The sequence below is a fragment of the Oncorhynchus nerka genome, linkage group LG13 (assembly GCF_034236695.1).
Source record: "Oncorhynchus nerka isolate Pitt River linkage group LG13, Oner_Uvic_2.0, whole genome shotgun sequence".
NCBI classification, from domain to species: Eukaryota; Metazoa; Chordata; class Actinopteri; order Salmoniformes; family Salmonidae; genus Oncorhynchus; species Oncorhynchus nerka.
In genome coordinates this window covers 70,538,677-70,682,855 of record NC_088408.1, presented here as the reverse complement: position 1 = coordinate 70,682,855, position 144,179 = coordinate 70,538,677, and the positions used below count along the sequence as shown (strand labels likewise).

The following is a 144,179-nucleotide window of genomic DNA, read 5'->3' as shown; positions in this document are numbered from 1 at the left end:
CATTTTCTTGCAGTCTCCTCTCTGCCAATGGAGGCACATTCACCAGCTGCAACACTAGGGGTCGCCGTGTGACTATGCCTGATCCCCGAGGCAGAAAATCCCTTCCAACCAGACTCTCCAACACAGAACTCTTGCCGCTGCTCTGTCATGGGAAAAGAGGAGATCAATTTTAGAAAGACTTTAACACTTAGCTACATGAAGGATTCATTGCTATTATCTATACTTCCTCCATCTCCCTGGAAAGACTGCTGGACATTGATATGTTAATTTCAACAATGACACAATTCCCCAATGACACAATACCCCAAATGTAACAATTCCCCAATGGAACAACCATTGATTCTTGCATTTTGATTCTGTACTGACCTGCGAGCCAACCACCACTATCTGAGGCAGCTGGATGATCTCTGCCCCCACTGTCAGGAAGACTTCCTGGAGCCGATTGATGATGGGAATTAGAGTCTCCATTTCTTAGGACCGGACACCACAGTTGGCAAAAGAAAGTGAAAGAAGCAATGGTGAGATTATAAACATATAGTACACAGGACTCTCCTTAATCTCCTACAAAAGGCAAAAACAAGAGACCTCTTGCAGATGGATAAGAATGTGTAACGTTAGCAAGCAACAAACAAACTACACAATAGCTTAACAGTAGTATTTGTTGTTGTGATTCATTAGCTCTCGTGATGATAACCAACATTACATAAGAAAGGCCCGCGGGTGGTCATGTGAAAAGGAATGGATTCAGGCCCTACTGTTCAGGCCCTACTGGGAGACAAAACTGGAATCGTTTGATTTGGGGTTGATCGCTGATTAGTGGCCAAAGTCAAAGATATGCTATATTCAAAGCTACCCAGACCTATCTAGCTAACCAGTTAACCTAGCTTGCTTATGACCCCTATCATGCAATAAATATAGGACTAATTTCGCAAACAACCAGACATTTAGCATTGTCAAGTCTTTCGGTATACATTTGGCTATTCTTTTTTACATTTTACATTGTTTTGAAGGGGAACGGAGATGCTGAACTTCCTAGTTAAGCCGATTCAGGCCAAGGTGCTCTGATGAGGAAGCAGGGAAAGGGTAAGTGGCTAACGCTTTAGTGGTTTCCTTACCAGAGAAGATGTTCCTCTCAATCCAACAATACCGTGCTCACTTCATCCTGCAAAGACAGCTAGCTACAGTAACGAAAGTTCTGTACTATCCACAATTTAGCGTTATCTGTATTTTTAGCGACTTCAAACCGGGTTGTATTCAAGGCTGTCATTGAATTATTTTTTATTTTTTTGAAAGAGGTGATTGGTCATTCAACGTTTTTCCGTATATTATACGGTTAGCTGATTGGTTTAAATACAGTCTGTCATAATTTTGACAACGCCCTCTACACGCAACTCCCTCCTCTTTTTCCAAGTGACATCACACATGTTTCTTTATGCTCTAACATTTAAAAGCACCATATTCAATGAGTGTGGGCCACTCTGCTTCGATGTAACCAATGGAATAATACATAAATAAATTATATATATGCATGTACACTTAACGTCAGCCCCTTGTGACTGGAACCCAAATGCGTGTTCACGAGAGTCAGCAGGGCAAAAGAGTTGCGCAAATTTGCTTCGTGGAAAGTCCAATCCAGGTCTGCTACAGATCAGATAATCACAGCACCCTGCCCCGACCGACTCGTGAACAAGCTGCATACCGTCTGATAAAAAACAGCAGAAGGTTGTATGTCTAGACATTACCAGTTTTAATCAAAGTAGTTAGTTAATGAGAATTATTCAGGAGAACAGTTCTCTCTGCATCTGTCTGACGCCAGAGTAAAAGGTAAAGGATTTGATTTTCCCTAAAAGCTAGCCAACTAGCCAACGGTTAGCTAACTAATATGTCAGGTCATGTGGACATTGAATAGTTAGCTAACATTTGGCTTACCACGATTAGTATATTCTGTAAATCATGCTTCGTGGTCAAAGCCCGTCACACATCGGATCCCAAGCATCCTGCATTGACTTCTTGATGCCGCACTGATAACATCAAAGATTTTTCTAACTAACCCAAGATGGTCCACAGCCTGTCATTTCCAATGGAAGCAAATGCATCATAGTGGGTGGACTAGCAAGGTGGCAGCGCCAAGCACGAGCTAGCGAGATCCTATTGGCGGTTTCAAACATATATTTCAGTTAGGGAACGCCTACTTTACGAATCGCGGGTGTGCAATAACTAAATTCGCCCTTGCACTCTGAAATAAAACCATTTTTAGAAACTTTGGTAAAGTCTACAAAACGTAGTCCGCTATGTTAATAACAAATTCTAGTTTGGGAACAGAAAACTCCATTGAGATCAAATGTTTAATTAATGAGAAAATTAGCAGTTTGTCTGACAAAATGCATCTCCTTCCATCTTCTGCCATTGCTGGCCACTGGACTTCCCCTCATCACCATATTTGGTAGTGAGTGGAAACTCCAACCAGATACTTCAAATGTATACATCTGGTGAAACATCTGGCACATTGTTCATCTGTGGTAACAGTGTCCTAGTCCTAAATGATGCACTGAAATGTCTTACCTAGTCTCTCATCAGCAAATATGGCGTCTCGGAAGAAGATTCTACTCAAGGTGATAATTCTTGGAGACTCAGGGTGAGTAGAATACTTGCAGTGTGAAACCTGTTCATTCCAAATTGTTCTTACCATAGATCACATTCTTCATGTACATTGGGTTCCACTCATTTTGGGGTAAAGGTGCCTAAAGATTATTTTATCTAATTTTGTCCCTGCCTATGTTTGTTCATCACTCTCCTCTATCTCCACACTGACAGAGTTGGGAAGACCTCTCTCATGAACCAATATGTGAATAAGAAGTTCAGCAATCAGTATAAGGCCACAATCGGTGCTGACTTTCTTACCAAAGAGGTGATGGTGGATGACAGGCTTGTGACAATGCAGGTAATAGACTTCTCTATCCTTGACCATGCACATCTTCCATAACCTCTCCTCGGTATTATGTCCCAATACCATAAGTCTAAACATTTTAGTCAAGCCTTTCTCTATGTAACATGGTCCCTTTGGATATGTATTGAAGTGCATGTAGTGGTGAGTTCAGTTATGAATGTCATCCATTCTACTAGATCTGGGACACTGCAGGGCAGGAGAGATTCCAGTCATTGGGCGTTGCTTTCTATCGAGGTGCAGACTGTTGTGTCCTTGTGTACGATGTTACTGCGCCAAACACCTTCAAGACTCTTGACAGCTGGCGAGACGAGTTCCTGATTCAAGCCAGCCCCCGTGACCCAGAGAACTTCCCATTTGTTGTGCTCGGCAACAAGATTGACTTGGAGAACAGGCAGGTCTGTACATATGCCCAAATATGTGAAGTTGTGCCATCAAATCAAATGTTATGTCACATGTTCCAAATACAACCAGTGTAGATTTGACCATGAAATGCTTAAGGGCCCTTTACCCAAAATGTAGAGTTAAAAAGTAAGAAATGTGCAAAAAAGAAATATTAACATTAAAATATGAATAACCAGACTATATACATGTGTAGCCCCAATGTTTGTGTGAAATGTAATCTGTTCATATGAATATTATATTACTGACCAGGTGACGACCAAGCGAGCCCAGGCGTGGTGTACGAGTAAGGGCAGTATCCCATATTTCGAGACAAGTGCGAAGGAGGCCATAAATGTTGATCAAGCCTTTCAAACTATTTGCCGAAATGCTCTCAAACAGGTAGGTTGATTGCTGATTGAATTTGGATAATGTTAAACTCATGACGTAGTTTTCACACTTTAAGAACAATTTATTGATGCAGATACAAGAATGTATTCACTTTGGAACTTTTTTGAAGGCATTAACCTGCCATGTTTTCCTGTCCTCATTGTTAGGAGTCAGAAGTGGAGACTTATGACTTCCCAGATCAGATCAAACTGAGGGATGACAGACCAGCCTCCTCTAGTGATGGCTGCAGCTGCTGAGGAAGGGAGGAAACATGACAGATATACACATTGATGTTTGATTACAATAATGTACATTCATACCATTTTATGTCTTCACATATGCAAGATCTCAGATGAAAAATGCTAAACCCTGTTCTCTTTGAAGTTCATGTGGCAGGAACTGAAACATCAGTTACATCAATATCTGTATTTTCACCAAGACAACTGACTTTGTATTTGTCAAACATTTTGTTTTTGATACTCAGTCTTGCAATAATGTATGTTATGTCTGGGAGACATCCGATGCATTCTCCCTTATCAACGTGCCTTTCATTTCCTTGTGGTCTCTGTGCTAGCTCACTAGGTTTGTCATAGCAGTCACATCTAGAATGGTTCCTCTTTAAAGAACTTGGTGTCACATTTATCTGCACTACTATTGCATTTCCTCTTCAAGGTGAAGACCTAAGTACAGCATATTTGCATGAACAATGAAGAAATGGTAGACAGTTTTAAGCTGTTGATCAGAAATGATGTAAATTGTACAAATGGGACTCAAGTTCGACTGTGTGTTTGTGGGGAGAGAGGAAACAAAGCTATCACTAGAAAATCCAATATGATCAGCAGTGTGTGCTTTCTAATATGGATAATGCAGTCGGAGGCAAATTCCTGTTATCAAGTCTTGTTCCACTGGACATCTTGTTAGATGGGAGTTGAAATAGCTTTTCCCAGTTTAAGGTGTTAGGATGTGCTTTGGCCTGCAAATGTATCATAGAGAAGGCAGCATCTCTCTCACACAATCTGACCTCTTATTTTTTGCTTTGTATAATATAAATACTATATGAACGTCATCAATTTTACATAATTTTATAAATTGTTACGGTTGCTGTAAGTAGAAGTTGAACATATCTTAATATAAATGGTTAAATAATTTCCTGACAGTTGAATAAAAAGGTACAATTATGACTAAATACTATTTGAGGTAGATTGTGCTTTATTCAGTTAAAAAATAATTATGCTAGGCCTAGACCAAGTGAGTACTTGAAATTGAGGGAAAACAGTCAATTTTTTTATGCTTGTATAAACAATATATACAAATCATACAATGACTGCACTGAACAACATTAACTAGAAGTAACCTTACAGAGTGTGTTTTCTGTAAACTATCATTCATTTACAACACATTGCTTATAAATAAGAACTTCCATAATTACTCAGTGATAATTTTAAACAGTCAAAAGGTATTGGCTCTCGTTTCAGTCTGATTTGATCATGTGAAAATATCCTATTAATTGTACAGGAATGTCTGGAGAAAACAAAGAAAAGTATCATTAAGACAGGCTGTGATCTAAAAGCTTTGCAGCTACACTATAGTCAACCTTTCATGTTGTCCCTGTACAACCCACTGCACCTCTGTGAATCGCCAGAATACCGTCAAGTCAGGCAGGTTTTCAATCCATGTACGATGTGTCCATGCCCTCGCTGTCTGGGTGAAGCAGTCGCCCGGCCAGGCGCTCAATGTCATCCAGACTGAGTTGCCGAAGTGAACGTTCATAATCCTTTTGGAAGAGAAAGCAATGTAAATCGCTAGCCTGAGACTGATAAAATCCTTCATACAGTACAAAAGTAGTACCTGCAGTCTAAAGGTGAGAACATTCGGTGAATGCTGTACTTCAGCAAAAGTATGTGGAGGGATATTCTTAAACACTTAATTAGTAATTATTGATGTAGTGTAGAAACTGAAGGGATTCATTGGGTGTGCATGCAAAGCAGCTTATACTGCCAAATCAGAATAATGTACATGACCTGAATGTGTTTTGTTGGCGAGTATGATAAGATCTATGGATATGTACCAACAGCTGCCTACTCTTGTTAATGGAAATAATGTACCTTGATTAACTGTTCATGGACTTTAGCTGCATCTGCAGGGCTGAAGTGTTTCGCTAGTACAGTGGACAGAGTCTGCCACACCCCGCTGACCGCACTACTACTGCTAGCCATCCCACTCCTCTCCCCTGCTGGACGAACCACCAAGTTTAACTTGGCCTCTGGCCCAATGGAATAATCGCTCAATCTGTGTTCATCTGTAACGAAAATGGACAAAGATGTGTATGGCTTTGTGATAGATGTACAGGTATGAATGTTATAAAGAATATTCAAGAATGCAGCAGGGCAATGTGTAACTTGGTAGATTCGGTGATGTGACATCCTCATACACAGCTGGGGTACTTCGACAATGCCAGGCTGTGTATGATTAGCTACAGTAGTTGGCCTTAGTGTAGGTACCTGCAAGGGCTTTCCCCTTGTAAAGCAATCGCTGCTGATTTGCAGGTATATTCAGACGTTCAGACACTAGTTCTTTCACCATGGAGACTTTTTCATCTTCTGTGACCTGAAATTGTGACAGATTAAACAACTGACATTTAATATTCTTGACAGTATTGATGTAATAGCGACAGCACAATCACATTGATATCGCTGAACTATTCCTCTTGACAAGCCGACCATATCTACAGCAGGCACATTATCTTCCCTGGCCTAGGTCTGGTCTACTGAGAGGACTAACGCCCTGAACCGCAGAGCTTTATCTTCAAGCTACGAACATGAGCCAACTCTGCTTTTGTTGCCAACTTCATTTCCTGTAGCTAAATCATGAAGTTACAGACCTGCTGTGAACACCCTCTGCATCAAGATACTCAACAGCTAGATATAACAAATATACCTTTCCTTTAAAATGCTAGCCCGTGATGCTGGAAAACAGCAGTAGCAGCTAGCTGACATAGCTAACTAGGTTAGCTAGCTACCGGCTCCAGTCTGCCTTTTGCTCATAAATGCTTACCTGTACATTGCACTCCTTTCCTTTAAGTGGTTTTATAGTTAAAATCATTGTATTGACTGTGTAATTGAAAACAATTCAACGTTATGATAACAGGTTTTTTGTTTCTCGTTTCTCCAAACAGCCCAAACCTTATCAGCAATCATGTTCTAGTTACTTCCCCACTGCTTTTAATACTCAATATGCGCGTGCTGCCCCCTGCTGTGTGGAATATGGATTGACCAGTCAGGTCAGTCGATGCGGTAATCCGCATCCCCGCTATATATGGCCTGGATAAAGGTAGCTGAACGATCTCAAATTCGTGGATGCAGTTATAGTTGCAAGAATTGTGCATGATGAATAGTTTTAAACGTTTTTATCATGCTGTTTTGATATGGAGTGCATATTACACAAATTAGCATATGATTTGTTTATAACATTAGGTAACAACATTAGAAATGTTTGAACTTGCTCATCAAATTCTTCAGAAAAATTCCATAGAGAGGAAGTCCCACAATTGCTTATTGTAATATGATGACATGACTTCCACGATTTTACCTACAAGTGCTCATTTCTGTGGTCACCTGTCTGTTTTAGAAACTTTTGGAGAACAACCCTTAATATAGGTGGCGAATCGCATCTCTGCATGTCTGGCAGACATATCAGTGTGGATGACGGATCACCACCTCAAGCTGAACCTCGGCAAGACGGAGCTGCTCTTCCTCCCGGGGAAGGACTGCCCATTCCATGATCTCGCCATCACGGTTGACAACTCCATTGTGTCCTCCTCCCAGAGCGCTAAGAACCTTGGCGTGATCCTGGACAACACCCTGTCGTTCTCAACTAACATCAAGGCGGTGGCCCGTTCTTGTAGGTTCATGCTCTACAACATCCGCAGAGTACGACCCTGCCTCACACAGGAAGCAGCGCAGGTCCTAATCCAGGCACTTGTCATCTCCCGTCTGGATTACTGCAACTCGCTGTTGGCTGGGCTCCCTGCCTGTGCCATTAAACCCCTACAACTCATCCAGAACGCCGCAGCCCGTCTGGTGTTCAACCTTCCCAAGTTCTCTCACGTCACCCCGCTCCTCCGCTCTCTCCACTGGCTTCCAGTTGAAGCTCGCATCCGCTACAAGACCATGGTGCTTGCCTACGGAGCTGTGAGGGGAACGGCACCTCAGTACCTCCAGGCTCTGATCAGGCCCTACACCCAAACAAGGGCACTGCGTTCATCCACCTCTGGCCTGCTCGCCTCCCTACCACTGAGGAAGTACAGTTCCTGCGCAGCCCAGTCAAAACTGTTCGCTGCTCTGGCCCCCCAATGGTGGAACAAACTCCCTCACGACGCCAGGACAGCGGAGTCAATCATCACCTTCCGGAGACACCTGAAACCCCACCTCTTTCAGGAATACCTAGGATAGGATAAAGTAATCCTTCTCACCCCCTTAAAATATTTAGATGCACTATTGTAAAGTGGCTGTTCCACTGGATGTCTTAAGGTGAACGCACCAATTTGTAAGTCGCTCTGGATAAGAGCGTCTGCTAAATGACTTAAATGTAAATGTAAATGTAATATTAAGCTGTCATGAGAGAGTATACCTAATTACACTGGCCGTTTTAGAGCACATAGTAATCCGCCCAAACAAGTCAATGGGAAAAGATCTCTAATGACAGAGTTCTGCTACTTTAAGAGAATAATAGCTACTCCCAGCTTGTATTTGTTGATTTTTTTTTTTGGGGGGGCGTTTACATGTGTTTCGGGGAGAGGGGCCCACGCCCAGAGAGAGGGAACGACTCACGGCCAGGGACACCAGGGGATGCCACTAAATCCAGCCAGCTGGAGGTGGGTGAGAGCCGAAAGGGCATAGCCGTAGGAGTGCTGAGGGTGCTGCAGAACCCCCCCCCCTGATTTTTTTTTTTTGTTTTTTATGAAAAGAAGCTCCCCCCCTGAAAAAATGTATTTGAAAAAAAATGAAAAAGAAGTTGAAGATAATAATCGCAGTACTCTCACCCCCAAACTACTTCCTGCGGCTATGTGTAAGGGGCTGGTGCCAACCCAGAGAGGGGTCCAACCCTCGCCCGCAGCCTAAGGGGGCGCAAATACATCCAGCCAGCTCCCTGCCCCAGGGAGATGAGGGGAGAGGGCTGGAACGACCCAGTGTGGGGGACCTATGCCGCTCGGTCAGCGCTCACCTATGTATTTATATGTACATATTCTTATTCAATCCCTTTAGATTTGTGTGTATTAGGTAGTTGTTATGGAATTGTTAGATTACTTGTTAGATATTACTGCACTGTCGGAACTAGAAGCACAAGCATTTCGCTACACTCACAAAAACATCTGCTAATCATGTGTATGTGACCAATAACATTTTATTTTATTTATCACGGCCAGTTGTAATACAGTCTGGATTAGATATCAGATAAAGGGAACCAGAGTGAACAAATAAAACAAAAATGTGATACCTATTTAATTTACTTAATAAATAAAGTTATGTAACATCCAATGTCCCTGTGTGAAAAGTAATTGCCCCCTTACACTTGATAACTGCTTGTGCCACCTTTAGCTGCAATGACTGCAATCAAATGCTTTCTGTAGTTGTTGATCAGTCTCTCACATCGCTGTGGAGGAATTTTGTCCTACTCTTCCATGCAGAACAGCTTTAACTCAGCAACATTTGTGGGTTTTAGAGCATAAACGGGTCATTCTGAGGTAGACTGGCTTGTGTGTTCTGGATCATGGCCTTGCTGCATGACCCAGATGTGCTTCAGCTTAAGCTCATGGACGGATGGCCTGACATTCTCCTTTAGAATTCTCTGATACAGAGCAGAATTCATGGTTCCTTCGATGACGGCAAGTCGTCTAGGTCCTGAGGCAGCAATGCATCCATAAACCATGACACTACCACTTGACCGTTGGTATGAGGTTCTTACTGTGGAATGCAGTGGTTTTTTTTTTGCAGACATTACGGGACCCATGTGTTTTTGGGAATACGCTCACATTCATTTATAAGACTTCTTTAACACTGTATTACAGCTGGTGGCACATGGGCCCAACGACCAGGAGATAGCACCATGTGAGGAGTTGGTTCCCACCCCTCCCCCCAAAAGTACATTTGTCGAAAGGGGCCGTAAGATTGTCAACAGGGCTTCCCCCAAGCGGTGAGGGTTGGCAACAACATCTGATCATCAATACGGAGGCCCCTAAGGGCTGTGTGCTTAGTCCCCTCCTGTACTTCCTGTTCACTCACGACTGTATAGCCGCACACGACTCCAAATCAAATCAAATCAAATGTTATTTGTCACATACACATGGTTAGCAGATGTTAATGCGAGTGTAGCGAAATGCTTGTGCTTCTAGTTCCGACAATGCAGTGATAACCAACAAGTAATCTAACTAACAATTCCAAAACTACTGTCTTATACACAGTGTAAGGGGATAAGGAATATGTACATAAGGATATATGAATGAGTGATGGTACAGAGCAGCATACAGTAGATGGTATCGAGTACAGTATATACATATGAGATGAGTATGTAGACAAAGTAAACAAAGTGGCATAGTTAAAGTGGCTAGTGACATAAGAATGCAGTCGATGATCTAGAGTACAGTATATACATATGCATATGAGATGAATAATGTAGGGTAAGTAACATTATATAAGGTAGCATTGTTTAAAGTGGCTAGTGATATATTTACATCATTTCCCATCAATTCCCATTATTAAAGTGGCTGGAGTTGGGTCAGTGTCAATGACAGTGTGTTGGCAGCAGCCACTCAATGTTAGTGGTGGCTGTTTAACAGTCTGATGGCCTTGAGATAGAAGCTGTTTTCAGTCTCTCGGTCCCAGCTTTGATGCACCTGTACTGACCTCGCCTTCTGGATGATAGCGGGGTGAACAGGCAGTGGTTCGGGTGGTTGATGTCCTTGATGATCTTTATGGCCTTCCTGTAACATCGGGTGGTGTAGGTGTCCTGGAGGGCAGGTAGTTTGCCCCGGTGATGCGTTGTGCAGACCTCACTACCCTCTGGAGAGCCTTACGGTTGAGGGCGGAGCAGTTGCCGTACCAGGCGGTGATACAGCCCGCCAGGATGCTCTCGATTGTGCATCTGTAGAAGTTTGTGAGTGCTTTTGGTGACAAGCCGAATTTCTTCAGCCTCCTGAGGTTGAAGAGGCGCTGCTGCGCCTTCTTCACGACGCTGTCAGTGTGAGTGGACCAATTCAGTTTGTCTGTGATGTGTATGCCGAGGAACTTAAAACTTGCTACCCTCTCCACTACTGATCCATCGATGTGGATAGGGGGGTGTTCCCTCTGCTGTTTCCTGAAGTCCACAATCATCTCCTTAGTTTTGTTGACGTTGAGTGTGAGGTTATTTTCCTGACACCACACTCCGAGGGCCCTCACCTCCTCCCTGTAGGCCGTCTCGTCGTTGTTGGTAATCAAGCCTACCACTGTTGTGTCGTCCGCAAACTTGATGATTGAGTTGGAGGCGTGCATGGCCACGCAGTCGTGGGTGAACAGGGAGTACAGGAGAGGGCTCAGAACGCACCCTTGTGGGGCCCCGGTGTTGAGGATCAGCGGGGAGGAGATGTTGTTGCCTACCCTCACCACCTGGGGGCGGCCCGTCAGGAAGTCCAGAACCCAGTTGCACAGGGCGGGGTCGAGACCCAGGGTCTCGAGCTTGATGACGAGCTTGGAGGGTACTATGGTGTTGAATGCCGAGCTGTAGTCGATGAACAGCATTCTCACATAGGTATTCCTCTTGTCCAGGTGGGTTAGGGCAGTGTGCAGTGTGGTTGAGATTGCATCGTCTGTGGACCTATTTGGGCGGTAAGCAAATTGGAGTGGGTCTAGGGTGTCAGGTAGGGTGGAGGTGATATGGTCCTTGACTAGTCTCTCAAAGCACTTCATGATGACGGAAGTGAGTGCTACGGGGCGGTAGTCGTTTAGCTCAGTTACCTTAGCTTTCTTGGGAACAGGAACAATGGTGGCCCTCTTGAAGCATGTGGGAACAGCAGACTGGTATAGGGATTGATTGAATATGTCCGTAAACACACCGGCCAGCTGGTCTGCGCATGCTCTGAGGGCGCGGCTGGGGATGCCGTCTGGGCCTGCAGCCTTGCGAGGGTTAACACGTTTAAATGTCTTACTCACCTCGGCTGCAGTGAAGGAGAGACCGCATGTTTTCGTTGCAGGCCGTGTCAGTGGCAATGTATTGTCCTCAAAGCGGGCAAAAAAGTTATTTAGTCTGCCTGGGAGCAAGACATCCTGGTCCGTGACTGGGCTGGGTTTCTTCTTGTAGTCCGTGATTGACTGTAGACCCTGCCACATGCCTCTTGTGTCTGAGCCATTGAATTGAGATTCCACTTTGTCTCTGTACTGACGCTTAGCTTGTTTAATAGCCTTGCGGAGGGAATAGCTGCATTGTTTATATTCGGACATATTACCAGACACCTTGCCCTGATTAAAAGCAGTGGTTCGTGCTTTCAGTTTCACGCGAATGCTGCCATCAATCCACGGTTTCTGGTTTGGGAATGTTTTTATCGTTGCTATGGGAACGACATCTTCGACGCACGTTCTAATGAACTCGCACACCGAATCAGCGTATTCGTCAATATTTCCATCTGACGCAATACGAAACATGTCCCAGTCCACGTGATGGAAGCAGTCTTGGAGTGTGGAGTCAGCTTGGTCTGACCAGCGTTTGACAGACCTCAGCGTGGGAGCCTCTTGTTTTAGTTTCTGCCTGTAGGCAGGGATCAGCAAAATGGAGTCGTGGTCAGCTTTTCTGAAAGGGGGGCGGGGCAGGGCCTTATATGCGTCGCGGAAGTTAGAGTAACAATGATCCAAGGTTTTACCACCCCTGGTTGCGCAATCGATATGCTGGTAAAATTTAGGGAGTCTTGTTTTCAGATTAGCTTTGTTAAAATCCCCAGCTACAATGAATGCAGCCTCCGGATAAATGGTTTCCAGTTTGCAAAGAGTTAAATAAAGTTCGTTCAGAGCCATCGATGTGTCTGCTTGGGGGGGGATATATACGGCTGTGATTATAATCGAGGAGAATTCTCTTGGAAGATAATGCGGCCTACATTTGATTGTGAGGAATTCTAAATCAGGTGAACAGAAGGATTTGAGTTCCTGTATGTTTCCTTCATCACACCATGTCTCGTTAGTCATGAGGCATACGCCCCCGCCACTCTTCTTACCAGAAAGATGTTTGTTTCTGTCGGCGCGATGCGTGGAGAACTCCAACACCATTATCACGTTTGCGGACATGACAGTGGTAGGACTGATCACCGATGACAGGAAACGGAGGTTGCGAGCATGCTTCCATCCACATCGATGGGGCTGTATTGGAGCGGGTCGAGTCCTTCAATTTCCTCAGTGTCGACATCACAAAGGAATTACATGGTCCACACACCCACACAGTTGTGAAGAGGACACAACAGTGCCTCTACCCCCTCAGGAGGCTGGGCCCTCAGAGCCTAAAAAAGTTATACAGCTGCACCATTGAGATCCTTTTGATTGGCTGCATCACCGCTTGGTACAGCAACTGCAAGGCACCTGATAGGAAGGCACTACAGAGGGTGGTGAGTATGGCCCAGTACATCACTGGGGCCGAACACCCTGCCATCCAGGACCTCAATATCAGGCAGTGTCAGAGGAAGTCCCCAAAATTGTCAAAGACTCCAGCCACCCAAGCCATAAACTATTCTCTCTGCTACCGCATGGCAAACGGTACCAGTGCAAGTCTGGAACCAACAGGATCCTGAACAGATTCTAACCCCAAGCCATAAGACTGCTAAACAAGACTGTTAAATAAATAGCTAATCAAATGGCTACCCGGACTACCTGCATTGACACTTTTTTGCACTTACTCTATGCACACACACTGGACTCTACCCACACAATCACACATACTTACACTGACACACCAAAACAAAGCCTAACATAAGGACAACTCAGAGAATGGTATTATTTTCTTCTGAAATTTTATTCATATCATGTTTTTTGGACCTGTCGAAAATAAATAATTGATTTATTGTGAAGGTGTAGGCTACATTACATGGATTTATTCGACTTTTTAAAATGGCTTGTAGGCTATGTGTGGAAGCCAGGAGATGCTAAATGTGTTTATGTTAATTAACAGTGAATTACCGTGAGACCGACAGTTATTTGCTTGACAATAACCAGCTGATGAAATTTCGTGACCGCCACAGCCCTAGGTACTGTATATATATATTTTTCTATCTTTAACTCTGCATTGTTGGAAAAGTAAGTAAGCATTTCACTGTTACTCTAAACCTGTTGTTTACAAAGCACCCGACAAATAACATTTTATTTTATTTGTAAATTGCACCCTATAGGTCGTTAAACATCACAATAAGGAGCAGAGCATTCGATTTGCTTTCTGGTGGGCAAGGAGACCCCCAGCTCTGTTAAAGCCATTGACAACTGCTTGGCGTTTTCAAGGGATTGTTAAATACGTTTGAACTATCTGGTTGTGATATACTGTAGTCCACCTCTTAAAGAGCATAGTCAGAACTAAACATTTCCGATTATTCCATGTGAAACAATTGCGTATCTTTAGCTCTATCATCAGAGTTATACCGCAAGTAATTAACTGCATGCTAATGATTAGAAAACATCATTTAAACATATAATTTCAGATACGTGAGGGTAGCCTCATGATAGCTCTCAATATTGGCCTCCATTAATTGGATATTTAAGTGATATAAAATAAAAGTGAACTATAACTGACAAGAATGAGTGGTTTAGGTTAATGTATCATCCTTTGTGGGCCCTACCTATCCAGCCTGGTCTGATAGACTAGACTTAACATAGTAAAAGTAAATCCGGGATCCCCAAATTAGTTTATGTTACGATTGGTATGGTTACATAAGACAGATAGTTACTGAGGCAAAAATGAAAGTAGAGTGTTTGGTCGGGCGGGCACGGACAACTTTAGTATTTTAGCCAATTAGCAACTTTTCAACTACTTACTACTTTTTAGCTACTTTGCAACTACTTAGCATGTTAGCTTCCCCTTCCCCTGACCCTAACCCTAACCTTTACCCTTTTAGCTAACCCGTCCTCTAACCCTAACCTTTACCCTTTAACTTAACTCCTATACTTAACCCTAACCCCTAGCATAGCAAGAATTCATAACATATCATATGTTTTGCAAATTCATAATATATAGTCTGTTTAGCAAATTCGTAACATATAGTACATTTTGCAAATTCGTAACATATTTTACGAAATGGGTGATGGACATCCACAAATTAATATATACCATACAATACATTACATGTCATACTAAATGGAGTGTCTCAGATTTATCTACAGAATAATACAAAATGTTCTCAGACCAGGCAGCAGCGTAAAGCAGCAGAACCATGCATTTGCTGATGTAGGCTACTGTTAGCTAATGTTTACATTGCAAGCTACCAGTAGAAACTTTGTTCAGTTGGATAAACATAGTGTTAAGTAAACATAATGTACTTTTTCTCCAATGTAGGCCTACCTAGTGAAGTTAGCAAACATTATCCCCTTTTCAACATTTTTAACAGTGTTTAATCACGGTTGCTTTGTGATTTATAATTTTGTGCAATGTGCAATTAAAGTTGCATAGCTGAATGCATGCATAATCTATCAATTTTACATATTTTGTTGCATGCTATGCCAATTATTTATTCAACTGCATCCTCAGTGGGAATGGAGTTTCTTAGCTGTCTTTTCAATCAAAGATAATTTCATTTGAATGTTCTAAGACGTTTTCAACGCGTGTATAGTGAGATATCAGGTGACCACACCGTTTGTACACCAATACATTTGCTTAGGACGGCATTATAGTAAAACTAGTCGTCAAGGTGAGACGATTTGAACCTTTTGGCTTTCCATAAATCTGAGAGCAAAGCTTATTGGTGACAAGCTTCATGAATCATCCACCTGAGTCTTTCAGTAGCGACAAACCATTCATTCTTCACTGACAGTATTGCGAGTACCTGTGCTGCACCTGTCCATGCTTTTACACCGAGCGAAAACAGAGAAGTCCTCTCACACAAATTAAAATATCAGTCAGAGACAGATGTGACACAACTGTTTAAAAGTAAAAGCATTTCAGTTTTAAACAGTCAGGCATTTCAATTCTCTGAACTTTCTTGCTGATGTTCTTCTGCTTAGACAGGTAGGCTACTGTAAGTGATTTTACTTTGTGATTTATAATTTTGTGCAATGTGCAATTAAAGTTGCATAACTGAATGCATGCATAATCTAACAAATTGCTATATTTTGTTGCATGCTATGCCTATTATTTAATCAACTGCAGCCTCGGTGGGAATGGAGTTTCTAAGCTGTCTTTTCAATCAAAGATAATTTAATTAGAATGTTCAGAATGCAATACGTAACAATGTAATTAACACACACACACACACACACACACACACACACACACACACACACACACACACACACACACACACACACACAGTGTTTTCCTTGATGGCCAAAAAGCTCAAGGGGGAAAGTATTATGTCTGTAATGTCTTTTTCGTTACGTGTCGGACCCCAGTAAGACAATCTGTCGCCATTGGAGTCGGCTAATGTTGATTCTAATAAAATCAAATCAAACCTTAGCCCTAGCCTAGCTAATGTTAGCCACCGAGTGGCATTACGGTCTAAGGCACTGCATCTCAGTGCAAGAGGCATTACTACAGTCCCTGGTTTGAATCCAGGATGAATCGCATCCAGCTGTGATTGGGAGTTCCATAGGGCGGCTCACAATTGGCCCAGCATTGTCTGGGGTAGGCTGAAATGGTAAATAAAAATGTGTTCTTAACTGGCTTGTCTAGTTAAATATAGGTTAAATAATATTTTGTTTTTAAACCTAGCTAACATTAGTGTTAGCCACCTAGCTGATGATAGCACATCAAATTGGAGTTCGTAACATATCATACATATTGCAGATTCGTGACCTATCGAACGAATTGCAATTCATAACATATTGTACGAATTGCAATTTGTAACATACCATGTGAATTGTAAAATCGTTACATATCATACGATTTACCGTTACTATGTTATGTCTACCCCTGAGTCCGGGTTGGAAATGTTCTCTTAAAGGCCTTTAAGGATGATAAAGTGCTTCCTGCACAGACAATAAGTCAATAATGATTGTTTTATACACACTGTATAACAATTGGCTCAAGGCTTTAGTGCCTTTGTTATCAAACCCTAGCCACAATGACATTACTTATTGATTGCCTCCCACACGGTTTACTACTTCAGGTCACATGAGCTGATTAAGACCTCCTTTTTAGAGAATTACTTTCTACAGAACCTGGAAAGTGTGCATATCCTGGCTATAATGGACTGTATGTACCCCACCACGGTCAACCAAGGCTGCTGCGTCATTCAAGAGGGAGACAGTGGAAGTCTTGCCTATATTCTAAAAGGTAAGAAGTTAAATCAACAGTTGTTTATAGGTGGTGAGTAAAGTGGGGATTGGGAATACAGCCACTTCAAGGTCCTTCAAGGTCCCAACCACTGTTTTCTTGAATTTTCATGCATAGCCCTACTCTCAAAAACCATAGTCCCCAATGTATAGTAATTGCTTGAGACATTTTGGTGAATTATTCATCAAGCACTTGGTCTCCACAATCGAAGCGCAGTCAGCTCATGGTCTTTAATGTATGCTGCCTATTAGTCTTTTATGTTTGCTCAGAGATGGCCCAGTGAATGTTACTCAACAGCTGCCCCTCCTCATTTCCTCCTCCCTCTGGCTCATGTACCAATTGCAATTTGTACGAATTGCAATTCGGGGCATCAGGTGGCCTAGTGGTTGAGCATTGGACTAGTAACCAAAATGGTTGCAAGATCAAATCCCCAAGCTGACAAGGTAAAAATCTGCCCCTGAACAAGGCACTTCTCCTACTGTTCCTAGGCCATCATTGAAAATAAGAATTTGTTTTTAACTAACCTGCCTAGTTAAATAAAGGTAAAAAAAAAAATGTTGAGTTGGTATTCTCTGTTAGTGCCGGCACTGCTTTATAGCACAATGAGGGGAAATGTTAGAATGATCTGTTTCTGGAAGGAGAGAGTGAGAGAAGGTGGTGGTATGCATGACAATAAGCGCCAAACATAATGTTTTGTGATGAAATGTCAGGCAGGGACATGGCAACTCAGCCCTGGCATGCAATGCTCATTGATAATGGCGCTCAGGCATTTCTCAGACTACCCTCATATCTGATGTGACAGGCAATGGGCCACGGCTGTCCAATTTGCTTTTCTTGTTACCTGAGGCCTAGACTTTGTCTGTTTCTGCTGTGGTGTTGTAGATTAGAGTGACTCTACCTGTCACATGGCATATCTCAGACAGCTGTGTTTATCTGATGGTGTGTCAGACACACTCCCTGTCAATCACCTGCAGCTGGGAGCTGAGTAAGGAGGACTGAGCTAATGTGTGGTCACACCTCTTCAGCTGCCACCCTGCTGTCGTGGGGGATGCTACAGACTGCCATCATCATCCTTTATCATCCTCCTCTGAAGGAGCTCAAACAGAAGCTGCACTGTCATACACACACACACACACACACACACACACACACACACACACACACACACACACACACACACACACACACATGCCAACATCATACAGTTTTTTTTCAATCACTTTCGCAAATGTTTCAGATGTATGTGGTATAAACTCTAGGCTGATAACAATGCCCCCTATCTTGTGTTCAGAACCTTTGATTGTGCATTAATTGGGGTTTCACATTTTTCACCCCTGAGTCATTCATGCTAAATCAAGTTTTCCGTGAAATACCATGATAACATTTTGTTTAGTCACCAATACATCAGATACCATTTAATCCAATAGCAAAAAACACAAGATACACATTTCAAAACAGTTATTTTTGAAATGCTAAATAAAAATAATAGTAGATGGTACATTTTCCATACAGTATTTGACTATAACTTGACATGCACCATTTAAAAAAAAAAATTAGCATCCAATGGCAGGTTGTGAGCATGTTGAGAAATATGTCAGTCTTACAGTTTCATTATCGTTATACAGTACATGCTTAGGATAAATCATCAGAAATTGGGGTATTGTGAAGCAGTTGGACAATGTAAAAATGTAGCACAGTACGCCAATTCTGCACAAATGCAAACCCTGTAAAGATCACCTTCTTTTTTATGTGACTTGTCAACTGATACAGTATCGCCTATCTCTCTGCTTCAAATCCATTAGCTTACACTGTATCAATGAAATTCAGATAATGAGTGGAATATATTGTTAAATACAACTCAGGTATTTCAGCAGTGCATTGTACACTACTCTAGTAATTCCAAATGGTAGCACATAGAGTGACTCTTTCCACTTTTTCCTATTTAAGCACACTGGCTGATGGAGAATGATGATGTACAGTGCCTTTAGAAACTGTTCATTTTCCCACATTTTGTTGTGTTACAAATTGGGATTAAAATTGATTTAATTGTCATTTTGTGTCAACGATGTAATGTACTCTGTAATGTAATGTCTGTAATGTCAAAGTGGAAGAAAAATTAAAGCATTTTTTGAAGATTAAACACTAATATATCTTTAATAGATAAGTATTCAACTCCCTAAGTCGATTACCTCTGTGAGTCTTTCTGGAAGGAATGTGAGGAAGGCTCCACATCCCTCTCTCATTTGAATATCTTACCTAGTTATTTTCAGATGAAGAACGGCGAGTTCAGCTAAGCCCATACTGCCCTTCAGTCCCTTGACATAAATCACCCCAGAGAACAATGCTACTCCAGCTGCTCTCTCTTCATTTGATAAAGCATCTGGTCATCGCGGTGGTGGCACAGGGATACTCATTTCTCTTAAGTATAGATTTTCTATTCTCTCTCTCTCTCTCTCTCTCTCTCTCTCTCTCTCTCTCTATCTCTCTCTCTCTCTCTCTCTCTCTCTCTAATAATGTCTGTGATTATAACATAACTGATATGGCAGGCAAAACCCAGAGGACAAACCATCCAGGGGGAAAAAAATTGAGGTCATAGGATTTTTCAATGGTTTTCTATGGGATACCCTTATTAATAGGAACCTGGTTGCAGTTCCTATGGCTTCCACTAGATGTCAACAGTCTTTAGAAATGGTTCGATGTTTTTCTTTTGAGAAATGAAGAAGTAGTTCTATGCATTGTAAGTGTCACTCCAGGTGGACTCAACTGTTTTGGTGCGCGTGAACTGGAGCGCGCTTCCCGTTGTTTTTATCCGGTATTAGAAACAGTTTATTCCGTCTTAAATTGAATTGATTATTTACGTTATAGGGTACCTGAGGTTGGATTAGGAACATTGTTTGAAATGTTTGGACCAAGTTTACAGGTAACTTATTAGAAACTTTGTAGGCATGTTGGGCGAGTTGAAACCGGTGTATTTTTTATTCAAATGCGCCAAATAAATTTACATTTTTGGGACATAAAGAAGGACATTATCGAACAAAAGGACCATTTGTGATATTTCTGGGACATTTTGGAGTGCCAACAGAAGAATATCTTCAAAGGTAAGGCATTAATTATATCTCTATTTCTCACTTTTGTGGCGCACCTGCCTGGTTGAAATATGATTTTCATGTGTTTGTACGCGGGGCGCTGTCCTCAGATAATCGCATGGTTTGCTTTTGCCTTAAAGCCTTTTTGAAATCTGACACAGCGTCTGGATTAACAAGAAGTTAAGCTTTATTTTGATGTATAACACATATATTTTCAAGAATGTTAAATATTTGAATTTGGTATTTCACCGGATGTTGGCTAGGTGGGACGCTACCATCCCACCTGCCCATAAGAAGTTTTAACTAGGCAAGTCAGTTAAGAACTAATTTTTATTTACAATGACGGACTACCCTGGCCAAACCCGGACGACCTTGGGCCAATTGTGCGTCGCCCTATGGGACACCCAATCACGGCCGGATGTGATGTAGCCTGGTGTCCCCCTCCCACAGTGCAAATAACCTTACCGTGACCCTGGATAATACCCTGTCATTCTCTGAAAACATCAAAGCAGTAACTCGCTCCTGCAGGTTCATGCTCTACTACATCCATAGAGTACGATCCTACCTCACACAGGAAGCGGCACAGGTCTTAATCCAGGCACTTGTCATCTCCTGTCTGGACAACTGCAAGTTTCTGTTGTCTGGGCTCCCCACTTGTGCTATCAAACCCAAGCAGTGAGACAGCTTGGTGTTCAACCTTCCCAAGGTCTCCCATGTCACCCCACTCCTCTGCACACTCCACTGGCTTCACCATCGCGCCGTACTCAAACCCTCTGTTCTCTGTTCTGCACTCTGTTCTTCCACCTCCGGTCTATTTGCCCTCCCTCTTCTCTGTTCTGGCACAAATAATCCCCCGCCCCACACACACACACACACACAACTTTCTGTAGAATAATAGTGAAGACATCGCAACTATGAAATAACACATGGAATCATGTAGCAACCAAAAACGTGTTAAACAAATCAAATTATATTTTATATTTGATATTCTTCAAAGTAGCCACTCTTTGCCTTGATGGCAGGTTTGCACACTCTTGGCTGCTTCAGATGACCTGACCTTCACAATCACCTGACCTCAACCCAATTGAGATGGTTTGGGATGAGTTGGACCGCAGAGTGGAGGAAAAGTAGCCAACAAGTGCTCAGCATATGTGGGAACTTCTTCAAGACTGTTGGAAAAGCATACCTCATGAAGCTGGTTGAAAGAATGCCAAGAGTGTTCAAAGCTGTTATCACGGTAAAGGGTGGCTACTTTGAAGAGTCTAACATATGAAACATATTTTGATTTGTTTAACACTTTTTTGGATTCTACATGATTCCATGTGTGCTATTTCATAGTTTTGATGTCTTCACTATTATTATACAATGTAGAAAATAGTACAAATTAAGAAAAACCCTTGAATGAGTAGGTGTGTCCAAACTTTTGACTGGTACTGTACTTGTGAAAATTGCACCAGAGTGATTGAAAAAAAAACTGTAAACACGCACATACAAAATGTAAACATGCACAAAGGTAAAGACACACATGCGTACACACACGCTACATAATGCTGCAACATCCCTGCCTTCTGCCACACTATGATTAGTATTCAGTTGATAATGATATATTTAGTATTTGCTGCATTGTGTCTTTATGTTTAAATGTGTGTTTAATAGAAGGGAATATGGAGCTGACGAAGGATGTTTGGGGAATTGGAACTCCTGTTCAACTGCACACACACCTACACTATAACAGGTATTGGAGCGTTGTGCATGGAGTGCTGTGTTGCGTGGTTGTTCTATTCTATTGTAATAACAGCTGAAGTGAATACAAAATGTCATCCAGAAATCCTTTCACAATTTTCCTGTGTTTGGATGGATTTTTCATAATAATTATTGTTCAAGAGAGCAGAACCATCACAGACCAGCCTATTCACAGCTGAGTAGATCTGGTGCAGAGGGAAGTACTCTAGAATTTCTAATCAAAATATATTTTTCAAACAACATCACAGCTTCACACGCTCCTCTCTGAGATGTGGGGAATACAAAACACATCTTGCTCTGTCTCATAAATGGCTTAACTCATCTCTTGTCTCAGAGCTCCCACTATTTATACCCGGTCCTTGGAAATGGAAATTACTGTATGCTAATATGTAAAATGGTATATCAGCACATTTTATTTGGTTATACATTGTTTGATCAATTTCACCACAAATGTTTTAAATGGAAAATTAAATGTGTGCTATAGTCTTGCTACACTGTCTGTGCTCAGCCTCTGCTGCTCACATCTGACTTTCTTTCACAAAGAAATAGGTTGACGAAATGGAAAGAATCAGTGCGAATTGAGAAATGTTTTTTTTTCCCTCACAGTGTTTCCTATACACTTTTCCTCTGTGCATTTTCTCTTTCAGTGCAATGATGCTTTCCTGATTAATTGTATAGCACCTTTATCTTTCAGTCAATCCCTCTCCAATTCCCTCTCTCTGTATAACCGTTCTCACAGCAACAGTTCAGCAGTTCTTTCTTCCATATCCACTCCACCCATTCCTTTCCCTGGCTTGGCACTGGCCTTGTTCTCCTGGCTGACTTGAAATGACTGTTTCCCTTTGTTGCCACCAGAGAACATCAATAAAGCTTCCTCTCCTGTGGTCTGACTCACTGTGACTGCAAGAGGTTCTAGTGAAAAAAGGAGTTCATGGTTGCACAGGATGTTCTTCCCAGAAATGGCAGAGAGTATGACATAAAAGGGTTAGACAAATATCTTAGAATGCTCTATTAGGTGTCAGTTGACATTCAGGTTTTAAACTCAAATATACTGTAGCGATCCTTACTATATATAAGTCCCCTGGATACTTTCACAGCATTATAAGGCTGTGTTTAAAAAATATATATGTATTTTACCTTTATTTATCTAGGCAAGTCAGTTAAAAACACATTTTTAGTTTCAATGATGACCTAGGAACAGTGGGTTAACTACCTTGATCTTGCAACCTTTCAGTTACTAGTCCAACGCTCTAACCACTAGGCTACCTGCCACAGTTGAGACAATGACTTATCATTGACCCAAGCCCAGCTCAGTTAATCCTTACCATTGTGTCGCTGAGTTGATGATTTTCTGATGCTTCAGAAAATGTACATTATCCCAGGGGTGTTGGAAGACACAATGTAAGTAGCCTAATAAATGTTCCTCTAACTGCCCTGAATGCCTCCGCTGATCCTACAGCTATTGTATGCTGTAATCATGTCCCTATGAACTAGAGTTATACTGTTAGCATTGAGGCTGTGTGCCTTAGTAGGAAGTCTACTTTGTGCAGCTCACCCTGCTCTAACATAAATAACATGCACATTCAAGTCCTCCATCCCCCACTTTGTCTGATTGCTGCTCTCTCTGGCTCCACAACAAACCCCCCGCCCGGGCCATCTAGAGGTGTGAATACCCAACCAGCCTACAAGTTAAAGATGGTAAGTGCTTTACAGCAGAAAGAGACTTGGGACTTGGGACTTGGGACCAGCAGCACAATGATGTGTAGAGGGTGTTCTAAAAGTTTGTAAATGGAAATAGTTTTTTATTTGATTTTTTACTTTGTGTGGTTTGTGATGTGTTTTCTTATGACATTAGATCAGTGTTGGCTGCTAACTTGGCCCTTTTCTTAAATATTTCCCTTCTGTGTTTGGAGACATTGGATCAGCATTCTTGTTGCATCTCTTGTTAGTACATTTTATGGAGGGAAGCTAATGATCCATAATGTATGACATTCCTGGGAGTGTGTAAACTTGTTTTTTTATTAGCATAGCATTTTTTATGTTTTCTATAGTTATATTCTTGAAAATGGATCAATTTACCAATTCGCCCACTTGGGTACATTTGGCCAAATCGTGAAGGACACCTAGGTGACTTCATACTAAATGTCATGTAGCTTGCTCATTCTTGAATTTATCAGTTTGAAACTTTGCACATACACCTGTTGCCCTCTTGTGGACTCCATCTACATTACCTGTGTGACCTTTCTCTTGCATTTCAAAGATGATGGTACAAAAATAATAAAGTTGTTTTTTTCTTTTAAATTTATTTTACCAGATCTAATGTGTTATATTCTCCTACATTCATTTCACATTTCCACAAACTTCAAAGTGTTCCCTTTCAAATGCTATCAAGAATATGCATATCCTTACATCAATGCCTGAGCTACAGGCAGTTAGATTTGGGTATGTCCCTCGGCAAAAATTGGGAAAAAAGGGGATGATCCTTAAGAGGTTTTAAGGAGCCTTTTGGTCGTAGACTTGGCGCTCTGGTACCGCTTGCCGTGCGGTAGCAGAGAGAACAGTCTGACTTGCATGACTGGAGTCTTTGACAATTTCCTTTGACACCGCGCAGTATATACAGTAGGTCCTGGATGGCAGGAAGCTTGGGCCCAGTGATGTACTGGGCCGTACGCACTACCCTCTGTAGCGCCTTAGATGCCGAGCAGTTGCCATACCAGTCGGTGATATAACCGGTCAGGATGCTCTCGATGGTGCATCTGTATAACGTTTTGAGAATCTGAGGGCCCAAGCCAAATATTTTCAGCCTCTTGAAGGGAAAAGGGAGTTGTCGTGCCCTCTTCACGACTGTCTTGGTGTATTTGTACCATGATAGTTCATTGGCAATGTGGACACCAAGGAACTTGAAACTCTCGACCCACTCCACAACAGGCTCGTCATGTTAATGGGGGGCTGTTCGGCCCGCCTTTTCCTGTAGTCCACAATCAGCACCTTTGTCTTGCTCACATTGAAGGAGAGATTGTTGTCCTGGCACCACACTACCAGATCTCTTTCCTCCTTCATACAGGCTGTCTCATCGTTGTCAGGGATCAGGCCTACCACTGTTGTGTCGTCAGCAAACTTAATGATGGTGTTGGAGTTGTGTTTGGCCACGCACTCATGGGTGAACAGGGAATAAAGGAGGGGACTGAGCATGCACCCCTGAGGGGCCCCAGTGTTGAGGATCAGCATGGCAGACGTGTTATTGCCTACCCTTACCACCTGGGGGCGGCCTGTCAGGAAGTCCAGGATCCAGTTGCAGAGGAAGGTGTCTAGTCCCAGGGTCCTTAGCTTAGTGATGAGCTTTGTGGGCACTATGGTGTTGAACGCTGAGCTGTAGTCAATGAACAGCAGTCTCACATAGATGTTCCTTTTGTCCAGGTGGCAACAGGCAGTATGGAGTGCGATTGAGATTACGTCATCTGTGGATCTGTTGGGGCGGTATGCGAATTGGAGTGGGTCTAGTGTTTCTGGCATGATAGTGTTGATATGAGCCATGACCAGCCTTTCAAAGCACTTCATGGCTACTGACGTGAGTGCTATGGGGAGTTTACTCAGACCCTTTACTCAGTACTTTGTTGAAGCACCTTTGGCAGCGATTACAGCCTTAAGTCTTCTTGGGTATGACACTCCCATTCTTCTCTGCAGATCCTCTCAAGCTTTGTCAGGTTGGATGGGGAGGGTCGCTGCACAGCTTTTTTTAGGCCTCTCCAGAGATGTTAGATTGGGTTCAAGTCCGGGCTCCGGCCGGGCCACTCAAGGACATTCAGAGACTTGTCCTGAAGCCACTCCTGCATTGTCTTGGCTGTGTGCTTAGGGTCATTGTAGTGTTGGAAGGTGAACCTTAGCCCCAGTCTGAGCATGTTTTAATCAAGGATCTCTCTGTATCTTTCTTTCGATCCTGACTAGTCTCCCAGTCCCTGACGCTGAAAAACATCCCCAAAGCATGATGCCGCCACCACCATGCTTCACTGTAGGGGTGGTGCCAGGTTTCCTTCAGGTGTGACGCTTGGCTTATAGGTAGGCCAAAGAGTTCAATCTTGGTTTCATCAGACCAGAGAATCTTGTTTATCATGATCTGAGAATCTTTAGGTGTCCTTTGGCAAACTCCAAGCGGAATGTGATGTGCCTTTTACTAAGGAGCGGCTTCCGTCTGTCTCCCACCTCCACAGAGGAACTATGAAGCTCTGTCAGAGTCACCATCGGGTTCTTGGTCACCTCCCTGACCAATGCCTTTCTCCCCCGATTGCTCAGTTTGGCCAGGCGGCCAGCTCTAGGAAGAGTCTTGGTGGTTCCAAACTTCTTCCATTTAAAATTGATGGAGACCGCTGTGTTCTTGAGGACCTTCATTGCTGCAGAAATGTTTTGGTACCCTTCCCCAGATCTGTCCCTAGACACAATCCTGTCTCGGTGCTCTGCGGACAATTCCTTTGATCTCATGGCTTGGTTTTTGCTCTGATATGCCCTGTCAACTGTGGGACCTTATATAGACAGGTGTGTGTCTTTTCCAAATCATGTCCAATCAATTTACCACAGGTGGACTCTAAGTTGTAGAAACATCTCAAGGATGGTCAATAAAACAGGATGCACCTGAGCTCAATTTCGAGTCAAGTTTCATAGCAAAGGGTCTGTATACTTATGTAAATAAGTATGTAAATAAGGTATTTAATTTTATTTTTTAGGTGCAAAAATGGCAAAAAAAAACTGTTTTCGCTTTGTCATTATGGGGTATTGTGTGTAGATTGATGGGGAAAACAATTGGTTTAATCATTTTTAGAATAAGGCTATAACATAACATAATGTGGAAAAGAGGAAAGGGTCTGAATACTAGCCGAATGCACTGTATATTGTGTTAGTGCTTGTTATAAGCATGTATGAACCTTTATGTCTTATCATGAGGCTTATAATATGTTTTGTTTCTCTATCTCTCTGTTTGTATTGTAATGAGCCATGATCCAAATGAACCATTCCGATGACTTTAACCTTTATTTAGAACCAGTAAAGCAACATGGGTAACTCTTCTTTTCCATGTCAGCTGTTCAGAGGAAGATGCAGCTCTCCTCTTCAATGTGTCTCTTCGGGATTTCCAGGTCATATGCATCTAGTAGAGGGGGAAATCAGTCATTCTGAGCTGGTGAGTTGGGAGGAAGTAGTGGGTCAGGCTTAAAAATGTGTCAGTAAATCCCATTGCATTGTTTTTGTCTAGTTTCCAACATTTATTTTAATGGATTGGCCCACATGTTGACGTTGTAGTTGATGGTTTTATACTTTTCTCAGGTGCAGCTTAGGACCAACATTAACTGCCTTTTCACCATGAGGGTGTTGAGGAAGCATCAGATCCTTAGCACTGGTCAACAGGAGCGCATCCTCAGGGAAAGACACATCCTCATGGTAGCACATAGTCCATTCATTGTCAGGTATGCACCCACCAGCCTCAGGTATGCACCCATCAGCCTAACATACCTCAATATGATCGCGGTTTATTTGTGTATTTATTTATTCACCTTTATTTAACCAGATAAGCCAGTTGAGAACAAGTTCTCATTTGCAACTGCGACCTGGCCAAGATAAAGCATAGCAGTTCGACACATACAACAACACAGAGTTACACATGGAATGAACAAAACATACAGTCAATAATACAGTAGAAAAAAAGAAAACAAAGTCTATATACAGTGAGTGCAAATTAGGTCAAATAAGGGAGTTAAGGCAATAAATAGGCCATGGTGGCGAAGTAATTACAATATGGCAATTACACACGGGAATGGTAGATGTGCAAATGATGGATGTGCAAGTAGAGATACTGTGGTGCAAAAGGAGCAAAATAAATAAATACAGTATGGGGATGAGGTAGATAGATGGGCTATGAACAGGTGCAGTGATCTGTGAGCTGCTCTGACAGCTGGTTCTTAAAGCTAGTGAGGGAGATGGGAATCTCCAGCTTCAGTGATTTGTTTTTGTAGTTCGTTCCAGTCAGTAGCAGCAGAGAACTGAAAGGAAATACGACCAAAGGAGGAATTGGCTTTGGGGGTGACCAGTGAGATATACCTGCTGGAGCGCGTGCTACAAGTGGGTGCTGCTATGGTGACCAGAGAGCTGAGATAGGGCGGGGCTTTAGCAGAGACTTGTAGATAACCTGTAGCCAGTGGGTTTGGCGACGAGTATGAAGCGAGGGCCAGGCAACGAGAGCGTATAGGTCGCAGTGGTGAGTAGTGTGTGGGGCTTTGGTGGCAAAACAGATGGCACTGTGATAGACTACATCCAGTTTGCTGAGAAGAGTATTGGAGGCTATTTTATAGATGACATCGCCGAAGTCAAGGATCGGTAGGATGGTCAGTTTTACGAGGGTATGTTTGGCAGCATGAGTGAAGGAAGCTTTGTTGCGAAATAGGAAGCCGATTCTAGATTAAATTTTTGATTGGAGATGCTTAATGTGAGTCTAGAAGGAGAGTTTACAGTCCAGCCAGACACCTAGGTATTTGTAGTTATCCATGTATTCTAAGTCAGAGCCGTCCAGAGTAGTGATGCTGGATGGTCGGGCAGGTGCAGGCAATGATCGGTTGAAGAGCATGCATTTAGTTTTATTTGCATTTAAGAGCAGTTGGAGGCCACGGAAGGAGAGTTGTATGGCATTGAAGCTCGTCTGGAGGTTAGTTAAAACACAGTGTCCAAAGAAGGGCCAGAAGTATACAGAATGGTGTTGTCTGCGTAGAGGTGGATCAGAGAATCACCAGCAGCAAGAGCGACATCATTGATGTATACAGAGAAGAGAGTCGGTCTGAGAATTGAACCCTGTGGCACCCCCATAGAGACTGCCAGAGGTCCGGACAACAGGCCCTCCGATTTGACACACTGAGCTCTATCAGAGAAGTAGTTGGTGAACCAGGCAAGGCAATCATTTGAGAAACCAAGGCTGTTGAGTCTGCCAATAAGAATGTGGTGATTGACAGAGTCGAAAGCCTTGGCCAGGTCGATGAATACAGCTGCACAGTAATGTCTCTTATGGTGGTTATGATATCGTTAAGGACCTTGAGCGTGGGTGAGGTGCACCCATGACCAGCTCGGAAACTAGATGGCGGCGAAGGTACGATGTGATTCAAAATGGTCAGTAATCTGTTCGTTAACTTGGTTTTCGAAGACCTTATAAAGACAGGGTAGGATAGATTTAGATCTGTAGCAGTTTGGGTCTAGAGTGTATCGCCCTTTGAAGAGGTGGATGACCGCGGCAGCTTTCCAACCATTGGGAATCTCAGACGATACGAAAGAGAGGTTGAACAGGCTAGTAATAGGGGTTGCAACAATTTCGGCAGATAATTTTAGAAAGAGAGGGTCCAGATTGTCTAGCCCGGCTGATTTGTAGGGGTCCAGATTTTGCAGCTCTTTCAGAACATCAGCTATCTGGATATGGGTGGAGAAATGGTGGGGGCTTGGGCGGGTTGCTGTGGAGGGTCCCGGGCAGTTGACCGGGGTAGGGCTAGCCAGGTAGAAAGCATGGCCAGCCGTAGAGAAATGCTTATTGAAATTCTCAATTATAGTGGATTTGTCGGTTGTAACAGTGTTTCCTAGCCTCAGAGCAGGGCGTAGCTGGGAGGAGGTGCTCTTATTCTCCATGGACTTTACAGTGTCCCAGAACCTTTTTAGAGTTTGTTCTGCCGGATGCAAATTTATGTTTAAAAAAGCTAGCCTTGGCTTTCCTAACTGCCTGTGTATATTGGTTCCTAACTTCCCAGAAAAGTTGCATATCACGGGGGCTATTCAATGCTAATGCAGAACGCCACAGGATGTTTTTGTGCTGGTCAAGGGCAGACAGGTCTGGAGTGAACCAAGGGCTATATCTATTCCTGGTTCTACATTTTTTGAATGGGGCATGCCTATTTAAGATGGTGAGGAAGGCACTTTTAAAGAATAATCAGGCATCCTCTACTGTCGGGATGAGGTCCATGTCATTCCAGGATACCCCGGCCAGGTTGATTAGAAAGGCCTGCTCGCAGAAGTGTTTTAGGGAGCGTTTGACAGTGATGAGGGGTGGTCGTTTGCTCGCAGACCCATTACGGATGCAGGCAATGAGGCAGTGATCGCTGAGATCTTGGTTGAAAACAGCAGAGGTGTATTTGGAGGGTGTGTTAGTTAGGATGATATCTATGAGGGTGCCCGTGTTTACGGATTTGGGGTTATATCTGGTAGGTTCTTTGATAAATTGTGTGAGATTGAGGGCATCAAACTTAGATTGTAGGATGGCCGGAGTGTTAAGCATGTCCCAGTTTGGGTCACCTAGCAGCACGAGCTCAGAAGATGGATGGGGGGCAATCAAATCACATATGGTGTCGAGGGCACAACTGGGGGCAGAGGGTGGTCTATAGCAAGCGGCAAAGACAGACTTGTTTCTGGAAAGGTTAATTTTTAGAAGTAGAAGCTCAAATTGTTTGGGTACAGACCTGGATAGTAAGACAGAACTCTGCAGGTTATCTTTGCAGTAAATTGCAACACCGCCCCCTTTGGCAGTTTTATCTTGTCGGAAAATGTTATAGTTAGGAATGGAAATGTCAAGGTTTTTGGTCTTCCTAAACCAGGATTCAGACACGGCTAGGACATCTGGATTGGTGGAGTCTGCTAGGGCAGTGAATAAAACAAACTTAGGGAGGAGGCTTCTAATGTTAACATGTATGAAACCAAGGCTTTTACGGTTGCAGAAGTCAACAAATGAGAGAGCCTGGGGGATGGGAGTGGAGGTAGACACTGCAGGGCCTGGATTAACCTCTACATCACCAGAGGAACAGAGGAGGAGTAGGATAAGGGTACGGCTAAAGGCTAATAGAACTGGACGCCTAGTACGTTCAGAACAGAGAGTAAAAGGAGCAGATTTCTGGGCTCGGTAGAATATATTCAAGGCATAATGTACAGACAAAGGTATAGTAGGATGTGAATACAGTAGGGGTAAACCTGTGCATATAGTGATAATGAAAGAGATATTGTCTCTAGAAATAGCATTTTAACCAGGTGATGTCACTACGTGTATGGGAGGTGGAACTAAATTGTTAGCCGAGGCGTGTTGAGCAGTGCTAGAGGCTCTACAGTGAAATAAAACAATAGTTACAAACCAGAACAGCAATCGACACAGCATGGTGACGTTAGGGAAAGGCATGCGTAGCCAGGTGATCATACAAGTCCAGTGCGTGGCTTCAGGCAGCTAGCAGCACGGGGCTATCAGGCTAACAGAAAGGCCTTAGAGGGATGACGCGACGGAGGAAAGTCTGTTGTGGCCCCCTCGTGTAGTTACATCAGCGGACGGATCAGCAGGGTTCCGTGTGGTAAACCAGGCCAATTGGCAAAATATGTAAAGTGGCCGAAGAAATATGTCCGAAGGGCCTCTTAAGCCAGCAGTCCAATGTGCTTTAGATAGCTAGCAGGCCGCAGATTAGCGGCTGTGCGTTCAGGGGTTGTTAGCTGCTATCATTCCAGGTGGATTTAAAAAAATCATAATAAAAATGTACATAAAAAATAAAAAAAGTTCAGAACTTGCGGTAGGAATCCTGAGATATGGAGAAGAATAAGTCCGACTAGCTCTGGTTTGAGTCGCGCTGTACAGACTGGCGAGAGTTGTCCGGGATAAAGGTAGCTGATGACCGCTAGGAAAAGATAGCTGACTGCTAGCTAGTGGCTTCGGAATGTATTCGATGGGTCTCGTAAGCCAACAGTCCGTTGTGCTCTAGACAGCTAGCATTCAGGGGACGTTAGCTGCGAAGGTCGGAAGGTGAGAAGGTTCAGAGCTTGCGATAGGAATCCAGGGATATGGAGAGAAAAACAGGTCTGGTATGCTCTGGTTGAATCGCATTGTACAAACTGGAGAGAGCTTTCCGAACTAGAGGTTAGCTGATGACCGTTAGCTGGCTAGTTAGCTGGCTAGTTTATGGAAAGATTCCAGTAATAGAGGCAAAGAAAAATACTTTAGAGAAAAAGCAGGTCCACCCCACATTGAGTGAGGCGGGTTGCAGGAGAGTATTTTGAAGTAAAAAGATATGCAAAGAAAAATTTATCAAAATATACATACATGGGATGGAACAGGACAAGACGAAGGACAAATACAAATAAAATCTGACTGCTACGCCATCTTGGAACTTTTATAGGCATTGTAGCTTAGGCAATGTTCCCGCGTTTGCAGAGATCCCATTTACGGGAAATGCTGCGTATATCGGCTCATTCGGAAATTGACTTTAAAAACGACAATGTCTATAACCTACGACTGGATTGAATCCCTGCCCTTATTTAAGACTGGTGAACTCACTATATGCTTATCAACTGGACAATACCTGTGTCTTCTTTGCCACTGCTAGGCTACACCGTACCTTCGAAGATGCGAAGTGCTTGTACATGCTGGCCGAAGCTTGTCTAGGTGGTGAGCTCTGGAGTCTACTGAATAACAGGTACTGCTAACGGCAGTACTGTTTTCATATTATGTTTGTATATTTTACAGTATGGATTTTATAACTGAATTGATAGGATTTGAATACTTCTCCTAGGGAACAACATCGGAATATCCCATTAAACTTTCTGATCACTATTGTGCTCTTGCTTCTACATTTCAGAGGCTCGTTTGATGACAGAAGCACATGTTTTTACACTGCCTGTGTTGTTGAGGCCCTCATCTTCTTGCACCACAACAATATCATGTACAGGGACCTGAAGCCTGAAAATGTAGTTCTGGACCAGTGCGGATAAGCCAAAGTGGTAACGTAAAGACTACAGCTCCATCTGATGCATTTTTAATCCACACAAGATGAAGAAAGGGGGCATCCTTATAATAATATAGTAATTGTCAATTTCGTACATGGTTACACAAAGAAATACAGTACGTCCAAAGGTTACAGTTATATTATCATACATAGAACTGTTTCACTTTGGAAAATCTATGTTATAGATCCATTGAGATACCGAAAATCCATATTTATCACGTTTCAGGTAAGTCCCAGATGCAGACAACTTTGAATGAATAACAGTTTATTAATCCAACAGGGGCGTGCAAAAGACAGGTCAAGGGCAGGCAGGGGTCAGTAATCCAGAAAGGTGGGGCAAAGGTACAGGACGGCAGGCAGGCTCAGGGTAGGCAGAGGTCAGTAATCCAGATAGGTGGGGCAAAGGTACAGGATGGCAGGCAGGCTCATGGTCAGGGCAGGCAGAAAAGGTCAAAACCGGAAAAACTAGAAAACAGGAATAATCGAGAGACAGGCACAGAGGGAAAAACGCTGGTAGGCTTGACGAAACAAAACGAACTGGCAACAGACAAACAGAGAACACAGGTATAAATACACAGGGGATAATGGGGAAGATAATGGGTGACACCTGGAGGGGGGGTGGAGTCAATCACAAAGACAGGTGAAACAGATCAGGGTGTGACAATATTCAGAACTTGATTGTCCTTTGCCTTTCCTAGGTGGTTTCACGTCCTGACCTTAGTTTTTTATGTCTCTATTTTGTTTTGGTCAGGGCTTGAGTTGGGGTGGGAATTCTATGTTTTGTTCTATGTTTTGTACTTCTATGTGTTTGGCCTGGTATGTGTTTGGCCTGGTAGGTAGCCTGTTCCCACCTGTGTTTGTGGGTAGTTGTTTTCTGTCTTTGTATTCTGTACCAGACAGAACTGTTTCAGTCTCGTTCATTCTCTTTTGTTGTTTTTGTCATTCAGTGTTCAGTTAATTTCATTAAATTTACGATGAACACTTACCACGCTGCGTGTTGGTCCGATGATTCCTATTCCTCATCATCAGACGAAGAGGAGAGTCGTTACAGAACTACCCACCACCAAAGGACCAAGCAGCGTGGAAGAATCGACTCCTGGACATGGGAGGAAATCTTGGACGGCAAGGGACCATGTGCACAGCTGGGAGAGTATTGTCGTCCTAAAGAGGAGCTGGAGGCAGCCAAAGTGGAGCGGCGACGCTACGAGGAGTTGGCTCGAGGAAAAGTGCACGAGAGGCAGCCCCAGAATTGTTTGGGGGGTGGCACATGGGGAGATTGGCGGAGTCAGGTAGGAGACCTGAGCCAACTCCCTGTGCTTACCGGGTGGGGCGTCGTACTGGTCAGGCACCGTGTTATGCGGTGGCGTGCACGGTGTCTCCAGTGCATGTTCACAGCCCTGTACGTTACATCGCAGCTCCTCGAATCGGCCGGGCTAGAGTGGGCATCGAGCCAGGAGGGATGAAGCTGGCTCAGTGCATCTGGTCTCCAGTGCGTCTCCTCGGCCCGGGTTATATGGCACCAGCCCTACGTGCGGTGTCCCCATTTCGCCAGCACAGCCCAGTGCGGCCTGTTCCAACTCTCCACACTTACCTGGCTACAGGGGCTATCCAGCCAGGATGGGTTGTTCAGGCTCGTTGCTGGGCCCAGTGCATCCGGTGCCTCGGCCAAGGAAGAGGCCGCCTGTATGTCTCCCCAGCCTGGTAAGTCCTGTGCCTGCTCCTAGAACCAAGTCTCCCTCCTGTCCGGAGCTGCCAGAGCCGCCCTCCTGTCCGGAGCTGCCAGAACCGCCCTCCTGTCCGAAGCTGCCAGAGCCGCCCTCCTGTCCGGAGCTGCCAGAGCCGCCCGTCTGTCCGGTGCCGCCAGAGCCGCCCATCTGTCCAGAGCCGCCAGAGCCGCCCGTCTGTCCGAAACCGCCAGAGCAGCCCGTCACTCCGGAGCCGCCAGAGCCGCCCGCCTGTCCGGCGCCGCCAGAGTCTCCCGCCAGTCCGAGGGTCGCCACCTAAGTGGGCCAAGACTAAGGTGGAGTGGGGTTTACGTCCCGCACCAGAGCCGCCACAGCGGTGAAATGCCCACCCAGACCCTCCCCTATTGATTCAGGTTTTGCGGCCAGAGTCCGCACCTTTGGGGGGGTGGGGTCCTGGCCTGAGTTCCTTTTTTATGTCTCTATTTTGGTTTGGGCAGGGCGTGAGTTGGGGTGGGCATTCTATGTTTTGTACTTCTATGTGTTTGGCCTGGTATGGTTCCCAATCAGAGGCATCTGTCTATCGTTGTCTCTGATTGAGAACCATACTTAGGTAGCCTGTTCCCGCCTGTGTTTGTGGGTAGTTGTTTTCTGTCTTTATATTCTGTACCAGACAGAACTGTTTTGGTCCCGTTCATTCTCTTTTGTTGTTTTTGTCATTCAGTGTTCAGTTCATTTCATTAAATTTACGATGAACCACGCTGGGTGTTGGTCCGATGATTCCAATTCATCATCATCAGACGAAGAGGAGAGTCGTTACAGGTGGGGTATGGTTCTGCTAAGAAAGTGGGCTTGGGTAAGAAAACGTGGACGTTCTGTGGCACACCTGGCTATGTTGCCCCTGAGATAATCCTAAACAAGGGCCACAGTGTATCTGTAGATCTCTGGTCTCTGGTCGACTTCGTATTTGAGCTGCTGAGTGGAAGGTAATATTATTAAATAGTCTATAGTCTATTTCCCATGTTTTGTTCTCTGTCATCTCTAAGTCATTCTACTTCATGTCCCCTCTCAATCTTTACCTTTCCAGTCTACCATTCTGTTGCCCTGATCCTATGAATACGTTCACAGCTACCATCTGTGGGATTGATCTGGTTGAATTCCCTAAAACCATCAGTAAGAGTGCCTCAAATCTGATCAAGAAGCTCTGCAGGTGTAACACAGCTGAGCCATATAACAATGACTGCATACTGTTGTGTGTCATGATGTCTCTCTGTCCAGGCCTCTCAGGAACAACCCCGTAGAGACTTGGGAATCATAGAAATGGGTCCAAGGACAACAAGAAGCACAAGTAAGATGGCTGAAATGGGTTCCTGAGTGGTGCAGCGGTCTAAGGCACTACATTTCAGTGCAAGAGACGTCACTGCAGTCACTGGTTCAAATCCTAGCTGCATCACATCTGGCTGTGATTGGGAGTCCCATAGGGAGGAGCACAATTGGCCCAGCGTCGTCTCAGCGTCGTCTGGGTTTGGCTGTGGTAGGTCTTCATTGTAAATATGAGTTTGTTCTCAACTGATTTGCATAGTTAAAAAAAAAAGATGGAAACATCAGACTGTGGCACTGTCATCTATGTAGCAGCAGGTTTGTTATATTGTTCTTTCTTTCAGGTGATTTGAATGTTTCAACTGGGAAGGACTTCACAAAGGCACAATATCTGATTATTTGTAAATAGACAAATACATAATCTGAGCTTCATCATGTGAATGCATTCAACATCTGGTTGTTAAATCATAGGATGTTTTAGAGCACTTTAATTAATATAAAAATGTAATTACCTCCAGCATTTATTTAGTTACAGTGTAACGCGCTTTACTCGTTCAATAGCTTTTTCTCTCACGATAATTTTTTTCAAGCTGACGTCAGTCAAAGAAGAGGGGTGGTTAGGGTGTAGCATGGGGTAACACTTTGGCATGTGGTGGCGGGTGAGTATTTCGCTTCTTATGCTGAAGTAGGGGAACACAATTTGAAGAACATTGGTGATCTACATTTTACTCAGGTAAGAGGCGGTAACTCGAAACTTGTAAAACGATTTCTTTAAAGGCATGGGGAAAGTTCTGTCCTCGCTAGAAATAAGCTACAGTATGTAATTGTAACGCACTAGTAGTGACACTATTATTGGATACAAAGTAGCCTACCCATCGTGGTCTAAGTGCAATACACTGTTTTAACCTGTTCATCATTTCCATTCGATACATGCATTGAAATGTTTTGACAATTTTGAATTGTCCTGCTGCATTTTATGTCAATGGAGATAGAGAGACAGAGGTGTCGGTTCTGAAGATGATGCATGTTGATTTATATATTTGGCATGGATAGGACAGAAATACGATTTTCGACCTCACCAAAATGGTTTTAGTTGTAACATTGTGCCCTTTTGTTTTGCTAGCTACAGCATTGGGCAAAACTCCAATATCCACACAGTAACTAAAAAACACAATATTCTAAACTTTACAATGCATGGTCAAAAACAGTCAGTTTCAAGGAAGGATATACATGTACTTCAGCACGTCTCTGTACTTTTAATTGTAGTTTATGGTGTGAAAAAAACTGCACAATTATGTGGTCGTTCTTTTCCCCAAAACAAAGGCTGAACCAAACCCATGTATAGCTTGAGTTATTTGGAATTCCTAATTTTGCAGTTCATGCTGTACAGTCACTATAAATCATGTCTGGCTAAATGCCCCTATGTGTTTGCTTTGCCGTAATCTTGAAGTCTATGTCTGTCTATGGAAACCACGGGCAACGTGTTGAAAGTTGTCCCGTGTTGTTGGAATGCACAGCCTGGGCAGGGCTGAGTTGGCACACTGGTAGTGATGGTTCGTTCGCGAACGAACTGCTGTTTTCGAACGGATCTTTTTGGTGAACGTCGGGAACGAAATTGTATCTGTGACAGAGCCGTTCATTTAACTCCCTGATTTGCAAACTGCTACTGATGCTTTTTTGTGCTCCAGACAGCTATTTTTTTTTTTAGATAAGTTACAAAAAACATTATCTGAAGATGGCAATTCCTCACTGGTGGTGAGGAGAGTAGTGCTGAGCGATTAATGCTTTTTGAGGTCGCTTCGGGTTCAGTTATTAAAAAATAATAAAGATTTTCGGTTTCGATTTTTTTTTAAACATTAAATGCACTATGCATTATGTGGGATGAATGCAATAGCAACACAGAATAAAACAATTAATACAATTCCTATGATGGTAATGACTGTCCATGACTGCTTCCCTTATTAATCATCAGTTATTCACATTACTATGCAACAGGGTTGGTTATGGATCCATTTGCCAATGCATAAATGTGCATTCGATGTTTATGTATTCATATTGCTTGGTTGAATTTACATATAGATGAGATGTTATGCCATTGGTCATGTTTGCAGTCTGATATTGACATACACGACTCTATTCTATTTTCATATTTACAATGTGTACGAGTTCACTATACATGGCCTGATATATGCAGTGCAATCTGAATGTATTTGAAGCCCTTCCCATTTTCCACATTTTTTTTTACATTACAGCCTTATTCTAAAATGCATAAAAATAAAAAATCCTCATCAATCTACACACAAGACCCCATAATGACAAAGCGAAACAGGTTTTTAGAAATGTTTGCAAAAAATAAATACAAATACAAATAACTTATTTACATAATTATTGAGACCCTTTGCTATGAGACTCGAAATAGAGCTCAGGTACATCCTGTTTCCATTGATCATCCTTGAAATGTTTCTACAACTTGATTGGAGTCCACCTGTGGTAAATTCAATTGATTGGACAAGATTTGGAAAAGCACCCACTTGTCCCACAGTTGACAGTGCATGTCAGAGCAAAAACCAAGCCATGAGGTTGAAGGAATTGTCCCTAGAGCTCTGAGACAGGATTGTGTCGAGGCACAGATCTGGGGAAGGGCACCAAAAAACTTTTGCAGCACTGAAAGTCCCCAAGAACACAGTGGCCACCATCATTCTTAAATGGAAGAAGTTTGGAACCACCAAGACTCTTCCTAGAGCTAGCTTCCCAGCCAAACAGATAAATCGGAGGAGAAGGGCCTTGGTCAGGGAGGTGACCAAGAACCCGATGGTCACTCTGACAGAGTTCCATAGTTCCTTGGTGGAGATGGGAGAACCTTCCAGAAGGACAACCATCTCTGCAGCACTCCACCAATCGGGCCTTTATGGTAGAGTGGCCAGACAGAAGCCACTCCTCAGTAAAAGGCACATGACAGCCCGCTTGGAGTTTGCCAAAAGGCCCTTAAAGGACTCTGAGATAATGAGAAACAAGATTCTCTGGTCTGATGAAATCAAGATTGAACTCTTTGGCCTGAATGCCAAGCGTCACGTCTGGAAGAAACCTGCCACCATCCCTACGGTGAAGCATGGTGGTGGTAACATCATGCTGTGGGGATGTTTTTCCGCGGCAGGGACTGGGAGACTAGTTAGTGTCGAGGGAAAGATGAACAGAGCAATGTACAGAGAGTTCCTTGATGAAAACATGTTCCAGAGCGCTCAGGACCTCAGACTGGGGCCAAGGTTCACCTTCCAACAGGAAAATGACCCTAAGCACACAGCCAAGACAACGCAGGAGTGGCTTCACAATAAGTCTCTGAATGTCCTTGAGTGACCCAGCCAGAGCCCGAACTTGAACCCAGTCGAACATCTCTGGAGAGTCCTGGAAATAGCTGTGCTGCGATGCTCCCCATCCAAGCTGACAGAGCTTGAGAGGATCTGCAGAGAAGAATGGGAGAAACTCCCCAAATACAGGGGTGCCAAGCTTGTAGCGTCATACCCAAGCAGACTTGAGGCTGTAGTCTCTGCCAAAGGTGCTTCAACAAAGTACTGAGTAAAGGATCTGAATGCTTATCTAAATGTGATATTTCAGTTTTCCATTTTAGAATAAGGCTGTAAAGTAACAAAATGTGAACAAAATGGTCTGAATACTTTCTGAATGCACTTTATATATAATATATACAATAACAGTGAAGAGTTTGGACACACCTACTCATTCCAGGGTTTTTCATTATTTTGACTATTTTCTACATTGTAGAATAATAGTGAAAACATCAAAACTATGAAATAACACATATGGAATCATTCAGTAACCAAAAAAGTGTTAAACAAATCAAATTATATTATATATTTGAGATTCTTCAAACGAGCCACCCTTTGCCTTGATGAAAGCTTTGCACACTCTTGGCATTCTCTCAACCAGCTTCATGAGGCAGTCACCTGGAATGCATTTCAATTAACATATATGCCTTGTTAAAAGTTAATTTGTGGAATTTGTGGAATTTCTTTCCTTCTTAATATATTTGAGCCAATCAGTGTTGTGACAAGGTAACCCTAATCCCTAGAATATAGCCCTATTTGGTAAAAGACCAAGTCCATAGTATGGCAAGAACATCTCCAAATAAGCAAAGAGAAACGACAGTCTATTGTTACTTTAAGACATGAAGGTCAGTCAATGCGGAAAATTGTAAGAACTTTGAAAGTTTCTTTAAGTGCAGTTGCTAAAACCATCCAGGGCTATGATGAAACTGGCTCTCATGAGGACCACCACAGGAAAGGAAGATCCATAGTTACCTCTGCTGCAGAGGATACGTTTAATTAGAGTTAACTACACCTCAGATTGCAGCCCAAATAAATGCTTCACAGAGTTCAAGTAACAGACACATCTCAACATCAACTGTTCAGAGACTGCGTGAACCAGGCCTTCATGGTCGAATTGCTGCAAAGAAACCATTACTAAAGGACATCAATAAGAAGAGGAGACTTGTTTGGGCCAGGAAACACGAGCAATGGACATTAGACCGGTGGAAATCTGTCCTTTAGTCTGATGAGTCCAAGTTTGAGATTTTTGCTTCCATCCACCGTGTCTTTGTGAGACGCAGAGTAGGTGAACGGATAATCTCTGCATGTGTGGTTCCCACCGGGAAGCATGCTTGGCTGGTGACACCATCTGTGATTTATTTAGAATTCAAGGCACACTTAACCAGCATGGCTACCACTGCATTCTGCAGCCATACGCCATCCTATCTGGTTCGCTCTTAGTGGGACTATCATTTTTTTTTTAAAGGGACAATGACCCAACACACCTCCAGGCTGTGTAAGTGCTATTTGACCAAGAAGGAGAGTGATGGAGTGCTGCATCAGATGACCTGGCCTCCACAATCACCCGACCTCAACCCAGTTGAGATGGTTTGGGATGAGTTGGACTGCAGAGTGAAGGAAAAGTAGCCAACAAGTGCTCAGCATATGTGGGAACTCCTTGAAGACTGTTGGAAAAGCATTCCAGGTGAAGCTAACCACCCTTTAACCTAACTCCTAACCTTAACCCTAATCCCTAGTTTAGCTAACATTAGTGAGCTAGCTAACGTTAGCCACCTAGCTGGAATTCATAAGATATCATACGTATTGCAAATTCGTACCATATGGTACATTTAGAAAATTCATACCATATTGTACTTTTTGAAAATTTGTAACATATTGTACGTTTTGAAAATTAGTCCCATACAGTATGAATTGTAATTCGTTACACATCATTCAAAATGGGTGATGGACATCCACAAATTAATTCAAACCATACGAAAAATAACATATCATACTAAATATAGTGTTTTAGTTTTACGTAATAGAATAATCCAAAATGCTCTGAGACCAGGTTGCTCTAGAGGAGAAATCCTCATTCTGGTTCACGCAAACTTTTTCAATGTGTTAAAAATACTTCACTTTTTTTGGAAGTGGTTTAATTTCATTTTTAAAATGTATTTGAACTCATATTTCACGGTCTGGCATAATAGTAGTCAACTTTTTAGCCTTTACATTAGATATGTTCTATTTTTCATGGTTTTTCATACCATTTATAATTAAGCACTAAACCAAGAGCCGTTTGCGAGGCAAATGAACGGCTCTTTTAGGTGAATGGAGCCAAAATTACTGGCTCACCGATAAGACTCGGAATGCCCATCACACACTGTCCTGTCTCTCTCTCTGGTACAGACAGGAGAGGCAAGCTGTAGGATCTTAATTTCAGTTTGCTACAGCTGGAAAATAATCCTGCACTAATGCAGGACACATGAATTATTATGTTGATTATAATTCATTATTATAACATTTTTGTTGAGGTTGCTACATTTTTCACAAGGGATAATATAGTCAGAAATGTCTAATTACAAACTTCAGAAGCCTTTTTAAACCTCTGATATACAAACATTTTTACATTTCCTGCATTGCAGGAAAGTTCTCCTGTAACAGGGTGATCAAATTAAGATCCTGCATCTGTAAGGTAACACTGTGGACAGCTTAAGTCTAGTTTCCATTCATGCAGAGTGGGCTGTGCTGCTTTAGTACACAAACACACAGTCAGAGTGCTTGTTTGTTTCAGAGAACAGGTTACTTTGGAGTAAGACTCTTGGACACTTGTCAGATGAAAACACAGGTGATTTGAAATGGTCACTGACTTGTCATGTTATGTTTGTTTTATTTACTGACCAGAGGAAAAACATTAAGTCAACAGGAGTCAAATCTAATTAAAGATTAGAGCTTGGACGATAAACCGAAAATTTGCCTGTCAATCATGTCAGACTGCCACAGCCCTCACAGCTGAACCTGTGTGTCTTGTGTGCTTCTGAGTGTCTGTTTGCAAGTGTTTATTGTTAATATCATTCCAAATACTGCAGTAATGTTTTGATATAGTCAACAAGTTACTTGGCTATATAAAATATCCTTATTGGAGAAAGCAAAAAGATATTAATCACTGAAAAGCTCCATTGCTGAAAGCTCCTCCACCACACACTTGTCTGGTTGAAAGCCTCCTCTCCCACCCTGCCTCCCGACACAAGCCTCTCCCAACTGCCTGGACCCCACCTTTCAGTCTGCTCCCGACTACCCAGGCCTGCTCCCCCTGTCTGGTACAGGTACCCCTGCCACTTGCCCCCTTCTCCCCCGATCTTCGCTCACCACTCCAGCACCCACTTACATGCACACACTGCAGTCTCTGATTTGAAGTGTATTCTTAGCCTGTGAACTTGTGTGGACTTTTACTCTGGAACTTGTATGCGTTTAGATTTTTATTACTTGGGCTTTATTGTTATTTTATTGTAGCTTATTTCTTGTAGCTTCGGCCTATTTGTGATTAGTGTGCAACCTCCTAGTCCTATAGACCGGAGTCTTAGAAAACTTTAGGTTATTTCTCACGTTGATCGATAGGCTACAAACAAACATGTTGCTGTTTCTGTTGTCTACCTTGACTCTTACACTGAGGATGATGCATTTAGGGCCCGATACTAGGCCTGTGGCGGTCACAAAATGTTGTCAGCCGGTTATTTTATATTATTTTGTAGAATGAAGAATACAATTGAACAAAGCTGAATAAAATAAAATTGATATTTTCTCCAAACGATGAGGGAGTGCACACATCCGGGTATTCTGTGTTGAGCGGTGAACAAAGAATTAGGTGTCTCCTATATGCTTAATTTAGAGTTATTACTGTAACTTTAGTTGTTCTAGAAACGTTGGGCTGTATGTTTAGATTTTTAATACATTGCAAGGCTGCATGATGCGACTCTAAATGATGATTTGAAAAAAGTTGCTTGAAAGGCATGAGCTCTGCTTGTTTTTTTTTGCGCAGACTGTACACACTCCAATAGTCTCTCATTCACAATTTGACAAGCACTTGATAATGCCTATAATTTCACAGCGGCATCCCATTTGTGTGGCCATAATGCACCCTAAAAAATGCACCCTGCTTCGAAGCACCACATGATCTGGTCTTCCTCACAGGCTACAAATGAAGACAGACACATGCAGGATGAAACTGCGCTTGTCCTTATCCAATTCCAAGGTGCATATTGAAGATATTGAAATAGCATTTACTTAGTAGGCCTAACGAATAGCAAAAGCACTAGCCTATGTCAATCTACTATCCCCCATAGTACAAAAGTTGACCTATTCTGTGTTAGAAATAAATATTGCAAACATAGTCTGGGACAGTTGTGGGATGCGATTGTTCTCAAATTAATACGACCACTAGCATCAATTTTTTTTTAACGTAATGAGTCTGAAGCAACAGATGAGAACGTTTAGCTTAAAATGTTGATAAAATATTAGGCTAAATCTTCACATGTAGGCGCAGCAATGCGCACATGGCAGTAGGCTATAAGTGTGACTGTTCCACTAGCGGGAAAACACAATTATCAAAAGTGACCACAAATGCGATTATGCATGTAATGCTTTTATTATAAAGGTGCATTTTTATTGTGAAAATGATCTTCCACAAACTTGAAACTCACCTGCTTCTTAGGTATGCCAGTTAGGCTCTACACCCCTTGTAAAGCAGATCAATGTCCTTCATTTTAAGAAGTTATTTGGACACTGTAGTTGTCATACAAACCTTATCAAAACATATAGGCCTATGGACTGGGCTACATGTGTTGTGCGGATATTGTAAAAAAAACAAGGCATTGTTTCTTGCCTTAAGAGGGCATCATTCGGAAGTTTACATACACCTTAGCCAAATACATTTAAACTCAGTTTTTCACAAATCCTTGTAAAAATCCACTGTTTTAGGTCAGTTAGGATCACCACTTTATTTTAAGAATGTGAAATGTCAGAATAAAAGTAGAGAGAATTATTTATTTCAGCTTTTATTTCTTTTGCCACAACTTTGGAAGTATGCTTTGGGGTCATTGTCCATTTGGAAGACCCATTTGCGACCAAGCTTTAACTTCCTGACTGATGTCTTGAGATGTTGCTTTGATATATCCACATCATTTCCCTTCCTCTTTATGCCATCTATTTTGTGAAGTGCACCAGTCCCTCCTGCAGCAAAGCACCCCCACAACATGATGCTGCCACCCTCGTGCTTCACGGTTGGGATGGTGTTCTTCGGCTCGCAAGCCTCCCCCTTTTTCCTCCAAACATAACAATGGCCATTATGGGCAAACAGTTCTATTTTTGTTTCATCAGACCAGAGGACATTTCTCCAAAAACTACGATCTTTGTCCTCATGTGCAGTTGCAAACCGTAGTCTGTCTTTTTCATGCCGGTTTTGGAGCAGTGGCTTCTTCCTTGCTGAGCGGCCTTTCAGGTTACGAGTTAGGACTCGTTTTACTGTGGATATAGATACTTTTGTACCTGTTTCCTCCAACATCTTCACAAGGTCCCGTTCTCTAGGAGACAGAATGCGTCTCCTTTCTGAATGCTATGACGGCTGCGTGGTCCCATGGTGTTTATACTTGCATACTATTGTTTGTACAGATGAAAGTGGTACCTTCAGACATTTGGAAATTGCTCCCAAGGATGAGCCAGACTTGTGGAGGTCTACAAAAAAATGTCTGAGGTCTTGGCTGATTTCTTTTGATTTTCCCATGATGTCAAGCAAAGAGGCACTGAGTTTGAAGGTAGGCCTTGAAATACATCCTTTTAAAGCCATGACATAATTTTCTGGAATTTTCCAAGCTGTTTGAAGGCACAGTCAACTAGGTGTATGTAAACTTATGACCCACTGGAATTGTGATAGAGTGAATTATAAGTTAAATAATCTGTCTGTAAACAATTGTTTGAAAAATGACTTGTGTCATGCACAAAGTAGATGTCCTAACCGACTTGCCAAAACTATAGTTTGTTAACAAGAAATTTGTGGAGTGGTTGAAAAATGAGTTTTAATGACTCCAACCTAAGTGTATGTAAACTTCCAACTTCAACTGTATATAATTCCCAAGTGAAAAGCTTGTTGTCACCCATTAGACTATTCTTGATTTAATCTTGTCTTTACATATACTAAATAATATATGTGTGAAATTAGTTTTGATTTAGAATGGACCATTATCATGCACCTGTCTCGAAAACAGAGGCATGGAAAAAGACATGTCATCTCTGCACTTAAATAGCGAATGGGGGACACTTTTCCTGTGGTTCATTTTCATGTCAGCCAGGTAGGCTATACTCTTGCTGTAAAGATAAGCAATGTGCTTAATATTAGGAAAGTTGATAAGTAAATATAGTAGGCCTAGCCTACAGAAAGCTGATGGCCTTTTTAATAGAGGCCATCACTCTGTTTTCTCGCACAATTTCATAGCCTATAGAAATGTAGCGCAACATGAGCTCATGGGCTCTCATGAAGTGTTTGATTATATTTTCTATTACATTTGCATTGATGTCAGAGTGATTAGAGGGACAATAGAGTGCTGAGTACCAGGCAGTTAGCAAGTTTGGTAGGCCACTAATGACCATCAGCAGCATCAGAGCTTGGAGAAGTCTAATTACCGTAACTAAATGGTCATGTGGAATTTGACTGCCTTCATGACTCAGCCGGTGTGGCGGTAATACGGTCACCGCAACAGCTCTACCCGATACCCCTTAAATGCAGAGAACTTTGAGTGTTTATTCCATGTTGCGTTCTGGGAGAAATCATGCACTTGCCCCACTATCACTGACAAAGACTTTGGCATTGATGGCTACAATATTTTTGGGTCAGATTGCAAATGTAAGGGTGGTGGTGTTGCTGTATACATAAAATACATGTTTTCGGCGACCATTCTGACTTACCAAACCCAAGCAATTTGATCATCTGTCTTTAAAAATAAATCTCTGCACATCCTTGATTCTTTTGGGCTCCTGTTGTTATAAACTCCCATCTGCTATTGCTGGCTCTCTGGATTGTATTTTTGCATTACAAGCCAGAATTATGAACAAATTTAATTTCAAATTACTTTACCTGTTGTCTGCCGATTTCGTCACGATGTCGGAGGTAATCTGATACAAAATATCCACAGGGAAGTGTTATCAACCCGACCTTCAGTACACTGGTCTGCATATCATTTGTATTTCCAGTTTTTATTTTCAATACTGATGCAATTCGCATGACAAACACTTGCACAATGTGGCCGAGCCTAAGCGAACAGCAAACACTTCCAGCTGATTGTAAGGAAACTGCTTCAGACGACTACATTCGGTTACAGTTTATATATTGCGCATCACGTGCAATGCGTCAACAGATAAAAAATACTTACTGGTGCTGCAAAATGTCGGGTAAACAACACTTTCTTGTGGACACATTATCACCTGCCAAAAGTACCAACGTGTACAACCGGTAAAATAAGTGTAAATATAATTTTATTCAACATTCTGCCTTGTAGAGACTATTGCATATTTTTTTACAGCGACTTCTTTCTGACTGATATCCATGGTATTTGGTATTTTATTAAGATCTCCATTAGCTGTTGCAAAAGCAGTGGGTCCACACAAAACATGAAATATAATACAGAATGACATAATACAGAACATCATTAGACAAGAACAGCTCAAGGACAGAACAACATACATTTTTAAAAAGGCACACGTAGCCTACATATCAATGCATACACACAAACTATCTAGGTCAAATAGGTGAGAGGCGTTGTACCACGAGGTGTTGCTTTATCTGTTTTTTAAAACCAGGTTTCCTGTTTATTTGAGCAATATGAGATGGAAGGAAGTTCCATGCAATAAGGTCTCTATATAATACTGTACGTTTTCTTAAATTTGTTCTGGATTTGGGGAAAAGACCCCTGGTGGCATGTTTGGTGGGCTAAGTGTGCGTGTCAGAGCTGTGGTGTAACCATGATAATAGTCTGATGTTTAGGTAAGGGTGTCCTGAACCTACACTGGTTGACATCCAACTCTGATCAACTCAAGTATCTGTGTAACAATGTAACAAGGTTGAATGTAAAGTGTCCTCTAAAATCCTCTTTGATTCCACATCGTTTTAATGCTTCTGGTGTTTTTACAAATTTTACAAGTGATCACCGGGCTGTTGCCTTTGTAAAGGGATGGTAAAATTCCTAAACTACCTCCACTACCTATCATCATGAAAATGAACTGGAAGAAGTTTAATACTCAGGGATTTTAACATAGCCTGGAATAGAGTTGAATTCAGCCTTTTCTTACTTCCATAAAGCATTACTTCCATAAAGCATTCCAGGATATATACAACAAGCATGCCCTTTTCCAACAATACAGAATTAATGGCAGAGATAACCCTTGGTTCTCAGATGAACTATCTGAAATCATAAGGAAACGGAATGCTATTTGGGCTAAAGCAAGATGGTCTGATTCAGCTGATGATTGGATGGGTTTTAAACGCTTTCGGAATTAGGGTGTGGCTATGACAAAAACTGAAAGCAGACCTCTACCTCAAATCTACTGCTGATAATATGAATAATCCTTCCAAATTTTGGCAAGTAGTGAAAGGTTTAGAATGCAACAAAAAAATGTACAGCTCCCTTAACAACTGCTGGTTGACCTCTATTCTGAACTCTTTTAAATCGAAATGTTCTTGATGCAGGTAGATTATTTGATAGGGTTAAAGGTCAACATGAGTCCCCTGTGTAATTACCTAACACTCCCGAGCACTCCTTCTCGCCCTTCTCTTGTCTGAGGTGCGTCGAGCCCTGAAAGCAATTGATGTAAAAAAAAAAAACCTGGCCCTGATGATCTACAACAATAAACTGCAGACATCATTGCGCCCCCTTTTGGATTTTATGTCCATATTGCCCAGCTCTATTATATATGTTTAACCTTATTTCAGATAGGTCCTTCTTTTAATCAATAAACTATGGAAGTCTAATGATGGTGGTAGGAGTGCTGCAAAGGCCTCCTGTGTTCTTTGAGTATGTGTTGACTAGAAGGGCGTCTCTGCTCTGCTCTGTCTGCTCCTGGACAGTTCATCATCCCAGCAGCCCTAAATCGTGACGCATAGCTTGCCTCCTTTCTTCCTCTCCATCGCCTTCCCCTTCCCAAAACCTTCATTATGACTGTGTTTTTCACGCTTCATTTGGGAATCACAGCCAGAAAACACCAGTGCATTTCACTCTCTCTCTCTCTCTCTCTCCTTACTCTCTCATTCACTAATCTCACGTTAGTATTGTGGTGGCTTTTGATCACTGGAAATCTGGAAAACACTGCTTAATCTCTCTGCTTGATGAGGAAGTCCCTTACCAACCACATTCCCCCGTGCACCTCTCTCCTGTGGAACGGAGCCCCAGGTGTGTAGTTAAACAGGCCCCTATGTTATTTTAGTGCAAAGACAATGAGGATAGCGATAGTGGATGCAATACTTTCCACAGACAAGTATTGCATCATCAAATATTCTTATTTACAAATGGTATGGTTTCTGTTTTTGTCTTACTGTTGCTCAATTTGGTCTATATCTGCCAGCCAGCAAGAGTGAATATGCACAGACATGCAAACTGCCCTTGGGTGTCTTAAGTATTTGTTACTTCATTTTGAAACTAAGCTGGTGCTTTACGGCAGCTTTTAATGCGTACCTTACTGAGCAGTATAGGTGATTCATTCCAGATTGTAGTGTTATATCTATACGTTACAACACAGCAGATACACATGTTAGAGGCCTAAAATGGGTGTATTTAATCCCTCTTAGATATATAATATGCTTAGTAACTGTTTGACATGTCTCCATTATTCCCTTTCTCTCATTTCTGTTCTCATTTCTGTTTGGGAGTAAGTGCCAGGGAAGCACAATAGTCTCTGTCTGGCTCTGACAATAGCCATTATGAATGGGACTGCAGGAGGAAAGGAGAGAATATTAAAGTCTAGATAAAGAGAGAAAGACAGGAACATAGGGGAGTATACTCCTCTCAACAAACCATTTTTCTTCATGTGTCATATGAAAGCTAATTTATTTTCTCTTTGTATACGTCAAAAGAGACATGGGGACCTTCCAAACTCCATCTGCAACTTTTCAGCAGGTGTTGGCTTCTATTGTAGTGCAACACTTGGGCCAATTGTTGTCCTATTTTTTATTTTATCAGCTAACAGCATTCAAATGATTTATTATTGTGGATGCTGGGCACAGTATGAATTATGCGACAATACCGACAGAGCAATCTAAGCCTTTTATCTGAGCATTTGATATGTTCTGGCTAGATATTGTGCATTTGGAGAGGTCCTAGAACTTTCTAATGACTTTATGAAAAAGTAATGAGAAAAAGAATGATGGTCATTTTATTCTCCAGGGGCGTGTACTGGGACATGGTCGGCTTGGTTTAAAGACTGAAGGAGAGGGGGTGACATCACTCTTTATCCCCTTTACTTTTGGAAGAAGGGGGAGGAAGTAGGTGAGAGGTTGAGGGGTATGGAGGAGGGGGTTTTATTTGGTGAAGTGAATTCCATGTGCAGATGGAGAGGAAGTGGAACGGTGGGCAAACTCATATATTGGAGTGACATAAGAGATTTTAGAAGACAGGAGGGTGTGAAAAAAAACATTTGTTTGGGTTAACGTATTGTGCCCAGGTTTTTTTTCTCTCACACTGGTTTGGTTGTGAGCAATTACAGACTGACAGGGAAACATGAGGGTGGACCTACGGGCCACCACACTGTCCCACCCCCTCACCCCATCTTGCCACCAAACTCTGTTACTGTATGCAACTATTCTCTCGCTCACTCACTCTCTCTCTTTTCTCCTCTCTCTAGCTCCATTTCTGTCAGTGGACACAGCATGACTGAGAGTAACCTCAATAGTGCCTCTTTCTGTTTAGCCAATCATGATTACTTCCGAGTCCCTCTCCCCTATACACCCCAGCCATCCATTCTCTCCTCAGTACCCCTGTCTGTCTGCTGAGCCAGAGGGCCAGTGTGCTTTAGCTGGGCTTTTTAAAATGATCAAAACGGGATGTTGCAGTATTTAGTTTTAGTGGTCAAGTTTGTTTGTTGTAATTTTGTTGTATTCATTTTGTACTGTATAGGATTTCAGTCACTTGAATTCTTATTTGTACCATAAAGATTGACCCCTCTCAGCCCCTCTTGTCCCGGAAACTGACATGTTGAATGCTATTGTATAGGGGAGTTTAGCTACTCTTTCCTGCTTACAGCAGATGCTTTATGTTCTGTTTCTAAAGTACAATAGCACCTATGTGGACGTATTTTCACAAGTTTGTTGAGAATTCCTGGATGTAATTACTTCAACTTCACGGATCCCCCGGTACTACTGCTCATTCCGTTCACCAGCTCCGGAGGTCTACGTCACCGGCCTTCTAGGCGTCACTGAACTGGATTCATTAACACCAACCCCGGACTGTCTTGTCTCATTACGCACATCTGGTTCCCATTCTCCCTGATTAGTATGTTATATATGTGCCCTCTGTTACAATGTCCGTTGATCCTGTGCTGTTGTATCGGCTTCCATGCGAAGTGTTCCCTCGCTGTGCACTTGGTTTACGGGTCTCGTCACGTGTATTATTTGGAGGTTTACACATCGTTCTTTTGTTTGGGTGGAGAAAATTAAACACCCTATTACGTATTCCTGCTCCAGTCATTAGACAACGTGACACCCTTTCAGTGTTACACTCATTACATTTCTCTCATTCATTCAGGCAAACACACGTTTCTTTCTCTCTTTTTCTCTCACAGCTATGCATTTTCAGGAGTGGTTACAGTCCCTTCACTCCAGTGGGGGGGTTTGGGGACCTGTGAGGGAGGACTTCTGGAGCCTTCTCCCTTCGTCATCCTCTTTTTCCCTCTCCTCTCTCTCTCGGTCCCCCTCCTCTCTGCTGGGTATAGGGGCTCTGGCCTCCCTCACTGCATACTGGCTGGTGACCCGCCGTCGGCCCATGCAGCCCCCCTGTGATCTCAATGCCCAGTCTATCGCTGTACAGGTGAGCGCATTATGTTCTAGAAGCTTTTAAGTAGAAGCTGAGTGAAAGAATAGTAGGAGTTATATTTATCCAGAACAGTCAAGTGCTCGTTTGTGTGATGGATAGTAGTTGTATTCATCGTAGTGTTTTGGATTTCAGTTATAATAACTAATTAACATAGATTACATCCCAAGTCCTGTTTATACCTGGTTCTAACATGCCCTTTGTCCACATTCTGATTGGCAACATTTTTTAAACGGGTGTAGATGATTAAAAGACTCATTGATCGGATTGTGATCAAATCTTCCTGACCACCCTCGGAGGTAGTCCTACATCATTGTCTGGATACCTTGCAAGTGTAGACGGATCTGGACAGTGAAATCATTTAAATCATCTTTATCCCGCCCTCTAGTCATTGACAAGTGATGCCATTGACTTATGGCATCAATATGTGTTAAAATAATTCAATAAATAATATTTAGAAAGCATATTGTCAATTAATTTGCATACAGGGAGTGAGCAGGATATGCGGTCACAATGCGGACAGTGGTTGGATAAGAGACACATTTTACTGCCATGTGTAGGTGCAACGGCTACAATGTGGGCACAATCAGAATATAAATAAGATCAGGACAAAGGACACATGTTAGCCCTCGGTAAAAACAAGGTTAAAGAGCTGAATAGGGAGAGTTTTTAATACAGTCTGTGTTGCAGGGAGAGCCCAATTGGAGGCGTTCAGCTTTGCTCAAGGACGATGCCCTGTTGGAGTTCTACTATGATGACACCAGGACAGCCTATGACATGTTCCAGAGAGGACTGAGGGTGGCAGGTGAGCTAGCTGGACACAGTGGACTAACAGGCTAGTTATAGGAGCAGACATGGGCTATTTACCAGACATGCCAGAGTGTACCTGATGAGATTGTGTTGATGCACAGGGAACGGCCCATGCCTTGGCTTCAGGAAACCTGGGGAACCGTACCAGTGGATCTCCTACACTGAGGTCTGTGGATCTTTGGTCATTATTACTATTTACAATGAGAATACACGTATACAAGCATACAAATATGCTCAAGCTCTATTCAAGGATTGTATTATTGTTTGTCTGATTGTTCTCTGTTTTAGGTGGCTGAACAGGCACAGGTGCTGGGCTCTGGGCTTTTGAGCAAAGGCTGCCAACCAAACCCTCAGCAGTTTGTTGGAATATTTGCCCAGAACAGACCAGAGGTACAGAAGGCTACACATTCCTTCCCTATTATTTTTATGTAGTGAAATGCCATTATGTTTAACCCTAAGGCTTCCCTCTGTTAGAGCACTGTCCTTGTAGAGACTCCAGCAATGTAGTGACCAAGCATCAGTTAGGAAGGAGTCTGGGATCTGTCGTTCTAATAGCGTTGCTCTGTCTCCCTCTGTTGGTGGCAGTGGGTCATTTCAGAGCTGGCCTGCTACACTTTCTCTATGGCCGTGGTGCCCCTGTATGACACACTTGGAGAGGAGGCCATGGTGCATATCCTCAACCTGGGTAAGGCTGGGATACTCTGCTACAAAATTAAATGTGTATCTATAAATCAGTACACTCCCATACCACTGGCCTACAACTATTCATGTTGATTGTCGCTGTTTCACCTCCTAGCGGAGATCTCACTGGTGATCTGTGACAAGGAGGAGAAGGCAGAGTCCCTTCTGGGGAATAAGGAGAAAGGTGCAACACCCACTCTCTCCTGTCTGGTGCTCTTTAATGACTGCAGTGATGCCATAGTGGAGAGGGGCAAGAACTGTGGAGTGGAGATCCTAGAACTCACACAGCTCATGGTGAGAAGAGGGTAGCTGCAGACAATGTAAATATGATGAATTGCTAGAATAGATGCTGGCTTTAGTTGAGAGAGAAGTCCCATGCCATGGGGTTAGATTAGAAGACATCTTGATTACCACATACTATCACAGTGTGACATGACCCTGCATATTGCAGGTACTTGGACGACAGAACCTCAAAGATCCTATGGTGAGTTTTCCTCAATGTTGATAAGGTCTCATTGATGTTTTTTGTTGTTTCACTGCTGTTCTTGATCCTGTTGTCATTCATCTGTCTTTTTGTTGCAGCCACCAAAACCCCAGGACCTGGCAGTCGTGTGCTTCACCAGTGGAACCACAGGTACCATTTGTTTTTATAGATCTCTGTGTGAGTCCTCATGTAGCCTACCCCCACTACCCTGCATGTTAATCATATACTAAAGCATTTACCCACGCTACTAGAGATGTGCCCATGGGGGCCCACTGACAACCTCTCATTATGTTATGAGATGAATTCTTGTGCTGCACAGAGCCGTGCAGTAATGCCCTCCTCCAAACTAAACTGTGTTCTGTTTATTTGGCCAGGAAAGCCGAAGGGAGCCATGATCACCCACGGCAACATCGCCTCCAACTCCTCCTCTGTTATTAAGATCCTGGAGGTCTGTTCTGGCTCCCTCTGTCTGAAGTTCAGAAGGAGTTTCATGGCTCGCCCCATTTATCTCACTACATCTCTCGTTCCATCTCTCAATCTGTTCCTGTGATAAATGGGATGTTTAATAGAGATAATTGACCCATTATTGTCCTACTAAAAGATACACTGCACATCTAATTGCCGTTGTAAAATCTAGATCGCATATTAATTTGGTATGCCACCTCTATTATCACTGTGTAACCGTTTTACGTATCAATTCTTTCCATTTCACAGGGGTCATTTTTTATTCGGCAAGAAGACGTGTCAATCTCTTACTTGCCTCTTGCTCACATGTTTGAGAGGATGATTCAGGTAGTTCACCCTCTTCTGATTACAAAAGTAAATATATGTGTCTGTCTTGGGGACTCAGGGCATGTCAGACAGTTCTTTAAATGCTCCTACGTCTGTCTCAGGTGTCCATGTTCTGTCATGGGGCCAGGGTAGGATTCTACCAAGGGGATATCTCCCTACTCATGGACGATATTAAGACTCTGAAACCCACTTTCTTTCCAGTGGTGCCTCGCCTACTCAACCGCATCTACGACAAGGTCAGTCCAAATCCTATGGTACCAAACATACTTAAAAAAAAAAAATATGCCTTTTATTTTCTATGCTCTTGTGTGTGAATGCGTGTCTGTGTAGATCTTAGGCTCTGTGACGTCCCGATTGCGCCGGGCAGTGCTGCACTATGCAGTGAGGAGGAAGCAGGCTGAGCTCAGCAGTGGGGTTGTACGTAACAACAGTCTGTGGGACAGGCTGGTATTTAACAGGATTCAGGTCAGTCACTGAACACATAGAACGTGGCCCAACGTCTACCCTTTTAGAAAACTCTATTTGTTAGACGTAATGGGATTCTATTTGTTTTCCATGGGTTTCAGGCTAATTTAGGAGGTAATCTGAGGTTCATCCTGACTGCCTCGGCCCCCATCTCCCCCACCGTGCTCTCCTTCCTCAGGGCCACCCTCGGCTGTCTGGTGAGAATTGAGAATGCCTGCCTGGAGCTCAGACTAAGTGTGTTTATTTCTGATGGGAGTGTGGGTATGTGAGGTTTGATGTGGAATATTCCCGCTGCTTTGTGCAGATCTTTGAGGGTTACGGGCAGACTGAATGCACAGCAGGCTGCACCTTCTCCATGCCAGGAGACTGGAGTGCAGGTAAGTGGACTCTCTGACAATGGGGAAACTATCCACGTATATCTGGAGACGACTAGTCCGTGATACCCATGTCTGCGTGTTGGTTATACTCTGAAACTCTGTCTCAGGCCATGTTGGCGCTCCCCTGCCCTGTGCAATGGTGAAGTTGGTTGACATCCCTGATATGAACTATTATGCCAAGAACGGAGAAGGAGAGGTGAGGTGTCTAAAAAGCATAATGGTATTACGGTGCTGTTCTTCAACATAGTGAGTCAGGGATAATTACCCAGAAAAAATGTATCCCCATGGCTGTTGTGTATCGAATGTTATATTAAAACCCATTTGGTCACAATAGTGAGATTTGTTGAGGGGTAATTTACAGGCTCTAGTGAAGTTAGTTGTATTTATCAACAAAGTCATTATGCATTATAAAGGTGTCTAGTATGATTCAGAAGTTTTGGCTGATTTCTCAATGGTCACAAGACCACACATCTACAAGGCATACTTTTACAGACGAATTTGACACCAGAATTCTGTATTCAACAGTTTGAAAAAATATTGTCTTTGTAAATGTAATGTTTAAAGGGTTGAGTTTACATTTATGCCTTCATTTTCAATAGTGAATCCATGATGCTCATGGCATATGAAAATATCTTAGCGGTCACATTTGTGACCAATGGGAAAATACAGTGGCGCTAACTTTGTATACAGTGCATTCGGAAATGCAATTTTCCACATTTGTTACGTTATAGTCTTCTAAAAAAAAAATTATAGAATTTTTTAATAACCCTTTTTTGCTTTGTCATTATGGGGTTTCTACATTGTAGAATAATAGTGAAGACATGGAATCGTGTAGTAACCAACAATGTTGGTATATTTTAGATTCTTCAAAGTAGCCACCCTTTGCCTTGATGACAGCTTTGCACACTCTTGGCATTCTGTCAACCAGCTTCACCTGGAATGCTTTTCCAACAGTTAAGGAGTTTCCACATATGCTGAGCACTTGTTGGCTGCTTTCCTTCACTCTGCGGTCCAACTCATCCCAAACCATTTCAATTGGGTTAAGGTTTGGTAATTGTGGAGGACAGGTCATCTGATGCAGCACTCATCACACTCCTCTGTCAAATAGCCCTTACACAGCCTGTCCTGTTGAAAAACAAAATGATAGTCCCACTAAGCGCAAACCAGATGGAATGGTGTATCACAGCAGAATGCTGTGGCAGCCATGCTGGTTAAGTGTGCCTTCAATTATAAATAAATCACTGTCACCAGCAAAGCACCATCACACCACCTCCACCATGATGGGAACCACATGCGTAGATCATCCGTTCACCTATTCTGCGTCTCACAAAGACACGTCGGTTGGAACCAAAAATCTCAAGTTTGGACTCATCAGACCAAAGGACAGATTTCGTGTTTCTTGGCCCAAGAAAGTCTTCTTATTGGTGTCCTTTAGTAGTGGTTCAGCAATTTGACGATGAAAGCCTGACTCAGTCTCCTCTGAACAGTTGATGTTGTGATGAACTTTGTAGCATTTATTTGGGCTGCAATCTGAGGTGCTGTTAACTAATAAATGTATCCCCTGTAGCAGAGGTAACTTTGGTTCTTACTTTCCTGTGGTAGTCCTCATGAAGCTGGTTGAGAGAATGCCAAGTGTGCAAAGCTGTCATCAAGGCAAAGGGTGGCTACTTTGAAGAATCTAGTGTACATTTTTTTTAAGTAACACTTGAATGAGTAGGTGTCAACTTTTGACGGATACTGTATGTACATACAGTTGAAGTGGGAAGTTTACATGCACTTAGGCTGTAGTCATTAACTCGTCTTTCAACCACTCCACAAATTTCTTGTTAACAAACTATAGTTTTGGCCAGTTGGTTAGGACGTCATGCACAAAGTAGACGTCAAGTAATTTTTCCAACAATTGTTTAGACAGATTATTTCAGTCACAATTCCAGTGGGTCAGAAGTTTACATGCTAAGTTGACTGTGCCTTTTAAACAGCTTGGAAAATTGCAGAAAATGTCATGGTTTTAGAAGCTTCTGACAGGCTAATTGACATCATTTGAGTCAATTGGAGGTGTACCTGTGGATGTATTTCAAGGCCTACCTTCAAACTCTGCCTCTTTGCTTGGCATCATGGGAAAATCAAAAGAAATCAGCCAAGACCTCATACATTTTTTTGTAGACCTCCACAAGTCTGGCTCATCCTTGGAAGCAATTTCAAAATGCCTGAAGGTATCACTTTATCTGTACAAACAATAGTACACAAGTATAAACGCCATTGGACCACGCAGCCGTCACACCGCTCAGGAAGCGTTCTGTTTCCTAGAGATGACCGTACTTTGGTTCGAAAAGTGCAAATCAATCCCAGAACAGCAGCAAAAGGACCTTGTGAAGATGCTGGAGGAAAGGTACAAAAGCATCTACATCCACAGTAAAACGAGTCCTATATTGACATAACCTGAAAGGCCGCTCAGCAAGGAAGAAGCCACTGCTCCAAAACCGCCATTAAACTACGCTTTGCAACTGCACATGGGGACAAAGATCGTACTTTTTGGAGAAATGTCCTCTGGTCTGATGAAACAAAAATAAAACTGTTTGGCCATAATGACCATCGTTATGTTTGGATGAAAAAGGGGGAGGCTTGCAAGCTGAAGAACACCATCCCAACCGTGAAGTACGGGGGTGGCAGTATGTTGTGGGGGTGCTTTGCTGCAGGAGGGACTGGTGCATTTCACAAAATAGATGGCATGTTATAGGGAAATGATGTTGATACATTGAAGCAACATCTCAAGACATCAGTCAGGAAGTTAGTTTGGTTGCAAATGGGTCTTCCAAATGGATAATGACTCAAAGCATACTTCCAAAGCTGTTGCAAAATGGCTTAAGTACAACAAAGTGAAGGTATTGGATTCGCCATCACAAAGCCCTGATCTCAAGCCTATGGAAAATGTGAGCAGAACTGAAAAGGCGTGCGAGCAAGGAGGCCTACAAACCTGACTCGGTTACACCAGCTCTGTTAGGAGGAACGGGCCCAAATTCACCCAACTTATTGTGGAAGGCTACCTGAAACGTTTGACCCAAGTTAAACAAATGAAAGGCAATGCTACCAAATACTAATTGAGTGTATGTGAACTTCTGACCCACTGGGAATATGATGAAAGAAATAAAAGCTCAAATAAATAATTCTCTATTCTGACATTTCAAATTCTTAAAATAAAGTGATCCAAACTGACCTAAGACTGAGTTATGAGGATTAACTGTCAGGAATTGTGAAACTGAGTTTAAATGTATTTGGCTAAGGTGTAAGTAAACTTAAATATGGATTAATGTCAGTGTTACTAATAGCATAAGATTTGCGTTGTGACATTTGGGAACAAATTGGTTAACGCTGTTCCAAACTTTATGCTTTGTTAGATCTGTATCCGTGGCCACAGTGTGTTCCGGGGTTACCTGAAGGATGAGGAGAAAACAGCAGAGGCCCTGGATAGCGATGGCTGGCTGCACAGTGGAGATGTGGGCCAGTGGTTACTGGTGAGCTGGGTTACAATATAGGACAAAATATGATCACTAGATACTCCAGTCAAGTCATATACATTTGTATGTGAATGTGTGTTCATATGTTTTCCTGTTAGAATGGGACACTTCGCATCATAGACAGGAAGAAGCATATCTTCAAGCTGTCCCAGGGAGAGTACATCGCCCCTGAAAGGATTGAGAACGTCTACATGCGTTGTGTCCCTGTGCTACAGGTCTTTGTGCATGGTGACAGCTTAAAGGTATGAGATACCGGTACTCTTATATTCACTATCAAAGGATAGTCCTTTTTTTTGGGACATACCATCATTCTCACACTTGTTTTTTTTTCCAGTCTCACCTGATTGGTATTGTTGTGCCAGACCCAGAAGTGTTTATTGATTGGGTTAAGGAGAGGGGAATCATTGGATCCTACAAGGAGCTCTGCCAGCATCCAGTATGTGACGTCACCGTAGCTCACACAATAGGCCATCTGCAACTTTCCAATGTGTGCCGTTGTTGGCTTGTATCAACTCAACAGGTACTGATTGAAATCTTGTATCACTACAGGATGTGAAGAAAGCAGTGTTAGAAGACATGACAGCCATGGGGAAGGAAGCTGGGCTGAAGTCTTTTGAGCAGGTGAGGAATCAAACTATTTGTCACGTGCCGAATACAACATGTATATGGTTAATTACAAGCCCTTAACCAAAAGTAGAGTTTATAAAATATTTACCAAATAAGCTAAAGTAACACTATAAAATAACGAGGCTATATACAGGGGTTACTCAATGTGCGGGGGTACTGGTTAGTCAAGTAATTTGTACATGTAGGTAGGGGTGAAGTGACTATGCATAGGCAATAAACAGCGAGTAGCCGCAGTGTAAAAAAAAAAAAAAAAAATGGGGGGGGGGGGTGTTAAAATAATCCAGTGGCTGTTTGGTTAATTGTCCAGCAGTCTTATGGCTTGGGGGTAGAAGCTGAATACATTCATACATCGACTTTGTACTTGTAACAAATGGTGCCATGGTTTAACAGAACTGAATACAACACTGATAGTGTTGCCATCTCTTTCCTCACTGTCAGCTGAAGGACCTGCACCTGCATCCAGAGATGTTCACTGTGAGCAACGGCCTTCTCACCCCCACCCTGAAGAGCAGACGAGTAGACATCCGCAGGGTCTTCCAGGAACAGATCACAAACATGTACAGCACAACAGTCATCTAGTAGACCTCAATCCAATGTAATACACTCATTCCACTGACATTTACATGAACTGTATGTTTCCTGTCACTAGACAAAGATATGCAGTTTACGGGATCTCACGGTCTATAGTACTAAACTGAGCATGTAGCCAAGACAACAGACATTCCTACAGTACTTAGCTCAAATACTATCAAACACGTTTGGTACGGTTTCAGGGAATTTCAGTTTGACTCAACGCTGCGTCTTGTACATCAGTATGTTAAATATATTTTCATTGTTTACATATCATCGACAGAGGAACAACATTGAATGGGACCAAACAAATGCGCCAATGTTGTCCACGCAAAAAACCTAGCCATAGAAATGGCTACAGCTCCACTTTAGAGAGCAGCGGGCAAGTAGACGACCTGGGCCTGGTAATGGCCTGATTCTGATTAATAAATATAGACTCTAAACCTCGAAGGCTGCTTCTGAAGTGTACATTACTTACTCTGATTCTAGATATGACTGTTTAGTGTTCTCAGTGAATGAGTTACAGTAGCTCATTCATCCAAGGTACCGTTGAGTCAGAATGCTGATGAAATAGTGGCCAGTGAGCCCAACAATGTAGAAATATTCTTGTACGTTTTCCTGAAAATAAATTATTATATTTCAGTTTTATTTAGTTGAACAATGAAGGAAACCCATGTATTGCATGATTGTGCAAAAAAAGTTTAAACAGATGGTAACAAAAATAATAAAACCCACACTTAATAGATTACATGTCAAGTATCTCACTCAATGTTGAGCCAGGCCTGTCAGAAGTTTAAAACAAATCTACGCTAATTTAGTCAAATGCATTTTGTGCATAGCTGTCCACTAACAAAAGGCAAGAGGTTTCCCTCAACATGACAAAGAACGTAGATATGGTCAAATGAAAGTGCCACTAGAGGGAGCAACAGCATTTGTTTTGGAAAGCAAGTCCTCTAAACCTATGCGACGGGTAAAAAGGACCATCTCAGTCAATGTCAGATTCCTTAACCTTTCAGAAGCAGGGGACAATTAGGCAACAGCCAAAGAAATGTTGCCACTCCTTTATACAGGCACCATCCCAGATCTGAAGAATAATGACATTGACATGATAGGAAGCTGGAGTGGCTAGTGTTATACTACAGGTAACTTTCAATATCCTTTTTACCTCTAAGTTCCCGGTCCACAATGCACATGCTAGATCAGTGTGGGGAAATAGTGAATAACACAAATGGAGCGATTCGACCCACCACCCTGAGTCACATTTCATCCTCAAGTTCGCATACAGTACTATCCAATTTGTTTCAATAAATTAATTTCCTGGTATACATAGACTTGATGAAATGCATATTTTGGTACATACCTTGATTTGGAAATGACTAGAAAACGGATTCAAAGTTGAGTATGGAGCGACCCACAGGGATCTTATAAATCTATAGTACTATTTGTAATTTTATGGTGTGAACCACAAGTTCTTAGAACGGTTTCATTACATGATTTAAAAAATATATACATATTGGCTGATGGCTTGGTAAATGTGGCAGTTGCTCTGTTTCTTTCGATGTCAGGAGAGAGGAGATTAGTGCAAGAAAGCTATTAATGATTAGGCTATGACCAAAGCGGTCCATTTTCACAGTGAGAAGGATCCTGAAAAAGAGAAATCCATTCACTGAGGTGTGAAAGGAGGCAAGGCCAGAGGTTTAGAGGGAGCCCTTCTTGTTCTCTCAGTCATCAGCGACAATGGACAGAGCACGCAGCTCATTCAACTTGGCCTCGTTCTCCCTCTCCCTCTGCTCATCAGTCAGCCCTGCCTGGTCGATCTGATCCGTCAACTCACTGAAGATATTGTGCATCTCTGTGAAGTACACCACCTGAAAGAGATAAGGAAAGAATGGAATGGTTAGGGAAAGGGTCTTACGTTTACAGTTTTACTTACAACATGCAGAGGCTGGTCCTACAGCCCTTCACCTCCACTAATGAAAAGCCATTCAAAGTAAAGGAGTGAGCCCGGAGAACTAAAACAAACCCCAGACCTTCAGTGGGTAGTGACCCTGCCTTTTCTCTTCCAATCGCAACATGAGATAGAGAGTGTTCACTGAAAGCTTTCCTGACACATCCCACCCCTGCTTCTTCCCCCAGTTCATGAGTCAGAATCCCAGGAGAGATACTTTGATGATTAATAGACTTTAATCACATTACAAGACTCCAGAAGAGTGGGCCGAGAATGAAAGTACTGGGAAATACAACCCCTTGAAACCCACACACATTTCAATATTTATTCATGCAGCGATGCATATGCTACAGTACACTTAAGGGGGCATTTCTGATTTATTTGCAAATGTGCACGTTTGTTCTGTTCTATATAGAGGTTGGAATAAAATAATAGCTACTGCTGGCCGATTATGGGCGTTGATGGGCTGTAGGCCATAACAGAAAATAAATAGAGGCCATTTCAGATAGGAAAATGAAGATCTTTCCTGGGTAGACGAGGGAGAAGACTGTTAACCACATGCTACTATAGGAGCTTTGTCAGAGGATGCATGCTGCTAGAGAAATGACAATATGTAGCCATTTTCAACTAATTACATCTGATCAAAGGACATTTAATTCAGTCCAAATGTCTTATCCACATGATGTGTGTGCCAGTGGCAGCAAAAGTTATATTAACAGAAGCTCTTTAGTTGGCTAACCGGAAGAGGAACCCGGTTTGAAAGGCCTCTGTGTGTTTATAGCAAACTCTGCCACCTAGACCACATCAGTGGGCCATGAGTATTAAGTTACCGGTGTATGTGGGGGTAAAGTGGATATTTTTCATTTGAAAAGTGGCTTGGTGAAAAAGCTATGGAATACATGTCAGTGATAATGCACACACGATCACTGTGTCCGGTCCGGCGTGAACATCCTTCTTGTCATCCAGTCTCTACAATTATCCCAGTAAATCTACATGGACCACATATGAAAAGAAGCCAAATTCAGACTATTATTTGTATGACCTCGGTGACTTATTTTTGAACAACGTCCAAATACACACCCGTGGCCTCACCCTAGCCCCGATTGACTAAATATTGATATAGACAGAGAGCTACGCCGGCTCATCAGACCTCAACTCTGATTATTTCAATAACATACAGTACGTTGGAGAAAAAGTCATAGAAATTTGGCGTCCAATATGAGCCCATCTCTATCAATCTAGTCTATCAATGGGCTCAGGTGCAAAATTACTCAATCATCATGACAGTAGCGTGTGTCAAAAGAATATCATTTCTTTCAGTTTGTAAAAGTAGTACAGAACACCGTAACCAAGAACAACCACCGGGAATCCACACTCAGACAATGGCTCAATTATCCAGCATCTGTACAGGTGGACAGGCACATCCGATCACAGCAGAGCAGAGCATTGCTTCCCATTCACAGCCGTTTTATGGAACTAGTGGTGTTCGAGCCTCAGAACAAAGAGAGGCATTGTGAGGGTGCTCTGGGAGCCATGCAGCATGTCCGGGGGAGAGAGGGGGAGTGGGAGTCCAGACTGCGCTTGCATGGCCAGCTGAGGGGGGCTGGCCCGGACCCGAGGTCCACTGGGCTGCTGTGCTGTGCTGACTGACTGACCACCCAGTAGCGGCTGTACTAGAGGAGTGGCTGTGTACGCCAGCCCAGCTCTGGAGTCTGTCCCTCTGACCCAACCCCACTAATTCACACTGCTAGGGTTAGAGATGAGCTATCTGAGCATGTTCGAGTCATCAGCGCTCTGCCTCCATCAGAGGGCCCTCATTACTGTTTGAAGCTGCTTCAGCAGTGAGTCAGTCTGTCTGCAAATGACTGAGTAGTACAGGCTTGCTCCAGTGTCCATAGAGGACAGAGCACTGAAACAGGGACAATGTAACAGTGGGAAGGCCCAAAATCTGTACCCATTAATTTTCATCCACAACCAGTCTCTATTAAATCCAAATCTTATAGGGAATGATTATGCTTGTATAATCATCATTCTAGGAAGAGATAATGACACAGTGATGTCCATTGTTAAATTACAGCGCTACTATGAAGGAGATAATCCTGATCAGCTAACAAGATTACCAGAGACCTAATGGCAGCTACCAAGTCCAGACAGACTACTTCCAGTGACACCATCTCCTGAGCAGTGAAGATTAGGCTCCGCTGCTGTTATACCCAGGAGGGCTCCATTCACTTAGTCTACTAGTAACAGTCATCACACACAAACCTACCCACCTGCTCTGCTATCATAGGAACACAGAGGAACATACAGAACTCTGTGTCACAGAAGACATCACTTTGGATTGATCAAAGGGCAGACATATCCTTTGAACCCCCTCTGGGCTTGCCTGGCAGTATCATTGACATGTCTACTGAGTCTGATAGGCAGCTGTCTGTCTGCCAGTGTTTTTGGGGGCGGGGTGCCAGCCTGGCCTAGTGACGTGGCCACTTCTCAATCTGATTAGGCGTGTGTCAGTCTTTAACCATAAGAGGAAATGACACGGCGGGGGTGGGGGTAGGGTGCGGAGGGTGGGCGACTGTGGCGGGCACTCGACTCAGCTGCTGGGCTGGTTATAGCGAGGCGGGCTGACCGGGCTCCTAGGTTAGAAAGAGGCTGGAGCAAAACGGACAGACAGACAGACCTGGGCTTCCTGGGCTAATTAGGAAGGCGTGGCGCCGTCACTGGGGTTAATCACATTAAGACTGGGTGGGGGAGACAGGGAGGATTACACACACTCTCTTCTACACTACCACTCTCTCTTGCTCTGATGCCAGTCAACAGACAGCTAGGGGCAACACTACACCCAAATAAACAATCTATTAAAACGACTCAAATAAAACCCATTGGAAACTATTTGAACTGGGATTGGAAAGTTGTGAACAGGTTTTGTGTGTCAACTGAATGCCTTATAATTCATAACTGTACATGTATGCATTATAAAGATTGCTCACCAGAGTTAAACTGGGTCGGTCACAAGTGTGCACCCAATCATACACTATCTATAGCTCACCTGTGCCCGGATGAGTGCCTCAAAGCTGGGCTGAAAGTAGTCGATGCGGCTGTGGTAGAACTTGGGCATCTCATCCAACAGCTGCTTGTTCTTGGATTCAAAGTCCTCCCTGACTGGTCTCAGCTCCTCCCTGGCCTGGACAGATTAGGGCAAACAGAAGACCAGTTGAAGCTTTAGCATACATACCTAGAACTGTGGCGGTCATGTCAGCCGGTGATTGTCAAGCAAATAACTGCCGGTCTCACAGTAATTGGCAAACATATTTAGCACACATGGCCTGCAAGCCACTGATGTAGATCTTTGGAACATCTAAACTCAGCAAAAAAAGAAACGTCCCTTTTTCAGAACTCTGTCTTTCAAAGATAATTTGTAAAAATCCAAATATCTTCATTGTAAAGGGTTTAAACACTGTTTCCCATGCTTGTTCATTGAACCATAAACAAGTAATGAACATGCACCAGTGGAACGGTCGTTAAGACACTAACAGCTTAAAGACGGTAGGCAATTAAGGTCACAGTTATGAAAACATAGGACACTAAAGAGGCCTTTCTACTGACTCTGAAAAACAACAAAAGAAAGATGCCCAGGGTCCCTGCTCATCTGCGTGAACGTGCCTTAGGCATGCTGCAAGGAGGCATGAGGACTGCAGATGTGGCCAGGGAAATAAATTGCAATGTATGTACTGTGAGACGCCTAAGACAGCGCTACAGGGAGACAGGACGGACAGCTTATCGTCGCAGTGACAGATCACATGTAACAACACCTGCACAGAATCGGTACATCCGAACATCACACCTGCGGGACAGGTACAGGATGGCAACAACAACTGCCTGAGTTACACCAGGAACGCACAATTCCTCCATCAGTGTTCAGTCTCTCAGCCTATTGCGGACAGAGGCTGGACTGAGGGCTTGTAGGCCTGTTGTAAGGCAGGTCCTCACCAGACATCACCGGCAACAACGTTGCCTATGGGCACAAACCCACCATCGCTGGACCAGACAGGACTGGCAAAAAGTGCTCTTCACTGACGAGTCACAGTTTTGTCTCACCAGGGGTGATGGTAGTATTAGCGTTTAACGTCGAAAGAATGAGGGTTACACCGAGGCCTGTACTCTGGAGCGGGACCGATTTGGAGGTGGAGGGTCCGTCATGGTCTGGGGCGGTGTGTCACAGCATCATTGGACTGAGCTTGTTGTCATTGCAGGCAATCAACACTGTGCGTTACAGGGAAGACATCCTCCTCCCTCATGTGGTACTCTTCCTGCAGGCTCATCCTGACATGACCCTCCAGCATGACAATGCCACCAGCCATACTGCTCGTTCTGTGCGTGAATTCCTGCAAGACAGATATGTCAGTGTTCTGCCATGGCCAGCGAAGTGCCCGGATCTCAAACCCATTGAGCACGTCTGGGACGTGTTGGATCGGAGGGTGAGGGCTAGGGCCATTCCCCCCAGAAATGTCAGGGAACTTGCAGGTGCCTTGGTGGAAGAGTGGGGTAACATCTCACAGCAAGAACTGGCAAATCTGGTGGAGATGCGGAGGAGATGCACTGCAGTACTTAATGCAGCTGGTGGCCACACCAGATACTGACTGCTACTTTTGATTTTGATCCCCCTTTGTTCAGGGACACATTATTCCATTTCTGTGGAAATTTTTCAGTTTATGTCTCAGTTGTTGAGTCTTATGTTCATACAAATATTTATATATGTTAAGTTTGCTGAAAATAAACGCAGTTGACAGTGAGGACGTTTATTTTTTATTTGATTTATTTTAAAAAGTCTAAATAAATCCATCAATGTTATATAGCCCAAACCATCACAATAAATCCATTATTTGTTTTAGACTGGTCTAAAGAAATATGATATGAAGAAAATTTAGTTTATTTCAGAAGAACAGAATAGCATACTCTTGAGTTGTCCTTATGTTAGGCCCTGATCTGGTTATGCAATATGGCTGTTGGCTACACTAGTTCATTTAGCAGACAAGATTTGCTTAGAATTTCGTGGCATTATTTTATAATATTTTGTTGTATGAAGAATACAAAAGAACATGGCTGAAAAAAATTAGAAAGGATATTTTCTCAAAATGATTTGAGGGAGTGTACACATGCGGCTATTCTGTGTTGGGCGGTTAACAAAGAAACAGGTCCTCCTATATGCTTCATTCAGAGTTATTTATGCATTTTTAGTTGCGATACAAACATTGGTCTATATGTTGTTTGTACATTCTAAGGCTATATGATGAGACTCTAATGATGATTTGAAAAAAATTGCATGAGCTCTGCTTTGTTTCTTGCACAGGCTGTACACACTTCAGTCTTTCATTCACAATTTGACAAGCACTTGATAATGCCTTGAATTTCCCAGCGTCATCCCCTTTGCGTGGCCATAATGCACCCTAAAAAAATACATGCCTTTTGCGGCCAGTGACCGTTGTGCCCTTGGGCTGAAAATAATAATTATAATTCCCTTCTCCTGGCTGTGTGCTACAAAGCACCTCTCACCTCCACGGTTCTATCAGATAGCTAAATTCTTATTAGCCAATGCCCGTCACATGATTGAGTCTTTCTCACAGGCTACAAGTGAAGACAGACACATCAGGGATGCAACTGCACACGTCCTTATCCGAGGTGCATGTTTAAGGTATTGGAAGAACTGTCCACATTTACTTTTTCAGCAGCCAACAAGATGAGTAGGCCTAACGAACAGCAAAAGCACATAGCATATAGAAATGTTGCGCAACATGAGCTCATGGACTGTCATGAAGTGTTTGATTAGATTTTCGATGACATTTGCATTGATGTCAGAGTGATTAGAGGGACAATAGAGTGCCGAGTACCAGGCAGTTAGCAAGTTTGGTAGGCTACTAATGACCATCAGCAGCATCAGAGCTTGGAGAAGTCTAATTAACGTGACTAAACGGTCGAGTGGAATTTAACTGCCGTCATAACTCGTGACCGCCGGTGTGGCGGTAATACGGTCACCGTAACAGCCCTATGCATACCTCAATCACTACTGGGGCTCAACCATAACATATCAGCTACGTTCCCAGAAATGTAATCTGTCAACAACAGTGAAAAACAACAGGAGAATGAAAATGTCTTCCCACAGAGAAGAATAGAGAAAAAAGAAAAAGCCTAATCACGATCACAAGTGAGGAGGAGTGGGTTATGTGGGAAGAGTTGGCTGTGTGCAGACCACGCCACCGCTGATCAGGAACGTGTGTGATGTATTAGTGGGTAGTCTGGTGGGCATTAAGAAAGAGATGATATCTCAATGAATAGGCAATGATATAGAGTGCGCAATGTGTGTGTGCTCGAGGGGGGATATAACATATGTAGAACAGAATCACCTATGTGAAGTAATATTTATCTTAAGTAACTCCCCTGTGTGTCTGTCCTTTGTAAGTCTTTAAATGGCATGTTAGTGTTTGGTCCGGATCATTTCTCTAAGAGCTGTGAGATTCAAAGGCCAGGGACATAGGGGGCCTCTTGACTCTTTGTGCCACTGACAATGCTTTTCTCAATGTGTGTGGGTGGCCACCCATGTGAGGGTGTGTGAGCCCAGGCAGCGCTGCATTGATATCTGTGAATGCTGCCCTAGAGGTCTCAGCGAATGTGTCTACAATACTAAATGACGTGCCCGTTTATGTGCAGCAGTGCCTTTTCAAAAGGCAATACTTGACAGCCTGGTCGCTTGTGTGGGTGAAAAGAGTGCACATGTACATGTTCATATCCAGTCAGCATTTGTACCTTGTTCACTTATTGATCGTATTCAAAACACTGACACCATGCAAGGCAAGAGCTTAAAGCCTGACTTATGTTGCTCAACAGACAGATTTCAAATGGACAACACACGTGCCAGCAGCCGCTTTTAGCACAGTTCTGTTACATATATAGTGTACCTGGTGTAGTTTGACCATGATGGGACCTGTCTTCTCCTTCTCTTCATACTTCTCTACCTTGGACTGTAACCTCTTGTAGTCCTGTAGAGCTTGCTCCCTTCGTTTCACAGCCATGTTGAGGCTGGGGAACACACTGCTGTACCTGAGACACACAGAGACACAGAGAATGAGATCAAGGCGCAGAGACTGACAGAGATACTGCTGGACCACATCATGGAGACAAAGTGACACTGCTTTGTACCGGAGATATACGTGGACATAGGCCTAACGAGAAACGATACTGCTCTGTGAACATAGACAGGCAAGAGCCCTGTCAGAGGAACAACTGCCTATTAACAGACAATCTGAATGATTCTTCCTACTTAATGCAATGTGCTCTCAATTCAGACCAATACATCTAAACCAATCATACCAACTGAACCCTAAATGTTGTCTTGAAATAATAAAAAGGTGCATAGAAAACTGCTCTTTAAGATCGAAAGACTGTAAAAAAATAAAAAATAATCTATGCTTTTTCTGAACCATTGAGAACTTTTTGAATTGGGGTTTACAGGTGTGCTTGTGTGAGGTCACCTGGATCGATACGCATGTAACACAGAAAAGCGCCCTCAAGTAGGAGACCTCTTAGTGTAGACTAGAGACACTGTCCTTGGTTGTTAATATTGAATTACTCTAGTGCAAATGGCATGAAACAATTTATTCGGTTTCAATTAGGTTATTCAAAATGAAAATACATTCTTTCAGAGAGAATCCTTGTCTTAGGTACTAAAAATAGGAAACACTCATCTGTAACTTAGCAACAGGAGTCCGTGCCTCATCCTGGGACTTACTTTGCTCCAACACACTGGTTCTGTGCGTTCTGCTTTTATTGGGAAATACAGTGCAGAAATGCAGCTACGCCACATCATTTGCAAAAGATGAACATTTTCCAAACTACAAAACAAACATGGTTGCCAACCTGTTTAGTCAGAAAATCTAACCAAGTGTCACACATTTGAGAGCGCTTTAATATATTTTGTGTGATTATATATAGGCACAGTAAGACAGGTGTCATATTCACCATGCATGTTTAATTACACAGGTCTAATGCACAGGTCTAATTCATAACCTGATGACATTGCTTTGATTTTCTATTAATCATCTGAGATGATTTCATACAGGCTGCAGATACAGTGGGGCAAAAAAGTATTTAGTCAGCCACCAATTGTGCAAGTTCTCCCACTTAAAAAGATGAGTGAGGCCTGTAATTTTCATCATAGGTACACTTCAATTATGACAGACAAAATGAGAAGACAAAAAATCCAGAAAATCACATTGTAGGATTTTTAATGAATTTATTTGCAAATTATGGTGGAAAATAAGTATTTGGTCAATAACAAAAGTTTATCTCAATACTTTGTTATATACCCTTTGTTGGCAATGACAGAGGTCAACCGTTTTCTGTAAGTCTTCACAGGGTTTTCATACTGTTGCTGGTATTTTGGCCCATTCCTCTCCTCTAGAGCAGTGATGTTTTGGGGATGTTGCTGGGCAACACGGACTTTCAACTCCCTCCAAAGATTTTCTATGGGGTTGAGATCTGGAGACTGGCTAGGCCACTCCAGGACCTTGAAATGCTTCTTACGAAGCCACTCCTTCGTTGCCCGGGCGGTGTGTTTGGGATCATTGTCATGCTGAAAGACCCAGCCACGTTTAATCTTCAATGCCCTTGCTGATGGAAGGAGGTTTTCACTCAAATCTCACAAAACATGGCCCCATTCATTCTTTCTAGACACGGATCAGTCGTCCTGGTCCCTTTGCAGAAAAACAGCCCCAAAGCATGATGTTTCCACCCCCATGCTTCACAGTAGGTATGGTGTTCTTTGGATGCAACTCAGCATTCTTTGTCCTCCAAACACGACGAGTTGAGTTTTTACCAAAAAAGTTATATTTTGGTTTCATCTGACCATATGACATTCTCACAATCTTCTTCTGGATCATCTAAATCACATATGTCAGAGTCAAGGCCCGCGGGCCACATCCGGCCCGCAAGAAGGTTTTTTACGGCCCCTGGGATGATCTTGATTTATTATTAGAACCGGCCCGCAGCAAGCCGGCAGCCCGCAGATCTTTTACACGCACCAATACTACATTTCCCACAATGCAAAGGTGACGCACCGAGCAGTAGGCTGCTTCATTTCAATATTTATTGGCACAGCAGTCGTCAGCATCACAGTAAAATTAACTTTCAGATACCCATCAAAAATGGCAAAACGGAAGGTGGATACTGAGAACCGGGGGTTTCAAACAAGGTGGGAGTCGGAGTATATGTTCACGAAGGTAGCTGGAAAACCTGTGTGTCTTCTGTGTGGAGAAAGTGTGGCGGTACTGAAAGAGTATAATCTGAGACGACATTATGAAACGAAACACGCGGACAAAAACAAGAATATGGACATGGAACAAAGGCTACAAAAGGCAGAGGAATTAAAACGAGGCCTCAAATCTCGACAGGCTCTGTTCAAAAAGCCAAATCACAAGGCCAGGCTGCTGTCAAGGCCAGTTTTATTTTGGCAGAAGAGATCGCTAAATCAGCCCGGCCATTTACGGAGGGGATTTCATCAAAAACTGCATGATTAAAGTTTGTGACGAAGTTTGCCCAGAAAAAGGCAACTCTTTTTAAATGTGAGTCTGAGCAGAAACACCATTGCCGAGAGAGTAGACCAGTTGTCCATCAATCTAAAAGAGCAGCTTGTGAAAAAGGGAAAAGATTTTATTGCATATTCCTTGGCTGTGGATGAGAGCACCGACATTTCTGACATTGCCCAGTTGTCAATTTTCATCCGCGGAGTGGACTCCAACCTAAGCTTGACAGAGGAGTTTTTGGCTTTACGTCCTATGCATGGCACAACTACGGGGCATGATTTGTATGAAGAGGTGTCAAGATGTGTAAATGAGATGGAGCTGCCTTGGGAAAAACTCGTGGGTTTGACAACCGACGGAGCACCTGCGATGTGTGGACACAGGAGCGGACTGGTGGCGAAGATACGGGAAAAGATGCAAGAGGAAAACGCGACAGGTGAGCTGACAGCTTATCATTGTATCATACACCAGGAAGCGTTGTGCGGTAAAGCCTTGAAAATGGAGCATGTAATGAGCATCATCACGCGCACAGTTAACTTTATCAGAGCCAAAGGTTTGAATCACCGCCAGTTCAAGGCATTTCTGACGGAGTTAGAAACGGAGCATGGTGATTTGCCTTATCACACAGAGGTGCGATGGCTAAGCCAGGGAAAGGTGCTTCAAAGATGTTTCGAGCTTCGTGAGGAGATTTGTCTGTTCTTGGACAGCAAAGGGAAAGACACAACACAACTCCGAGACGAAATGTTTCTGTGTGAAATGGCTTTTCTGTGTGACATTACGAGTCATCTGAATGCAATAAACTTGCAGCTGCAGGGTCGGGATCGTGTCATCTCTGATATGTACAGTACAGTGAAGGCATTTAAAACCAAACTGACTCTGTGGGAGACGCAGATGCGGAAAGAAAATTTGAGCCACTTTCCCAGCTGCCAGACCATGAAAGAGAAGCTCTCTACCAGTGCGTTCCGAGCACACAGTTGGCTGATAAAATAGGTATGCTTGCCGCTGACTTTCGACGCCGATTTGCTGACTTTGAAGCACAAAAAAGCAGGTTGGAACTGCTCGGTAACCCATTTGCTGTTGACGTGGAAAGCTCACCACCAAACCTCCAAATGGAGTTGATTGACCTCCAATGCAATGATGCACTGAGGGCAAAATATGCGGCAGTGGGTGCTGCGGAGTTCGCCCGTTTCCTCCCCGGCACAATGCCCCAGCTGCGCATCCAGGCTGCTCAAACGTTGTCTATGTTTGGCAGCACATACCTGTGTGAACAACTGTTTTCTTTGATGAACCTGAACAAAACATCACACAGAAGTCGACTTACTGCTGAACACCTCCACTCAATTCTGAGGATTTCTTCAGCTCAGAGCCTTACCCCGAACATTGATGAACTTGTGGAAAAGATGGGACACCACCAAGTATCACCCTCAACCTCAAACAAGTGAACATTACTGTGCAATCACATATTTAGAGTTTTTACTCAGTTCAAGTTTAAAATTTAATATTTGTTTTCACTGCATGTTACTTCTCCTTAAACAAAGTGTTGTTTTTGATTAATAGATTTTTGCACTTTATTTTTTTGTATTTCAATCCAATTATATTTTAAAAATATTTCAGTTGAGTGGATGATAGAAAATTGCTATTATTGTTTTTTCTTTGAAGTAAATTTAGCCCACTTTTGCTAAAATAGAAAATATTGTCTACTGATGGTGCCTTGAATACCGGTTTCTTTCATTTAATGTTCATGTTATGGGGATATTTATATAAAGGAAATTTGTCTTTTGTGTCTGTTGAAAATTAAAGATTACTGACAGAGCCATAAGAAAATATTGCTTTATTTATCTGATCATATTGTAATATATTTGTTAGGTTTTCAGTAGGTTCAATTAGGTTCACTAGACTATATGCGTCATTTAAAATTTTTTCAATGAACATTCGAACAGTCCGGCCCTCGTCTTGTAGCTGATTTTTTTATTTGGCCCTCCGTCCATTTGACTTTGACACCCCTGATCTAAATGCTCTCTAGCAAACTTCAGACGGGCCTGGACATGTACTGGCTTAAGCAGGGGGACACGTCTGGCACTGCAGGATTTGAGTCCCTGGCGGCGTAGTGTGTTACTGATGGTAGGCTTTGTTACTTTGGTCTCAGCTCTCTGCAGGTCATTCACTAGGTCCCCCCGTGTGGTTCTGGGATTTTTGCTCACCGTTCTTGTGATCATTTTGACCCCACGGGGTGAGATCTTGCGTGGAGCCCCAGATCGAGGGAGATTATCAGTGGTCTTGTTGTCTTCCATTTCCTAATAATTGCTCCCACAGTTGATTTCTTCAAACCAAGCTGCTTACCTATTGCAGATTCAGTCTTCCCAGCCTGGTGCAGGTCTACCATTTTGTTTCTGGTGTCCTTTGACAGCTCTTTGGTCTTGGCCATAGTGGAGTTTGGAGTGTGACTGTTTGAGGTTGTGGACAGGTGTCTTTTATACTGATAACAAGTTCAAACACGTGCCATTAATACAGGTAACGAGTGGAAGACAGAGGAGCCTCGTAAAGAAGAAGTTACAGGTGTGTGAGAGCCAGAAATCTTGCTTGTTTGTAGGTGACCAAATACTTATTTTCCACCATAATTTGCAAATAAATTCATTAAAAATCCTACAATGTGATTTTCTGGATTTTTTTCTCATTTAGTCTGTCATAGTTGAAGTGTACCTATGATGAAGATTACAGGCCTCTCTCATATTTTTAAGTGGGAGAACTTGCACAATTGGTGGCTGACTAAATACTTTTTTGCCCCACTGTAGCTATAGCGTAGTTCCTTGGTATGCTACTCTCACTAGCGTAGTGTGCCAGTGATTCACCTTTTCCTCAAACAATGAGCCAATCTTCCTTTCCCACTACTTACTATACAACAGGTGAAGGGAATTGACAATGGACCTGACAAAAGGTTGTGAAATCCAGTCGTCCTCAACGCCTTAGTAGAGTAGAATAAGCCCTGTGAAGGGGTGGGCCGTTGGGAGGAGGGCAGTGTGACGTGAACTGGGCCTCAGACAAGCTGTGGATTGTTTCCCACAGGAAGTTGAGAAGGGAGCGGCCTTGTATCGTTTTGGCGACGTCACAGAGCCCAGCCCCACAGCCCACGCTCTTCCTTCATTTATAAAACATCACTTTGGCTCAGTTAACAGCAGGCAGCGCAGAGTGGATGCCTTCCTCTAGTAGTTTACTATCTGCCTCTTGCTCCAGTGTAGTGTTCACATACTTCGAGTGCCAGGGGATTATGCAACCACCCTCTAGGCACGAGTGCACTCTGAAACAATTCCATTGGTCCATGACATTACACACCACACTGGCTCACTAAAAAGGCACAAAGGCTGACCGCATTCTCCTCCACCAGAGCACATCACCTCACACCACCTCTGCATGGTGTCATGAGGTGCCATGATGTCTGATGACTACAGCAACGCAATAGAGTAGTAATGACAGCATTTAGGTCACTTAGTCACCCTCACACATGATCACATTGTAGGTAGGCGGTATCTGGTAGTGGCGACAGTCAGTCCTTCCTCTTAATGATGTGACTGAGAGAACACCTGTGTGAGCCGATATAAGAAGTTGATCCCGTCCTTCCACCCTAATGATCTCCTCACTGTCCCAATGCTTTTATACCTAGAGGTAGAGCTCCAAGAGGATGCCAATGTGTCCATGTTGTGCTCAGACTGTCTAAAGAGGAGCTCTGTGGGAGCCTGTCTGACTCAACTGTAACTCATGTAGTGGAGTGACAGTGGCTGTGTTTGAAGGTCACTGTACACGGTGCGTAATGATAGTTTGGGCTGGATCGCTGGCTGGGTTGGACATTTCCCTAGATGTCTCTGGACTGACCGGTCAGCTCCAGACCAGCCTATATTTACTCCAGCCGTGTCTAGCCCAGGTTCTGCTGGACCAAGGGCTCACTACCACCGTCTGTGTGACTGGTCATTTAGGGTGTGGCGGCTGGCTGAAAATAGCAGGTGGACGAAAATAGCAACTGGTCGACAGAGCTTGTTTATGACAAGCTGATCCATAGCTGGACCGACACAACCCGACAGTCAGCCAAACCCCAGTCTGGACCAACCAGCCCAGCTGGAGCTGACCAGAGACCTCGGAGGAACCTTAGTCTGGCAGGCTCACTGACCGCTCCACTTAACACCGTCAATTTCACATTACTAAAATAACAAAAAGGTATCTCTAAGAATATGTTGACCTCCCATATCTCACTATGAAATGAGGGACTAACATTGAAAGCCAAGATTACTCATAAATTATGCATATTTTGTGATTGAGTAATGAAAATACAAAAGTATACTGAACAAAAATATAAATGCAACATGTAAAGTGTTGGCCCCATGTTTCATGAACTGAAATAAAATATTTTCCATATGTACAAAAATATTTCTCTAAAATGTTGTGTACAAATTTGTTTATATCCCTGTTAGTGAGAATTTCTCCTTTGCCAAGATAATATCAAGAAGCTGATTAAACAGCATGATCATTACACAGGCGCACCTTGAGCTGGGGACAATAAAAGACAATGCAACAGATGTCTCAAGTTTTGAGGGAATGTGCAATTGGTATGCTGACTCCAGGAATGTCCACCAGAGTTGTTGCCAGAGAATTGAATGTTAATTTCTCTACCATAACCTGCCTCCAACGTTGTTTTAGGGAATTTGGCAGTACGTCCAACCGGCCTCACAACCGCAGACCACGTATAACCATGCATGCCCAGGACCTCCACATCCAGCTTATTCACCTGCAGGATCGTCTGAGACCAGTCACCCGGACTGCTGATGAAACTGTAGGTTTGCACAACTGAAGAATTTCTGCACAAACTGCGAGAAATCCTCTCAGGGAAACTCATCTGCATGCTCGTCGTAACCGACTTCAGTGGGCAGATGCTCACATCTGTACACAATTCCTGGAAGCTGAAAATGTCCAAGCTCTTCCATGGCCTGCACTCACCAGACATGTCACCCATTGAGCACGTTTGGGATGCTCTGTATTAACGTGTATGACAGCGTATTCCAGTTCTTGCCAATATCCAGCAACTTTACACAGCCATTGAAGATGAGTGGGACAGCATTCCACAGGCCACAATCAACAGCCGCATCAACTCTATGCAAAGGAGATGTGTCGCGCTGCATGAGGCAAATAGTGGTCACGCCAGATACTGACTGGTTTTCTGATCCACGCCCATACCTATTTTTGTATGGTATCTGTGACCAACAGATGCATATCTGTTTTCCCAGTCATGTGAAATCCATAGATTAGGGCCTAATAAATTTATTTCAATTGACTGATGTCCTTATATGAACTATAACTCAGTAACTCAATGACTTCCGGCGCCGACAGAGATGGCCGCCTCGCTTCGCGTTCCTAGGAAACTATGCAGTATTTTTATTTTTTTTACGTGTTATTTATTACACTGGTACCCCAGGTAATCTTAGGTTTTATTACATACAGTCGGGAGGAACTACTGGACATAAAGCAACGTCAACTCACCATCATTACGACCATAAATACGACTTTCCCGAAGCGGATCCTGTGTTTTGCCCACCACCCGGGACAATGGATCGGATCCCAGCCGGCGATCCAATACAACGACTCCGTAAAAGGGGCAGACGAAGCAGTCTTCTGGTCAGGCTCAGGAGACGGGCACATCGCGCACCGCTCCCGAGCATACTACTCGCCAATATCCAGTCTCTTGACAACAAGGTTGATGAAATCCGAGCAAGGGTAGCCTTCCAGAGAGACATCATGGCTCACTTGAGACAGGCTATCGGAGTCGGTACAGCCAGCTAGTTTCTTCACGCATCGCGCCGACAGAAACAAACATCTGGTAAGAAGAGTGGCGGGGGGGTATGCCTTATGATTAACGAGACGTGCTGTGATCATAACAACATACAGGAACTCAAGTCCTTCTGTTCACCTGACTTAGAATTCCTCACAATCAAATGTCGACCGCATTATCTACCAAGAGAATTCTCTTCGATTATAATCACAGCCGCCACATATATTCCCCCCCAAGCACACATCGATGGCCCTGAACAAACTTTATTTGACTCTATGTAAACTGTAAACTACAAATCCTGAGGCTGCATTCATTGTAGCTGGGGATTTTAACTAGGCTAATTTGAAAACAAGACTCCCTAAATTCTATCAGCATAACGATTGTGCTACCAGAGCTGGTAAAACCCTAGATCATTGTTATTCTAACTTCTGCGACGCATATAAGGCCCTCCCCCGCCCCCCTTTTGGAAAAGCTGACCACGACTCCATTTTGTTGTTTCCAGCCTATAGATAGAAACTAAAACAGGAAGCTCCCGCTCTCAGGTCTGTTCAACGCTGGTGTGACCAATCTGTTTCCACGCTTCAAGATTGCGTTGATCATGTGGATTGGGATATGTTCCGCATTGCGTCAAACAATAACATTGACGAATACGCTGATTCGGCGAGCGAGTTCATTAGCAAGTGCATTGGCGATGTCATACCCACAGCAACTATTAAAACATTCCCAAACCAGAAACCGTGGATTGATGGCAAAATTCACGCAAACCACTGCTTTTAACCAGGGCAAGTTGACCGGAAACATGACCGAATACAAACAGTGTAGCTATTCCCTCCGCAAGGCAATCAAACAAGCTAAGTGTCAGTATAGAGACAAAGTAGAGTCGCAATTCAACGGCTCAGAAACAAGAGGTATGTGGCAGGGTCTACAGTCTATCACGGATTACAAAATAAAAACTAGCCCCGTCGCGGACCAGGATGTCTTGCTCCCAGACAGACTAAACAACTTCTTTGCTCGCTTTGAGGACAATACAGTGCCACTGACACAGCCAGCTACCAAAACCTGCGGCCTCTCCTTCACTGCAGCCGACGTGAGAAAAACATTTAAACGTGTTAACCCTCGCAAGGCTGCAGGCCCAAACGGCATCCCCAGCCACATCCTCCTTGAGAGACTCGTCAGGGACCATATCACCTCCACCCTACCCTCCACCCTAGACCCACTCCAATTTGCTTACCGTCCCAACAGGTCCACAGACGAAGCAATCGCAACCACACTGCACACAGCCCTAACCCATCTGGACAAGAGGAATACCTATGTGAGAATGCAGTTCATCGACTACAGCTCAGTATTTAACACCATAGTACCCTCCAAACTCGTCATCAAGCTCCCCGCCCTGTGCAACTGGGTACTGGACTTTCTGACGGGCCGCCCCCTTGTGGTGAGGGTAGGTAACAACATCTCCACCCCGCTGATCCTCAACACTGGGGCCCCACAAGGGTGCGTTCTGAGCCCTCTTCTGTACTCCCTGTTCACCCACGACTGCGTGGCCATGCACGCCTCCAACTCAATCATCAAGTTTTCAGACGACACTACAGTGGTAGGCTTGATTACCAACAATGATGAGACGGCCTACAGGGAGGAGGTGAGGGCCCTCGGAGTGTGGTGTCAGGAAAATAACCTCACACTCAACGTCAACAAAACAAAGATGATCGTGGGCTTCAGGAAACAGCAGAGGGAGCACCCCCCTATCCATATCGACAGGACAGTAGTGGAGAGGGTAGAAAGTCTTAAGTTCCTCGGCATACACATCACGGACTAACTGAATTGGTCCACCCACACAGACAGTGTGGTGAAGAAGGCGCAGCAGCGCCTCTTCAACCTCAGGAGGCTGAAGAAATTCGAATTGTCACCAAAAGCACTCCAACTTTTACAGATGCACGGCAACTGCTCCGCCCACAACCGTAAGGCTCTCCAGAGGGTAGTGAGGTCTGCACAACGCATCACCGGGGGCAAACTACCTGCCCTCCAGGACACCTATACCACCCGATGTCACAGGAAGGCCATAAAGATCATCAAGGACAACAACCACCCGAGCCACTGCCTGTTCACCCCGCTATCATCCAGAAGGCGAGGTCCGTACAGGTGCATCAAAGCAGGGACCGAGAGACTGAAAAACAGCTTCTATCTCAAGGCCATCAGACTGTTAAACAGCCAGGACACCGGGGTTAACACCCCTACTCTTGCGATAAGTGCCATGGGATCTATTAATGACCTCAGAGAGTCAGGACACCCATTTAACATCCCATCCGAAAGACGGCACCCTACACAGGGCAGAGTCCCCAATCACTGCCCTGGGGCATTGGGATATTTTTTTAGACCAGAGGAAAGAGTGCCTCCTACTGGCCCTCCAACACCACTTCCAGCAGCATCTGGTCTCCCATCCAGGAACTGACCAGGACCAACCCTGCTTAGCTTCAGAAGAAAGCCAGCAGTGGTATGCAGGGGGGTATGCTGCTGGCATAACTTGTGTGTATAAGGTAGCTGTTGTGAAATTGTTAAGTTAGATTACTCATTGGTTATTACTGCCTTATCGGAACTAGAAGCACAAGCATTTCGCTACACTCACATTAACATTTGATTTGAATTAAAATCTTTGAAATTGTTGCATGTTGCGTTTATGTTTTTGCCGTTTGTTGTGTAGGCTAGGTGTAAAAAGTGTAAAGACAGAGTATGTTGAATATGTGCCAGCAGAACCTCCGTTTTGATAGAGGGTAGGTTTGCTCTGCCGCAACATGCCTTATGCTTTGACTCTTAATGGAAAGTGAGAGGACTAACGCAAGCTAGATACCTGATCCACCAAATATAAAATGGCAAGAGCAGAAAACCCCCGATAAGGCAGCGGGGGGGGGTTGGCTTGAGTCTAGACTGAACATGAAAACATACAAATAAAAAACATTTCTGTGATTAAAACATAGGCTAGTTTATAGGCTGTCATTTTGAGTCATCCCCTTAAACACATCTAATTGCTACTATTTCACAACAACAGAAATCCAACAGCACTTTAACTCCCATAGCAGGCTAAATTAACCAGAGTGTCGGGGAAGTCCATTTCCCAGCCTTGCTAGCTTAAAGGAGCAGTGCTGGTTTGCCCTGCCACTGCTTGGACCAGAGCACGTCTTTACGATAGAGCTGCCTTCAGTCTTACCCAAAAGAGCAATGGAGCAGAACGGGTTCGGCTAGGAGGCCCAGATAACAGCAACGACTCATGCCCACACACTCCCCCTCCCTCCACATAAACAGACTGATGTCATTCACTGATCCCGCTGAATGGATGGAGAGAGACAGAGAGAAAGAAAAACGGGGAGAGAGAAAGAGTTAGAGGTATGGAGACAGGGAGAGAGACAGATAAAGGGAGAGACTGAGGGAGAGGGAGACAGATAAAGAGAGGGAGAGAGAGAAAGGGAGAGAGAGAGAGAGAGAAAGGGAGAGGAAGAGAAAGAAAGGGAGAGGGGTGAGGAGAAAGACTGACCTTTCTGAGCTCATTATTTCCTGGATGTGTTAATACAGTGAGTGTTAATGACCCAACTAAGTGTGGCCTAAATGTGAATACACACCGGCCGGCACGTACACGCACAGCCCATTGAATGGACAAATAAAACCCTCCATTAAGAGACTTTCCAGGCTCGGACCATTCTCTGCTCCATTTAAGATTCCACACATGTTCTTATAGATCGACACAAAAACATCAAAAGAGTACTGAGACTTCAGAAACAATGGTCAACATTCAGTTACTGGTGGACTAATGGAAGCTTAATGTATGGTGGCTTAATAGATCAGTCCTCTATACCTCGATGATTAATTACATTACGCTGTGCTTCAACGCCATATACAGCAAAAGGGCTGACTGCTTGTATTCCCCATCTTAAAACATTGTTTATGCATGCAGGACTAAATCTACTACTTCCTGACCTATTTCAATCTCATATAAGTGAGAGGCTAACTTCATCTGGCCTCAGAGCCCATCCTGTTAGTACAGTGACTCCCCACAACGTGTTTGTCCAATGCGGTATGTGTGTACTGTCCTGAGACAAGTCCTGCTCTCCAGCCAATCTCCTGCCCTTGGCCCAGGAAGCTGGGCCCTCTGCCATATTCAGGGCCTGCCCACACGTCCGCCTGCCGCCCACCAGGAAGAGGAAATTAGAACCATTCCATCCTGTCACAGCTCCGGCACCAGAACACAAGAGGAAGAGGCCAATAGCACACGCACACATACACTAACTCATAGCATTCTTATGTTCCATCAAAGTTCACTTTGTGAAGGGTTTGATATGAAAAGATCAGGGATTTCAGACCGATTTGTGGTTATAAACAAAAGATAAACACACAAATTCACCAGACAGACACTGGCAAGCGCACCAAGTCTCTCTTTTTCAAACACACACACACACACCCCGCTCCAAAAAACAGCCTCCGGGGAGGGGTCAGCAGGAGGAAGTAGGACCTTAACAAGCACTACGGAAGACGGGTGGGATCCTTGCTCCCGGCCTGGCCACTCCCTCTACCGCCTCTGCACTGTGTGTGTGTGTGTGTGTGTGTGTGTGTATAGTGTGGTGCTTGGACGGACGGGGGCGAGAGTAGGGAAGGGGAACCAAGTAAACTTTCTTCCAGACACACCACCACAGCAGCCCCATTCACTCCCCAGTCCAGTCCAGTTTTACTATCAACTATGCTTTATTACAGAGCCTTCTGGAGCTAATGCTAAGCTCCCCTTAAGTGTGTGCTCCTTCCCACTCTACAGACAGAGCAGCTTTTAAGACACAGCAGCTGCTGCTTGTGATGTATTAAAAATATGCAGACAATAGGAGAGGTGCAGGTCCAGATAGACACTTACTTTTTCAGAGGATCGATCACCGTCTTTGAGATCTGGTTCACCTATGGACGAACAAACACGGGTCAAACATTCATTTAAAAAGTCCAGTACTTCTCTTAAATTGAAAGGGAATGTCTTTATTACTTGAAATGTGTTGTCAAAGTTAATTACTTTAAGTTGAACAAAATACAAAATAGTCCCACTCATTAACAGCATGATAAAAAAAAAAAATCAACAATTGTGTATTTTCAAACAGAGCACTCAAGACAATAGAGGGGAGGGAGGTGAGGCAGGTTGCAAGAAACTTTTGTGACGTTGACTCTTTTATTGTACACAAGCCCCGAGGAGAAACACCTGAATATTCATAGAGCTGAAGAATACAAAAGGATGCAACTGTCAGGGGACGGACATGAAAGCTAAGCCCCACTGATTTCAAATCCTGCGGAGGGTGGGCTGCCTTACAAGATGAAAGTTCTTTGCAAACAAACATTTTAACAATAACAGTTTATATTTTCCTGCATTCTCCTTCTCGGAGCCGACAGGGGAAGGGGGGGGGGGGCTTTGTTAAGTGGAAGTAAATGAACATCTCATCTCAAGGCCTCCAGCCCGGGTGCCAAAGTCTCATCGACAGAAGTTGGCAAACATTTAATAAAGTTTACAAAGTCATTTACATTGCAGATTCAAAATGACTCGTAGATCTACGTCTCTGACAGAACGCTAAGTTAACCCGGCAAACATCTCCAGTGAAGAGTATCGTTCAAATAATTTCAATGAGGAATAAAAGTGGCAAGACAACTCCATGAAGTGACAGCTCCATGAGAACAATGAGCCTAGTACAACTAATCAATCATTCACTAGTTATTGGAAGGATAGTCAATCACAGAACATAAGAAGCAAATACTGTACAACAGCAAAGCTTTGTGAATGCCCTGACAGTCTCTGAGAATATACACCCACACACACACACACACACACACACAAACAATCGCAAGGCATCTTTCCAAATACATAATGCGAATGAATGTAGTTTGAGAGAACCAATAACAAATAAGTACATGGGAATTCACATTTTCCTCTGTTTTACATATTCACACCATCCCCCCCTCCCTGGGAGAGTGAAAAGGCTGGAGCTGCGCTGCTGCCGAGGTGAGTGCATGCAGTAAGCAGGGAGAACAACACCAGCACATTTGCTTAAGCATGCTGGTGCCCTCTACCCTCTGCCCTTTCCCACAGAGAGGGGGGCAGGACTATTCAGCTGAGGCCCAGCAGTGCCTGAGGCCGGAGCTCTAGCAGCAGTCTCTGTGAGTGAGTCACGGGGCAGAGGCCATCCCGGCACACAGGCCTCCCAAAAATACATGCAGATCGAGGAGGAAATCAATACCCCTCCAAACGGAGCATCCGCTACTGCTCAGCCGCCATTTTCACTAGGGCTTGACTTCAGCAGCAGTATGCCGGGGGGGCTCCACGCCCTCCTCAGCCCCAGAAATAAACACACAGGCCTGGGCCACTGCTGCCTTCATTATCCCTGCACGTTTTATCCGCTCGCTCAATCGCAGCCCCCGCGGCGAATCATCTCAACACCAAGGCGAGCAAAGAATGTTTGCTTCGGTGTCTGTTTTGCTTGAGCAGTTGAGTCGTTGGCGGTGCCGTCAGAAGGAAGAACAGCCAGCTTGGAGGGAGAGCTGGTGGAGTATGATTCTGGTGAGCTGCGCTGGGCTTTAACTACTCTGGACTCCTGAGGTGATATTCCAAATATTGAACCAACTGACCAACCAAGGGCCTAGAAAAGCTTTGCCGTCAGGTTTCAACCAGTTTAACGAATGCCAAGCTAGGCAGCACAGAGAAACATACTGTAGCAGAACACGGTCATGTTAAACATCTTGCTGACTGAGACTGGCTGAAAAAGGAGGCCCCTAAACTCAAGTACCATTTTGTGATAACAGAAGGGTTGCATGTCAAAACTCTCTCTGAAGGCCACTTAAAAATCACGAAGAAAAAAAACAAGCAGGCTGGATATGATGGAGAATCATGTATTTTGTATTATTTTCTAACTGCTTCGCCTCCAGAAGTGAGAAGGTGTATTTGGCTCCATGCTGCCTGGCTGGAGCCCTGTCCAGCAGACCATGGCCATGAAGCCAAGAAAGGAAATTACACCCTATGGAGCCAGCCAACGCCTCCACTCCTACACACTGTAGAGCAAACCTGCACCTTTTGTTATTGACCGGCAAAACACCAGAGATGTTAAAACTTCTTTTTTTTAAAGAAATACAATACCGCATTGACATCTAGCTGTTCCTGACCGTATGACTCAAAGTAGCTCAAAACCAATTCGAGATGATTTGGAAAGCTCAAATAGTCCAACAAGATGAATGCTGTGTAGTGCAAAGCTGGCCTCCCAGGTTGTGTGAAGGTGATGAAGGTTATTAGCGTAGTCAAAGGGAAGAGGGCTCAGAGGAAAACAGTAAGAGATGTTAACTACCCTTTAGGGTCTTGACACTGTTTAACTAAGAGGGAAGTGGAGAAGGAAAGAGAAAAGCAGACTGAAAATGGATACTCTTAATTGCCTACATTTCATAACAGTTGGGTAGAAAATATTGGCAATGCTTCTGCTTTTGTAAAGATTCCAGAATTTGAGCTGAAAGGATTTTGATGTTAAAATGTATTCCATATTAAATACAGTCAAAATTGAAGGACTGTTCTTCTTGGCAGACCACTAAGAAGCAACCCACCATAGGTCACAAGCTGTGAACCTCAAGCAGTCACCACACTTAACTTTGTCCAGTCATTTCAAATGGCTACTGTATATCTTGATTACATCTGAGAACAGTTTACGTGGTGTATGTCTCTAGTCTTTGCTTGAAGAATGCCTTGTTGTTGAGCGCTTGAAAGGAATTCACAGAGATCTTCAGAATATGTACAGAGATGAACATTGGTCACTCAAGGTAAAGCCACCAGCAAATAAAAGGATGCTGGGAAAACTAGTCAAAGGCAAAAGCACTCTTCTGAAGATATAGTATAATCAGGTCTCGTACTATTTATTTTCTTCTGCATTCTTGATGATCAGTGTGATTCCCTGTGTGACTGACTTCTCTACCTTAACAGAGCTGCCTCTCACAGTGCAATTCCCTGTAGAAACACATGCAATGCCAACCCTATGATTTCCTTAGCAATTACCTGCAGCGATGATTTTAATCCAATATGTGAAGCACACATGGCAAATAACATAAAGGAGCTAAGAGCAGAAGTAGAATTGCTCACAGAGAGGGACTGGGGAAGATCATGCAGAGAACAGATCCCATTAAAACAGCCTGTGACATTCCCAAGTGAAGCTATTCCATAGTACCAGTTATTTTAAACACTAGTGAGTCACAAATGCATCCGATCGACAGCTCTCTGATATTTGACAAAGATGAGCAGCTAATAGACCAGTGTGCTGCTGGAGGCGCTTTCAAAAGACGAGAAGAGATCTTGAGTGAGATGATTTTTTTCTCGTTCACACAGTTACGCAATATTGACAATGATGAAAATACACTTAGGCCAATCAAACCCTTTTGGTTTCTGCCCTTTGAGTGTTTGAAGAGAGGCATATCTGTCAGAATACTGAATAAAATGCCCATAGGTAGAGCTGTGAAAGCTAGGCTGGAGAAGGGTTTATTCTACCACTGTATAGGTCTTCCTGCCTAAAAGAGTATATCGTTTATTTTGGTTTCAATAGACAATTTCGATGCACCCCACTTAGAATACAATCTAGGAGAATGACTCGGCTGTGGTGTGAGGCAGTGTGAGAGAAGCACGGACAGGTCCTGACACTGACCTTCTCCTGGTTAAAGGAGTCCATCCTCTTCATGGCTGTGTCCAGAGCCGTCATGGACTCCAGGAAGGCCTGGTCCTGTTCACACAGCGGGTTACTGAGCAGGTCACCCGAGATCTTCACTGCTGCCTTGGACATCGCTGAAAGACATATAAAACAGGCAGAGAATATTAGTATTCAAATGGTAAAACTGGTCCTGAAAAAGAGGGAAATGGGAAGGGAGGGAAGGAGAGAGATATAGAGAGAAAGAAAAAAGCCATAACCGAATAGAGAACGGAGGAATGGAGAAACATACAGGTAACTGCCAAAATAAAGGAAACAACTAAATAAAGTGTAATTGGGTCACCACAAGCCGGAACAGCTTCAATGCACCTTGACATAGATTCTACAAGTGTCTGAAACTATTGAAGGGATGCAACACCATTCTTCTATGAGAAATTCTATAATTTGGTGTTTTGTTGATGGTGGTGATAAAAGCTGTCTCATGCGTCGCTCTAGAATCTCCCATAAGTGTTCAGTTGGGTTGAGATCTAGTGACTGATATGGCCATGTTATTTAGTTTACATCATTTTCATGTTCATCAAACCATTCAGAGACCACTCATGCCCTGTGGATGGGGGCATTGTATAATCCTATAGCCATGGTAGCCAAAATAATTGCCTGCGCAGAAATGTTATACATGAGCCTTCCCTGAGCACGATGGGATGGAACCACACCTGTGTGAAAGCCCCTGCTTTCAATATACTTTGCAAATATATAACTTACTCAAGTGTTTCCATTATTTTGGCAGTTACATGTACATTCGGTATTATTAATGTTTGGCCTGGTTTGGCTATTTGGCACAGACATGCTTGATGGGCATGGCTAGCAGCAGAGGTGAGTACCCGTGCCAGGACTGACACTGTGGGCATTTGACAGACACAAAAGTTAAATAAGCGAAAAGGAAAAGTAGGATAGAGAATTAGCAGCATCAGTTGGAGAGAGTCGAGGGGGTGGTGGGCTCGGCTGCTGTGATGAATATTCACAAAAGCACTGGGAATGTGTGCAAATGTTTCTATAGTGCCAACGCCAATTACAGTTAATCTGCACTCCTGACACTTTATCTTAGACACAGAGCACATATCGGATCACCGCATCACTGTCAAAATAAATTAGCTGCACTGGGGACATACAGAGAAGTTGATAAGACGTAAAGTAAAATAAAAAAACGCACATCAAACTCAACTGAGGCCTCTGAGCTCTGAGGATCGGGTAAAGACACATTACAAAAAAATGTAATTAAGTATGTTAAAAAAAGCAGCTTTTCTGTGTACCTCAACAACAAAATGGTGTGGCCGCATACCGATCATTAGAAATATTAATGCGAGTAGACTGCTGATTGGCAAACTCAGCCAATGGGCCAACCTGACATCATGTTCTATAAGGAATTATAACCTGGGTGGTTTGGCTGACATCTGTGGTGTATCAGACCGTATACCACTGATGACAAAACATTTATTTTTACTGCTCTAATTACTTTGGTAACCAGTTCATAATAGCAATAAGGCATCTCGGGGGTTTGTGGTATATGGCCAATATACCACGGCTAAGTGCTGTATCCAGGCACTTTGCGTTGCGTCGCGCATAAGAACAGCCCTTAGCCTTGGTATATTGGCCGTTTACATGCCTTATTGCTTAAATAGCAAGCTTTTTATTTTAATTGTCTGTTTGAGATACAAGTTTGAGGTGGGTTTTTTAAGTGTTTTTTTTCTCCAATGTATACTTTGGCCACAAATACGAGTATAGAATGAGTCAGCAACATTATTTAGGTATGAGAATATGAACTTTTAAAAGTGTGATTTTCACTGGACAGTTCAATTTTAATTCCATAGTGTGTTCTATTTTTAGTTAGGTAATAAAGATTTGTGTTGCCAATGGTATAAATGGCTTGTGGCCAGTGATATCCTGACTCTATAAAGATTCATCTCTAATGACTTGTGGACTTGCCCCAGAAGAGCCCACAATTTCATCGTCTTACTTTAAATAGACTAGACAAATGATTGCCATTATGAAATGCTGTGTGGAGCACACTGTGCTGTGCAGGCAGGTCCACTCTTTGTTGTTTGGTGGCAGTTGGTGGAGAAAGGACCTGCGCAACAGATGGAATCCATTAATTATAACAAGATGTTGACAGCTCTGATACTTTGAGGCATCATCCCATATTCCAGAGCACAAAGCAGAGGAAATGAAGCCCCTCACTCCCCCATCCTTCCCCTCTCCACCCTCAGAGTAGATCGCTACCAGGGGCTATTTCTGCTACTGCTCCTCCCAAAGATACCCATTTCCATTTCCAAAAGCTCCAACAAAAAATAAATATCTTTCTTAGCAGTAGAAATGTAAAACAGAATGTGAGCTGAAAGCTATGAGTAGGAAGAGTGTGAGAAACATTGCTTATTTTTAAGGGCTACTGAAATTAGGGTAACCTCATTTTCCAAAATTGCACAAGAGACATTGTCCCTGAAAAACCTGATAGGCAACAACAATTAAGGTGTCAGTAAATGTATGCCGAGCGTGTGAAGGAGATTAATTGAATGAGAGAAAGCTAATGATTTAAAGAAGATTTGTACATGAAAGAAAACATGATCAGTGGGAATGTTTTTTCCAGAGACTGATCAAAATATGAACACTGTGTCAACAACACACCTATATCAGCCTCTGTGCTTTTCTTCATGTCTTTGTGGAGCTTCTTTGTCTGATCTTCCAACCTGTAAAATAAGGGAAACTTAGTTTTTTCAGTTCAGATTCTTGGATATCACAATAATACAGCATATAACATTTGGTTAGTATCAGTCCAAGTATAGTTACGCATCTACAGAGCAAACTGACAGTAGGATCATGTGTTTGCATTAAGCAGCTAGGGTAGGCAGAGGGCAGTACAGAAAAAGGGTCCACTGTGTGCAGCCTGATCAAATCACTAATGCCTATACAGAGCTCACTCACTGACAGTCTTACTGGGATCTCAGTCCAACAAGAATGCTACAAATAAACACCTACAAAATAACCTACAGTACATTCGGAAATGATTCAGACCCCTTGACTTTTTCCAAATTATGTTACGTTATAGCCTTATTCTAAAACTGATTGAATTGTTGTTTTTTCTCATCAATCTACACAGAATACCCCATAATGAGAAAGCAAAAACAGGTTTTTAGAATCTTTTGCAAATGTATTAAACATTAAAAATAAACTGAAATATCCCATTTACACAAGGATTCAGACTTTATTCAATACTTTGTTGAAGCGCCTTTGGGAGCGATTATAGCCTTGAGTCTACTTGGGTATGACGCTACAAGCTCAGCACACCTGTTTTTGGGGAGTTTTTCCAATTTTTCTCTGCAGATCCTCTCATGTTTTGTCGGGTTGGATGGGGAGCGTCGCTGCACAGCTATTTTCAGGTCTCTCCAGAGATGTCGATTGGGTTCAAGTCCGGGCTCTGGTTGGGCCACTGAAGGACAATGAGAGTCTTGTCCCGAAGCCACTGCTGAGTTGTCTTCGCTGTTGCTTAGGGGTCATTGTTCTGTTGGAAGGTGAACCTTCGCATCAGTCTGAGGTCTTGAGCAGGTTTTCATCAAGGATCTCTCTGTACTTTGCTCTGGCATCTTTCCCTCGATCCTGACTAATCTCCCAGTCCCTGCCACTGAAAAACATCCCCACAGGTTTCCTCCAGACGTGACGCTTGACATTCAGGCCAAAGAGTTGAATCTTGGTTTCATCAGACCAGAGAATCTTGTTTCTCATGGTCTGAGAGTCCCTTAGGTGGCTTTTGGCAAACTCCAAGCGGGCTGTCATGCCCCTTTTACTGAGGAGTGGCTTCCATCTGGCCACTCTACCATAAAGGCCTGATTGGTGGAGTGCTGGAGAGGTGGTTATCCCATCTCCACAGAGGAATTCTGGAGCTCTGTCAGAGTGACCATTGAGTTCTTGGTCACCTCCCTGACCAAGGCCCTTCTCCCTGATTGCTCAGTTTGGCTGGGCGGCCAGCTCTAGGAAGAGTCTTGGTGGTTTCAAACTTCTTCCATTTAAGAATTATGGAGGCCACTGAGTTCTTGGGGACCTTCAATGCTGCAGAAATGTTTTGGTATCCTTCCCCAAATCTGTGCCTCAACACAATCCTGTCTCTGAGCTCAATTCCTTCGACTTCATGGCTTGGTTTTTGCACTGACATGAACTGTCAACTATGGGACCTTATATAGACAGGTGTGTGCCTTTCCAAATCATGTCCAACAATTGAATTTATCTTCAATCAAGTTGAAGAAACATCTCAAGGATGATCAATGAAAACAGGATGCACGTGAGCTCAAATAAGGCATTTCTAAAAACCTGTTTTCACTTTGTCATTATGGGATAGTGTGTGTAGATTGATGAGGGAAAAAAATATTTCATACATTTTAGAATAAGGCTGTAACTAGGGATGCATATGATATATCAGTGAACTAGATGTCTAGTTTAACGCCGATGTTGAAGCTGACGTGCATACCTATATAGCGTAGTTTGCGCTACAAGTGCAACACAGCATTCATTACCTAGCTCACAATATCTGCTGTGTGGATCGAGCAGTCAAGAAGTCGAGCAGTCATTTGAAAGATTAAGAACATTTCAGCGAGAGAACTGAAAAGGCGAAATCCATTAAAGCCAAGATAATGGAATTCATTGCCCTTGACAATCAACCGTTCTCTGTCGTGAGTGATGTTGGCTTTCGCCAACTGGTTGAGCACTGGTACACACTACTAAGTACGCTATTTGTCAGATGTTGCCCTAGCGGAGTTACACAGTCATAGCGTCACTGCTGTTAGCTTCAAGACATACATACTATGGAACGCCGTTTGGGTCTTTGCATGTCAAAAAAGATACAGTAGCACTGTCAAAGCTTTACAGAAAAAGTCTGCAAACAAGCAAACAGAGGCCACGAACGATGTGTTTACAATACCGCGTTGGTAATAAAGCATCATTTGTTCGACCGCAACTTCTGGGCTAGCTAGCTTTAGCTTGGTACCTAGCTAGCACCAATACAACCAGCCTGAAAACAATGACCAGTAGAAACTGCAATCATTTTCATTATTCTTAGCAATGATTTAGGAATCCTTGTGAGCAGGTATTAGCTAGGTTGCCACTTGTTGTTCGCCTATTGAAATTGAACTTCAGTTCATTCAAATAAATAGCTCGCCAGCTACTTAACTGTGTTGCCCAAAGCTAACATTATAAGCAGCCAGCTAGCTTCATCTGGCTAGTGAGTCTCGACCGGACTTGGTTACCAGTTGTGAAACTAGCCACAATAAGGATTAGGCACAATAGTGGACTTTGAGGTTAGCCTTCAAAATCATTGACAGAGATGCAAATTAATACAAATAGTAGAGTTATGCCATACTTTTATTTTGAAGGCTAACCGCAAAGTCAACTATTGCGGCTAATCCCTATTGTGGCTAGCTTCACATAGATGGGTCCGACCACCATTAATCAAATAAAAACTGGTCTTATAAATTAGGGTTATTTTAGATGATGACACCTAGCTATATAGTTAGCTAGCTAACTATAGCTACTGAAACAGATTGTTGCTTTGCTATGTTTTTGGGGAAGAACATTGTTTGCATCCATGAGCTAGCTAGCTTTTTCTTTTAATGACCAGCACTCTAGGTGCGCGAGACAACTTTACCAGCATCGTAGCATACGTACTGATGAATTGTTGTGGCATGAAATACAAGTAATAATTATTACACATTGATTACATTGTGTAAAAAATGTATGAACACGTTAAATTGTGACGTGCAGTCATATTCATATCCTGATTGGTCAACAAGCTTATTTGACACGTCAAAGAGTGTTATCTACTGGTCATTGTTTTCTTTTTTGACACGCAAAGACCCAAAAGGGATTCCATAGCAAAGACCCAAACAGCGTTCCATAGAAATCCAGGTTGAGAATGAAACGATGGAACAATGAAACCACACAGCAAGTAAGTGAAAGAAATAGGTTTTGATTATGTTTTACTGGTAATGGGGACATACGTAACTGCCAACAAAATAACTTTTTAGTCAGTGTGGTGTGTTTGTGTAACCTTTATTTAACTAGGCAAGTCAGTTAAGAACAAATTCTTATTTACAATGACGGACTATCCTGGCCAAACCCGGACGACGCTGGGCCAATTGTGCCCTGCCCTATGGGACTCACAATCACGGCCGGATGTGATATAGCCTGGATTTGAACCAGGGACTGTAGTGATGCGTCTTGCACAGAGCCTTAGACCGCTGAGTCCATGTGTGTGTGTTAGTTATTTAACTGTACTAGAATGCTTAAAAGGCCACTAAAAATGTTAATATCGATTATCGCTACCGTTTCGTTTTTTTGGGCAAGGAAAATATCGGATATCGGTATTGGCCAAAAATGTCATATCGGTGCATCACTAGCTGTAACGTAACAAAATTCAGAAAAAAGTCAAGTGGTCTGAATACTTTCAGAAGGCACTGTATGAACGGGAACATTCAATACGATTACAAATTGCATTGATTTGATATAAAACACACTATTATGACATCCCTTTAGCTAATTAAAAATACTAGGATTGCTTCAGGTTTCGGTCAACTAAATTCTGGCATATAAGCATTTATGTCTTCAATCATCCCTCCTCATTCATTCAAATGATGGGTGTTAAAATAGCAATTAAGAGAGTACGGAGGCTGTATCGTGTGTCGTTCATTATATCAATTAAGGGAAACGAGGGACTGTTTAGCAACTCCCATGAGACTGCTGTCACATTAGTTTTCAGGGATTCATTAAGGGAGGGGGACTGAAAAAACAACAACGCTTTTCCCATTTCCTTGTCCAATCTGTGTTATCTGACAGGAGGCAGGAGAGTGTGAAGGCTGAGGAGGGCTCTTCTGGATCTCGGCCAGGTGTGCCAGAGGTCTGTTCCTACAAGGTGTTAATGGATGCCTGCTGAAGCAGCTGCTGCTACTCACTGCTTGGTGCCCCAACAGTTTGCCCTCTACTGCCGCCAACAGCCAGCCTCTCTACACTCCCTGCTGCTATGGTATAATGCCATAGGAGTATGGAATAAGCAGCTGATCTCAGGTAAAAAATACAAATACTGCTCTGGGATTAGAGATGCAAGACTTAATGTGAAATAATTTGCCAAATTGGACCCCGAGAGGTCTTTAAAATGACACTGGTTATATTTCCAGTCAGATTAATAGAAATATTGAATTCAACAACAGTTCAAAGAGCTAGATGGCAGAATTACGTTCAGTAAGAGTTCCTGATATGGATCTGAAGGGAGTGCCAAGACGTCTGCATATGCCTGCTCCTCTTACTCATCATGTGTAAGGTATATTGTGGTGCCACGTCTCCTACTCAACGAAACCTTGAAGCGCTCCCACTCAGTCTGCAGGCCCATCGGGGAGTCTCTTTAACCTAAGACACACAGCAGGGGAGGGCCTCCTATGTGCTAGCTCACGGAAGGTCTTGGGCAACAGAATGCTTTGAACACTTCTCTACTTGGTTTCACACAAACAATCTATATTGTGTAACCCAACTCAGTTCTGCATGGGTCTGAAAAGAGAGATGTGAAAGATTGGGTCTAACATTGTCTTTCCTGTTGAAAACAATTATTTAAATGTTGATGTGGAAGCCTAAAAACCCTGAGATAACACGCATGTGTGTTTACCTCCACAAATCAATGGAATATTTGCACTTAAAATAGCAGTCATAATGCTTTGTGGTCTGTGTCAGTTCAGTGTTCGTCTGCAATGTGTTTTTTTGCTGCAATATTGACGCACAGTCATAATACATATGGGAAACAGAGCACAAATTAAATCTTTAACAAACTTACTTTTGGAGCTTGTCATATTCTCGTTCAAAGTCTCTTTCAACCTGTAAAAACACATTGAAACTTATTGTTAGATACAACATTATCATCTTTGTGTTCAGTCAATGTTGTCCCATTATAGTCCTAACACGTGCTTACCAAATACTAAATATCCCTGCTATTGGAGAGACAGGCCAATTACACAGTAACAGAATTACACTTTGACTCAGAATCTCAAATATAAAATATATTTAGATTTGTTTAACAATTTGTTGGTTACTACATGATTCCATGTGTGTTATTTCATCGTTTGATGTCTTCACTATTATTCTACAATGTAGAAAATAGTCAAAATAAAGAGAAACCCTTGAATGAGTAGGTGTGTCAAACTTTTGACTGGTACTGTATATGAAAGTCAATCTCCTCATGTTCCGCAAGTTTGGAAATCACAGAGCATACTATGCCTTAATTTCCCAAAAATATAGGCTCTTAGCTATGGTTGAAAAGCTAGTGGTAATTTACTAAAGTTACCGGAATCTTCAGTAATTCTGGTAATTAACAGAAAGGCAATCTACTGTAACTTTGGTAATTTATACTTGAATAACTTTTTTGAAATGATTAATATATACAGGAGCATTCATTTTTTTATCTGTGTTTATATTGTCTATGAGTTTCTAGTAGATAGACCATATTATTCAAGAGAAAATAGCCATATTAATTTTTTAAAAGCACCATATCGACAATGGCATTATTTTCTATTAACTCTGCAACTTTGGACTTTTTTCACAACTGCCATGAGATTGACGTCAAAACATTGACAACAAATACATAGACATAGTAAAATAAATAAGTTTGTAAACTAATATTAAGGATATTTGATATTGGCTGAAACCCTAATTTAAACACCAATGGTATTCATTAAGTTCATGGTTAATATTTAGGATAATATTTTACAGCTTTCTCATTCAATTTTTGTTAATTATTTCAGACATTTTACATGTGATAAGGCCACACAGAGGGCCAGAGATAATTACAGACACCTGTGATAATCTGAAGTACCCAAAAGGGCCACTAGATGTCTTGTGATAGATTCCTTAAAATCCTTGAAAGACACTAATATTGTGGTGGTTTACTGGTCAACTTCAAAAGTTTCCAGTAATATACCCTCCCTTTGCAACCCTACTCTTGGCTTTCATTTGACACCCAATTTGATATGGAACTTGTGCTCATGGGTCCTTTTCGATGGAAATGCCCAACAATAAACCCGTAATCTGAGCAGACTGGCTCCCCCTTGTCCTTGGACAATTAGAAGTCACTCCAGTTCCTCTAATTTGTTTCATGTTTTTAGTTCTAGAGGTCTGGTTGAAAGCCCACACCCTCCTCTGCCTCAGATCAGACTAGACTGATTGAACAGGCCAGCGCTGATTATGGAGGTAGCAGGGGTTCCTTTTTTGTGGTTCTGTGGGCTTCTGGATAAACAGGCAGCTGCCCGTCTGTCACCGGAGGGAGGGCTGTCCACAGGGCTCCCTGTACTCTAGCCCACTCCCTGGGTCTGGCCTGGGATGTCACAGGAAGCTGCCCAGGAGCCTGTTCTTACAGTCTGCCGCTGCTGGGCCACAGTCAGACAAATTACTGTGGAAGTGGTTTTCCCCTAAGGAGGGTGCCCACTCACTGGCAGCAACCTCAGCCTCATCATATGGCTTGGACAAATTGACACCCCACAGACTCACTTGCCCAGGTTCATTGATGAGTAACAGTAACTTGTCTGACAATTTGCTGATGGTTACCTCTAGTACACTATGCTCATTTTGTGAACCTAGACTCATACGCCTTATACAATATCAATATATTTCTGAAAATCCAAGGGTAACAAGTGAAAAATGTAGTTGGTCACATTTTAAACAACATTTCTGAATGTGCTGATTATAGGCTCCTTTGGAGAATCAATAATTGGAAGTAGAAGCTGGGTAACTGCTTTCCATTAAATTCTGTGGGACCTGAAACATTGTGTGGAGGTTTATGGAGTCACTCCACAGGCCACATAGACACGAATTAAGCCTAACTCCTTCACTGCCCAGTACAGTGTGTGGATAGGGGTGCTCTCCCTCAAAGCTAAATCCATAGTTTAAAAGCTAAACCTGAATTTGTCTTCCAGAAGAAAATGTTGATCCTCTTCCAGAGCCACCACGGCATTTCAATCTTCGTCAGAAGGACACTCATATTTAAAACACACAGCATACATTTCTAACAGCAAAATGCAAATGACTATTTTTAATTGGTTGGGCCAGAGTGCCTAGCCTTAAGCCCATTAAAGAGGTATAAATATCAAGCTTGGATTGTTGCAGTCTGAAAGTCTCTCACGCATCAGTAAAACAGAGAGTTGTTGTAAGATCCCAGTATGCCTCTATACAACAACAAGCTAAATAAAGCCTGGTAGCGAGTGTCTAGCGAAATTATACATGATTTCATTATCTATTGTCTGGTTTCATTGGTGTTGAAGGTGCAACACTAATGGAAGCTCTTATGTTGGCATGTTAGATCATTTTTGTAAATTAGGGACAGGGAGAGGAGAGAATACTGAACACTTACTGTTTTGGAAACAATCTGCTTTTTTGGTTGTCCAATCTTGAAGGGCATCCTAGAAGCAGACAAAATGATCAATTGGTGGGACAGACACATACATGTACAACCACATTCTGCACATCACAAAGACAATCTAACACATCCAAACACAGACATTTAACTGAAATGAGAGGCATTTTTAAAGGGCTGGCAGACCACAGCAGGTACTCTGACTGGTAGGTAATAATGTGTTGTGAAGTGGGACCAAGTGAACAAGTGTATCCTATGGCTAAGTCACAGCCAGCCAAATGCAATTCTGTTAACCCATGGCCTTGTGGAGTGCGTTTCAGGAGCCCTGTGCCTTGACTTCCTGTCACCACATCTGGCTTCCATTGCTAACGGATATCACTAATTAGAAGTTGCAGTTCCCTCTGCTCCTAGTGACTTTCCTGCACCCCCCAACCAATCAAACACAGGCCCACATCAAACACAGGCCCACATTTGATTTGATTTGATTTGAGATAATGGGCATAGCCTTACAGATTGCTGTGATTTGAGACTGCAGAGGCAGCTCACAATGAATCACTCTGCACTCCTTACAGCCCCCAGTCAGTCTACAGCCTAAGCCTATGGTTTATTAAAAACTTAAACGCCAGTATGATGACAAGATCCAAGGTTAGCCTACTCATCGTTTGATAGAAGATTTCAAGATATCCAAATTGTATTAATGGTGTAGTGGTTAGATTAAGCATTAGGCTACATCCATATGCAATTTTCCTCTATATTAATTAAATTCATGCCACTGCTGCCAAAACATTATGTAATTTAAAAAATATTGATATATATTTAAGTCCGAGACAAGCTTTTATATGGAGTCGTTGGCTCAAATGACTGGAAGTCTATGGGAACAGCGAGCATGTCATTGCGCTAACACTAGTAGCAATGCACACTAGAGGTTGACACGGGAACAGGATTCCCGCAGATCCCACGGGATTCCGGCAGGAATGGGAGTCAAGTTCTAGAGTCAAGTTCGGGACAAGATCGACAGTCCACAGAAACGAACAGCACATAAATAGTTCTTATTCTTACAAGCATTTCACTACACCCGCAATAACATCTACTTAATATGTGTATGTGACCAATACAATTTGATGAAAATGAAAAAAATAATGTAGCCCTAATATAGTTTACTTAATAAAAATATATAATGGTCATTTATCCCATCCCCCTATCATCAGCTCACACTCTAACACATCAGTGCACAGTCACTACTTTACCTCAGATGCCAACATAGGTCAGTGAATGACGAAGCTTGCAAGAGAGGAATTGCGTTCATCCGACTCTGGGTAAGTATAAGGTCTGCCTTCATTGCCAAAATCTCGTAATGTGGTTGTTCTCAGCTGTGTGTGCAGGCACTGTCTCGTGAGCGTTGAGCAGTTGCCAAATGGAGCAGTTGCTATGGCTACTCACACACAGAGCGCGGGACAGAGACGAGCGGCTAACGGAGGAAGTTATTTCTGATTTCTGTGCGTAAAAATGAGCACGGGCGGGAAGGATTTTTATCAGGATGGGACCCGAAAGTTCTGGGGTTATATAACTTTTGAACAAGTAAGAGAAACATTTTGACAGGATAAGAAGAGACAGGAACGGCTTTTCACACACCCGTGTTAACCTCTAATGCATCCCCCTACCCTTGCCACCACTGCTGAAAAAAATCATAGGGGAAATGCTGATACATAAAATAGGCCTACACTGTGACATCTGATGCTAGTTTTGATAGGTAACGGCATCTTTTCTTAATGACATTAGTTTTTTATCCACCTGAAACCAACTTTCTAAACCATGTCGCGCTACATAAATTGTTACTTAAATCACCAGAATGATGGAGAATCCACGAGGAAGAAAACTTTGTCTTTATAGAGCCACTGCACATGGCTGTAGGATGTCATTGACGTGACACTAACAACATCCAAGGCACATGATGGATGGTTGCCGTTGACAGGCTCAGTGAGGCAGCAGCTGCATCAAAAGAAAGGTGTGTAGACTAATGAGATGGAAAGGAGAGGGTGTGAGGTAGGGCAGCATTGTGCAACCAGGAAACGCCACTGATGTGTGTGTGGCAGTTCCCTTAGATGACGGCTCAATCAGAAATCCCAATACAGCCAAGAGACAGGAGGGAGTATTAAGTCCCTGTCAAACTAACCCTGGTAAAGCTCTAGGAGAAAGATGCTTTTGATTCCCTCTCTGTTTCCCAGAGTAAAGCAATGTTAAGAAAAAAAAGAATGTATCCCATTCATAAACCACTGTGTCATATCAGATCAAGTCCAAATTCTAAGGTTGAAATTGCTGATTTCAGGAGGAAAACATACTTTCACCCATGTCATACTTCTGATGAGCCAACACCATCATGGTGTTGTCACCCACTGAAATTCCTGTGGTCCACAGGGTGACTCATCTTACTACATGCAACGCATCACCAGTCCACTATGGCAGTAACTAGGGCCTAACTATCTGAGCAACAATCTGGAGACTTTGCAAGGACTATTATGCTATGTCAACTGTTTGTTTAAACATGCAGTAACTTTCCAATAAAGAAGGGAAGATCATTAAGGCAACAAGGCCTGCTAGAGCTCTTGCAAAACACCCTGACTGTAGCTTAGGCTATATCTTTAACCCTTCAATACAAAAGATCTTGGCCAAGTAGAACATGCAATCTAGCCCACTGTAACACAATAGGTCATAGACTGCTGTTGTTAATAAGTATACTTAGCCTATGTGGACACTGCCTTATTTGCTCAAATTCCCAAAGCGATCCAGAGAACGGGAGGCTATATAGAGGGGTAGAGGAAGGAGGATGGTGTATGCTGTGGGAATCGTTTGTTATGTTTCTTCACACACTGTGCCATTTTAGTAGAGACCTGTACATTTAGAAACTTTGGTTAGCAATAAGCCCTGATCCCATGACCTACTCAAAGGGCAGGAATGACACAGCTTGCACAGAGCTACATTAGGTAGGCTAACTAGAGAGCACAACCTTCTCTCTTATGGACAGACTTGCAGCTTATTAATCTAAGTGAACACTGCACAGTGATTACAGCAACCCCACCACTATTTTGGTAAAAAGCTGAGGGATAGGGCTGGAGAAACGTAACAACTCAAATTCAGGCCGAGCTACGGATGCAAGGACTGACCAACCATGATATCAGAATTATAGTTATAACTGTGTGTTTCTATATAGTGTTTACATTGTTTACAAACATTGGATTAAAGCAAGCTTATATTTTGGATTCTGATGTGGTAGGACAGTTGAACTATGCTAATAAGGCATTTATAAATTATATTCTTCAAGAATCAAGGACTAAGCTGTTTCCTTACAGACGTCACTCTAGTCTAGTCTAGACGTATGCATGCCCAGAGAAACAACAGTCTTATTTACCATCACAGCTATTGGCTCTGCATGATACAAATACAGAAATTATGCTGCTACAGCTAGAACAAATGAATAAGTTGGAACTACAAATGTGTACGCCATCGGCAAGGGGATACAATTAACTGGGGCTATTGCAAGGAGTACAGAAGACTGGTTGAGGACATTAGGAGTGAGATTTTTCTGATGACCCCTGAGTCAAATCACTCACGTCATAGAAGCTGGAGTGAGGGCCTGACAGGAAGCATCAGTCAGCAAAGTCCATAAAGGGCTCTTTCACTGGACAGGACCTTATGCTTGGCTGTGCCTTCTGATGGAAGCGTGGCCTGCCAGCTATTGATCCTCAGCCTCAGTTGTGTGACGCTATCTTGATTATTTCATCACTGGCACATTATAGCCATGCAAATGGGGGAGCAGTCACAGAAGCACAAGAAACGACCGAAGATCTCCACCCAATAAGTCCCCTACATATATCAAAGACAGGTCTGAAGGTGTGGGGGCTAGATAATGTGTATGGAAAATGTACTGTTCTGTATAGCCTGTAAGGGTATCTAAACATTTAGGCTGCGGTGAAATGCTGGCTGTCAAGCAAGTTCCTCCTGCCTAGCTGGTAACGTTTCTTACCTAGCTAGCGAACGTTAGCTAAGAATGTAACTCCAAAGTTGACAATGTAAACATTGGATTTAAATTCCTTAGCTAGCTAACGTTTCTTGGTACTTGCACGAAACGATATCTGCTAACTAGATGGTAGGTTAGCTAAATTATTTAATAGTTAGTTAGCTGCTTACTTAATCTAACAAGCTGAAGTAAGCAAGCCAACAGCTAGCTTGCTAAGGTAGCTAGATTGCTAATGTAAATAGATAGCTAACGTTAGGTCCCTGAGTTGACGATTTTGCAAGGCAACTGGACCAATACTATTCGCTATATCTATTACGACATTAGCCACATAGCCAATTTGTATAATATATTTGTAAAAAGCTTGATCAGTTCTAGATTACTTTGCTGAAAGCTAAGCCACACAGCCTAAATTCGCAAGCTAACAATTTAGCTTTTTTATTTTAATTTTTTTAGCTAACAATTGAGCTGTCGCTAACCTCCACAATGTCACTTGTCGAGGCAAACTGTTAGCTTGAAGGTGAATTCGTCTTTCGTTAAGATAGCTGTTTTATCGAAATACATACCAGCTCATTTTGTCTGAATTTCTAATCCAGTTTCAATGGGCAGCTATTCTCTCAGCAAGCCTCATCCCCTTTCACACAAAATAATAGATTAAGTAATCAGGAAGTGGCTACGATAGTTTGTGTTCACGTGGGGGTCAAGGGGATTTTAACTACGGAAAGCAGAAAGGCCTGCACGGCACACTGGGTAACATGGATATAAAATAGAGATCGATCGAGATAAAACTATTTCTGTGGGATTCTCTCTTCAGAATGTCATTTTTTAAAGTTTTAAATGTTATATTATAGTTTAGAAAATAAATTATGCTTCTGATAAGATTAGCTCAAATCAAGGAAAGATCAGAAATAAAAGAGATCCTGGACCTTGAGGATTTCGTCCTGGTCTCTGTTGATTTCAGCCCAGATGTGGAAGCATGGAGATAATATATCTATATGGATGGAAGTATGATGCCATGCCAGTGGGTGTAGGCAGATCCCATTTTCAACGTTCTTTAAAACCTGTGTGCCTAACAAAATGGTAATTCCATAGTAGTCTACATCTGTTGATAGGCATATAACATAATGTTTCAGGCCTATTCCTCCACCAAATCAAAGATAATTTGAGTCTGTGTACATTCTGAAATGTTTTAAATAAGAATGTTATCTTTAAAATATATATATATATATATATATATATATATATATATAATACTGAAAATGGTACGCACACAGTTTCATTTTCTTTATTCAAGTACTTTACATAGAAATAACAAAAACAATTGCGTTACAACAAACTGAAGTGCCAAGTTAACAATGAGGGGAGTACATCTCCCCACCACAAAAGGATAATACATGTCATTACAATATTCAGAATTTATATTAAGACCTTATTATAAGGTAATAGAAAAACATGAAGTAAAAACATCCACAAATTTTTCAACAAGACCTCTTGTTTTCTTTGAAAAGAAGCCAACAAAAAAACAGTTCTCAAATCCTAGTGTGATTTTCCAAAATGTCCATATTTGTATTTCCGCAGTTTGCCCCATTTGACTAACGTTTAATGTTTTTATTGTAATAATTATTTCCATGCATAATAAAATTAAAATAATTGAGCACCACCTTTAGAACCTTAGGGTCGCTCTAAACATGTTTGGAACCTTTTCGTGCACATGCAAACATGAAGATATAATGAAAAGGTAACAGGAGATAACAAATACAATTTTCCCCAAAACATTTGAGTGCCATCTGCCAAAGGTTAACCTACTCTACTTAATATGGACCACATTGACCATTTTTGGAACCATCCTCAAAATAAGCATTTGGGATAGCAATCTATCATCAACTTCAACAGTTGCAGCATTTTTGGGTCATTAAGATGAGAAGAGCTGCCAGTCATTTATCCTAGTACAAGAGCGGCCATGGAGGTTTTGTTTGGAAAGTTTACTTTCAGTCTTTAATATTCTTGCACAAAGGCAGCTTTGTAGTAAATGAAAAGTAAGTAAACACAGACATCAGCACAGGGCCATCTTGAGCCGTAAGCTGACTGAGGTCACATTTACATTTGTTGCTTCTGTGGAGTTCTCATTGCATATTGTTCCTAATCACCCAACCATGCAACCTAATTTGGCACAAACATGACTGTTAAGGTTGGCTTTGGTCCAAGACTGAGCCCAGAACCATCAGGATGATGAGGAGAAGATATGAAGGGAGCTCTCTTATTTTAATCTCTTACACACTTAACCTATCCTCTCAAATCATACCAGAGCAAGACAAAAACAAAAAGGAAATCAGTCTAGAAATAGTTCAGCTCTAATTGACATGGTAATGTCGACTACTGAAAGTACTTTGTTCAGATCATGGGGGACAAACAAAGCAGTATTGAATCATGATTCATGAGGACAGTTTTTACTTTCAGATCTTTTGACAGTGGTTTGATATTTAACAGTAATGTGAAATAAAAATGTTCAATTGTTATATGTAATATAGACCATGCTTTTACACTGTGCAATTTGCATTAATCAGAGATGTGACAGATGACATCCAGTTTACAATGTTGTAATTACATGTCTTTGGGTGACAGATAGAAATATGTTGGCGTATTCTCCTCTCTTCCGAGCACAACTTCCACTCTTCTCACCGAGATCTAGATAAACACAGTATTCTTTAAAACCAAATCTCATCCAATACCAGAAACTCAACATTTGAACCTTCAGAGACGACCATCAAATCCACAGGGCTGCTATATGATCTATGAAAACTGTCTTTGTTATTCTACCCTTACTGAAAGGCTTTTCTTGCTGAACCATGCTGGCTGAATTAAAAAGTACAGAATAATTCAGAAGGTATTTTGCTCATTCTCTATGGTTTTTACATACCATGTACCCTTAAAAGAATGAAGACATCATTCTAAAGCACAAGATGCTTAAACAACATTTAAAACCACCAAATTATGTCAACACCAAATCCTTGGAGACGTTCGGTGTTCACTGATATAGATTATGTTTGCCCTTTCCACCTGAGAATTATATCCCCTCAATCACCCAGAAAAGTTAAGATGGGTTCACTTGCTTGTGTACACACTTTCGACATTAAAGGCAAGAACTGAAATGAAGAAATTCAAGGGTTCCAATCCATACAGTTTTTTAGACTTCACATAGCTTATGGCAAATCACACTTCAATTGATACAGTTTTGATTCAATAGAGACCAGTGTTATTTGAGTGTCATTATAGATAGACTGTTATAATCTACATTCCACTTCTATATCCTTTATTTTTCCACTTTATTCATGAACAGTTATCAATCCTTTTAAAATTCCTTCCATACATCGAACTAGCTCAAGCAAAGTCCAGGAAATAATAATAATTGTCACCAAGAATACAAGTGTCCTAAAATGCACATCAATAAAGCCATTGATTTACATAATAAGTGAGATGATACTGTATGTGTGAACTCACCAACACTTTCAGACAATGCAAGGAGTCTGCTAATTTACCCATTTACAGTAGATGAACTGGAGAAAGACTCTCTGGGGCCAAATTAATTGGAAAATAAGTGGACACTCGCCAGGAAGCCTAGCAATGAAAACAGTTTTGTACAGGAAAGAAGGAATATGGCCTTGGAAGCACATCGGAGAATTTTGTGTTCTCTGAGAACAATGCATTTGTAAATTCTCGTTGTTGACATTTTCAATCAAGATTTCTGAAAGTGTTTACTATCAGGCACATGTATGACAATAAGTCATCTATATCAAACACACAGAGAACACATTCGACTGTGGTGCAGAAATGATTTCACACGGGGCCTGATGGGACAGGAGGGGAAAATAACTGTCTTTTCAGGGGAAAGACATCCTAGAAAAACATCAAGACCACAACTGACAAGAGCATTGAGCACAGTGAAGACAACAATCTAATGTAGTGGATCAATTGCCAAACAGTGTGGATTCACATCCCTGCAATGACTTTTATTATCCATTATTAGCTATACCTATACAGTGTTATAATTTGTGAAACTACTTGTTTAATGGTTTTATAGATTTGACGCATTTGAGCACATTTTTTAATCAGTATGACCTAAGAAATTCATTTTCTGAATCTAGAGCCAATCAAGTAGTGTATAGCCTTCAGTCAATGCCAGACTTGGCATTTGTACAATTGTATATTGCTTTACTGATAAAATAAAAATGATGATTTGTTTTGCATAATTATCTTTTTTCATATATTTGACTGAACTTTGGAATCCGATACATTACAGGTTTGTTTGCAATTGAAATACACACGATTTTGGTTCAAAAATGTTTTTTTGTTTATTTCTCTTATTAAGAACACATTAGTGTTTCCTCAAACCACTCCCCACTTACAGTCCTACAGTAGGTACAAATAATATTAGATTGTTTTGAAATGGAAGATAAGGCACCCAATTTGGCACTGTCTCAATGCTGCAAAGTCTTTAGCAATGACTTGTTTTCACAGAACATCCTGCAGTATCATTACTTTAGAGGGAGCATTTTAAGACACCTGCACAAGCATTCAGTCAGTTAGAAATGTGTGCATTTTTATATAGTGTACATCTAAATACAATTGCACACAAATGCACAATTTAATACTGAAGTTTCCACAATCTGAGTACACAAGTTTAAGTAATATACCTGTATACATCTCTCACTGTAGAAAAAATAATAATCCCTCATTTCTAAATTCAGAATCTCTCAAAACAGTAGGTGTAAACATGGAAATATCATGTAGATTCTATGGTAGTTATTACAGGTGTTTCTCATCGTAACAATATGCAAAACATTTGCGTCCCTTTCATTTGACAATATCTCTAATTACATGCATGTAGCTGGCAGGTCTCTGTCAGTGAAAGCGCAGATAAAGGACCCTCTAATTCATCTCTGCTTTTATCCAGATGTGTTGTCGGCTTGCAATAGCTTACAGAGGCAGGCATTTAAATGTTTCAGTCTTTTTCTCTACGCTCTCAACATTTTATTTCAAGATTGGTCAAATGTGTCTTAAATGCACTTATAAATATGACCAAGAGGAGTCTTCGGAAGATAGACGAAAGCTACATGAAACACTCTTACTTAAAATATATATATTAACTTAAAAAGAAATATATATATATATGTTTATCTTGGACATCTTAGTAGGCTATCTTTCATGGATGTGTGTAATTTGTAGTGAACATGTTGAAAATGTGTCATTGGTTCAATGACACATTGGTTCATGATTATTTACCATTCATGTTGCAATCCATTTCACTGAGTGTACATCAGACCACAATAGTTTACCACCAAATACTGGTCCATTGACCACAGGATCATGTTTGGATGGACAAAGCCAATGATCCCTGGGCTTTTTAACGCTCATGTTTTGAGCTTATAGCAAAATACTTTTGAACCATGATGCAAATAATTGCAAAAATGCTACTAAAATCAAAACTATTTTTGAGTATTTTGCGGCTACCAATCTGCCTAAAATCAATGTCGGAAACATAGTTTATGTCTTTGTAATGTTTGGTTAATCACAGGCACAATTAAGAAAACAAACATAGTCATTATTATCCCCATATGTTTGGCACATTCTGTTGAGAAACAATAAAAAAAACAATATAATTAAATACTTTTTCAACAAAAAGACAGGCAATCGAAAGTGCAGTAAATAAGGTATCAACAACAGTACACAAATACAACCAATTGCACTTTTAACAACCAGATGAAATAAATGCATACATCCCAAACATAGCTCACCTTATTCTACGCCTAGTTGTAATTCAGTCTCAACCCAATTGTACAAAAATGTTAGAATCCCTCCTCAGTCAAGATTCTTGGTGAATTTCTCAGAAAACACAAGACATGATATGACTTCAGAAACTTGAATTGAATTCTCAATGATATGCCATGTCCTCTTGGACAGCCGGTGCCATGATGCCCATCTGCTTGCTGGCATTCACACAGTTGTTGGCCGCCCCGTCTATGTCCTCTCCTTACCCTACTCTTACAACAAAACAAGCCCATCTCCAAATAGAGGAGGGAAATATTACCTGGAATTAAAAATTAGGAGAATGTAAGAGAAAAAGTGAGAGAAAGAGTCATCTATTTGTCTCATTGTGGATAGGACCTTTCCTCAGTCTTATGTTAGAGCAGGGTGATGATCCATCCTAAGCACAGGTAGTGACAGTCATGATGTTGCCACCGCTGGGCCCTCCACTGCCACCACAGGAACTGGGGGGTGAGCTGTGGCTGCCAGCTGCCCCACTCCCCTTGTCGGCCGGCTTCTTGTCCTTCTGCTTGAGGTGAACTTTGGCATGTCTCTTGCGCTCGTCACTCCGGGCAAACTTGCGTCCACAGAACTCACAGGAGAAGGGCTTCTCGCCCGTGTGCGTGCGGATGTGGGTGGTCAGGTGGTCACTTCGGCTGAAGGAGCGCATGCATATGCGGCACTGGAAGGGTTTGTGACCCGTGTGGATGCGGAGGTGGCGTGTCAGTTCATCTGAACGGGAGAAGCGTCTGTCACAGTTTTCTGCTGGGCAGGCATGTGGCCGCTCATGCACAGGGGTTTTGCTGGGTCGGTTTGGGTACTTCCGTGGTCGGATTGGTTTGAGTGTTAGCGTCTGTGGTGGCTGGTGGTGTTGAGGAGCAAGCTGCTGCCCGCCAATGAAACCTGGATGAATCTGCTGCTTGTCTTTGAATGCTCGAATGGTCTCAAGTGGTGTGATAGGTGGGGGGTTGACTCTAATTGGGTCCATGGACTGGAAGGGCTTGTGCTCCATCACACCAACCTCACCCTGATGATGGAAGAGGTTGTAATCTGGGATCATGGAGAAAAGGCTCCCGTCCATGGAGGGCTTGGAGGTGGTGTGATAGTCATTGCCGGGGTAGCCGAGGGCAGTACTGGTGGCAGGGCTGTGGTGGAAGGAGACCTGGTCCTGGTACAGCTCACTGCAGGTGGAATAGGCGGGCAGTGGTGGACCGTACACTTGCTCCATGTCTGAGGACTGGCCGCCCATGCTGGCCCCAGAGGACGACGTCTGTGTGGTGATATTGCCAGGCGACGGGGAGACACCCAGGATGCCAGCACTTACTAAACTAATGATATTGTTGTCTGAACACCAGCCGGAGCCCCCGATTCCACCCGACGGAGGAGTGTCGAAGGCAAACTTCCCCAGATAGGTGACGGTCTGCCCACTGCGGTTTGACTGGAAGCTGGAGCCATACTGGATCTCTGCGGTTCCCTTATCACTTCCCATCCCCAGATCCATGATATTATCTGGATGACAGGGAAACAAATGAAATACATTTGAATGAATAGTTCACCCAGCTGTTATAACATGAAAATAAAATACAACTAAAAGCAGAACCTGTTAGAAAAAAACATACATGAAAATGTGCAGTACAACTAGTGCAGAAAACTTTTTATAAAGTCTAGAAGCTACTACGCTAGTCTACTCTAAATATGAACTTGCTTGATTTCAGTCAGAGTCCTCGATTAGTCCGAAATTCAGCTTCTCTGCATATCTCTGCATATAGTCTGCCAAGAAAATATCATAAAACAAAGCAGCCCAATACAGTTCATAGGAAAAAGTGAGCGGTGCTGTCAGACCTGCAAGTTTATCCACTGACTTGTGCATCTGAGACTGTGTTCTCTCTCTCAGATCCCACAAGCTCTCATAAATCAAGACCTAAACACCCCCTTTGATCCAGTCATTATATGTCTCACAGGAGGACAGCCACACTGAATGGCAAGATCTGATTTCCACACAATAGGGTGCAAGCCAGACACCACTGCTAGCATTTTCACAGATGCATGCATGTTCAATGTAGCTGCGTGGGTTTATATATCTACTCAAAATGAGGAAATTCAACTGTAAAGTATACATCCTACTCAGATCATTGGGTCAGCTATGCACATCTGGTCATAGCAATGCACATTTGGCCATCTAGCTAAATGTTGTGTCCACACTAACTTTCTTGCTCTTTTGTCAGTGTGTTTTTCACTAGTACTGTAGTAGTCTGTCTTAGGTATTATATAATATCAAAGCAGACACTTGCAATGAAAACATCCAAATGAATGCAGTTTTTGCACAGTTTTGTGCAGAAAATGTAACAGAATTCATACATCAACAGAGATAAATCAGCCAATCATTCACGTCACAATAAATTATACACAGGGGTGCTTATATATTCAGTCCCAGTAATTACTGTCTGTTTACCAGAATTTGGCTAAGGGCAAAGCATGATGAAGCAAACAAAACCAAAATTACATACATTTCGCACAACTATTCAACACATGAGGTTATATTTGAATTGTTGTGGAGATGAAGTAGAAGAAAACAAGCCTAAAAAAATAGGAGTGTGTTTCATCATGTAGGCTATTGGAATACAAGGCAGACACTATCTTGCTGTAATCTTCCTCAATATTTTGATTTGTAAGCAGTGTCACAGATGTTGCTCTAAATTGAACTGGTGTTATAACTTTGGGGTAAATATTGTGAGAGAACACCACTTGCACAAGGGACCTAACACCTGGATCTAGGTATTTCAAAAGGTTGCTCATCATAGGGAATAGCTTATCACAATGTGTGTGATTTGAATGAAAATATCCAATCGGATATGATCTGACATGAACATGTTAGATTATCATACATTGATGGCTACCTGGCAAACACTTGGCTAACCTAAGGTGTGAGGCACGTCAAAGGGTTTTCATCTCCATTACGTTTTTCAAAAATCGTATTTATTTCCGATTAGTTATAAGAACAATGCTGTATCTCTGAGTATCGAGAGGTGATAGGCCTACTTATATCAGAGCAAATGTCGTTTTGCTACTGTACTAGGGCACCGGGACGGTAATGATAGAACATATATCAATATTAGAATTAGACGTGGTTGGTGCTGTGTCTTCAGTCATATATTTGTAAAGGTTATCTACAATTTTGCTTACATTTACTTTGCAAAGTAATAATTCTAACATATTGACAAATAACAAATATCCATAGATATTTGATAATCAATATCGATTATATTTGGACAATTGTAAGTATTCATTGATGAACTTATAAACAATACTGACACTACAGATGGCTATATAATTCCGTAGTGAAATAGTTAGACTACGCATTATATTTCATTAAGTTATTCAAGACTGTATAGGCCTTTATCTTTAGCTTGCGGCTAACCACAACTCTAACAACAATTAGGCCTATTTATTGTCAAATGCATTCATTTTTGAGTGACACACTTTCAATAGGGTACCATAAAATGCATCGTGTGTTGATATACAGTTCCGAGGTCCAATTGAAATGTGCTATATGGTACTTCTGGCTCTAAATTTGAATAAAATATGTTGGTGTGTCTGAAGCATATTTGATCTGAAAACATGTATGTGCTGCTATCAAGGTTAGTTTCAATTATCATATTAAAGTAGGCCAACATGTTCTTCTATACTTCACTTTAGAATTGACAACCACTTGCATTCATTTTTAACAGAAGACATGATCATGTTATGTCACACATCTCTGAAAATGAAAGTTGCTGTCCACTGGAGACTTGCATTCCAGTGAGAACCTAGAAATACATTTGTATATGTAGCCTAATCATTATGGTCGTATAGAATGCTATAAGGCTTATAGCCTAGCATACTCGGGAGGCTAGGCATGGGAAAGCTTGAAATGCAGCGCCGGTCGAACGCCCACTATATAGGGGATGGCCATGCCACCTTAGCCCAATCCAAAAACAATATCTAAATTGTAGACAAATATACAAACAATTATTAATGAATTGATTAATTTAATATTGACTAGACATAATGAATGTATGCAACTGTCGTTTTGGTTACAGTGGCACATTTATTTATGGACGATCAATCAACAAAACGATGGCTTCAGTTTAATTTAACAAAAAATATCTAGGCCTTTTATACCAGGTCAATTTATGTTTTGGTGAATAGGCTTAGATGTATGATTTTTTAAATCTACGAATCTTTATCTATCTATGAATCTTACGCCAATTCGGACGTTTGTATACTTACTTTCACTTTAAAGGCATGCCAATCATTTTGTGTAAGTTTTCACCATAGCAGATAAGTTCATGATACTATTAATTACTGTTTGACCTTACATGTCATTTGCAGGTTGTGAAATCGTGATGGTTAACTCATAGGCTTGGACATCGTTAAACTACGCATCATATTTCTGGCATAAATGCTTGCCTCTCATATGGTTAACACTAACAGCACTTGTTTTACATGTCATCAAAATAGTAGTATCTAACCTTTGTGAAATATGCTATCAAAAACAAGATCAGACTCGATTCAAATGAGATCGAGTCAGTGCGTAACAGCCCGAAGCGCAAACAGGTGCCTAGAAGATGTTCGCGGCGCGCGAGCTCCAAGACAACTGTTGCGGTGCCTGCGTGCTCTCCACAGCTGAGACGCGCTGTAGTTAAAACAGAGCCTTGATAGAAGGGAACCTAATCACATCACAAACAAAGTAAACTATTCTTACCTGTATTCATTTGCGAGTAGTGGTTTATAGAATCCGTATTGGTGAAAATGTTCATAGACGTCGGAATGTCCTCTTCTGGGTAAAGACTGTCAGGAATCGTGTTTATTAAACTGCTCATGGTAAGAGGGAGCTTGTCCGCTAGTTTCCCTGTCATAGCAGTTATTTAGTCTGACATAAATGGCAAGGTGCAGGTGTCCGAATAGATCACGAACAGTGTTTTCAAATAGAAAACACAGTAGATGATGATCTATAAGGATTAGAGAGAGGAGGGGAAAAAATCCTAGATGTTGTAGGCTATCCAAGTTCCTTTCAGAGACAGCGTTGATATCTCTCCGTTGAGATACAGTCGAACTGAATAGTCACAGGCAATTGTTATTAATCTAGTCTACAATGATTCCTGTTTTTTTTTGCTTGTTGGGAGTTTAAAGTCTGTGAATCAATGAAACGGTGGTGGTTGCACAAGTGTAGCGCTGATCTGTATTGCTCGTATAGGGAACTCCAGCGCTTGCTGGTATTAAATAGGGGGACGGAACATTTATGTGACGTAGATGACCATTTATGGATACACAAAGCCAGACCGTACATAACACGTCACCAATGGAAGCACCTCATAGTGGAAACATTAGAGTCTGTTGCAGTAAGAGAGTCTCAAGCGACGGATGAGTTCCGTGGAGCGAAGCCTGTTTTGGTCTACTCTACCTGTAGACTAACTCACATTTTATAAAGTTTTCAACCAATTGGCATAGCTTTGTAATGAAGCATGTTGTTTGATACGAGCTATTCGTGTTGTCCTTGAGAACACATTACACTTTTATCCTTTGTCATATTGGAACACTGACAACTGAACCACAAATCATAATCCTTCTGGTCAAAATGCCATTAGAATCATCATATCCATTAATGTGTAAAGCTGCTTTTGCCAAATCATCGCAATTATTCGTTGTGATATAAAAATGAAAATATAAACATTTGGCTAGACAACGAGTTATTGCACATTTGCATGGGTGACAGTTTTCAGCTTTCAACATATAGGCTAGTGAACATTGTAAAGGTAAGCTATGCTATAGCCAACCTACTGAACCAGTTGAATCCATACACAATATACCCGCCGGAGACAACTGTGCGTAAAATTTTGAAGAAGGCATGTCAACTCTTCTCTTGAAAATGTTTTAGCGTGATTTAAGTCATGAATACTATATTCACATCTTAAATGTATGTACATGTACAGTATTATACGCATGTATTGCATCATTACACATTGTGGTTAAATAATGGCTTTATAGCCTACAAAATCCATACGAGGCAAATACAGTTTTATGGATGCGCACTCCAATTCAGACTTTTGATTACAGTGGGCTCAATGACCCCAACTTGTGTGTCTCTTGTCATAATGTTCCACCACACTGGCTTCTTGACGTTGAGCTGTAGCCTATACAGTAGAGTAGTCCTGCTTGAACTCGTTCTCACTTTATGTGCAAAAAATAAATAATCATCCCCACACAGTGCATCATGAAACAACTAACTTGCACAACATAACGCATGGGGTTTAATTGTCGCTTCTACACTCTAAAACCCCTTTCCTGCACCAACATTGGTTTACAAAGACAGTAATTGTCAGAGTTAATCGCTTGTAAATATTGCAAGCGCTCTGTGAATCCACAGGCTTGCTTTGACTGAAGTGGAAACTCCAAATAAGGCATTGATCCGGCACCGCCCCTCGAAGTCTGTATTTGGTTAGTAATGTTCCGGTGAAGCCACTGGTAAGTGGAAAAGAGATCTGAACCACAGATGACACAACGTCATGGGTCATAATTCAACAATTTGAGGAACCTGAGAGACAAAATGTTAAGTGTTTCTTACCCAATTAATAGACCCTCCCTTGTTTGTGATGTGCTTCCTTTGACGACTTAGCAGGCTTGTGAACTCACCACTATAAGACACTGACTGTTAGGTTATTACTAAGCTACTACAAGCTATTACCGCTATACTACCACTCACTATTCACTAATGATGATAACAATATGGTCACACAAACATAACTGGCCATATGTGGCAATATGGGGCTCATATTCAAATAATTCTAAACTTTCAAACAATTCTGAGTGGTAGAAATAATCACATTTGTTTGAAATTTTTAAATGTAATATGCCATTTCTGGCCTTGAATATTTAAGAATGAGATATTAAACAGTCTAGTATTAGCTCACAGACTCCCTTAATAAATGGAAAATAGGATGTGTGGGAGAAAGTCTGAATCATACTCAGTGTTTGGGGGGCTTTTACTAACAGAACGCACAAGGAAGTCCTGTGTCTGATCCCTCTAAGGGCTATGTGGAACAGTCAGTGTGTAGGTGAGCCATGAGGGTGACACGTTCAAACTGCCATCTGTGGATTCAGGGCCGACTCTAGCCTTTTGGGGGTCCTAAGTCAAATTTTGTTGGGGGACTCCCCACCCTAAGGGCAAAACATTTTAGTGCCCACCCGCTAGTTGGCAGAGAGATACATTTGACGTTTTAGAGTTCATTTCATGCAATTCTACACATTTTGCCATGTGTTGTAGAGAACATGTTGTGGTTTTATGACTCATTTCATGCAATTCTACTAATTTTGCCACGACTTATGCCATTGTAATATGACATCTGAGTGAGTGTGACTAACAAAGTCAATGTGGGTCCCCTGAATGTCAGGGCGCCTGGGCCCGTGCCCTGTGTGCCCAGTCGCTAATTCGACCATGATTACTACTAAGTTTAGGTAGCTGTGATAACTCACCAATATACATAATTATTTTTGCTGACATGGGTTAATTGAGGGACTGACAATGACTGACATAAGCGGAAAAACTGCTGATGCACAACCAAATTTCGAAATGGCACCTTCTATATTCTACTATTCTAAATCGCAACAGTAAGTTGAGAACCTGACTGATTTCCTATTTCGTTTCGCTTATGTCGCTTATGCCTGGAACCAGCTCTGTGTGCATTATTTAGAGTGTCCTCACTGTACTGGAAATACAGTCAGATCAGGGGTATTATGGTTATTATCTGTGTTTGGATTTCCTTTTCCTTCAACTTGGAGAAAAAAGTCTGAGTCTGAAAATGCATGTGAAAGGAGATTAAATCGGGCAAACGGTGTTTAATAATCCAGATGTGAATGGGAATATATGATTGAATACTGTATTTACCAAAGGCACTCTCCCAGCTGATAGTTCATAGGCCTTTAGCAGAGGCCCACAAAGATGTATGCGTCTAGTAGTCAAGGTGGGAGTGTCCAGTAATAACGCAGGTGGAAAGCAGTGTCATTGCGCCTCCCTCTAGTTAATTACTAACCCTTGACGGTTATTTTATGGATAAAAACCAGTGAGGATATTCCCTTTGAACTAGAACACCAAGAGGTCCTGACTCCTTGCGCCTCCAACGCCTTTCCTCTGGGGAACCCTTTGTATGGGGTGGAGAGAGGAAACTGGGCCGGAAATAGCTGCCTGTTGTATTTCCTCGACGTCCAGGTACATGAGGTGTCACAGTAAGGGAAGCAGTATGCATGGTGGAAGTGATTCGTTACATCACCTGGATCAAAGCTCCCTGTCTGGTTTGCATATGGGGATTCCGTGGAAGCACCGGCTTGTCCAAGATGGTTAACTAGCTCATTTGAATACAGTGCCACTATGGATATATAATCAAATTAGTTCACTTTTTTCCGTCTTCATGGGGGCCAATTCAAATGTCTGTTCCTCGTTGTATCCAATGAACAGTATAGCTTACTTATCCCTTACAAGAAGAAGATGATTTATACAAGTTATGAAACAACAATGAAAGTTGCCAAATACCATATCTTTATCTTATCATATGGGTTCTAACACTGACATGTATACATTGTGTTGCTGGGTATGATAGCTCATATTGCTAAAATAATATGATTTGCATACATTGGTATCATAAGACAAGCTTCAATGCCATTACAACTCTCCTTCCGTAGCCTCCAACTGCTCTTAAATCCAAGTAAAACTAAATGCATGCTATTCAACTGATCGCTGCCTTCACCTGCCCGCCCATCCAGCATCACTACTCTGGACATTTCTGACTTAGAATATGTGGACAACCACAAATACCTAGGTGTCTGGGTAGACTGTAAACTCTCCTTCCAGACTCACATCAAACATCTCCAATCCAAAGTTAAATCTAGAATTGGCTTCCTATTTCACAACAAAGCTCATGCTGCCAAACATACCCTCGTAAAATTGACCAACCTACCGATCCTCGACTTTGGCAATGTCATTTACAAAATAGCCTCCAATACCTTACTCAATAAATTGGATGCAGTCTATCACAGTGCCACATATACTATCACAAAGCCCCATATACTACCCACCACTGCGACCGGTACGCTCTCGTTGGCTGGCCCTCGCTTCATACTCGTCGACAAACCCACTGGCTCCAGGTCATCTACAAGACCCTGCTAGGTAAAGTCCCCCCTTATCTCAGCTCGCTGATCACTATAGCAGCACCCACTTGTAGCACGCGCTCCAGCATCTATCTCTCTGGTCACCCACAAAACCAATTCTTCCTTTGGTCGCTTCTCCTTCCAGCTCTCTGCTGCCAATGACTGGAACGAACTACAAAAATCTCTGAAACTGGAAACACATCTCCCTCACTAGCTTTAAGCACCAGCTGTCAGAGCAGCTCACAGATTACTGCACCTGTACATAGCCCATCTATAATTTAGCCCAAACAACTACCTCTTCCCCTACTGTATTTATTTATTTATTTAGCTCCTTTGCACCCCATTATTTTTATTTCTACTTTGCACATTCTTCCACTGCAAATCTACCATTCCAGTGTTTTACTTGCTATATTGTATTTACTTCGCCACCATGGCCTTTTTTTTGCCTTTACCTCCCTTATCTCACCTCATTTGCTCACATCGTATATAGACTTTTCTTTCTACTGTATTATTGACTGTATGTTTGTTTTACTCTATGTGTAACTCTGTGTTGTTGTATGTGTCGAACTGCTTTGGCCAGGTCACAATTGTAAATGAGAACTTGTTCTCAACTTGCCTACCTGGTTAAATAAAGGTGAAATGAAAATAAATAAATAAATAAATCATAGGGAAAAGGCTACAGCCCTGTAAAAACAAAACAGCAAGGTTCCTCAAAAGTTGTATAACAATGTCCACTTCGGGCCTAATCTAATTTCACAGTCCATGGTGAGGATGGATGGCTAGATTTGATACAAGAAACCCTATATGATATCAGAGGATAGAGGTTTGACATCTATTGTAAACTTTCGTCACTTATAGTTATGACCAGTAACCACAGCAAGCAGTCTGAAATGCCATGCCTTGAAATACACACACCTACAGCCCCAGGGTTTCTGTGATGAGTCAAAAATAATATTCTTCCCACATAGCAAGAAAGTATGTGTGATTGTCACATATTAAATGTGTTTTTTTGACTACAGAATAATAATATTATTGACTTATCCCAGAGATGGCCAGTGACAGCATGTAGGCTACAGTACGTGTCACTGTAAATCCCTCTTCTAAATTAACATGAATTGGAAGATGTCCAGGTTAATAGCACAAACCATCTGTCTGAGGACAGACAGACAGACAGAAGCCTCCTCTCATAGTCCAATGGGGCTGGAGGACTGGGCCAGCCTGCTAAGGTGAGATGTCAATGTGTAGAGTTGAGAAGACTTGACTCTTGACATACGTGAAACAGATGGTACAGCATCTCACATTCTTACCACTCCTCCTTAGCAATAAAGTAATGAGCTGGAGTAGAATCCCAAGTGAGAAATCTTTTGCAGGTCTCACAGTTTACCAAAAGAAGAGAGAAATAGAGACTCATTCAAATCATTATGCATATTAGATCACTTGCTACGGTTAGGCAATTGAATTGATTATGCAAATTCCTTTTAATTAATGTAAGTTTGAATATATTAAGCAGTTATTAAATTATTTTCCCATATTATCAAGGGATGTGAGAGCTTTTTTTTCTGAAAATGCAATATATTGCACATCCTGATACTGAACTACAGCTGTCACTTTTTCTTAATCATAATATGTTAACCCTCCTGATAATTGGAGCTGAATAAACATATTTGTTGGCATACAGTGAAGCTGAGTGTCAGAATCCAGCTTTTAGTTGTAAGCTGAATGTGGAAGAAATGGCTGCTCCATGTAATCAGACTGCACCTTACACTGGACTAGACTAGACGTATAATGATTTGAAGTTAGAACTCTGTATGTGGAATATTTAACCTATGAGCTGTGCGAATTATATCGTATTGCTTAATCACATACACTGAGTACATTAAGAACACCAGATGAAAGCTATGATCCATTATTGATGTCACTTGTTAAATCCACTTCAATCAGTGTAGATGAAAGGGAGCGACAGGTTAAAGAAGGATTTTTAAGCCTTGAGACAATTGAGACTTGGATTCTGTATGTGTGCCATTCAGAGGGTGAATGGGCAAGACAAAAGATTTAAGTGCCTTTGAACTGGGTATGGTAATAGGTGCCAGGCGCACCAGGTTTGTGTCAAGAACTGCGATGCTGCTGGGTTTTTCACGCTCAACAGTTTCCCGTGTGTATCAAGAATGGTCCACCACCCAAAGGACATCCAGCCAACTTGACACAACTGTGGGAAGCATTTGAGACATCATGGACAAGCATCCCGGTGGAACGCTTTCAACCAGTCAAGGCTCCCCAGAGGAGGAACGGGAGAACCATCCTACTCAATGAATTTCATAAAAATGTAAAAACATTTAAAAAGTTAGATTTTTTGGGGGATAAAACTATACTAAATATAATCACGTCACCAACAATGCCAAGCATGTTTTAATCAGTTACCAACATAACTGATTAAAACTCACTATTTTGCAAATAAGGTCTATAGTGGCCCCAACAGCCCTCTGTAGGGTAGCACCATGGCATAGCCAGAGGACAGCTAGCTTCCATCCTCTTCTGGGTACATTGACTTCAATGTAAAGCCTACTAGGCTCATGATTCTCACCCCCTTCCATAGCCTTACACAGTAATTATGACAACTTCCAGAGGACATCCTCCAGCCTATCAGTGCTCTTGCAGCATGAATGGACATGTTTTCCACCCAATCAAAGGATCAGAGAATGTATCTAGTACTGAAAGCATAAGCTACAGCTAGCTAGCACTGCAGTGTATAACATGTGGTGAGTAGTTGACTCAAAGAGAGCGAAAGACAATAGTTGAACAAATAATTTTCTTCCAAAATGAAGGAGATGCAAGAGAGAAATAGATAAGGAGATGGTCATTTTTTTTCACTTTCAGTTTCACTTACTTAGCTAGAAAATGCAGCTAGCTAGTTTAGCCTACTAAAACACCCTGCTCAAACAGAAGGATGTTATGTTAGCTAGCTGGCTATGACTTTCCAACACAGCACTGGAACTCTTCCAAGTCAAGGGAAGCTTTTGGTATTACTCATTTATTGCCACCGGGGCCCGCCGGTGTAACTGCTTACTGACTGTACACTAACGTTACTGCATGACTGTAGCGGGTTTCCTAACGCGTTAGTTCAATTAGTTATGCTGACTATGATGTTACTTTATCTAATATGGTGACAACGATGCAGGCTCTGTGTAGCGGTTATGATATGGTTTGGCTTGGAATGGTTTTCCGCCTGGTAACGTACAGCTGATGTGTTGTGCATTGAGGTCCACAAGCGAAAGGAAGACAAGGAATACAACGTTGCCGCTATGAAAGAGAACTCTGTTTACACGTGATCAGGAGTGTATTCATTGCGCCAATTCTGTTGAAAAACGTTTCTTAAACAGAAGCAAACGGGGATAAACGTACAGTACATGAATTTGTCCAATAGAAACTCTCGTTTGCAACTGTTGGACTAATGATTACACCCTATATCAGCTAGATGCAGGCAAGAGTGTGCAAGGCGGTCACCTTGATTACAAATTTGTCTCTCGACCTGTGTACACCTATAATGTAAACTTTCCTTCATAGGCTAGGTTGTAGCAACCGTATGATGTGTATAGGGGAAATGTAAGTATCATGTAGTAGTCTAAACCTTTTCATGTTACATTGAACTGGGTGAATGGAATGTGAATGAGAGTCATCCAATATGCTGTAATAGAAATAAAGCCATGCTCATAAAAAAAATGTGTCCTCCCCCATCTTAAACGGTACTGACCGCCACTGCTTTCGACACCTTGTAGAGTCCATGCCCCGACAAATTGAGACTGTTCTGAGGGCAAAAGGGGGGGTGCAACTCAATATTAAGAAGGTGTCCCTAATGTTTGGTACACTCAGTAAATATATCTATGAACATGAATAACACACAAAAAAGGTTGCAATTGATCAAGGTATACTGAGATCATATAGAATGAATTGTGCTGTGCTTTGTGCATTTTGCATTGTTTTGGCTGTGTTGTTTGTGGACTGGACTGCTCTGAATACTAAGTCTGAGAGATAAACAAAGCAAATACAGGACAATTGATCAATGATCTCCCAGAGTTCATTGAGAGGGCACATAGAGGTTTACCAAGGCTGGCTTAACCACCAAAGAACAAAAACCTCTATTACCTACTTCAGCCTAGCCCACTGATGAGACACCAAAATAGGGTCAATGAAACCACCAACAAAACATTGATCATCAGAACATCAAAGTCCCTCATGTAAATCCACCCTTTTTCAGACATCTGGGGTATTAATACAACCCTATCCCTGGAGGAGAGGTGCTGGTCAGATGCCAATATTCCTTACGGGGGTACTCTGGCCCACCCTCTACAAAGACCTGTGGAAGTCTGAAAAGTGTAGCTCAGTAGTCAAAGGGTTGAAAAGTTTATCCACACTGTCCTCTAAAGACATGCCAGGTGGGCCTGTCCAAAGTTCAAAATGGGTTCACAAGTTAAATTCAAGAACACATAAAAATGCACTATGGCCTTTATTTAGTCTTCCAGCTGATGGTAATTGCTGCATATTATCTCAGCATCTTTCACACGCGTGATAAGTGGTCAATGGAAATATGATAAACACATTCACAAACAGAATGTTCCATTCACCACAAAACAACAGAAAAAAACAGAAGCCCCTCCCCTGTCCTGTCACTCTGTCAATGTCTGCTACATGGCTAAATAGTGCTGAAGAGTATTTTGGTTCAAGTTCCAGTGTGGCTTCCGGCTGTGTTGCGGTCTCGGTTTCACCTCCCACTTCCTTTTTTGGCCCTGACGTATTTCCTCCCCTGAATTAGAATCTTTCTTTCCACTGTTTTCACACTCAGTCCTGATATCAGGTTGTCTTCTCTCTCTTTTCAACAGGGTTTGGAAACTAATATGAAACCCCCCATCAGATAGTCAATTTCCTTCAATTTCCAACTTCCTTCAACCCCAAATCGGGTGACAGAAAACTCTGACTGCATCAACATCTGCTTATATTAGTGCAACACACACAAAGGGGAATTTGATATTAGATTTACTGTACCTAGAAATCAATGATGCAACCTATTACATTCCAAGAATTTTAACATTACATTTCTATTTAAAGCAATATTAACTGTTCAATTATACCTATGGTTATTCAGTATGCCATTTTGACATTATAAAATGGCATTTTGTCAGTGGATAAAGTACGTTCAAATTGCAATTTCAAGGTACTTAATGCATAAGCAGACAATTCATGATCAATCATTCTAGTAAAACAGTCCACTTTTCATGTGACTCTTCATGTGACATGCACCTTATGGATCAAGAAGATGCAAGGTGAGGAAAGTCAGGTTGTGTCTAACTCTAGTTCATGTAGTTTTGGGTGAGGAACTGTAGCCATAGGCCTTGGGGCGGCAGGTAGCCTAGTGGTGGTTAGAGCGTGTAGCCTAGAGCGTTGGATCAAATCCCAGAGCTGCCAGTTAACCTTACCCTGAGCAAGGTAGTTAACCCACTGTTTCCCGGGCGCCGTGGATGTCGACTAAGGCAGCCCCCTGCACCCCTCTGATTCAAAGGGGTTGGGTTAAATGCGGAAGACACATTTCAGGTGAAGCCATTCAGTTGTACAACTGACTAGGTATCCCCTTTCTCAGACCAGATCGTTTGATGAAAGCCGGATGGTTCCATTTGCCTGGGCCAAGAGACGATAGGAGAAAAAACACTTTCATATCAGATATGTTCCACAACAAAAGATCAAATCATAGAAAACAATCTCCATGGCATTAACTGTAAACGTTGTCAAAGTATAGTAATTACATGTTAATTACTGATTAGATGGCCTACCTATCACATACTGTACTTCAACCAAATACGGCTTTATTTAGTACACTGAGTGAGAGAGCGAAAGCTTGACTTGAGTAGTTTCCAAGAATGTGCATCCTTAATGGCCACTTTCTAACAGTGCAGCACTTGTCTCTGGGATGTGAGTCACTGAGAACAACACAGCTGAAAATAAAACATGTTGCTGTAATGCTGGAGGTGGGAACGCAAGGACTTTTTGGCAAGAAGATATGATTGATATGTTTTTCCCCTCCCCTTTAAAACAAACACCAGACGGCAGTCCGGCTGGTATGACAATATCACTTCATGGAATTTGACAACCACCTCATTCCCACCAGCTCCGCCTCTCTACACAAAGCAGGATTCCAAGACAACGAACTGCTCTCAGTTTCTACTTTAAGGGCAACCCACTGGGCACACACTGGTTAAATCAACGTTGTTTCAACGTAATTTGTCGTCGTATTGGGACGTAAAACACGCTGGATTTGAAAAAAGTCATCAACCAGTACATTTTCTCATCTCATTTCAATCAGCGTTGTAAACATTGAAATTAGGGGAAAACTTCAACTTAAATACATTGACTTAATTATGCCGAATTGTAGATTTGATTAGACATGATTTACACTACATGGCCAAAAGTATGTGGACAACCCTTCAAATTAGTGGAGTCTACTATTTCAGTCACACCCGTTGCTGACAGGTGTATAAAATCGAGCGCAGAGTCACGCAATCTCCATAAACAAACATTGGCTTTAGAATGTCCTGTACTGAAGAGCTCATTGACTTTCAATGTGGCACCGTCATATGATGCAACTTTTCCAACATGTCAGTTTGTCAAATTTCTGCCCTGCAAGAGCTGCCCTGGGCAACTGTAAGCGCTGTTATTGTGAAGTGGAAACTCCTAGGAGCAACAATGGCTCAGCCGTGAAGTGGTAGGCCACACAAGCTCACAGAGTGAGTGCTGAAGTGCGTAACGAGTTAAAATCGTCTGTCCTCGGTTGAAACACTCACTACTGAGTTCCAAACTGCTTCTGGAAGCAACGTCAGCACAATAACTGTTCGTTGGGAGCTTCATGAAATGGGTTTCCATGGCCGAGCAGCCGCACACAAGCCTTAGATCATCATGTGCAATGCCAAGCATCAGCTGAGTTGGTGTAAAGCTTGCCGCCATTGGAGTCTGGAGCAGTGGAAACGCGTTCTCTGGAGTGATGAATCACGCTTCACTATCTGGCAGTCCGACTGACGAATCTGGGTTTGGCAGATGCCAGGAGAACGCTACCTGCCCGAATGCATAGTGCCAACTGTAAGGTTCGGTGGAGACGGAACAATGGTCTGTGGCTGTTTTTCATGGTTCGGGCTATGCCCCTTAGCTCCAGTGATTGAAAATCTTAATGCTACAGCATACAATGACATTCTAGACGATTCTGTGATTCCAACGTTGTGGCAACAGTTTGGGGAAGGCCCTTTCCTGTTTCAGCATGACATTACCCCCATGTGGAAAGTGAGGTCTATACAGGAATCGTTTCTCGAGATCGGTGTGGAGAACTTGACTGGTCTGCAGAGAGACTTGACCTCAACCCCATCGACCACCTTTCGAATGAATTGGAACGCCAACTGCTCTTGTTGCTGAATTCAAGCAAGTCCCCCCAGCAATGTTCCAACATCTAGTGGAAAGCCTTCCCAGAAAAGTGATGGCTGTTATACAGTGCCTTGCGAAAGTATTCGGCCGCCTTGAACTTTGCGACCTTTTGCCACATTTCAGGCTTCATACATAAAGATATAAAACTGTATTTTTTTGTGAAGAATCAACAACAAGTGGGACACAATCATGAAGTGGAACGACATTTATTGGATATTTCAAACTTTTTAACAAATCAAAAACTGAAAAATTGGGCGTGCAAAATTATTCAGCCTCCTTAAGTTAATACTTTGTAGCGCCACCTTTTGCTGCGATTACAGCTGTAAGTCGCTTGGGGTATGTCTCTATCAGTTTTGCACATCGAGAGACTGAATTTTTTTCCCCATTCCTCCTTGCAAAACAGCTCAGTGAGGTTGGATGGAGAGCATTTGTGAACAGCAGTTTTCAGTTCTTTCCACAGATTCTCAATTGGATTCAGGTCTGGACTTTGACTTGGCCATTCTAACACCTGGATATGTTTATTTTTGAACCATTCCATTGTAGATTTTGCTTTATGTTTTGGATCATTGTCTTGTTGGAAGACAAATCTCCGTCGCAGTCTCAGGGCTTTTGCAGACTCCATCAGGTTTTCTTCCAGAATGGTCCTGTATTTGGCTCCATCCATATTCCCATCAATTTTAACCATCTTCCCTGTCCCTGCTGAAGAAAAGCAGGCCCAAACCATGATGCTGCCACCACCATGTTTGACAGTGGGGATGGTGTGTTCAGGGTGATGAGCTGTGTTGCTTTTACGCCAAACATAACGTTTTGCATTGTTGCCAAAAAGTTCAATTTTGGTTTCATCTGACCAGAGCACCTTCTTCCACATGTTTGGTGTGTCTCCCAGGTGGCTTGTGGCAAACTTTAAACGACACTTTTTATGGATATCTTTAAGAAATGGCTTTCTTCTTGCCACTCTTCCATAAAGGCCAGATTTGTGCAAAACTGATTGTTGTCCTATGGACAGAGTCTCCCACCTCAGCTGTAGATCTCTGCAGTTCATCCAGAGTGATCATGGGCCTCTTGGCTGCATCTCTGATCAGTCTTCTCCTTGTATGAGCTGAAAGTTTAGAGGGACGGCCAGGTCTTGGTAGATTTGCAGTGGTCTGATACTCCTTCCATTTCAATATTATCGCTTGCACAGTGCTCCTTGGGATGTTTAAAGCTTGGGAAATCTTTTTGTATCCAAATCCGGCTATAAACTTCTTCACAACAGTATCTCGGACCTGCCTGGTGTGTTCCTTGTTCTTCATGATGCTCTCTGCGCTTTTAACGGACCTCTGAGACTATTACAGTGCAGGTGCATTTATACGGAGACTTGATTACACACAGGTGGATTGTATTTATCATCATTAGTCATTTAGGTCAACATTGGATCATTCAGAGATCCTCACTGAACTTCTGGAGAGAGTTTGCTGCACTGAAAGTAAAGGGGCTGAATAATGTTGCACGCCCAATTTTTCAGTTTTTGATTTGTTAAAAAAGTTTGAAATATCCAATAAATGTCGTTCCATTTCATGATTGTGTCCCACTTGTTGTTGATTCTTCACAAAAAAATACAGTTTTATATCTTTATGTTTGAAGCCTGAAATGTGGCAAAAGGTCGCAAAGTTCAAGGGGGCTGAATACTTTCGCAAGGCACTGTAGCAGCAAAAGGGGGACCAACTCCATATTAATGCCCATGATTTTGGAATGAGATGTTCGATGAGCAGGTTTCGACATACTTTTGACCCTGTAGTGTATATGACCTTGTTTCAGTATTGATAGTAAAATGGTTTGTTTGAACAGCATCAGTGTTTCAACGTCATGCTATCAACGTCATGCTATCAACCTAAATAAATAAATAAAGAGTATATTTAAATCAAATGTGAAAACACAGTCCAATGATTTCTGCCTGAACAGTGACTCCTACTGGTATATGAGGGGTAATGCACTTCAGTGAGCTCAAGTCTACAATCCAGATACCTATCTCTATGTGCCCTGTGTTCATTTCAGCAGAGATATCATGCCAACACATTTGGACATTGATTAGCTTCCATACTCGTTTGTGTAGACTACCTAAATAACATTGAATAGTTGAAAGTAACTTCTCTAACTTTTCTTACACAAGCTGGATGTGAATGTAAATTCAGAGTGAGGTTGGGTTTATGTAGGCTACATTGACATCTGATTTGCCCAACAAAAGACACCATAATTTCAAAGTGTAGCAAGGTATTCTGTCATTCCTCCATGTTTGATTAGATGTTTGGAAGTTTAGAAGTACTGTATTTACCATTGGCCCTATAAATAGGATGCCAAAATCATGATATTAATAATACACATTTACTTGGGCGGAACTGCGATAAAGCTGTCAAATCAACAAGCGGTACCCAGTGTTATACCTAAAGCGAACATTTCCGTTGGGTTAAGATAAATCCCATGCAGCCTTGTTTACAAGTTCGAACACTGGAATGTGAGATGTAGGCTTGCCTAATCTACACCTCGATTAGGCTGATAGAAATCCTTTCAGAACTCAGGGACGGCTGTAGTTTCATGACAAGGACCACGAGCAGTTGCTCACCGATTTGACATCTCTAATGCAGTTGCATCTCCGACACCGCCAAAACACCAACTATGTGGGTGTCGGCTATGGCAGGTTAACGCTTGATCTGACTGAATCTAAACCTTAGTCTTGGTTGAACTTTTTCTAAACAAACAAAGCTTTGGGGTCTGATGAAGTGATTGGATTGTATTGACAGCTACAGTTGAAGTCAGAAGTTTACATACACCTTATCCAAATACATTTAAACTCAGTTTTTCACAATTCCTGACATTTAGTCCTAGCAAGAATTATCTGTATAGCAGACGCAGTAGCCATCTGGCATAAAGAAATGCATGTCGGTGTCGTGCATGCCACAGCATATCTCTATCTCTGTCGATCTCTCTGGAGATAGGCTTAAACTACAAGCTACATATACAGTTGAAGTCGAAGTTTACATACACCTTAGCAAAATACATTTAAACTCAGTTTTTCACAATTCCTGACATTTAATACTAGTAAAAATTCCCTGTCTTAGGTCAGTTATGATCACCACTTTATTTTAAAAATGTGGAATGTCAGAATAATAGTAGAGAGAATGCTTTATTTCAGCATTTATTTCTTTCATCACATTCCCAGTGGGAAGTTTACATACACTCAATTAGTAATTGGTAGTATTGTCTTTAAATGGTTTAACATGGGTCAAATGTTTTGGGTAGCCTTCCACAAGCTTCCCACAATAAGTTGGGTGAATTTTGGCCCATTCCTCCTGACACTGCTGTTGTACCTGAGTTAGATTTGTAGGCATCCTTGCTCGCACACGCTTTTTCAGTTCTGCCCACACATTGAGGTCAGGGCTGTGTGATGACCACTCCAATACCTTGACTCTGTTGTCCTTAAGCCATTTTGCCACAACTTTGGAAGTATGCTTGGGTTCATTGTCCATATGGAAGACCCATTTGCGACCAAGCTTTAACTTGAGATGTTGCTTCAATATATCCACATAATTTTCCTTCCAAATGATGCCATCTATTTTGTGAAGTTCACCAGTCCCTCCTGCAGCAAAGCACCCCCACAACATGATGCTGCCACCCCTGTGCTTCACGGTTGGGATGGTGTTCTTCGGCTTGCAAGCCTCCCCCTTTTTCCTCCAAACATAAGGATGGTCATTATGGCCAAACAGTTCTATTTTTGTTTCATCAGACCAGAGGACATTTCTCCAAACAGTATGATCTTTATCCCCGTGTGCAGTTGCAAACCGTAGTCTGGCATTTTTTATGACAGTTTTGGAGCAGTGGCTTCTTCCTGGCTGAGCTGCCTTTCAGGTTATGTCGATATAGGACTCTTTTTTACTGTGGTATAGATCCTCCAGCATCTTCACAATGTCCTTTGCTGTTGTTCTGGGATTGATTTGCACTTTTTGCACCAAAGTACGTTCATCTCTAGGGGACAGAACGTGTCTCCTTCCTGAGCATTATGACGGCTGCATGATCCCCTGGGGTTTATACTTGCGTACTATTGTTTGTACAGATTAACGTGGTACCTTCATACGTTTGGAAATTGCTCCCAAGGATGAACCAGGCTTGTGGAGGTCTACAAATATTTTTCTGAGGTCTTGGCTGATTTCTTTTCATTTTTTCCGATGTCAAGTAAAGAGGCACTGAGTTTGAAGGTAGGCCTTGAAATACATCCACAGGTACACCTCCAATTGACTCAAATTATGTCAATTAGTCTATCAGAAGCTTCTAAAACCATGACATAAATTTCTGGAAATTTCCAAGCTGTTTAAAGGCACAGTCAACTTAGTGTATGTACATTTCTCACCCACTGGAATTGTGATAAAGTGAATGATAAGTTAAATAATCTGTCTGTAAACAATTGTTGGAAAAATGACTTGTGTCATGCACAAAGTAGATGTCATAACCGACTTGCCAAAACTATAGTTTGTTAACAAGAAAATTGTGGAGTGGTTATAAAAACTAGTTTTAATGACTCCAACCTAAGTGTATGCAAGCTTCCGTCTTCAACTGTATTTTAATAAGAGCTCTGGGTACTAAATTTATAATAATAACTGAATAAGATAGCTTTAATGGACAGTGTATTGTAATTGAAGCCTTTACTTCCACTGGTAAAGTACACACTCTATAATTGTATCATTTCTATTTCTATCATCTGTGTAGGCCTGACATATTTGATACGAAGGAAAATAATCTTGAAGAAACAAGGCCTAAGTCAATAGATAGAGATAGCTAACTCTGCATTTTCAATTGGAGGGAAACCCTGTCAGCTTCAAAGTTGCAAAGCTCACCACATCCTGGAAAAAGCCGCTGTGTGTGTATGTGTGTGAGAGTGTGTGTGCGTCCATGTGCAGTGATGTGCATGTGTGTGTATGCATGCTTGCATCGTTGTGTGTATTGTATGTGTGTATTTGTATGTGTACTCACGTTTCTTTGTGTGTTTGAAAGACAGAGCTTGAGAACAACCACAACCTCTTCATTCTATGAAAGGTAGTTCAGCTCATCGTTAAGCTGAATCATTTCCTCCCATGCTCTGGTATTTCACTGTACAGTATAGCGACATAAGCAGCTGCTATAACAGAAATAGGGAAATAACAATTTTTTGAAATTAGAGCCAAATATTCAAATTCTCCCAATCGGTTGAGAGAAAGCTTTTAGAGTTTTACCCATTGAGGGGTCTTACTGTACCTGGATGGATCAACACAACCGGGCTCAGATACAAACATCAGTCCTGCTGACCTCTCACACTGGAGCTGTACTTTCTCTCTGTCGACTGGTTCCTGCGTCAGGCCACCACACACCTCCAGTATAGAGTGTAACTGTTATTATCAATTATCAAGTCTACAAGTAAAAGTACAGAATGGTGTGAATAAATCTGATCCACCTACTGTATTGTGATGTGGTTCCTTCTGTCGCCGGGCATTGAGGGAGGGAAGCCTAACACTGTGTCTGAGGCCCTGTCGGATGATGACAGTTTCTGAGCTCAGCTGGTGGAGACGGTGAATTATAACTGGAGGCAGATTAGTTCCTGAGTCTTTCCAGGTCCACTCTGTGCATGGGAACAGGGCCTCTGTAATTGAGTGAGAGAAATAGGAGTTAAGTGACCTGCAGTTATGATGTGACATGGGCCCAGCGGCCCCTATGGCCTAAGCACCACTGGAGATAATGTGCCACCTCTGCAGATCCCGACCCTGGCCTAGCTGACCTGTACCCAGTCCCACAGACCCACACCCCACGGAACCACACACTTAAAGTGAATATGCAATAGAAATAAACTGTTGGTTTTATATACTATGATGGGTGAATAAGGTACCTTTAACAGCAAAGTCTAGTAGTATGGTATAGCCTTTCTTTGTGCACAAAGCACACTCGCTTCTGCTAAGTCAAACAGAGGATGTTCCCATGTGGTGAGGCAGTGTTTTCTTGTTTTAAGAGTATATTGAAGTGAGACTTGAGAAACACTGTATGTCAGTATGAACATCACATTTTGAGAATCAATATGAAGTAGGGCTTGTGAAGTCTACCTTTTTATAAGGCCAGAACTGTCTACAGCTGCGCCTCATTCTTTCATTGGGCACAGATATGAAACACAAATGACAATAGCTTGTGTTGTCATGCAGGCAGGGTTGGCTTCCTGCTAACCACCCAAATTTACACATGACCTTTAAATAGTTTGGTGTCTGTTTCTGCTCATTTCAGGGCAGCGACATCTTTCCACCTCCCCAATCTGTCTGCTCATGGAAAGGACAGATAGGACCTGTGGGCGACACTACTCTGTTTTCCCCCTCCCCCTCCAATCTCTTTCTGGCCATCTTGTTTGTGTGATGCAGGAAGTACAGGGCTGTGTCGGGTGGTAGAAGGTTTCAGAGAGCTAGTCACATTCTAGTTGTTTCAACTAATTATTATTAAGTACAGCCTTTTTTAGTTCACTCAAATTTTCAGTCAGTGTTACCTGAACTTAAAACTTTTAGTTGGCCCAAACTTAGCTCCAACTTGAGAAAACTTAAGCTGTCACGTTCTAACCTTAGTTCCTTTTTTATGTCTTTGTGTTAGTTTGGTCAGGGGCGTGAGTTGGGGTGGGTAGTCTATGTTCTTTTATCTATGTTGTATTTCTGTGTTTGGCCTGGTATGGTTCTCAATCAGAGGTAGCTGTCGATCATTGTCTCTGATCATACTTAGGTAGCCTGTTTTCCCCATTTTGGTTGTGGGTGATTAATTTCTGTTTAGTGTCTGTTCACCTGGCAGAACTGTTTCGTTTTCTCTTCGTTATTATTTTGTGTAGTGTTCAGTTTGTTCAATTAAAACATGACGAACACTTACCACGCTTGGTCCTCCTCTCCTTCCACCAACGAGAAGCGTTACAGAATCACCCACCAAAGAAGGACCAAGCAGCGTGGTAACCAGGAGCACAGGGTTCTGGACTTCTGGACTTGGGAGGAGATTTTGGATGGAAAGGGACCCTGGGCACAGGCTGGGGAATATCGCCGCCCCAAGGAAGAACTGGAGGCAGCGAAAGCTGAGCGGCGGCGATATGAGGAGGTAGCACGGCAGCGCGACAGGCACGAGAGGCAGCCCCAAGATTTTTTTGGGGGGGGCACACGGGGAGTGTGGCAGAGTCGGGTTGGAGACCTGAGCCCACTCCCCGTGCTTACCGAATGCAGCGTTGTACTGGTCAGGCACCGTGTTATGCGGGGGAGCGCATGGTGTCGCCGATACGCGCTCATAGCCCAGAGCGCTATAGGCTAGCCCCCCGCAAGTACCATGCGAGAGTGGGCATCCAGCCAGGGCGTGTTGTGCCGGCTCAGCATGTCTGGTCTCCGGTACGCCGTTTCGGCCCAGGGTATCCGGGATGCTTGGAGGGTGCAGTGTGTCCTATGCCTGTGCTCCGCCCGTGCTGGGTGAATGTGGGCATTGAGCCTAAGGGCGAGGTGCGAGTAGTATGCACCAGATCTCCAGTGCTCACCCACAGCTCGGTTCAACCTGTGCCTGCACTCTGGATGGTCCGGGCTAAAGTGGTCATCCAGCCTGGAGGAGTGGTGCCAAGGCTGCGCACCAGAGCTCCAGTGCTCCCCCACAGCCCGGTCCATCCGGTGCCTCCTCCACGCACCAAGCCTCCTGTAGGTCTCCCCAGCCTGGTGGGTCCTGTGGCAGCCCCACACACCAGGCTGTCTCTCCATCTCCTCCCTCCAGGTTCTCTCTCCAGGCCAGAGACGCCTGTCTGTCCTGAGCTGCCAGAGCCGCCCGTCTGTCCTGAGCTGCCAGAGCCGCCCGTCAGTCAGGAGCTGCCAGAGTCATTCCGGCTTTGGAGCGACTCCAGGATGCTGTACGCCTTTGTAGATATACCCTTGTTAACAAAGTATAGTTTTGGCAAGTCGGTTAGGACATCTACTTTGTGCATGACACAAGTCATTTTCCCAGCAATTGTTTACAGACAGATTATTTCACTTATAATTCACTGTATCACAATTCCAGTGGGTGAGAAGTTGACATACACTTAGTTGACTGTGCCTTTAAACAGCTTGGTAAATTGCAGAAAATTATGTCATGGTTTTAGAAGTTTCTGATAGACTAATTGACATAATTTGAGTCAATTGGAGGTGTACCTGTGGATGTGGTTTTAGAAGCTTCTGATAGATTAATTGACATAATTTGAGTAAATTGGAGGTATACCTGTGGATGTATTTCAAGGCCTACCTTCAAACCCAGTGCCTCTTTGCTTGACATCATGGGAAAATCAAAAGAAATCAGCCAAGACCTCAGGAAAAAATTGAAGACTTCCACAAGTCTGGTTCATCCTTGGGAGCAATTTCCATACGCATGAAGGTACCACGTTAATCTGTACAAACAATAGTATGCAGGTATAAACCCCAGGGGACCACGCAGCCATCATACTGCTCAGGAAGGAGACGTGTTCTGTCTCCTTGAGATGAACATACTTTGGTGCAAAAAGTGCAAATCAATCCCAGAACAACAGCAAAGGACCTTGTGAAGATGCTGAAGGAAACGGGTACAAAAGTATCTATATCCACAGTAAATCTCAAGACATCAGTTAAAGTTAAAGCTTGGTCGCAAATGGGTCTTCCATATGGACAATGAACCCAAGCATACTTCCAAAGTTGTGGCAAAATGGCTTAAGGACAACAAAGTCAAGGTATTGGAGTGGCCATCACAAAGCCCTGACCTCAACCCTATGAAAAATGTGTGGGCAGAACTGAAAAAGCGTGTGCGAGCAAGGAGGCCTACAAACCTGACTCAGTTACACCAGCTCTGTCAGGAGGAATGGGCCAAAATTCACCCAATTTATTGTGGGAAGCTTGTGGAAGGCTACCCAAAACATTTGACCCAAGTTAAACCATTTAAAGGCAATACTACCAAATACTAATTGAGTGTATGTAAACTTCCCACTGGGAATGGGATGACAGAAATAAAAGCTGAAATAAATCATTCTCTCTACTATTATTCTGACATTTCACATTCTTAAAATAAAGTGGTGATCCTAACTGACCTAAGACAGGGAATTTTTACTAGGATTAAATGTCAGGAATTGTGAAAAACTGAGTTTAAATGTATTTGGCTAAGGTGTATGTAAACTTCTGACTTCAACTGTATATGTAGCTTGTAGCTTAAAGCCTTTCTCCAGAGACATCAAGAGAGATAGAGATATGCTGTGGCATGCACGACACCGACATGCATTTCTTTATGCCAGATGGCTACTGCGTCTGCTATACAGATAATTTGCTAATTCTCAATCCGAATATTTTGTAATGAACAAAAATTGGAACGCAACATGAAACAATTCCAATGATTTTACTGAGTTACAGTTCATTTAAGGACATAAATTGAAATAAATGTATTAGGCCCTAATCTATGGATTTCACATGACCAAATGATTGGTCACAGATACTTTTAAAAAAAAGGTAGGGGTGTGGATCAGAAAACCAGTCAGTATCTGGTGTGACCACCATTTGCCTCATGCAGCGCAACACAGCTTATTCGCATAGAGTTAATCAGGCTACTCTTCAATGGCTGTGCGAAGTTGCTTGATATTGGCGGGAACTGGAACATGCTGTCGTACACGTCAATCCAGAGCATCCCAAACATGCTCAGTGGGTGACATGTCTGGTGAGTATGCAGGCCATGGACAAACTGGGACATTTTTAACTTCCAGGAATTGTGTACATGGGGCCATGCATTTTCATGCTGAAACATGAGGGGATGGCTGCGAATGAATGTCACGACAATAGAGCTCAGGATCTCATTAAGGTATCTCTATGCATTCATACTACCATTGAAAAAATGTAATTGTGTTCGTTGTCCGTAGCTTAGGCCTGCCCATACCATAACCCCACCTCCACCATGGGGCACTCTGTTCACAACGTTGACATCAGCAAACCACCCGCCTACATGACACCATACATGTGGTCTGCATTTGGACGTACTGCCAAATGATCTAAAACGACGATGGTAGACAAATTAACATTCCTGCAGTCAGTTCTGGTGGACATTCCTGCAGTCAGCATGCCAAATCCACACTCCCTAAAAACTTGAGACATCTGTGGCATTGTGTTCTGTGACAAAACTGCACATTTGAGAGTGGCCTTTTATTGTTCCCAGCACAAGGTACACCTGTGTAATGATCATGCTGTTTAATCAGCTTCTTGATATGCCACACCTGTCAGGTGGATGGATTATCTTAGAAAAGGAGAAATGCTCACTAACAGGGATGTAAACAAATTTGTGCACAACATTTGAGAGAAATACGCTGGGATCTTTTATTTCAGCTCAAGAAACATGGGGCCAACACTTTACATGTTGAGTTCATATTTTTGTTCAGTGTATAAAGATAAGCATTATATTGTTAGATTACAAGAGTAACTTTGGTAGGCCTGAAACAGACTTCCTCACATCAAGTTCAACTGTCGGAGTCAGTTGGCGCGCCGGGGTGCACTACCTTCATATTATAGGCCTGCAGTAGCTAAAGATTAATAATAGCCACTCCATACCAAACCTTCCCAAACATTTGTAAACTTTATTAGGGTAAAGTAAGTCAAGCCATTGTCAAGCCATTGTTTACAGGGAAAATATGAGCAGAAGAGTGAACTTAAACCAGAGAAAAAACGCACAACCCTCCCTTTTGCTCAAGAAAAAAAGAAAAAAACACCTCTCCCTCCAAGTAAATGTTGATCTGTCCTTTTAACAGAGATGAGATTTACTTTAGAGTGCAAAGTGTAGCAATACAAGTGAAATCAGTCATTGACACAGACATGTTGGCGTAGCAGGAAGATCGGTATGCGGACAACCAAGAAATTGTGAGTTCAAATCCAAGGTAAGAAAACTGAATAATAATTACTGTACAATAGAATCATGTGTGTCAATTTTCAGAGTTGAATACATTTTATGTCAAAAGCACTGTGTGTTCCACAGCTGTGAAGTCCAAAAAATTACTTCTAGTTGAATGAACATCATTTGAAGTTGTCTCGAGTTGGAAGTAAGTTTGGGCAACTAAACCTGTTAAGTTCAGGTAACACTTTGATGGAAAAGTTGAGTAAACTAAAAAAAGGTTGTGGAACCAGTTACATAATAATAATTAGTTGAAACAAGTACAAAAACACAAATTTACAGCCCAGAGGGAGACTGAGAGAGGTAGCAGTGTAGGTGGTGCGCCCTTGTTAACCTCTTAAAGTAAGTGTTGAACCCTATGACCTAGCATGCACCCTGCATCAGAGAACAGGCAGCGCAGCATTTAACAGAGGAAGCTTCAAAGGGGACTTCTTGTGTGGTTAATGCCATTACTTATCAAAACATTGCCGATCCACATGCGCCTCTGACCGGCCTCGTTTCAAAACTATTCACCCACTTAGCCATCTGCATGGTCTCTAAATGCTATGTTTTGTTAAGGACCTTGCTGTGGATACCGCAATGCTCAAGCTCAAGGCAGCTGAAAATGGGAAGATTCGTGACTCCAGCAGCTCAGGCCTGGTGCAACTTCAGCTCCCTGGCTCTCCTGACTGCAGGGCTCTGATTAATGACAGAGGCTGTGGGTGGGTGGGAGACACAGATCTGCCCATTACTACACTACAACGTTGCAAATGGCTTCAATTACTGTGGAGTGTGCTGCGCTGGCAGTAAGAGGAGTACTAGGAGTGAGAATGAGAACCATCATGCACCATCCATCAGCTCTGTGAAGACCAGAGAACCCCTCGTTCACACAATGTGATGCTCCGCCACAACTCCTTCACTAAACAACGCTGATGGAGGAGGGAAGACAGTGTAAGCAGAAAATATTAAAAAAGGCAATAATCAAATTTGAAAGGAATTTGAAGTCAAAATACCAATAAAATATGAAAAAGTGTTGGTAAAATTAAAATTGTACAGTGTACAAAACAAAATCAGGAAGATAAAACACTTTTCCTGTTGAAAGTCTCTGTGGAAGTGAAAAGAGCTGTGGACAATGATTCCCCCCTCAAAGGTCCACTCCAGTTTCCTCTACAGCATTGTTATAGTATCACCCCAAACTGACAGACTGGTCTTGAACAGTAACATGTTGAGGCTTTGCCAACTGGCTGCAAAGTGACACCAGGCCCTGTCTACCCACGCCTGCCCTCGCCCCTGGCTTGTGAAACCCCTGGCATGAGGGAACATTCAGACAGGAACAGCCAAAGAGATGGGGATTCCCCAGCATCACACCCCCTGTGTTTAGTGCAAGGAGCCGATTCCCCCTCAGCTACTTGTGTAACAACCAGCTGTCTCAATCCATCGACTGACCCACATTTCCTAACCTACACACAGGCGGCACAGCAGACTCCCGTGGTTCCTCACGACCAGATCTGCTTCACCTTTTACCACTCAGGCCCCCTATTACTTTAAGTGGCAGTCATAGATTAAAACAAAATGAAAACTGATTTGCAATGAAATTGAGTCAAGGATTGAGACACTGGAAATGGAAAATGATCATTAGGAGTCTCCCACCCACGGCTGAATGTTTTCCCTCCGCAAATCACATCAATTAATGTCATGGGCTATGAGAAATGCTCTCTGTGTCATACCACATGGAGTGAGGACAGACGATCATCGGAGAACATACTTCTCGGGGGTGGAGGGGATAGATGGGATTCCCCCTGCTTCTCATGTCTCTCTGTGTGGAGTACCATCCTCATGATCCATGTTTATACTGTAGGCCTATAATACTCACCACAGGTCAGGTAGGCTTTCCTAGAGAAAAGACAGGCAGATAGTGATACCATGTCTAGTATTCAGCCAACTCTAGCCAACTGTTAGAAGATGAGACTTTTATACTCAACCTGTGTATTATGTGCTCATATTTCTGCCATGTTTTCCCTGTGCATTCAGATGACATATTTGATCATATCACAGTGGAGCATTAATTCGCTAATTTCATTTCCTTTGGAAGGAGAGCAGAGTTGCAGAGAGGAAATGTCTTGGAGGGAATCAGAATCATATGGGGATTAATGATGGGTGGATCCAGTCTCACCGCTGAATTGGATCACTGAATGTTGTATGTTCATGGGAAATGGTAGCTACTACAACTGGCTAGTAACGAAAACCTTATCCCGATCACATTGAGCCAACTCACAGAAATCAATCAGAGCTCCATCTTCCATTGAAAGAAATACAAATACAATAGAGAGCTCCAGCTTCATCACTCTTTAGTTATCACAATAAGGAATTATTTTACTTATGCAGTTCTCACTGTATGAACACTTATCCATGACCCTTTGTTAGCCATTAGTATTGACTATATTGTTACAATAATGAAGTCAATCCCACGCAAAATGCAGTTATTTTCATGAAATATTCTAAATAGTAGAGTATTATTCAAACCACTCATCACAATTCATTGACACAGTGAATACCTTGATAATATGAAAGATTTTCAACTCAACCTCCCCAAATGCAAGTTAAATAAAGAAAGTGCTCAAAAGTGCATCTACTTTTAGAATTCTTCCTGCGGTTCTACTGTACATCAAACAAGCTTCACTCTAAAGTGTCGTGATTGCTTGCTGACAAAGCTGTCAAGACTTCAAACAGAGCAGAGACTGGATGCTCGGCTCATTCAGGCCGCCATCCTTGAAGTCTCAAACCACCCTGATCTCTCCTCAAATCACTCAGCGCGCCCCTGAGCAGAGCAGACAGCTGGACACACCCCCTGTGAGATGTATCCAAGCGCAATCATTTTTTGATAAGAAAAGAATGAAAACTTATACAAATAACAAAGCTCTTCTGGCAGCAGCAACTCATGGCCTTTTTTGAAAGATACTTGAATAAATAATTAGTATTAACTGCAGTGTTTACCCCCAACAAGCCTACTGAGAGACAGCAATGGTACCAAGGAGACAGGCTACACTTGCAAAAATACTGTAGCTATTCATATTATTGAGTAGGCTAAACTATAGATTCATTACTATCAAAATGACCAGTATTACCAACATTTCAGCATGGCCTCTCTTAGAGATGAGAGAGGCAATAGCTAGAGAGCTGGTCAGGAGGAGGACTGGGCAGAAGACAGAAGCCAATGCATGCAGGTGTGCGTGGGATCCCACAGCACTCAGCCTGACCCCCGCAGCAGCACTAGCTACAACACAATGACTCACTAACCTCATTAGCATTTTCCTTATTAAGTTCAAGCACTTTGAGAAAATAGTCTTCGGAAACTGGCACAAAATGCTTTGATTGAGCGCTCACTTTTATTTGTGAAGCTAGTTATTATACCCTTGACACCAGACAGCCCAGAGGAGGAAACAGCAGAGAATCATGATAAAACATTTCATGGCTAGGGAAAATGTTATTGTTGTTTTGATCTAAATGTTTAAGGTGGAATTTGGAGCTCAGAGGTGTACAGTCACTTGAACTAACATATTTAGGGACGTGAAGTTATAAAGTAAAAGTGAATGGAGAACACAGAGACAGGGTCTGCAATGGCAGGGTTATGCATATTGCACTGATAGTCTGTCCAGTAGTGTTGTTATTATACAGAATTACACTACTAAAGTGGGCAGCTGAAGTATTGAAGGATAAAACAAGTGTGAATGGAGTTTTTACCTAGGGAGGACTTCTCCTCTTTGGTGAGTGGGAGGGTTTTGTCTGACGGCTACTCCAACAGCAGCGATGTAGACCATAGTTTTCTGGGGGGTTGGGAGGGAAGGAAAAAAAAAGAAAGAATAACTTTTGATAAAAAATAAATAGACAGGGACAGATGAAATATGACGTAGAGGACAATATGACATAGAAGACACCATGCCATATGATCACCCATTTAATATGCTTCTTAATAATTGTTAGTATGCATAAAAAGTATTTGCTCGAAGTAACTCAACAAATTATTTGCCTTTTCTTTCACTTTCATTCTTTTCCATGGGCTATAATATCATGTCTTTGAAGCTCACAATGAAACTGTCTGAAGCATTGCCTGTTGAGCTCTGTTAGGTAGCCTAGTGGTTAGAGTGTTGGACCAGTAACTAAAAAGTTGCTGGATTGAATCCCAGAGGTGACAATGTAAAAATCTGTCATTCTGCCCCCTGAGCAAGGCAGTTAACCCACTGTTCTCCGGGTGCTGAAGACACAGATGTTGATTAAGGCAGCCCCCCGCACCTCTCTGATTCAGGCATTCAGTTGTACAACTGACTAGGTATCCCCCTTTCTTTGCATTGCAGGGAATGACTGGGTGAGCATCTATGTGACCAGCAAGGGGAAGATGGGGGTTGAGAAGGGGGGTGATAAGACAAGTGACAGCCTTGAGCAGGTTGACCAACCACATCAGCTCGCTACGTGCCCCATCATTAAGTGATCTTATTGGACACTGAGGCCATGGTGCGCAGAGACTACTGATTAGGAGAACATCACATGGCTGAACCCCCACTGTACTGCCTATGCATTATACATCATAATACTGTAAGTGGGGATTGATTTGAAATACAAGCAATGCATTACAACAAGTACTGTATATGGTAATCAATAGTGGCTAGCCATACTGTATGATGGCTCTACAATATGTAGACATTAGGACTACTTGAAGTCAATCAAAATGTAATATCAAAAATCTTACCAGGCAATTTTCTGTCTTTAAAACCCCTCTCTTCAGTCCGTTTCCATGTGAGTTCAGGAAAAGATATGGTCAGTTTCTTGGGGGTGGTAATACTACACATTAGACTGTGATACAAGGGGTTTGGTGAATGTAAGGTTACATTATAACAGCAGTGCCAAGGGAGTGATTGTGAGAAGCCCATAATTTGTCACCAGAGGGGTGAAGATCCCAGCTTGTAGGAAACTGGATTTAAGACTCAATTGTTCACCAGGCTCCTATCTTTACTAGATCTGGGCTTAAATGTGTCAATGCACACTACATTTGGGATCTGCAATATTTAATATCTGGATACTAAGACAATTCCCAGGCAAATTAAGTCTGTGATTGGATTTCAGGAAAGCAAATTCCCATATTATTAATTGTATATTAGCTTCTTGTTGCCTAGAAACCAGAGTGCATTCAGACTGAAATGAACTGAGCATTTATTGACATAAGCATGTATGTTCTATATTTTTCTGGTTATCCTCCCATATCCTCAAGAACCACGAGTTCAGACAATTTACCGCAAATTGTACTAAATGAATACTTGCTTAATAAACCAGGTTTCTTACTGTTGTAATGCTGCATGCTTGTGTGGGAGGTATAGGTGTAAATATGTTGTTTCTGAAAGTGGCTAAAAACCCACTTGAGGTGAGGATGGAAGTCCCCATCATACTCTTCAAATTTTGCTTCAATTCTCTCCTGTTCTGTCTTGTCTACTGTTCAATACACACAGGCTCCCCCCACAGGGTATTAAGGGTATAACACTAAAAGACAGCACACTGTTCTCACCCAATGTCAGTGGACATGTAATTCATGCATGTATATTCAGAAATAACCATCTTTTTTGGTGTACAACATGGAACCCTCCTCATTTTGATTGTCATTATGCCAGCCAACAGAAAAGAGAAAACATGTAATGAATGAATGTATTCAATAATCTTGGTGAAAGAAAAAATCATACTGTGAAACAAAAGGCTTAAAGTTACTATAAATCTTAAGTGTATGTTTTAGCCAAATGCATTTATTCTTTCAGATATCAAAGAATGATACTATATCTACACTAGGAAAGCCTGAGGCGACATGTTTTACTCATGACCTGATCTGATTTGAATTTCTATATCCATATATTTATTTAACCATCTATTCTTTTCATCATGGGGGTAGATCTATTTAGCATTTGACGCAGTAACGTAGCTGCCAGAAGACAGCACGTAGCCACCCTGCTTCCCCACACACTGATTGCATGCTTCATTAACCAGAGGACCCAGGACAATCAGGGGAGGGCTCCACCACCCTGCTCTGAAAGGGCCAGGGCACCCCTCTGATTGCAGATCAGCAGCCTATGAAATATGCAGGTTTGCATTTTTCATCATGAATCTTGTTCTGGAGGCAGAGTGGTCACTAGCTGGAACAGCCACAAAGTCATACAATCTGATTTTAAACCTAACCACAACCTTAATGCTAACCTTTACCACACTGCTAACCCTAATGCCTAACCCTAAACTAAAATAAAACCAAAAAGCACATTTTTGTTTTCAGGAATTTTTACAATGTAGCCTATTTTAACTTTGCAGTTGGCCTACCTAAGGGGAAATCGCTCAGTTCTGCCTCCAGGACAAGACTCATGACAATCAACGTCAACCTACGAGAAATACTGGATGGGAGGACCAATGGCTCTGACCTGAGCTCCGTGGCACTGGTATCTTAATAGTGGCAGTGTATACATATGATTATGGCACAGAGACAGTGGAAAGAGGGAGAGTTAGATTAGATGCTAATGGTTTAGCTTGGTTGGTCAGAAATAAGTGCAGTAGATTTATGTGGATGCAGATCATCAGCTGCTTATTGTGCAGTACGATATATCACCTTCTAATTTCCTATTTAGAAAAGGCAAATCAAATCAAATCAAATGTTACTTGTCACATGCTTCGTAAACAACAGGTGTAATGCTTACTTCAATACAGTACCACTGTACCAGTACTTCGCAGTGCAGTATGTGCCTACTTCGATCATTTCATCAAAGCATATGCTCAGTTGCGTCACCAACTAGAATCAAGATGACATTTTAATGTCTTTATTTTTTGTGCAATATAATCACATCAACAGTAAATCAATGCATATCAACTTAATGTGCATTTTTAGAGCTGAGACAATTGTCTGAATGTACACAGTAAAATACATCAGTTGACTGAAATGAAATATACTTTTTTAGAAAGAACCATAAGAAAACAATTGTGTATTGAGATTTTGTTCTGACACATACAGCAGGCTATGCTAACATGACCATGACAGAGTTACAAACTGAAATGATCTATTCAAGACTTCCGTTGACTCGTTATTGAAAGCCAAACTAATTAGCCTAAGCCATATTTAAAAATGACACATGTAAACTAATCAAATAGTTATAGCATATTTTGACATGAAATCATGATCAGTGTTGTACTGTTTTTCTTTTCTGGAAAGGAATCACTATACAGGGCTGGTGCCCACAGGCTGATAAGAAACGGTTTCTTTTGATTCGTTTCAAACATGAGTACTTGTAGCTTCATCCACTGATCAGTGAGAAAAGCTTTATTTAGAATAGCCAAAGACTGAGTTCCAAAGCCTGCTGGATCCAAACTCATTGCCATAGCAACAGGTAGTCAACATTTGAGAGCGCAACTCACAGTTTCCCACTTGTTCTTCATGCTATGTTCTTACTCACCCTCGATAGAACAACTCACTGACCTTTATCTGCACAAGGAGCATGAAATTAACATAAAACAGTTTGAACTATGATACACAAGCAAGGTGCCATAATACAAAGTCAAATACCATCATCTTTTTCATGGTAAAATACAGTATGTGACTGTGGTCAAAGTACGCACTACGCATACGGGCATGCATAGGCTATTTAACCAACTGATGCTGATATGTATCATACTCAGATATTCAGTGGTTTAATTTACTCTCCATAACTTTTTTGATGTCAAAGCATAGATGGTTGGGAGTGGCACAGCAGAGTGGTGAGGTCAACCTAGACCTCTTGGGGACTAACACCTATATGCATGACATTCTCACATGCTGGGCCAGTCTCCCTATGGGGACCTAGTGCGTGGGCGTGGCAGAACATGTGAAAAGGCTTGGTCACTGATTGACTGACAACTTGCTATGTTAATTATTTTCATGTCAAGAAGAGGAGCACCACTGAAAGATGAAACGTGATACTTGATTTATCTTATTATAGAAATAATCATGTATGGCATTTATGAAGTACTTTTCACCAAAGTCTCAAAGTGCCTTATTCTCACCTTAAATCCCCTCACCCACCACCCACATTTGATCCATTTCTTCAGTGTCATTGTCATTAGTATCATAGAGGCATGTATGTGGTGTACTGTACAGAAAAAGGTTCTCATATACATTACATTTACATTACATTTAAGTCATTTAGCAGACGCTCTTATCCAGAGCGACTTACAAATTGGTGCATTCACCTTATGACATCCAGTGGAGCAGCCACTTTACAATAGTGCATCTAAATCTTTTAAGGGGGGGGGGGGGTGAGAAGGATTACTTTATCCTATCCTAGGTATTCCTTAAAGAGGTGGGGTTTCAGGTGTCTCCGGAAGGTGGTGATTGACTCCGCTGTCCTGGCGTCGTGAGGGAGTTTGTTCCACCATTGGGGGGCCAGAGCAGCGAACAGTTTTGACTGGGCTGAGCGGGAACTGTACTTCCTCAGTGGTAGGGAGGCGAGCAGGCCAGAGGTGGATGAACGCAGTGCCCTTGTTTGGGTGTAGGGCCTGATCAGAGCCTGGAGGTACTGAGGTGCCGTTCCCCTCACAGCTCCGTAGGCAAGCACCATGGTCTGTACATAAATGACAGTGTTGTAAAGGGGATTGGAATGTCACATACGACGTTTATGGAGTTTATCTTCTATCAAGGACATCAAATGACGAGTATTCAAGCTCCAGGTAAGAACATTTGAACAAATAAATCATTTATTAGTTCAAAACACTTTAAAAGCTCTGGGGTTGGCGATAAAACGATAATAACAATATACCATAAAAAGGCTCAAACATACAAAACAATAATAATAACACAAATATCAAAACTGAGAGTTGATGTCATAAGTGGCTGGCAACACATGGTTAAAGAGCTACACATCTGACATTGATGAAGAAGCAGATGCAGTCTTACCAAGAGGCATAACACCCTTCATAAGGAACAATGTATTGCACTGTGTATAGTGTGTGTATAGTATGAAGTGACAGGATAAGTGATGGGACTAAAACAGCTTTATAACAAAGAGAAAAGCATTCTGCACCTCATACAGTTTATTAAAATAAAACAAAAAGAGAGTACAAGATAGAGATATATCAAGTTGGATCAGTGCAAAACTATCGACACCCTGACGAAAATATATGCATATTAGCCAGAAAACATACTTGAACAAAGTATTATTCAGAACTCTTGGCTTTTTATCTGGGGAGTCTAAGTACTTCCTTCTAGAGACACAAAAACTGCTTGATACTTTCAAAGAAGCAGATTGCATACAGCTCAAGGGTCATGACATTGTTTTGCCAATGTATGATAGTCATATGACCTCTTTTGCATCTTCTTTCCCAATTTTCTCGCCCAGTAGGCCTATAAATTACATGGATGTGCATATGATTATACTGATCTGAAGTGATTTGCCCTGCCGTGCAGATTTTGCATGTGTAAGTACAGCTGGGTCCGAAATTATTGACATCTTTGATAAAGACGAGCAATAATGACTGTATAAAATAAATAATTAAAATACTGAGCTACATATTATGCTAACAAATTGGGAAATTATTTTATTTTATACTAATACAATTGCTCAGAGAAAGAGATTTTCTTTAACTTGTTAAAAAAAGAAAAGGGTAGGGTTCAAAATGATTGCCACCCCTAAAGATTCTCATAAATAAAGTAATCAAAAGTTTAGTATTTGGTCCCAACATTAATGTGGATGCTACCATGATTATGGGTAATCTTGAATGAATTGGAAATAATGATGAGTGGGAAAGTTACAGAGGGTCAAAGATAATGCTAACCTCTCACTATTATGACCTAATATGTCGCCGTACTGGATGGCCAACGTTTTGCGAGCTCCAACCCAACGTTGCTATTTTGTGATTATTTTGGCGTTTAATTTTACTTTATTTTCACAAAATGAACTTTTGAACATCAGATCAGCAGTTACTTACCCCAATTCCGGCGTCAACTTCAACTCATCAGCCCTGAGCTATTTTTATAATTCTGACCCATTTTTCGGGGTACCCAACAGGAAACGCCGGTGTTACAGAGGCAAGAGAGGGGGAATCCTGGCGAGATTAAGGCAAAAGGAAAACCAGCCACCTCTTCCCTCTATTCTATTGGCCCAATAATAATAAGATGGATGGATGACCTTCGGTCAAGGATTTGCTACCAACGGGACTCTCTTAACTGCAATATTCTCAGCTTTTCTGAAACATGGCTTTTAGATACCACATATGGCTATCCAACTCGATGGATTCTCCATTCACCGAGCGGACAGGACATTAGAGCCAGGGAAATTGAGAGGGGAAGGGGTGTGCCTCTTCATCAATGATGGATGATTGGCTGAAAGAAATTGATGATTAAAATATTGTAGCAGCTTTGACATTATCGATCCTAGTCTGCTGCTGGAAAACTTGTGTGTTATGGCTTTACACCCCCTGCTATATTGTGGAGGAGTAAAGCCAGTTTGTCTATGTGTGCGGATGACTCAACACTATACACGTCACCTACTACAGCGACTGAAATGATCGCAACACTTAACAAAGAGCCGCAGTTAGTTTCAGAATGGGTGGCAAGAAATAAGTTGGTCATAAATATTTCAAAAACTAAAAGCATTGTACTTGGGACAAATCATTCGCTAAACCCTAAACCTCAACTAAGTCTTGTAATGAATAATGTGGAAATTGAGCAAGTTGTCATGGTCAAAATATAAGATGGGGAGAGGTCTGTCCATAATAAATCAATGCTCTGCCTTCTTGACAACACTGTAAACCAGGCAGGTCCTACAGGCCCTAGTTTGTCGCACTTGGACTACTGTTCAGTCGTGTTCAGGTGCCACAGAGGGACATAGAAAAATGACATTTGG

At 42.3% G+C, this 144,179-nt stretch overlaps 6 protein-coding genes and 1 pseudogene across 17 annotated transcripts in view; 3 read left to right on the top strand and 4 right to left on the bottom strand.

Moving 5' to 3' along the window:
• LOC115140023 (dynamin-1-like protein) overlaps positions 1 to 2,050 on the bottom strand; it is a 17,308-nt gene extending 15,258 nt beyond the window's left edge. For 2 of the 5 annotated variants that reach the window (XM_029678013.2, XM_029678016.2), the window contains exons 1-3: positions 1,116 to 1,292; positions 367 to 470; positions 1 to 142 (exon numbers count right to left, since the gene is read on the bottom strand). In XM_029678013.2, coding sequence (XP_029533873.1) covers positions 1 to 142; positions 367 to 468 — 244 coding nt within the window. In that variant the 5' untranslated portion in view covers positions 469 to 470; positions 1,116 to 1,292. Of the gene's footprint in view, positions 143 to 366; positions 471 to 1,115; positions 1,293 to 1,929 lie in introns of those variants that run through there. The other 3 variants (XM_029678017.2, XM_029678018.2, XM_029678014.2) reach the window with 2 other exon arrangements.
• On the top strand, positions 422 to 4,906 carry LOC115140024 (ras-related protein Rab-7a-like). 5 transcript variants are annotated; one of them, XM_029678020.2, is made up of 7 exons: positions 422 to 518; positions 1,011 to 1,083; positions 2,578 to 2,635; positions 2,815 to 2,941; positions 3,124 to 3,342; positions 3,599 to 3,727; positions 3,883 to 4,906. In XM_029678020.2, exons 2-7 carry the CDS (start codon positions 1,065 to 1,067, stop codon positions 3,970 to 3,972), a joined length of 642 nt encoding a protein of 213 aa, XP_029533880.1. In that variant the 5' UTR covers positions 422 to 518; positions 1,011 to 1,064; the 3' UTR covers positions 3,973 to 4,906. The 5 variants fall into 5 exon arrangements, with proteins under 5 accessions (XP_029533880.1, XP_029533884.1, XP_029533879.1 ...); XM_029678024.2 differs by lacking the exon at positions 422 to 518 and having other exon boundaries at positions 1,010 to 1,083; positions 2,567 to 2,635; XM_029678019.2 differs by lacking the exons at positions 422 to 518; positions 1,011 to 1,083 and adding an exon at positions 1,572 to 1,722 and having other exon boundaries at positions 2,567 to 2,635.
• LOC115140025 (ubiquitin-like protein 4A-B) lies at positions 3,777 to 6,954 on the bottom strand. Of its 3 annotated transcripts, none has more exons than XM_029678026.2 (5): positions 6,770 to 6,954; positions 6,217 to 6,322; positions 5,821 to 6,014; positions 5,342 to 5,489; positions 3,777 to 3,968 (listed from the first exon to the last, which is right to left on the bottom strand). In XM_029678026.2, exons 1-4 carry the CDS (start codon positions 6,815 to 6,817, stop codon positions 5,382 to 5,384), a joined length of 456 nt encoding a protein of 151 aa, XP_029533886.1. In that variant the 5' UTR covers positions 6,818 to 6,954; the 3' UTR covers positions 3,777 to 3,968; positions 5,342 to 5,381. The 3 variants fall into 3 exon arrangements, with proteins under 3 accessions (XP_029533886.1, XP_029533887.1, XP_029533885.1); XM_029678027.2 differs by having other exon boundaries at positions 5,363 to 5,489; XM_029678025.2 differs by lacking the exon at positions 3,777 to 3,968 and having other exon boundaries at positions 4,907 to 5,489; positions 6,770 to 6,953.
• A 20,159-nt stretch (positions 6,955 to 27,113) lies between these two features.
• LOC115140676 (cGMP-dependent protein kinase 1-like) lies at positions 27,114 to 36,205 on the top strand (annotated as a pseudogene).
• Positions 36,206 to 36,430: 225 nt separating this feature from the next.
• LOC115140020 (long-chain-fatty-acid--CoA ligase 1-like) lies at positions 36,431 to 60,469 on the top strand. Of its 2 annotated transcripts, none has more exons than XM_029678011.2 (21): positions 36,431 to 36,533; positions 50,938 to 51,182; positions 51,876 to 51,990; positions 52,097 to 52,161; positions 52,284 to 52,385; positions 52,581 to 52,680; positions 52,792 to 52,970; positions 53,128 to 53,160; positions 53,259 to 53,310; positions 53,535 to 53,608; positions 53,875 to 53,952; positions 54,054 to 54,188; positions 54,283 to 54,417; positions 54,519 to 54,614; positions 54,722 to 54,794; positions 54,902 to 54,990; positions 58,190 to 58,306; positions 58,408 to 58,551; positions 58,644 to 58,745; positions 58,859 to 58,930; positions 59,375 to 60,469. In XM_029678011.2, exons 2-21 carry the CDS (start codon positions 50,940 to 50,942, stop codon positions 59,513 to 59,515), a joined length of 2,145 nt encoding a protein of 714 aa, XP_029533871.1. In that variant the 5' UTR covers positions 36,431 to 36,533; positions 50,938 to 50,939; the 3' UTR covers positions 59,516 to 60,469. The 2 variants fall into 2 exon arrangements, with proteins under 2 accessions (XP_029533871.1, XP_029533870.2); XM_029678010.2 differs by lacking the exon at positions 36,431 to 36,533 and adding an exon at positions 50,662 to 50,773.
• On the bottom strand, positions 60,132 to 100,633 carry bin3 (bridging integrator 3). The gene is made up of 9 exons (XM_029678012.2): positions 100,524 to 100,633; positions 95,943 to 95,991; positions 93,378 to 93,418; positions 88,199 to 88,260; positions 85,520 to 85,656; positions 81,727 to 81,767; positions 68,408 to 68,549; positions 64,504 to 64,638; positions 60,132 to 61,374 (listed from the first exon to the last, which is right to left on the bottom strand). Exons 1-9 carry the CDS (start codon positions 100,529 to 100,531, stop codon positions 61,228 to 61,230), a joined length of 762 nt encoding a protein of 253 aa, XP_029533872.1. The 5' UTR covers positions 100,532 to 100,633; the 3' UTR covers positions 60,132 to 61,227.
• A 5,437-nt stretch (positions 100,634 to 106,070) lies between these two features.
• Positions 106,071 to 110,981, bottom strand: egr3 (early growth response 3). Its single transcript, XM_029678009.2, has 2 exons — positions 110,504 to 110,981; positions 106,071 to 107,268 (listed from the first exon to the last, which is right to left on the bottom strand). Exons 1-2 carry the CDS (start codon positions 110,655 to 110,657, stop codon positions 106,160 to 106,162), a joined length of 1,263 nt encoding a protein of 420 aa, XP_029533869.1. The 5' UTR covers positions 110,658 to 110,981; the 3' UTR covers positions 106,071 to 106,159.
• Between the last annotated feature and the right edge of the window lie 33,198 nt (positions 110,982 to 144,179).

Coding starts and splice junctions, on each gene's coding strand:
- LOC115140024 (XM_029678020.2), top strand. Junction 2,636..2,814: donor ATAATTCTTGGAGACTCAGG/GTGAGTAGAATA, acceptor CCACACTGACAG/AGTTGGGAAGACCTCTCTCA. Junction 2,942..3,123: donor ACAGGCTTGTGACAATGCAG/GTAATAGACTTC, acceptor CCATTCTACTAG/ATCTGGGACACTGCAGGGCA.
- LOC115140025 (XM_029678026.2), bottom strand. CDS start 6,817: ATGATTTTAACTATAAAACCACTTAAAGGAAAGGAGTGCAATGTACAG. Junction 6,015..6,216: donor CAAGGGGAAAGCCCTTGCAG/GTACCTACACTA, acceptor TTTTCGTTACAG/ATGAACACAGATTGAGCGAT. Junction 5,490..5,820: donor TCCATGAACAGTTAATCAAG/GTACATTATTTC, acceptor CTCTTCCAAAAG/GATTATGAACGTTCACTTCG.
- LOC115140020 (XM_029678010.2), top strand. CDS start 50,677: ATGTCCGTTGATCCTGTGCTGTTGTATCGGCTTCCATGCGAAGTGTTC. Junction 53,161..53,258: donor AGAACCTCAAAGATCCTATG/GTGAGTTTTCCT, acceptor TTTTTGTTGCAG/CCACCAAAACCCCAGGACCT. Junction 58,307..58,407: donor ATGTGGGCCAGTGGTTACTG/GTGAGCTGGGTT, acceptor TTTTCCTGTTAG/AATGGGACACTTCGCATCAT.
- bin3 (XM_029678012.2), bottom strand. Junction 93,419..95,942: donor AGCAGATTGTTTCCAAAACA/GTAAGTGTTCAG, acceptor GTGTTTTTACAG/GTTGAAAGAGACTTTGAACG. Junction 61,375..64,503: donor AGGCACTCATCCGGGCACAG/GTGAGCTATAGA, acceptor TATCTCTTTCAG/GTGGTGTACTTCACAGAGAT.
- egr3 (XM_029678009.2), bottom strand. CDS start 110,657: ATGACAGGGAAACTAGCGGACAAGCTCCCTCTTACCATGAGCAGTTTA. Junction 107,269..110,503: donor CTACTCGCAAATGAATACAG/GTAAGAATAGTT, acceptor CCTGTCATCCAG/ATAATATCATGGATCTGGGG.